This window comes from Oncorhynchus keta, chromosome 14, assembly GCF_023373465.1.
Source record: "Oncorhynchus keta strain PuntledgeMale-10-30-2019 chromosome 14, Oket_V2, whole genome shotgun sequence".
NCBI classification, from domain to species: Eukaryota; Metazoa; Chordata; class Actinopteri; order Salmoniformes; family Salmonidae; genus Oncorhynchus; species Oncorhynchus keta.
The window spans coordinates 29,102,566-29,246,177 of NC_068434.1; the positions used below are offsets into that span (position 1 = coordinate 29,102,566).

The 143,612-nt window shown below is 42.9% G+C and overlaps 8 protein-coding genes across 17 annotated transcripts in view; 5 read left to right on the forward strand and 3 right to left on the reverse strand.

Annotated features, from left to right (window-relative positions):
* The window catches only part of LOC118393154 (transcription cofactor vestigial-like protein 4), a 6,049-nt gene extending 3,463 nt beyond the window's left edge, over positions 1-2,586 (forward strand). Inside the window, exons 4-5 of the mRNA XM_035785527.2 lie at positions 1,318-1,405; positions 1,522-2,586. Coding sequence (XP_035641420.1) covers positions 1,318-1,405; positions 1,522-1,832 — 399 coding nt within the window. The 3' untranslated portion in view covers positions 1,833-2,586. The remainder of the gene's footprint in view (positions 1-1,317; positions 1,406-1,521) is intronic.
* A 21,630-nt stretch (positions 2,587-24,216) lies between these two features.
* On the forward strand, positions 24,217-40,758 carry LOC118393155 (U5 small nuclear ribonucleoprotein 200 kDa helicase). Its single transcript, XM_035785528.2, has 44 exons — positions 24,217-24,612; positions 24,977-25,140; positions 25,243-25,414; positions 25,588-25,780; positions 25,897-26,051; positions 26,148-26,300; positions 26,389-26,488; positions 26,610-26,746; positions 26,917-26,997; positions 27,176-27,349; positions 27,468-27,605; positions 27,764-27,919; positions 28,041-28,211; positions 28,388-28,581; positions 28,715-28,838; positions 28,997-29,146; positions 29,635-29,745; positions 29,841-29,972; positions 30,098-30,286; positions 30,467-30,664; positions 30,815-30,967; positions 32,516-32,596; positions 32,728-32,811; positions 32,899-33,005; positions 33,964-34,082; positions 34,204-34,358; positions 34,486-34,675; positions 34,804-34,977; positions 35,157-35,317; positions 35,444-35,671; positions 35,802-35,993; positions 36,160-36,338; positions 36,472-36,623; positions 36,728-36,836; positions 36,967-37,075; positions 37,178-37,367; positions 37,504-37,668; positions 37,823-37,944; positions 38,120-38,263; positions 38,437-38,613; positions 38,735-38,895; positions 39,119-39,200; positions 39,308-39,400; positions 39,592-40,758. The coding sequence occupies exons 1-44, from the start codon at positions 24,568-24,570 to the stop codon at positions 39,739-39,741; spliced, it is 6,414 nt and encodes a 2,137-aa protein (XP_035641421.2). The 5' UTR covers positions 24,217-24,567; the 3' UTR covers positions 39,742-40,758.
* Position 40,759: 1 nt separating this feature from the next.
* Positions 40,760-47,699, reverse strand: LOC118393156 (probable cytosolic iron-sulfur protein assembly protein ciao1-B). Of its 5 annotated transcripts, none has more exons than XM_035785533.2 (7): positions 47,551-47,694; positions 44,346-44,494; positions 43,854-43,965; positions 43,633-43,727; positions 43,271-43,463; positions 43,092-43,164; positions 40,760-41,468 (listed from the first exon to the last, which is right to left on the reverse strand). In XM_035785533.2, exons 1-7 carry the CDS (start codon positions 47,687-47,689, stop codon positions 41,234-41,236), a joined length of 996 nt encoding a protein of 331 aa, XP_035641426.1. In that variant the 5' UTR covers positions 47,690-47,694; the 3' UTR covers positions 40,760-41,233. The 5 variants fall into 5 exon arrangements, with proteins under 5 accessions (XP_035641426.1, XP_035641425.1, XP_035641424.1 ...); XM_035785532.2 differs by having other exon boundaries at positions 43,092-43,167; XM_035785531.2 differs by having other exon boundaries at positions 43,262-43,463.
* LOC118393157 (transmembrane protein 127) lies at positions 47,679-51,309 on the forward strand. 2 transcript variants are annotated; one of them, XM_035785536.2, is made up of 4 exons: positions 47,679-47,828; positions 48,605-48,884; positions 48,966-49,130; positions 49,543-51,309. In XM_035785536.2, the coding sequence occupies exons 2-4, from the start codon at positions 48,641-48,643 to the stop codon at positions 49,851-49,853; spliced, it is 720 nt and encodes a 239-aa protein (XP_035641429.1). In that variant the 5' UTR covers positions 47,679-47,828; positions 48,605-48,640; the 3' UTR covers positions 49,854-51,309. The 2 variants fall into 2 exon arrangements, with proteins under 2 accessions (XP_035641429.1, XP_052317419.1); XM_052461459.1 differs by lacking the exon at positions 47,679-47,828 and adding an exon at positions 48,095-48,230.
* A 3,074-nt stretch (positions 51,310-54,383) lies between these two features.
* Positions 54,384-56,529, forward strand: LOC118394056 (coiled-coil domain-containing protein 74A-like). Of its 4 annotated transcripts, none has more exons than XM_052461464.1 (8): positions 54,384-54,429; positions 54,929-55,168; positions 55,264-55,305; positions 55,444-55,540; positions 55,652-55,844; positions 55,968-56,071; positions 56,154-56,210; positions 56,295-56,529. In XM_052461464.1, exons 2-8 carry the CDS (start codon positions 55,009-55,011, stop codon positions 56,428-56,430), a joined length of 789 nt encoding a protein of 262 aa, XP_052317424.1. In that variant the 5' UTR covers positions 54,384-54,429; positions 54,929-55,008; the 3' UTR covers positions 56,431-56,529. The 4 variants fall into 4 exon arrangements, with proteins under 4 accessions (XP_052317424.1, XP_052317423.1, XP_052317422.1 ...); XM_052461463.1 differs by having other exon boundaries at positions 54,409-54,534; positions 54,932-55,168; XM_052461462.1 differs by having other exon boundaries at positions 54,415-54,534.
* A 1,153-nt stretch (positions 56,530-57,682) lies between these two features.
* Positions 57,683-107,659, reverse strand: igsf9b (immunoglobulin superfamily, member 9b). 2 transcript variants are annotated; one of them, XM_035785538.1, is made up of 22 exons: positions 106,633-107,659; positions 97,405-97,500; positions 95,799-96,005; positions 78,871-79,017; positions 78,025-78,176; positions 77,810-77,927; positions 75,376-75,517; positions 69,860-70,005; positions 69,599-69,741; positions 69,353-69,493; positions 69,142-69,258; positions 68,888-69,038; positions 68,657-68,768; positions 68,385-68,560; positions 68,036-68,274; positions 66,770-66,854; positions 65,947-66,117; positions 63,831-63,867; positions 60,007-63,552; positions 59,685-59,851; positions 59,349-59,537; positions 57,683-59,048 (listed from the first exon to the last, which is right to left on the reverse strand). In XM_035785538.1, exons 2-21 carry the CDS (start codon positions 97,463-97,465, stop codon positions 59,365-59,367), a joined length of 6,231 nt encoding a protein of 2,076 aa, XP_035641431.1. In that variant the 5' UTR covers positions 97,466-97,500; positions 106,633-107,659; the 3' UTR covers positions 57,683-59,048; positions 59,349-59,364. The 2 variants fall into 2 exon arrangements, with proteins under 2 accessions (XP_035641431.1, XP_035641430.1); XM_035785537.1 differs by having other exon boundaries at positions 59,685-59,854.
* A 134-nt stretch (positions 107,660-107,793) lies between these two features.
* On the reverse strand, positions 107,794-109,936 carry LOC118393160 (transmembrane protein 230). The gene is made up of 3 exons (XM_035785539.2): positions 109,504-109,936; positions 109,089-109,211; positions 107,794-108,952 (listed from the first exon to the last, which is right to left on the reverse strand). Exons 1-3 carry the CDS (start codon positions 109,597-109,599, stop codon positions 108,812-108,814), a joined length of 360 nt encoding a protein of 119 aa, XP_035641432.1. The 5' UTR covers positions 109,600-109,936; the 3' UTR covers positions 107,794-108,811.
* A 28,683-nt stretch (positions 109,937-138,619) lies between these two features.
* LOC118379344 (alpha-1A adrenergic receptor-like) overlaps positions 138,620-143,612 on the forward strand; it is an 11,135-nt gene continuing 6,142 nt past the window's right edge. Inside the window, exon 1 of the mRNA XM_052461461.1 lies at positions 138,620-140,305. Within this exon, the coding sequence (XP_052317421.1) occupies positions 139,402-140,305 (904 nt within the window). The 5' untranslated portion in view covers positions 138,620-139,401. The remainder of the gene's footprint in view (positions 140,306-143,612) is intronic.

Consider the following 143,612-nt stretch of genomic DNA (forward strand, 5'->3'; position numbering starts at 1 on the left):
CAAACCATTTCTGTATGGACCCTGCTTTGTGCAAGGGGGCCTTGTCATGCTGAAACAGGAAAGGGCCTTCCCCAAACTGTTGCCACAAAGTTGGAAGCACAGAATCGTCTAGAATGTAATTGTATGCTGTAGCGTAAACATTTTCCTTCACTGCAATTAAGTGGCCTAGCCCAAACCATGAAAAACAGCCCTAGACCATCCTCCTCCACCAAACTTTACCGTTGGCAGGTGGTGTTCTCTTGGCATCCTCCAAACCCAGATTTGTCCATCAGACTGCCAGATGGTGAAGCGTGATTCATCACTCTAGAGAACATGTTTCCACTGCTCCAGAGTCCAATAGCAGCAAGCTTTTCACTACTCCAGCCGAAGCTTGACATTGCGCATAGGATGGTGATCTTAGGCTTGCTCGGCCATGGAAACCCAGTTCATTAAGCTCCCGATGAACAGTTATTGTGCTGACGTTGCTTCCAGAGGCAGTTTGGAACTCGGTAGTGAGTGTTGCAACCGAGGGCAGATTATTTTTTACATGGTATGCACTTCAGCACTTGGCAGTCCCATTCTGTGAGCTTGTGTGGCCTACCATTTCACGGCTGAGCCATTGTTGCTCCTAGACATTCCCACTTCACAATAACAGCACTTACAGTGGACCAAGGCAGCTGTCAAGCAGGGCAGACATTAGACTAACTGACTTGTTGGAAAGGTGGCATCCTATGAAGGTGCCACGTTGAAAGTCACTGAGCTCATCAGTAAGGCCATTCTACTGCCAATGTATGTCTATGGAGATTGCATGGCTATGTGTTCGATTTTATACACCTGTCAGCTAAGTGCATGGCTGAAATAGTCTGATCCACTCATTTGAAGGTGTGTCCACGTACTTTTGTATACAGTATATAGTGCATCTCTGCGATCTCTGTAGTGATTATAAACGCTCAGGCACATTCTATTCCCAAGAGACTTTACAGGCTTCTGCTTGTCCAAGATATGCAATCCAGCCGGATTCGGGGAGAAAATGTGAGCAATGGTGGGAGGAATGTCCTCAACATGACTAAACAGACATCTCTTTCTTTGACCTGTTTGTGCCAACCTGATGAGGGTGAACAGCTTTCAGGCCCCATCCTATAACCAAATAAATGTTCTATCCTAAAGTCATACTGAGCCTTCAACAAAAAGTTACTGATGGCTTAATGTGCTATGTTTACATTGACATGTTCATCCTATTGTTCTGGGGGGGGAATTAGGTTTTCGGTAACATTGTTCTGTACGGAATCTTATAATGTTTAAACACTTTTTAAAATGTAATTGTTTTGCCTCTTTCAGATGCGTCCTTCTGTGATCACCTGTGTCTCCTCTACAAGAAAGCCCACCTGCAGATCTGAGTTCCGCAGCAGCAGCCACTCCTCCACAGGTCGGTATCATTCTCCTTTATCTCAATAAAAACTGTAGTGCTACAATGCTGTTGTTGTATTGCAGACTTGTTAAGAATTTGCCTTTGACCTTTGTTTGGTATTCTCTCCATTGCAGTGCTATATAAGCACAGCTATGACCATGTCGTGGAGGAGCATTTCAAGAGAAGCCTGGGGATGGACTACCAAAGGGCCAGCTCCCGCCAGCTCTCCATCAGCGTCTCTGTGGATGATCACTTTGCCAAAGCCTTGGGAGGGAAGTGGCTTGAGATCAAATCTAAATCCTCCTCGTGCTCCTCGTCTACATCCTCACCATCCAGCAGCCCAAGTGTCACTCACTCCCCCAGCTACAGCCACAGCCCAAGCCAAGCTCCCAAAGAGTCTCCAAGTACCACTACTCCCACCTCCAGCTTCTGGTCAGTCAAATAAAACTACAGAGACCTTTCCTGAAGAAAGAATTAACTTTGAGTAGTTTTTTATGCAATACAACAGCAGGTCCATGCTTTTCAACGAATGAAAGCACAAAGGAAACAGTTATTGAGCAAGGGTAGACTAGAGAACAGGAATGCAGGAATACTTACCTACTCTATGGTTGAACCATTGAGAGCATTTCTATGAGTCTATGCCCTGTTTGTGGAAAGGGGGTTTATTGGTCTAATATCATGGGACAAGCAAATGTTACAGTGATGTGATGTCTTTATTTCTCTTAATTTCTGTCCCAGAATTTTTAATAGCATATCTATCTCTTAAATAGATGGCCATTATATTTCAGTAAATGTGTCATATTTCATGCGGTGAAGATGCCACAACTTTTATGATTGTGTATTTATACTGTATGCTTTTAACGATCCTAGATCCTATTTTCTCATACTAAACTACTGTGCTAATCTACTGTACAAATTTGTTTACCAAACCTGTTCAATACAGTAACTTCGTGTTTTTGTATAAAATCAACTTAAAAAGGACAACTCAAAAAGAAAAACCTATTTGTGACTGGATATTACAAGTTGAGGCTTTATTAAATAAAATATACTTAACTTAAATTAACAATAGTCTTGTATGAAAAGCAACCTGGTGATTTACGAAAACATTTTGAGTGTGCAATTTTTATATGATGTACTTTGAAAAATATGGAGTGCTTTGAACACTGATAAAATGCATTATATAAATTCCCTGGAGCCTATGACTGTGATTGTTGTCCATACTTTTTTTTTAAATATACAAGTACCACTGACTTACAATTACAAATAATGGTATGATTTATGACCTTACATTAAAGAAGACAAGGTCAGAAAGGTCCGTTGGGCAACGCTCAATTGGCCTAGCATCGTCCGGGTTAGGGAGGGTTTGGCCGGTAGAGATATCCTTGTCTCATCGCGCACCAGCGACTCCTGTGGCGCAGGACACGCTAACCAAGGTTGCCAGGTGCTCTGTGTTTCCTCCGACACATTGGTGCGGCTGGCTTCCGGGTTGGATGTGCGCTGTGTTAAGAAGCAGTGCGGCTTGGTTGAGTTGTGTATCGGAGGACGCATGACTTTCAACCTTCGTCTCTCCCGAGCCCGTACGGGAGTTGTAGCGATAACGACAAGATAGTAGCTAATAACAATTGTGTACCATGAATTTGGGGAGATAAAGGGGTAAAAGTATATAAATAAAAATATTTTTAAAAAGGTCAGAAAGGTTGGTTATGTGTCACTTCCACGTCTCAGTAAAGAAGTCAGATTCTCATGTGAATACTACTCCTGTAGACATTCAAGGTAGCGTTCTAGACAGCTTAATTTCAGTGGTGAGTCACTGTGTCTGGGGTACATCCTTTATAGTGTGCACGTAAGATGGAAGCATTATGGCATTCAGCACTTGATTCTTTGCGGAAAGGGAGAGGTTTATATACCTTTTGGTGATTGAGTCATGGCAGCATTTAGAGGGGTTTGAATCCCTATTCCTCCTGGGTTTAAAACTAAAGAAAGGTGAATACTCGTCCTCAATAGGGGCTTTTTTCTGGGAGATTTTGGGAATGTCAGGAGCATGTCCCAGCAGGCTTATGTTCAAGCATTCCTGTCTCCTGAGAAAATTATTCACAAAGATCCTACAGATCCTGTTTGGCAAGGGAATGGAGAAAGTGAGGGAGGGAGGTAGAGGAGGGAGGGGAATGGGGTAGGAAGGGCTAATATAGGCCCTGGCTTCCTTTTTTTTCTTCAGTTGCTTATTTGCATGTTCTATCTTGTCTAACAAATGAAATTATATGATGCTCTGAATCATTTTCCAGAAATGAAGCCTTTGAACTGTGAACTTTGAACTGACTAGAATCAGGAGTTGCTCTGATCTGCTTTTATTCTGCACCAAAGTTTTTATATCAATATAAAATCATGCAATTACAATAAAATTGGCAAAAATTGATTTTGATCAAAAAAGTATTTCTCAAGCAAGAATTTTTACTAGGACTGTTTGAGAGTGGTCTGAGTGGAGAGTGTACAACTGAAAACTAGCTGTTATTTGCATAAAGGTTTGGAATTCTCTATCTTATTGGTCTATTTGCAAATTTACTGCACGGTGATGTCACCGCGAAATGCCGAAACTCTGGCCCATGCATAGTGATGGAAAGTTCGGCTCTTTTTACTGACTTAGATATTTTCGAGTCATTCAGTCAAAATAACGAATCGTTCGAATAATTTCATTAATTTGAGTCCGTAATAGCCAGAGCACGCATAACATTCAATATTTCAATTAATTGTATTCATTTTTGCACCATGTGATCAATTATCAGTTATAAACATGTATTTTTATTTTTCTATTATTATTTGACCATGCTGGTCATTTATGAACATTTGAACATCTTGGCCATTCTGTTATAATCTCCACCCGGCACAGCCAGAAGAGGACTGGCCACCCCTCATAGTCTGGTTCCTACCTAGGTTTTGGCCTTTCGAGGGAGTTTTTTCCTTGCCACCGTGCTTCTGCACCTGCATTGCTTGCTGTTTGGGGTTTTAGGCTGGGTTTCTGTACAGCACTTTGAGATATCAGCTGATGTAAGAAGGGCTATATAAATACATTTGATTTGATGTACAATATATATGCTGAACAAAAATATAAACGCAACATGCAACAATTTCAAAGATTTTACTGAGTTACAGTTCATATAAGGAAATCAGTCAATTGAAATAAAGCCATTAGGCCGTAATCTATGGATTTCACATGACTGGGAATACAGATATGCATCTGTTGGTCACAGATACCTTAAGAAAAAGGTAAGGGCATGGATTAGAAAACCAGTCAGTATCTGGTGTGACCTGTGGCGACCTGTCATTCAGGGCAGGTGGGGCTGAGGCCCACAAAGCAGGTCTGCTCTGCATAGCTCAGTGCTTTCTGTGGTGAGGCAGGCCAGCAGAAAACCATGATTTGCTCAGCATTGCACTGTGATTGGCTGAGTGTTCTGTCACTCATGGGGACACTACATCACCCGCCTTTAGTAAGAGTAGACATCAAGAATGTGAGCCCTTTGGGTGCTGCCATGGAGTTACATTAGAAGTACCCAACCAAGAAGGCTCAAGGTCACTGGCCACAAATAAATTGACGTCAAATCACGTTATATCTACAGTAGTCTTGATTGGACTGATCATGTCAACATTTTACTTTCAAAATCTTAGCTAGCAGTCATCATCCTAAATCAAGTAGACAATCTACTGGCAAATCCTTTTTAATCCTTGTCATATGAAAATAAATAATGAAGATAAATTATATATAAAAGGTATCGGTGCTCATCGGCCATTGGACATAAACATTACACAACCAGTTGGAGATGGCAAATACAAAAATGAGTTGTTTGGAAGGAATCGGTGACAGCAGCTAACCGCAAGCATTGACACTGGGAAGTCAGACTGGGAAAATACGTTTTGAACGGTCTTCCAACTTCAAATCTTTTTCTTTGATGACAAAATTTGCCAACGAGGGACCACAATGCACAAGGTGAGTCCAAAAATGTCTTATATGCTGCTGCATATATAATATGCCAGAGAGCCATATCAGCTATGTTTTATAAAAAGGTAGTAAGCGAGGCTGAATGAATTGTTTCGCTGCCAGACAAGGCTCCGCTGATAGCCAGGTGTAGCGGTGGTAAGGATTCACTACATTTAGCTGGATAGAAAGCTCTGCTGTTGGGACATGTTTATGTAGGCCCAAACAGTTTGTGGGCACCACTTGTTGCCTTTATAGTGCAATTTATGTATTGTTTAGTGTTGTGTTGTGTAGTGGCTTTGCTGGCATGCAATTTGAGGGGAGTTTGCCCCACCAAGAGTTACATGCTAAAATTGCCACTGGGTGTGACCACCGTTTTCCTCATGCAGCACAACACATGTCCATCACATAGAGTTGATCAGGCTGTTGATTGTGGTCTATGGAATGTTGTCCCACTCATCTTCAATGGCTGTGCGAAAGTTGCTGGATATTGGCGGGAACGGGAACTCTGTCATACACGTCGATCCAGAACATCACAAACATGCTTAATGTGTGACATGTATGGTGAGTATACAGGCCAACTGGGACAATTTCAGCTTTCAGGAATTGTGTACAGATCCTTGCGACATGGGACCGTGCATTATCATGCTGAACCATGAGGTGACGGCGGCGGATGAATGGCAAGACAATGCGCCTCAGGATCTCGTCACGGTGTCTCTGTGCATTCAAATGCCATCGATAAAATGCAATTGTGTTCGTTGTCTGTAGCTTACGCCTGCCCTTATGCTTGAGCTCCCGAGTGGTGTAGCGGTCTAAGGCACTGCATCTCAATGCAAGAGGTGTCACCTCACAGCTTGGATTCGAACCAGGGACGATCACATCCAGCTGTGATTGGGAGACACATAGGACAGAGCACAATTGGCCCAGTGTCGTCCAGGTTTGGCTGGAGTAAGCTGTCATTGTAAATAAGAATTTGTTCTTAACTGACTTGCCTAGTTAAATAAAGGATCAAAAATGTAAAAAATACCGTCACAATGTAAAACAGATGAGCTTCCCTGAGATGGTTTCAGACAGGGCTGGCCTGGGCTGGCGTGGTTACACATGGTCTGCAGTTGTAAGGCCAGTTGGACGTACTGCCAAATTCTCTAAAATGACCTTGGAGGCAGCTTATGGTTGAGAAATGAACATTAAATTATAATCAGATAATTATTATTATCTGGCAACAGCTCATGTGGACATCCCTGCAGTCAGCATGCCAATTGCACGCTCCCTTAAAACTTGAGAACATCTGTGGCATCATGTTGTGTGACAAAACATGCACATTTTAGAGTGGCCATTTATTGTCCCCAGCACAAGGTGCACCTATGTGATGATCCTGCTGTTTAATCAGCTTCTTGATATGCCACACCTGTCAGGTGGACGGATTACCTTGGTAAAGGAGAAATGCTCACTAATAGGGATGTAAACATTTCTGGGATCTTTTATTTCAGCTCATGAAACATGGGACCAAGACTTTACATGTTACATTTGTATTTTTTTTCAGTATTGAAAACAGAATTTTGACTGCACTAGGCCTTTACGATACTCTGTGAAGAGGTAGGGTTTCCAAAGTTTTTGGAAGAGGGCCAGGAACTCTCGTTCCACCATTTCGGTGCCAGGACAGAGAAGAGCTTTGCTTGGGCTTAGTGGGAGCTGACCCCTGTAGGGAGACATGAATGCCATCTAGAGGACTTGAAGGGAATTTGTGTAGCAATATCTGAAACAAGTGCTTTCCATACAATCTTAGCATGCTCTCATAACAACTAAATGCAAACCGTTAAAGCTAATCAAACTAGCTGTTAACCTCTTGCAGTATATCTCCTATCATCCCCTATCCAGACTTCTCACTATATTTATTGTTTGAACTTATGCAGCACTATTAAGCATCAAGGAATACTTGACACATGACCTTGCTACTTCAGGAAATGTTTAGTAAAGCATTTGGCGTCTGATCCCTTGTAAGCATGAAAGGCCCATTCCTTTGTTTCTAAAGCAAGCACTATCCCATTTCCAAGAAGATAGACAATAAGAATCCATTAGTGTAAATGTCAAGTTTATCAGGCATTATTCAACATCATATTCACAATACAACTATGGAATGAATTAAGAAAGCATAATGACAATACAAATATTTGACATTTTCTTTTGAAATGTACTTTTTTCTGTTTATACAATCGTTATATCGAGACCTTTCTTGTAACAACATCTGCATTATGTAGGCTTCTCTGAATTACATTTTTTATTTATTTCACCTTTATATAACCAGGTAGGCCAGTTGAGAACAAGTTGTCATTTACAACTGCGACCTGGCCAAGATAAAGCAAAGCAGTGCGACACAAACAACAACATAGAGTTACACATAAACAAACGTACAGTCAATAACACAATATAAATAATCTATATGCAGTGTGTGCAAATGATGAATGAATTCTCAAATACAATGTTTCCATCACAATCTCTCCCACAAGTATTTCTTAGTTATGAAGAACAAGATCTAACTGTGTTTAAGAGGAGGCAGTTTTTATAGTATTTCAACATCAGCTTGTAGAGTTCATTGTGAAAGATCCATTCTCTTCAACCAATAATGGTTGGCAGTATTGTACATACTTCAAATTGTGTGTATGTATGATCATACAAAATAGAAATGAGAAAGCACGCTATGAGAAACCACGCACAACGATTACTGTGGGAAAATGCTCTACTGTACATCCTGTATAGTCAGTGTAAAGCCCCAGCATGAGAAAAGAAAGGCTTAGTATGTTGGGGGTTTGGTTCTCTCACACAAAGTTACCCTTATCACAAAGTTATTTCTCACACCTCAATGGAAAACAACATGCATTTTTCCTTTAAGACCAAGATGGCACATTCAACAACAATGTCACTAACTTGACTAAAGCCATACGAATGTACATTCATCTAATTATTTGTTTGGAAGTACTAATTAAAGATGCAATACTGTAATTATTTGATTATACAGTAAGTTGTCTGAAAAATGTCGGACATTCTCAACCGTTATAGTACTTGTTCTGAATGAAGAACTAATGTGCTAATACAATAAAACATTAAAACATTGGTTTAGAGATGATTTACAAAAGTGTTTTGTTTTGTTGATTTTTTTACATCTGGAGGATGCCGTGCCAGCTAGTGTAATGAGGCAGTTGTACAGCCAGATAGATAACTGCAGATATGTGTGGGTGAGACGCTTCAAATGACACTCTTCCTGTTTTACCCCTAACAGCAGAGAGACTGGACAAAATGTAGAAGATCATTCAGATCTTTTCACTGTTGACTCCAAATCGCACATCTTTCTTTTAGGTACTTTTAGTATACTCTTTTAGCATATGTTTAGAGGATGTTGCATTTAAGCCAGTGTCGTGTCTTTGGCTATGCCGGATTAAGTGATATGACATGCTATTCTATAAAATAATTGATCCGTAATTAATATTACCTGATTGAGCTAATCATGTAAATGTAATTAACTAGAGAGCACCACAAAATAATATTTATAGAGCTGTTCTCTTCCAAATAAACTCTTAAAGACCTAGTAATATTTTACATCAATAGTAGTCAATATTAATCATCATCTTAATTCAGTCTCATCTGAAAGTTGTAAATTCTTGGTTATCTGCACGAACCCTGGCTAACAAGTTGAATCAGCAATACAAAATTGGGTTTAATTATTTATTTACAAAATACCTAATCACACAGAATTACACATACACATAATTAATCATAACTTGATTACAAATTACGTCATAAAGGAAAACGTCCCTAGAGGGCGGAACAGATATGACAGCTTGTTACACAAAAGAAAAGGGGCTGGGTTTGAGTGAAAGAGCGGGAAGACTGAGTAACAAAGGAAGAAGCTGTGCTATCGTAAATACAGTATCTTATGCATTCTAAATTACCGCCCATTTGGAAAAAGAAAATGCAATAAATATTTACTCTGAGCTGCGCTTCGGTAGGTTGGTGGTAGATGGAAGGCCGTGTTGCCGAACCGAGTCCTTTGTCCTTTGAAGAATGTCCCCGGTGGTCTATTGGATACGTTGTAGTAACGTCATTGTGTGATAGATAGGATACTCTGTCTGTTCCTTCCTAACCCTCGTTTGCAGCTGCTGTTGCCAACTCAACGGCTAGGAGGTATCACTTCTGTAGTGAATAAGAGTTCAAAGTTCATACCATTCGCAACCAAGGCTCACACTGATGTTGGCTTCGTTCTGTAGTTATTATCTGAACCATTCTGACATCGGACCGTCGTCCTCACATCCTCGGAACAGGAGGTTACATTTTCGTCAAGGCTTTATATAGTGGAGCGAGGAGGGTGTGTCTGAAAAGTTTTATAACCCATGACTCTTCACAGGGGCGGGCCACTGATTGAGCAGAGCCCTAACCTTATGAAAACTCAATTCTCACATTATAGAAGCTAAAATCACATTTCATCCCATCCCGAATAATTTCATATTCAAACATTTAAACTGAACAACAATTCCATGTGAATCCGATAACTCTGATGTGTAGACTTTACACTGTAGAGTTTATGTCATCCTATCATCGATGAGAATGTCTCAGATGACAACCGAACTGACATCATATTCATTAAGTACCACCACATATGTTCAATTAGTCGGATTACCAGAATATAGTTCATTTCCCCCCACCTTCTGATGTTCTCAGAATCTCTATGTTAACCAAGGGGTTTGCAAATGTAACGTCAGTAGGGTAGAGAGAGGAAAAAGGGGGGAAGAGGTATTTATGACTGTCATAAACCTACCCCCAGGCCAACATCATTACACCAGCACAACATATACAGTATACACAACAAAATAGTTGTAGTTGAGGTTGAGGAGAAACATGCATCACACAACTTTGCAGAAACAAACATGCTGAAAGTTAGAGCTTTGTCTTTAGACAAAGAGTAATATAAAAACACATGAGGGTTGTAATTAAAGGCTCAAATCAAATCTTGACTAAAGCCATACACATGTACATTAATCTAATTATTTGTTTGGAAGTACTAATTAAATATGCATTACTGTATTTGATTATACAGTAAGTTGGCTGACAAATTTAGGACATTCTCAAATTTGATTTGATTTGAGCCTTAAGCCAGCACAACATATACAGTATTCACAACAAAATAGTTGTGGTCATGGTTGAGGTTGAGGAGAAACATGCATCACACAACATAGCAGAAACAAACATGCTGAAAGTTAGAGCTTTGTCTTCAGCCAAAGAGTAATATAAAAAACACATGAGGATCGTATTAAAGTACATTCAAAATATATATTGGATCACAGATGATTTGGAACGCTACATAGACCTTTACAGAGTTTTAATTAAATAACTGGTTTTAGTATAAAGCACATGTGAAGTAACCTAACCAGTCAGTTATTCATTGCTAGTTTTGCAAGACACGGAACTGGTGTATCTTCTAGTTGCCTAGTATTTCATAAGACCACGGCCCAGCGCCGGACTGCTGCCCCAGACCCCCACCCCCAATTTTGTTTTTATGACCGAAACATGTCCAGTTTTATAATTCTATTTCTACACATTTTGTCACAAGGCTAAGAGAGAACGTTGCTGTTTTAAAGCTAATTTCTTGCAATTCTACACATTTTGCAATAAAAAACAAAAGGTTGGAGACCCAACTGTAATCCGGCACTGAGAAGGCATCAGTAACACTGCTCTTGAAGTGCTTGAAATCTACATTTGTGATAATTGTCCCCCACAATGAAATCGGGGAAGGGACTGAGACTTTGTCTCTGTCCATCAGTACATTACACTCTTAGAAAAAAAGGTTCTGGATAGAACCAAAAAGGCTTCTATTGCTTGCTTCATATATGGGACCCCTATAGAACCCTTTTGTAGGGTTCTTTGATCAGAAACCAGGGGGTTCGTCATCACTGAACCAGAATTGCTTCCATGTAGAACCATTGGGTTCCATACAGTGTTCCATTTTGAACCAATTTCGGGTTCTTTACTTTACCTTAAAGCTGCAATATGTAACTTTTGGGCGACATGACCAAATTCACATAGAAATGTGAGTTATAGATATGTCATTCTCATTGAAAGCAAGTCTAAGAAGCGGTAGATCTGTTCTATATGCACTATTTCTATGCTTCCCGTGCTAAAGTTTAGTTTTAATGTTCTACATAGTTTAGCACAGAAAGCGTGGTCATTAACTACAATGACCATAATCCATTGCGCACCTACTTTTCCGTCCTATAAGTTTATTTTATGCCTACTAAGTTAGGTTAGTGTGGAACAGAGAGAGAAAAGAGAAAAATAAGCAATCGAGAGGGATAGATAGCAGTTGCTTTGTGAGGTATCTGTACCTGAAAATACATGATCTAAGTTATTGATAATTGGTATTCAGCAGTCATAAAAGTACGACTTATTTACTTTGAAGAACTTCTAATATAGTGATTTTTTCAGACAGCATAGGCAGCAGCTTTATAGAGATGAGATGACTCGGAATTAAATAATACAGTCGTCAAATAAAACAAATGTAATATACACAACTGAAATAAGTTACTTAAGTAAAGTCGTGAATAAATTATGGTTAATAGGTGATAAGAAATAATGGGCTGTCACTAACATCATGGGAATTTAATTAATTGTTTTATTCTGTGTTATGGCATTCAATCCACATCATTCATAATGCATTTAATAATGTTACAAATAATTAAATTGAAACCTACCTCAAAAAGCACTAATCGCTCAGCACAGACAGCACGGGCCTGATTTTGACAAAACTTGGGTGAATAATGAGTCTTGCCATAGAGATCCGGCATTTACAAAATTACACTGATTGGCCAGATGGTGGCGCTATAACAAGAGATTGAAAATGCTAACTTTAAAAGGTCACGCCCCTCACTTCGTTTGATCTAAAGTAATGAAATTTGGTACATTTGTCTCTCTCCTCACGAGGAACAAATTTGCCCCAGGGACACAAAGTCTGATTTTTTTATTTAAATAATGAACTCTACTCCTCTGGCACCGAATGACCGATCTGCATGCAACTTGATATGTTGCATCTATGAACAAAGGTCTCAAGGCAATACTTTCCAGACAAGTTCCTCAAACAACACTGATCAATAAACATTCACATGGGTATGGTCTGGCACATAAATGCATATAAATCAATCAAAGGTATTTGTATTATAACAAAAGGTGGTACACATGCTACAAACGCTGTCAAGACTAAACATATTAAAGAACATTCACATTGACCACATGGTGGTGCTATTACGGGCACATGATCTGTTTGACTCAGAGTGATGAAATTTGTCACACATGCTCAGAGATAGGAATCTAATTCACCCACACAATATCTTAGACACCACTAGCTCTGAATGATGCTTCTTACCATAGAGATCCGTCATTTACAAAATTACACTTATTGGCCTAAGCGGAGAGCAATACAGGTTTACCTTTGCCTTGATTTATTCTTGAAGTACCGTATATAGGCTATATATACTTTTATGCTAGTGTATGATTCACTGACAACTTGTATATAGGACTACTGAAAGACCGCTTTTATACTGTATTATTTCAGAGATTGATATTTAAATTGATCTGTCATCATACATTATTTGTAAAGTGCCATCTCTCAAATTGAAATACAAAACATATATTCTTCTTAGGGTAATCATTCACGCCATGATTAACCCACCAATTATTGGATGTGCTCTTGCTTCACAAATTAACGATCACTGTTTTTTTTTTAAAGCACAAACAGTTCACTAATAAAAAAAGTCAAGAGGTCAGGTTTGACAGAGATTGGCCCAGTGAGCATGGTGGAGAGAATGGGGTTACTATCAAATGTAAAAAATTAGAAACAGTTTTCACGCATACAATGGTTGCTAATTTAACCCTGCCCAAGATGTTTAAATGTACTTTAATAATAGACATGCTTTAACATTGCGGATCCATAGTGTCTGTTTTGGTCCTGTCTGTTATCTCCTGGTCTAATAGGTTTATGTCAGTTCAAATATGTAATTACTGTTAAATACTAAAATGAAACAATGATTTTGATCTTCTGATTCAGAACATTGTACATCATCAACCACCTACTGAGGCTACCACACAATGGATGTACTTTGCATATTATCCCATTGTCTAAGAAAACTCTCAAACCAGCTCAGTAAACTTAGATAGCAATTATTGTTTTACCCTTCACTTTAGCCTCTTATTGAGCAGAGCTCAGAAAGGAGTAAGAAAATAGCTATATTCTTTGATTTGAGGCAGGATACCTGAAACGTGTATTTATTGAATCTCAAGGAAGCAATATACCTCATTATTTATTATTCGTGTTATCTTGAAAAAAAAAATTAAGTTATTTTGAAAATGTCAGAATTGTATTATTTTGTTTTGAGATTCAAATAGACACATTTTTTTACAATGGAATCTACCAGTATAGCATCTCTAGCAGGAGCCACCACTGCCTATTCGAGTGATGTGTCAGGCTACCTGTGGCTACTGATCCTGGGATTTGTCATTGCCTTCATCCTGGCCTTCTCTGTGGGGGCCAATGATGTGGCCAACTCGTTTGGCACGGCGGTGGGCTCTGGCGTGGTCACCCTACGAGAGGCGTCCATCCTGGCCACTGTCTTTGAGACGGTAGGCCCCATGCTGCTGGGGGCCAAAGTCAGCGAAACCATCAGCAAGGGCATCATCGACATGAACATGTACAATGGCTCCGAACACGTGCTGATGGCAGGCTCTGAACACGTGCTGATGGCAGGCTCTGAACACGTGCTGATGGCAGGCTCTGAACACGTGCTGATGGCAGGCTCTGAACACGTGCTGATGGCAGGCTCTGAACACGTGCTGATGGCAGGCTCTGAACACGTGCTGATGGCAGGCTCTGAAGACGTGCTGATGGCAGGCTCCATCAGTGCCATGTTTGGTGAGTGCTTATATGACGATCATTGTTAGGAGTTCAGAAACTCCTTGCATGCTATCTTGATTTAAGAGGTCTCAATGGCATTTGTTGATATCCTTATAAAGGCAACAAAGGAGGACATTGTTCATGCTTGTGTTCTACAGGTTCTGCTGTATGGCAACTGACAGCTTCATTTTTAAAGCTCCCTATATCTGGAACCCACTGTATTGTGGGTGCAACAATTGGTTTCTCCATGGTAGCCAAAGTTCATCATGGGGTCAAATGGATGGAGCTACTAAGTATTGGTGTGTAAATGACTGTGGTGATACGCTGCAATAAGGACTTGCTCAGACATGATAATTACGAGATGATGATATCACAGTATTAGTGTGACAAAATAAGGGTTGAAAAAAATAAAAATGCTTATGACAAGTCTTACAATGCATCTGTATCGTAATGCATTATTACCACATGGTATTGGTCAGAGACTCATTGAAATATGCTTTGACATAATTATCTTTAGAAATATCTCTCTTTCCTCTCTGTAGTGGTATCCTGGTTCCTCTCACCTCTGCTGTCAGGCATCATGTCTGCAAGTCTCTTCTATTTTGTTCGCAGGTTCATCCTGAATAAGGTAAGAGGGGTAAACCTGTAATATTGTTTTTAGTGTTTCAACTTTCTCCTGATGAGAGAATGTTTCGGCACACAATGGGGAATATCTGAGGAATCTATGAAATAATAGTGACATTTAATAAGTGATCCTTAGCCATGTGCTCCGAGCCAGATCTCACCCCACCTATCTTCCTCAGGAGGATCCTGTTCCCAACGACCTGAGAGCGCTCCCTGTCTTCTATGCTATCACCATAGCCATCAACTTCTTCTCGATCATGTTCACTAGAGCCCCCCGTGAGTACACACTCTCAGTCACTATGCACACATACACCCCACTCACTTTATCCTCCCAAAACACTCTCCCACAGTACTAATGCAGGGACCATTGAAACCCTCTGGGGCACCCTTGATGCCTTATTAAAAAGTGTCACTGGAGGCATAAAGGAGTCTGCATTCAGTGTATTTAACTACCTGATTTTATTTTTAAAGAAATCATGCCGCTGTCAGAACCTCTGAAATTACATGTTTTATACTATGCTGTGGGATACAATTTAATTTTATTGCACACAGTAGACACATCCAACAATATAGGCTACTATGTATGATATTGATCACATATTTACCACACTCATTTTCATGCTTGCCCACATACTTTTACACTTAAGCTTACTCATGTGTTCTGTTTCTCAGACATTCAGAGTAACACAACTGATGCTGATAATCTCACTCATGCTAACAGACACACATAATCAGAACCACACAATCTTGTAAGACTTCATTTAGAAGATATTAAATGTTTTCCTGGGAGCCCCTCATGGCAGTAGGAGAGTTATTGTCACTGCATTACAGTATTTGCTATCCTGTATATTTTTTATTATTGCTGTAAATGGTGTTTAGCTTCCTGTCTCTCACATCTGTCAAATTGGATTGACTCGTTGGCCATACATTAGGTTTGATCTGTAACATTTTATTAGCTACTGGATTAAATAGGTAAGTATTGAGAAAATGTGCATTACTAACCGCTATAGTATAAAAAATATGTTAAAAAGTTTAAACAATAGGTTGGTACATAAACTCAGCAAAAAAAGAAACATCCCTTTTTCAGGACATTGTCTTTCAAAGAGACTCATATCTCCCTGACTAGCTTTAAGCACCAGCTGAGCAGCTCACAGATCACTGCACCTGTACATAGCCCATCTGTAAATAGCCCATCCAACTACCTCACCATATTGTTATTTATTTTGCTCCTTTGCTCCCCAGTACCGCTACTTACACACTCATCTTCTGCACATCTATCACCCCAGTGTTTAATTTGCCATACTGTAATAATTTCGCCACTATGGCCTATTTGCCTCGCCCCCCTTATCCTACCTCATTTGCACACACTGTATATAGGCTTTCTCTATTGTATTATTGACTGTATGCTTGTTTATTCCATGTGTAACTCTGTGTTGTTGCTTGTGTGGCACTGCTTTGCTTTATCTTGGCCAGGTCGCAGTTGTAAATGAGAACTTTTCAACTAGCCAACCTGGTTAAATAAAAAGATAATTCGTAAAAATCCTAATTATTTCTCAGATCTTCACTGTAAAGGGTTTAAACACTGTTTCCCATGCTTGTTCAATGAACCATAAACAATTAATGAACATGCACCTGCGGAACGGTCGTTAAGACACTAACAGCTTACAGACGGTAGGCAATTTTCCTGGGCCACTATAACTATTTTTCCAATTGGATTTGTCCCCTCTACCACACAGAACCCCACTAATCTACCAACGGAAACGCACGAGGTGGCTAAAAATAGACATCTGTCTTCTGCTAGCTTGCTACCCATTGCCCGGCTAGCTGTCTGAATCGCCGTAACCCCAACCAACCTCACTACTCACTGGACCCTTATGATCACTCGGCTAAGCATGCCTCTCCTTAATGTCAATATGCCTTGTCCATTGCTATTCTGGTTAGTGTTTATTGGTTTATTTCACTGAAGAGCCTCTAGCCCTGCTCAATATACCTTATCCAACCCTTCAGTTCCACCACCCACATATGCGATGACACCACCTGGTTTCAATGATGTTTCTACAGACAATGTCTCTCTCATCATCACTCAATGCCTAGATTTACCTCCACTGTATTCACATCCTACCATACCTTTGTCTGTACATTATACCTTGAATCTATTTTATCTCCCCCAGAAATCTGCTCCTTTTACTCTCTGTTCCGGACGTTCTAGACGACCAATTCTCATTGCTTTTAGCCGTACCCTTATCCTACTCCTCCTCTGTTCCTCTGGCGATGTAGAGGTTAATCCAGTCCCTGCAGTGCCTAGCTCCACTCCTATTCCCCAGGCGCTCTCATTTGTTGACTTCTGTAACCGTAATAGCCTTGGTTTCATGCATGTTAACATTAGAAGCCTCCTCCCTAAGTTTGTTTTATTCACTGCTTTAGCACACTCTGCCAATCCGGATGTCCTAGCCGTGTCTGAATCCTGGCTTAAGAAGACCACCAAAAACTCTGAAATCTCCATACCTAACTACAATCTACTGCAGAAATAACCTGCAGAGTTCTGTCCTACTGTGCCTGAGCACTCCTAAGACCACCACTGTAGAGCCCCCTGTTGACATGAAAACCTGGGGTTGTGACGGGCCAACCAGGGGATCCCCAACACCACCGGAAACGCAGGAGAATCAATGAGGAAGAGACTAATTCTCTCCTCATGACCCTCCTGCGTGACCATACCCAGTGGAGCCGTGGCCTCCCTGACTAGCCCTGACCCTAATGGTCGGCTATCTAAGGCGTGGACTGGGAGGGGTTTGTCAAGCTGAACAAGGGGAATCCCTAACCTGTGCGCTAAACCGCGGTCATAAAATTCCCCGCCGCACCTGAATCTACTAGCGCCTTATGCCGGGAAAATTCAGGAAAAACAATCCATACATACATGTGACCAACAAGGGGCTCTGGGTGAGCCTGGTGCCGACTCACCTGAGGTGTCCGGGCAGTGCTCGGCCTGGCGTCTCGAGTCCCTGGAGGACCCCCCCAGCACCGGTCAGCAGTGTGCCCTCTGCGACCACAGCTGGCACAGGAAAGGCCCCCTCGCTGCAGCACCTCCTAGCTCCATGGGTGTTGGAGTGGTGGAGCTGGGGGATGGGACTGACAGAGCCCGATCTGGACGTCCGCGGGTCGCCAGCAAGTTGTCCAACCGAATGTACATGTCGATCAACTGGTCCAAGGAGAGGGTGGTGTCTCTACAGGCCAGCTCCCTACGGGCGTCCTCACGCAAACTACACCTATAGTGATCGATCAAGGCCCTATCGTTCCATCCCACGCCAGCGGCCAAGGTCCGGAACTCTAGAGCAAAGTCCTGAGCACTCTTCTCCTGCCTCAGATGGAACAGTCGTTCACCCGCTGCTCGACCCTCAGGTGGGTGATCGAACACGGCCACCTCTCTCCCATCTCTCCATCGTCGCCATCACCTGATCCATGGCGGTCCCCAGCCGGTGTAACACTGCCGTGTGGTGTTGAACTCGCTCCTCCACGGACCCTGGGAGTGCGTCTGCTCCTGCTGACTCCATAATTTATTGGTGCAGGATTCTGTGATAAGGTGCGTCTTGGTGAGAGGTGTAGGAGTCAGGAGCAGGAGAGCAGGGTTTTCTGAGAAGCGTGTTTAATATAGATGTATGTATATATATATGTATACACACATAGTCCACCAATACAAAATTGGCACAGATGAAAATCCAAAACTACGCTCTCGAAGGAACAGAAACTCGTGTCAATACACGGAGGAACAACCACAGTTCTGACACTACATACACGTACGTAATAGCGAAAACAATCAACAGCATAGATAATCGAACGCAAATACACACCAGCTTAATCCTGCACGAATTAAGGCAGGCAGCAGGTGCCCTAAATACACACAGAAATGAAAGCAATTGAAACCAGGTGTGAAAAGGAACAGGTCTGTACCCAAACAATTTGAACTTAAAAATCCACCTCTCTAAAAACAAGTCTCTCACCATTGCCGCTTGCTATAGACCACCCTCTGCCCCCAGCTGTGGTCTGGACACAACATGTGAACTGATTGCCCCCCATCTATCTTCAGAGATCGTGCTGCTAGGTGACCTAAACTGGGACATGCTTAACACCACGGCCATCCTACAATCTAAGCTGGTTGCCCTCAATCTCACACAAATTATCAATGAACCTACCAGGTACAACCCCAAAGCCGTAAACACGTGCACCCTCATAGATTTCATCCTAACCAACTTGCCCTCTAAATACACCTCTGCTGTTTTCAACCAAGATCTCAGCGATCACTACCTCATTGCCTGTATCCGTAATGGGTCAGTGGTCAAACAACCTCCACTCATCACTGTCAAACGCTCCCTAAAACACTTCAGCGAGCAGGCCTTTCTAATCGATCTGGCCCGGGTATCCTGGAAGGATATTGACCTCATCCCGTCAGTAGAGGATGCCTGGTTATTCTTTAAAAATGCCTTCCTCACCATCTTAAATAAGCATGCCCCATTCAAGAAATTTAGAACCAGGAACAGATATAGCCCTTGGTTCTCTCCAGACCTGACTGCCCTTAACCAGCACAAAGACATCCTGTGGCGTTCTGCATTAGCATCGAACAGCCCCCGAGATATGCAACTTTTCAGGGAAGTTAGGAACAAATATACACAAGCAGTTAGAAAAGCCAAGGCTAGCATTTTCAAACAGAAATTTGCTTTCTGCAACACAAACTCAAAAAGTTTCTGGGACACTGTATAAAGTCCATGGAAAATAAGAGCACCTCCTTCCAGCTGCCCACTGCACTGAGGATAGGAAACTCTGTCACCACTGATAAATCCACTATAATTGAGAATTTCAATAAGCATTTTTCTACGGCTGGCCATGCTTTCCACCTGGCTACCCCTACCCCGGTCAACAGCACTGCACACCCCACAGCAACTCGCCCAAGCCTTCCCCATTTCTCCTTCTCCCAAATCCAGTCAGCTGATGTTCTGAAAGAGCTGCAAAATCTGGACCCCTACAAATCAGTCAGGCTAGACAATCTGGACCCTTTCTTTCTAAAATGATCTGCCGAAATGGTTGCAACCCCTATTACTAGCCTGTTCAACTTCTCTTTCGTGTCGTCTGAGATTCCCAAATATTGGAAAGCAGCTGCGGTCATCCCCTTCTTCAAAGGGGGGATGCTACAGACCTATATCTATCCTACCCTGCCTTTCTAAGGTCTTCGAACGACAAGTTAACAAACAGATTACTGACCATTTCGAATCCCACCGTACCTTCTCCACTATGCAGTCTGATTTCAGAGCTGGTCATGGGTGCACCTCAGCCACGCTCAAGGTCCTAAACGATATCTTAACCTCCATCGATAAGAAACAATACTGTGCAGCCGTATTCATTGACCTGGCCAAGACTTTCGATTCTATCAATCACCACATCCTCATCAGCAGACTCAACAGCCTCGGTTTTTCAAATGATTGCCTCTCCTGGTTCACCAACTACTTTTCCGATAGAGTTCAGTGTGTCAAATCGGAGAGCCTGTTGTCCGGGCCTCTGGTAGTCTCTATGGGGGTGCCACATGGTTCAATTCTTGGACCAACTATTTTCTCTGTATACATCAATGATGTTGCTCTTGCTGCTGGTGAGTCTCTGATCCAACTCTACGCAGACGACACCATTCTGTATACTTCTGGCCCTTCTTTGGCAACTGTGTTAACTACCCTCCAGACGAGCTTCAATGCCATACAACTCTCCTTTTGTAGCCTCCAACTGCTCTTAAATACAAGTAAAACTAAATGCATAATCTTCAACTGATCGCTGCCCGCACCTGCCCGCCCAGCATCACTACTCTTTACGGTTCTGACTTAGAATATGTGGACAACTACAAATACCTAGGTGTCTGGTTAGCCTGTAAACTCTCCTTCCAGACTCACATCAAACATCTCCAATCCAAAGTTAAATCTAGAATTGGCTTAATATTTCGCAACAAAGCATCCTTCAATCATTCTGCCAAACATACCCTCATAAAGCTGACCATCCTACCGATCCTCGACTTCAGCGATGTCATTTACAAAATAGCCTCCAACACCCTACTCAACAAATTGGATGCAGTCTATCACAGTGCCATCCGTTTTGTTACCAAAGCCCCATATACTACCCACCACTGCAACCTGTATGCTCTCGTTGGCTGGCCCTAGCTTCATACTCGTCGCCAAGCCCACTGGTTCCAGGTCATCTACAAGACCCTGCTAGGTAAAGTCCCGCCTTATCTCAGCTCGCTAGTCACCATAGCAGCACCCACCCATAGCACACGCTCCAGCAGGTGTATTTCACTGGTCACCCCCAGGGCCAATTCCTCCATTGGCCGCCTCTCCTTCCAGTTCTCTGCTGCCAATGACTGGAATGAACTACAAAAATCTCTGAAACTGGAAACACTTATCTCCCTCACCAGCTTTAAGCACCAGCTGTCAGAGCAGCTCACAGATCAATGCACCTGTACATAGCCCATCTATAAATAGCCCAGACAATTACCTCATCCCCTACTGTATTTATTTATTTTGCTCCCTTGCACCCCAGTATTTCTACTTTGCACATTCACCTACTGCAAATCTACAATTCCAGTGTTTTTAATAGCTATATTGTATTTAATTCGCCACCGTGGCCTTTTTATTGCCTTTACCTCCATTATCTCACCTAATTTTCTCACATTGTATGTAGACTTGTTTTTGTACTGTATTATTGACTGTATGTTTGTTTTATTCCATGTGTAACTCTGTTGTTGTATCAGTCGAACTGCTTTGCTTTATCTTGGTCAGGGCACAGTTGTAAATGAGAACTTGTTCTCAACTTGCCTACCTGGTTAAACAAAGGTCAAATTAATTTAAAAATCACAGTTATAAAAACTTAGGACACTAAAGAGGCCTTTCTACTGACTCTGAAAAACACCAAAAGAAAGATGCCCAGGGTCCCTGCTCATCTGCGTGAACGTGCCTTAGACATGCTGCAAGGAGGAATGAGGACTGCAGATGTGTCCAGGGCAATACATTCAAATGTCCGTACTGTGAGACGCCTAAGACAGCGCTACAGGGAGACAGGACGGACAGATGATCATCCTCGCAGTGGCAGACCATGTGTAACAACACCTGCACAGGATCGGTACATCCGAACATCACACCTCTGGGACAGGTACAGGATGGCAACAACAACTACACCAGGAACCAGGAACGCACAATCCATCCATCAGTGCTCAGACTGTCTGCAATAGGAGAGGCTGGACTGAGGGCTTGTAGGCCTGCTGTAAGGCAGGTCATCACCAGACATCACCGGCAACAACGTCGCCTATGGACACAAACCCACCGTCGCAGGACCAGACAGGACTGGCAAAAAGTGTCAGTCCTGTCTGACGAGTCGTGGTTTTGTCTCACCAGGGGTGATGGTCTGATTTGTGATTATCGTCGAAGGAATGAGTGTTACAAAGGCCTGTACCCTGGAGCGGGATCGATTTGGAGGTGGAGGGTCCGTCATGGTCTGGGGTGGTGTGTCACAGCATCGTCGGACTGAGCTTGTTGTTATTGCAGGCAGTCTCAACACTGTGCATTACAGGGAAGACATCCTCCTCCCTCATGTGGTACCCTTCCTGCAGGCTAATCCTGACATGATCCTGCAGCTAGACAATGCCACCAGGGGTGATGGTCTGATTTGTGATTATCGTCGAAGGAATGAGCGTTACAAAGGCCTGTACCCTGGAGCGGGATCGATTTGGAGGTGGAGGGTTCGTCATGGTCTGGGGTAGTGTGTCACAGCATCGTCGGACTGAGCTTGTTGTTATTGCAGGCAGTCTCAACGCTGTGCATTACAGGGAAGACATCCTCCTCCCTCATGTGGTACCCTTCCTGCAGGCTAATCCTGATATGATCCTGCAGCATGACAATGCCACTAGCCATACTGCTCATTCTGTGTGTGATTTCCTGCAAGTCAGGAATGTCAGTGTTCTGCCATGGTCAGCGAAGAACCCGGATCTCAATCCCATTGAGGATGTCTGGGACCTGTTGGATCGGAGGGTGAGGACCATTCCCCCCCAGAAATGTTTGGGAACTTGCAGGTGCCTTGGTGGAAGAGTGGGGTAACATCTCACAGCAAGAACTGGCAAATCTGGTGCAGTCCATCAGGAGGAGATGCACTGCAGTACTTAATGCAGCTGGTGGCCACACCAGATACTGACTGTTACTTTTGCTTTTGACCCCCACCTTTGTTCAGGGACACAGTATTCCATTTCTGTTCGTCACATGTCTGTGGAACTTGTTCAGTTTATGTCTCAGTTGTTGAATCTTGTTATGTTCATACAAATATATGCACATGATAAGTTTGCTGAAAATAAACAGTTGACAGTGAGAGGATGTTTCTTTATTTGCTGAGTATAGTAATGCACCGTCCTAGTTGAAAGTGACCCTGATAAGTTCCTCTTCAGCACTTGTCTGACTCATATTATTTGTTGCTGCATGTCCTTTTTCTGCTATTGCTCATATCTGAGTATGTACACAAATAGCTTAGTTGGAAGTGAAAAAGTTCTCAAGAAATTCTACCACGTGTCTCCTATCTCATGCGGTCATGAAGTAGGAAGAGACTGAGAAAACAGCATTATTTCTACATCAATCATTCCCTTTCAAAGTTGGAAGTTGTATAACAGCAATGAGATTTACGCTTCATCTTCTTCTTAAGCCGTAGACAGACGATGAACCACACAACCAGGGCTGTTATGTGGTTCAAAGATCCAGGAGATGATACACAGTAACCTACATATTAAAATACTATCCAACATTGTAATTGTAGTTTTTTTTATCACCAAAGTGCCACACAGATTACTAGGCAATGCAATAGAGATTAGCGATCAGGCTATACACTACAGCTACAGTATATTGCAGTATGTACAAACACAAAGGGAATGGAGCAACTGTAGGCAATTTCCTAACTATGTTTTTTTAAAGAATGGCACAGCAGTCCAATTATTAGCTATGCCTTTGTTGGGCAGTATTCACAAACCTATATGACCTCTTGTCATTATATAATTGTCACCAAAACCAAGCCAGGCTAACAATATAGTCAGTGGTGGTTGATGAGGAACAGTCTGAGTGGGGGTTTTGAACCAGGGACACCTGACCCAGCACTAACATATGGATGGGGATGCTATACTCTCACTATTAGTTTAGATCCTAGAAAACCCTATATTTAATTAAATTGGCCAGAGCGGTACTGCTTCGTCGAATTGATAGAGGTAGCTGTACAAAAAATATAATCTCGAATTTGACCTACGACACGGACGGAAGCGGAAGTAGTAACTGAAGCGCCGCTTGTTGTTGGAGCGAGCGTGTTCGCAGATACGTATGGCTAACGCTTTTACTAACAACAAGTACATCACATATTGCTAAGTGTATATATTGATACAAAGGATTTTCGCTTACTTCAATTTATTGATCCAAGCACATCAACATTGGCTGTGGAGCTAACGTTAGCCAACCTTAGTATAGCATCTCCATCTTAGCTAGCTGCTCTAGAAACTCGCTAGCTAATGTTCAGCTAGCTAACATTAACTAGTCATCGTTCTTCTAGTGACACTGTAAATTGTAACTTTTGAACCACAACAGTGCTTAAACTTTCATTCAAGCAATCATGGCGGATGTTACTGCACGTAGCTTGCAGTACGAGTACAAAGCGGTAAGTATGACATTGAACTAAGCTAACGTTAGCAGCTAACGTCACTTTGAGATGTTTTCACTCATGCTGTATTGTTTTCTTGCGCCTAAGTAGTTTGCAGTAGCTCGGTAGTTATCTAACGTGTTACCGGTATGCTAATGTGTCTGGACAAAGTATTGTAATTTCTACTGGTTACTAACTAGGTAGTTAGCGAGAAGTTCGCCAGCTAACGTTAGTCTGTTAGCTAGCCAGTTTGTCCAATGTTGGCAAACGAATTTCTCAATAAGTGTGTTGTTTTTGTGCTTCAGTAAGTGTATAACTAGCCAGCATGGTGAAGGCAAGTTTACATTGCTTTACCCTTCCTCTTAACTTTGTCCAATACTAGAACTCCAACTTGGTCTTGCAAGCAGACCGTTCGCTCATTGATCGCACAAGGCGTGATGAGCCCACAGGAGAGGTGCTGTCCCTGGTGGGGAAGTTGGTGGGAACCAAGATGGGTGACAAGTCCCAGAGGACCAAACCTTCAATGCTGGAGGAGAGACGAGCAAAGTAAGTACAAGTGCCTCTTCAAGTATTTTTCTGGTGCATGTCTGAAACACTTCTTGACTGACTAACCCATGTATGACTACACCTTTGTCTTTTGAACTGCAGGAGGAGGAAGAGAGATGAGGACAGGCACGACATGAACAAGATGAAGGGCTTCACCCTGCTTTCAGAGGGCATTGATGAGATGGTGGGCATCGTGTACAAGCCTAAGACCAAGGAAACCAGGGAGACCTATGAGGTCCTTCTCAGCTTCATCCAGGCTGCGCTTGGAGATCAGGTCAGAGAAACGGCTGTTAAGACTCTTGTGCAATTATGTGTCTGTCTCACGGGGTCATTGGTTTGAAAATAATGAAGAACACTATGCAGGCCATATATAAGGGTGGAATGAACAATGTTCTAATCAAATCAATGACTTGAATATGCCTGTGCTGTATTTCTGTATCTCTGCAGCCGAGAGATATCCTGTGTGGAGCGGCTGACGAGGTGCTGGCTGTGCTGAAGAATGACAAGATGAGGGACAAGGAGAGACGGCGTGAAGTGGAGCAGTTACTAGGGCCTGCAGATGACACACGCTACCACGTGTTGGTCAACCTGGGCAAGAAGATCAGTGACTACGGTGGTGACAAAGAGCTCCAGAACATGGGTAAGGAAACGAACACAATGATGAAGGGATGTTTACATTATATTCACTCAACTGGATCATGCATTAATTTTTGGCTACTATTATGCACTAAAATGAACCAATGTTTCAACACACAGATGACAACATTGACGAAACATACGGAGTGAATGTCCAGTTTGAATCTGATGAGGAGGAGGGTGATGAGGACCAGTTTGGGGAGGTGCGAGATGACGGCTCAGATGAGGAGAGTGAAGGAGAGGAAGCAGACTTGGGCTGCACTCTGACAGCCAACGTAAGACCCCTCATTCACATAACACACACGTCTGTGTTTATACTAAACTACAATGTCTCTTTTAACCTTTGCACTAATTAAACATGTATCCTGTAGCTTGGTGTGACAGGTGATGTGATGACAGCCAAGAAGAAGGAGCTGCACCCTCGTGACATCGATGCCTTCTGGCTCCAACGTCAGCTCAGCCGTTTCTATGACGATGCCATAATCTCTCAGAAGAAAGCAGATGAGGTTCTGGAGATCCTCAAGGTGTGTGTCTTATCTGTTTCAGTATCTCTGCCTTTGTCTATGTGGTTGCCTTGGTCTCTGACTGACTTCCTGTCTCTGTATTCCACAGACGGCCAGTGATGACAGAGAATGTGAGAACCAGCTGGTCTTACTGTTGGGATTCAACACCTTTGACTTCATCAAAATCCTTCGTCAGCATCGTCGCATGAGTGAGTACCTATCATTTCCACAACTAATGTACATTAAGTTAACATTTAGATGGGGACTATAACAGCATGCATTGCCAAAATTGAGAGGTCACTCATAATCAATTTCTCTGCTCCCTCACAGTCCAGTACTGTACCATGTTGGCAAGTGCTCAGAGCGAAGCAGAGAAGGAGAAGATCATAGGAAAGATGGAGACAGATCCAGACTTGTCAAAAGTTCTTTATCAGCTGCAGGAGACTGAGAAGGAGGATATTATTAGGGTAAGAAACCATCTTAATTGTTGTATTAATCACTGGATAAATTATTGTTTCTACGCTGTGTACTGTAGATGTATTGAAACAGACTGAAATACATAGAAGGATAAATGATCACCTAAGCATTTAATGTTGGTTCCCTTGGTCTCAACAACGGCTGGTGTTCATGTCTTCAGGAAGAGCGATCTCGCAGGGAGAGAGTAAGGAAGTCTCGTGTGGACAATGACTTGGAGTCTCTGGACATCGACCATGGAGAGGTGAGGAGGACCATGAATAATGCACACATGACTGTAGCCTGTCTATAGCCACTGTAATCCACAGCCGATTTTCACATAAACTATAAACATTACACACATGTAGCAATGATATACATTCAATATGAATACATTGATGCTAAATAAATCCTAACTTCAACCATTTATTCCCCCCTCTCAGTCCATGACCCCTAAACAGTTGCTGGACCTGGAGGACCTGGCCTTCACCCAGGGAAGCCACTTCATGGCCAACAAGAGGTGCCAGCTGCCCGATGGCTCCTTTCGCAAGCAGCGCAAAGGCTACGAGGAGGTGCACGTCCCTGCACTCAAACCCAAGCCCTTCGCTGACGATGAGGTGTGTGTGTGCGCCTATGTATCTTTTTGATGTAGTCAGTACTGACGCTTCTAGCAAGTGAATAGTCTTATTTTCAAGAACCTTCCCCCAAGCCTCAATTGATCATCTGTATTAATAGGTGCTGGTAACCATTGAGAAGCTGCCCAAGTATGCCCAGGCAGGTTTCGAAGGGTTCAAAACCCTGAACCGCATTCAGAGCAAGCTGTTCAAGACTGCTATGGAGACCGATGAGAACCTGCTGGTGTGTGCTCCTACGGTTAGTAAATAAACCATGGTCAACTATAATACACTGCTCTCTGCTCAGCACTCTGTCATGTAGCATATGTTCAACAGTGCCGCTGTTGAACTCTGTTTTGTTTTATAACTTATCCCAATGTATTTTCTTCCTCTGTCTATTCCACTGGGGGCCTCCAGGGAGCAGGTAAGACCAACGTGGCCCTCATGGCTATGCTAAGAGAGATCGGCAAGCACATCAACCTGGACGGAACCATCAACTTGGACGACTTCAAGATCATCTATGTGGCTCCTATGCGCTCGCTGGTACAGGAGATGGTGGGAAGCTTTAGTAAGGTGAGACTTGTTATTTTTATGGGGTCAGAAGTCAGTGTTATATGCTGTCATGCACTTGAATTGCCAGGAGAGCTATGTTTGAATTCTGTGATTGTGTTTTGCATGTCTCCCTCCCTCTCAGCGTCTGGCCAGTTATGGCATCACGGTGTCTGAGCTGACAGGAGACCACCAGCTGTGTAAAGAGGAGATCAATGCCACCCAGGTCATCGTCTGCACCCCAGAGAAATGGGACATCATCACACGTAAAGGAGGCGAGCGCACCTACACCCAGCTAGTGCGCCTCATCATCATTGTAAGTACAGTCACTCTCAAACTTAAATGGTTATGGACTTCATGCAAGACCCTTTAATCAAACATCCCATTACTATTTCCCAAGCATTTAAGTTATTTGACATGACTTTTTAAAACTGTAGTTATAAGCTCATTGGGTGTAAGAGCTGTATGTAACTGAGTGTGTCTGGTGGTCAGGATGAGATCCATCTGCTGCATGATGACCGTGGGCCAGTCCTGGAGTCTCTGGTGGCCAGGACCATCCGCAACGTGGAGCTGACCCAGGAGGACGTGCGTCTGCTGGGTCTCAGTGCCACCCTGCCCAACTACGAGGACGTGGCCACCTGCCTCCGGGTAGACCCCGCCAAGGGACTCTTCTACTTTGACAACAGGTCAGCCAGGGCTCAGGAAGGAGGGTCAATTTCTCCACACGCTCTCACTTATCATCCTACTATAGATGAACAGGTTTTGTGAGAAGTTGGATTGGAAGCACAAATTTGACTGATAGTCTTTTCTGTCTTCCAGTTTCCGTCCAGTGCCCCTGGAACAGACATATGTGGGCATCACTGAGAAGAAGGCTATTAAGCGCTTCCAGATCATGAACGAAATTGTCTATGAGAAGATCATGGAGCATGCTGGGAAGAACCAGGTGAGGCCTGCTCAGCCTAGTGTTCTTCAACCATCATCTGACTGCAAAACATGAGAAACATGAGATCTGGAAAATCCTAATGTCTATCAGATGAGAAATATCAACAGACAGAACGTTCCACACAATCTGGTATTCCTGTGCTAACTTGTGTTTGTCAGGTGCTGGTGTTTGTCCACTCCAGGAAGGAGACGGGGAAGACGGCCCGGGCTATCAGGGACATGTGTCTGGAGAAAGACACCCTGGGGCTGTTCCTGAGGGAGGGGTCAGCCTCAACTGAGGTCCTCAGGACTGAGGCAGAGCAGTGCAAGGTGAGTTCATCTGACCTGGGGACTAATTTTAGCTAACAAAGCCTGTAGAATCTCTCCATGTCCAGAATTCTACACACATCTGTCCCCAAATCTGTGAGTAAAAAAACAAATCTTACAATAATCTGATTATTTAAGCTGCAATATGTAACTTTTTGGGTGACCAAATTCACATAGAATTGTGAGTTATTGATCTGTCATTCTCATTGAAAGCAAGTCTAAGCAGCGGTAGATCTGGTTTATGTGCTCTATTTCTATGCTTCCTGTTAAGTTTCGTTTTTACATCTTTTGGTTTTGAACACCAGCTTTAAACAGCTGAACATACAATATTTTTGATTATTGAAAATATATTTCACAGCGGTTTAGATTTGTCACAAACTGAAATTAATTGAACTATTGTAATGTTAGTAACCAGGAAATGGCGAAGCGATTTCTGCATATTGCACCTTTAAAAAAAAAGGAACATTACATACATTGTTTTCATCCCCCAGAACCTTGAGCTGAAGGACTTGCTGCCCTACGGATTCGCCATCCATCATGCTGGTATGACCAGAGTGGACCGTACTTTGGTGGAAGATCTCTTTGCTGATCGCCACATCCAGGTTTGTCTCTACTAACCTCTTTCCTTTAATACAATCAGAGCTGTTGTTACAATGCCACTGGACCTGTCTCACTGAAAGGGCTCTGTCTGTTTCAGGTGCTGGTGTCCACAGCCACATTGGCCTGGGGTGTGAATCTGCCTGCACATACTGTCATCATCAAAGGCACCCAGGTGTACAGCCCAGAAAAAGGCAGATGGACAGAGCTGGGAGCCCTGGACATTCTACAGGTTAGTCTGCACTGGCTGGATTAGACTAGGGAGGTACATTCATTTGAGCTAAATAATGCTCAAACTCTGTTAGCTTTGTTAGCTTTGTGAGTTTGAATGACACCTGTGTTCTGTGCTGTGTTCAGATGCTTGGTCGAGCTGGGCGTCCTCAGTACGACACCAAGGGAGAGGGCATTCTGATCACATCCCATGGGGAGCTGCAGTACTACCTATCTCTGCTCAACCAGCAGCTGCCCATCGAGAGCCAGATGGTGTCCAAGCTGCCAGACATGCTCAACGCTGAGATAGTACTGGGCAACGTGCAGAATGCTAAGGTGAGCGTAAACTGGATTTACAACACCTCACACAACTCACCACTAATAACAATACAGACATGCTGTGGTTTGCTACTGAAACTATCTGTGGAGAGACTGGTCAACTAGAACCATTAGTGCGAACATTCAAACCCTTGCTGCTGTAGTGGTCTCACTCCTCCCTTGTTGTTTCCTCCTCAGGACGCAGTGAACTGGCTGGGCTACACCTACCTGTACGTGCGCATGCTCCGTAACCCCACCCTGTACGGAGTCTCCCATGACGACCGCAGCTCGGACCCCCTGCTGGAGCGCCGCAGGATGGACCTGGTCCACACTGCAGCCAATGTGCTGGACAAGAACAGCCTGGTCAAGTACGACAAGCGGACCGGCGCTTTCCAGGTACGCACTGCTCTACACATGCACTCTGTCCAGTGGGATCAATGTAATGGCACTGACCTATTGAGGCCTCTTCAAGATTCTAAGATGGTGAAAACAAAGATTATGCTATTGATATTCATAATAGATTACTTTTCACGTCCTTCCCTGAAGGTGACGGATCTGGGTCGCATCGCCAGCCACTTCTACATCACCCATGACTCCATCCAGACGTACAACCAGCTGCTGAAGCCCACCCTCAGTGAAATCGAGCTTTTCCGTGTCTTCTCCCTCTCCTCTGAGTTCAGGAACATCACTGTCAGAGAGGTATGCAGCACTCTAGAATAGGGATGGGCACGGTTATTCAAATATCCAAATGGACGTTACTATTCGCTAACTTGGGAGAGTATTAACATTTGAGAGAATAAATATCGGCCTACTTTAACAATAAAAAGGCTTTGACTAAAATGAAATACGATTATCTATGTGACATTGTTACATAGCCTAAAAGGATAAATCATTACATATTTTTTTAATGTTTAATGACAGTTTGTATGAGTGCGCCACATAAAAAAAGATTCACCAGCAGCCTACACTGGTTTCACACGTGTAGCTTGTTGTTATTGTCGGTCAATCAAATCGCTGCTGCAGTCAGAGGCTCCATGTGTAGCAAGTGAAGAGGGAGATCTAATCGATACAAAATGGAATTACAATTACAGAATTAAGTTGGCTAAATGAGAAGGAGTAGGCTAACAATCAACCAAGAGGTGGCTGTTGTTTCTTATGAATGGAGTTGTTGTAGACAAGGACAGGAAGAACATGCAAAAATACTGAATTAGTTAGCTGTGCTTAAGTTAGCTAGATAGATATCATAGCATCTGATAGTGCCTGTCTTGGCTGCATCGAATCATTGTAAAGAAGCTAGCTAGCTACAGTAGACAGTTAAGTTAGCCGGGTAGTTAGCTAGAGTATTTAACTGGCCGCACACCGGCTGTCTCCATTGAAGTTTGAAAAGTTTTTTAGATTTTTTAAATTAAAACATGTATTTCGACTATCTGAATAGCCAGGAAAAAAAGGTGAAATCATTTCAAATGCCCATCCCTACTCTGGAATACTATATTTAATTACCAAATCAAATGTATTTATAAAGCCCTTCTTACATCAGCTGATATCTCAAAGTGCAGTACAGAAACCCAGCCTGAAACCCCAAACAGCAAGCAATGGGGCGGCAGGGTAGCCTAGTGGTTAGAGCGTTGGACTAGTAAGTTTGCAAGTTCGAATCCCCGAGCTGACATGGTACAAATCTGTCGTTCTGCCCCTGAACAGGCAGTTAACCCACTGTTCCTAGGCCGTCATTGAAAATAAGAATTTGTTCTTAACTGACCTGCCTAGTTAAATAAAGGTAAAATCAATTTTAAAAAAGGAAGCACGGTGGCTAGGAAAAACTCCTTAGAAAGGCCAAAACCTAGGAAGAAACCTAGAGAGGAACCAGGATATGAGGGGTGGCCAGTCCTCTTCTGGCTGTGCCGGGTGGAGATTATAGCAGAACATGGGCAAGATGTTCAAATGTTCATAAATAATAATAATCACAGTAGTTGTCGAGGGTGCAGCAAGTCAATACCTCAGGAGTAAATGTCAGTTGAATTTTCATAGCCGACCATTCGGAGTATCTCTACCGCTCCTGCTGTCTCCAGAGAGTTGAAAACAGCAGGTCTGGGACAGGTAGCACGTCCGGTGAACAGGTCAGGGTTCCATAGCCGCAGGCAGAACAGAAGGCCAGAAATGTTACTGAATGCTTTTGGCCCAGGTCCACACCAGAAACTGTACAGTAAAATGCTACAGATACATGAATGCTCACGTGGGGTCTTATTTCAGGAAGAGAAGCTAGAACTGCAAAAGCTGCTGGAGAGAGTTCCAATTCCAGTGAAGGAGAGCATTGAAGAGCCCAGCGCCAAGGTATACTACTACTACTACACGTGTCAATGTTGTTACTGTACACTGATCAATGATATGGAACACCACTGCAGTATGTATTGCTAGAGCCCTGTTGCTATGAGCCAGTTCTGAGGTGTATGTTCTTATTACAGATCAACGTGCTGCTCCAGGCTTATATCTCTCAGCTCAAACTGGAGGGCTTTGCTCTGATGGCTGACATGGTCTATGTGACGCAGGTAAGGCTATGTCCATTTGTTTGTTTGATTAGAGAGATGTTTTAAGTATGTTACCAGTATCTGACTGTTAACTATATCCTTCCTCAGAGTGCTGGAAGACTGATGCGAGCCATCTTTGAGATCGTCCTGAGCAGGGGATGGGCCCAGCTCACAGACAAGACCATGAACCTTTGCAAGATGATTGACAAGAGGATGTAAATGAACCATTGCTGTTTATTCCTAGTTTTCACTGATGAACACCTTTAGTCACCAGTCCTAGTGAATTATAGTGGACAAAAATATAAATGCAACAATTTCAATGATTTTACTGAGTTACAGTACATATAAGGAAATCTGTCAATTGAAATTAATTAATTAGGCCCTCATCTATGGATTTCTTATAACTGGGCAGGGGTGCAGCCATGGGTGGGCCTGGGAGGGCATAGGCCCATCCACTTGGAAGCCAGGCACACCCACTGGGGAGCCAGGCCCAGCCAATCAGAATTACCTTTTCTCCACAGAAGGGTTTTATTACAGACACAAATACTCCTCAGTTTCATCAGCTGTCTAGGTGGCTGGTCTCGGACAATCCCACAGGTGAAGAAGCCGAATGTGGAGGTCCTGGGCTGGCGTGGTTACACGTGTGCGGTTGTGAGGCCGGTTAGACGTACTGCCAAATTCTCTAAAACAACATTGGAGGTGGCTTATGGTAGAGAAATTAACATAACATTATCTGGTAACAGCTCTGGTGGACATTCCTGCAGTCAGCATGCCAATTGCATTTCCCCTCAAAACTTGAGATATCTGTGGCATTGTGTTGTGATATAACGGCACATTTTAGAGTGGCCTTTTATTGTCCCCAGCACAAGGTGCATCTGTGTACTGATCTAGCTGTTTAATCCGCTTTTTGATATGCCACACCTGTCAGGTGGATTGATTATCTTGGCAAAGGAGAAATGCGCACTAACAGGGATTTAAACACATTTGTGCTCGAAATTTGAGAGAAATAATCTTTTTGTGCGTATGGATAATTTTGGGTATATTTTATTTTAACATGGGACCAACACTTTACATGTTGTGTTTATATTTTTGTTCAGTGTACATGACGAGACTAGAATGAAATGTGATGTTCCTCTGGTCTTCTCTGTCTGAATGTTTCCCTCTCCTACACAGGTGGCAGTCCATGTCTCCTCTGCGTCAGTTCAGGAAGCTCCCAGAGGAAGTCATCAAGAAGATTGAAAAGAAGAACTTCCCCTTCGAGCGCCTCTATGACCTCAACCACAATGAGATTGGTGAGTCTGCTCCGCATTGCACCCGAAATGCCCCACCTTGATCTGGACCCACGAACACTACATGCTCATTGATTCATCGCCGGTTGTTGAAGTTGTCATTGAAAGTGTTTCTGTCCCTCAGGTGAATTGATTCGCATGCCCAAGATGGGGAAGACCATCCATAAGTACGTGCACCAGTTCCCCAAACTGGACCTTGCTGTTCACCTGCAGCCCATCACCCGCTCCACACTGAAGGTGGAGCTCACCATCACACCAGACTTCCAGTGGGATGACAAGGTCAGTGGATCTGTATACTACCCTCAGGCTGTTAGTTGAAAGCTGTTACATGGCTCAGATTAAATTAGGTTTTTCTTACTGTAACACACCCACACATTGATACACACCCTCTCTGTGGCCCATACAGGTGCATGGCTCGTCAGAGGCCTTCTGGATCCTGGTGGAGGATGTAGACAGTGAGGTCATCCTACACCACGAGTACTTCCTGCTTAAGGCCAAGTACGCCCAGGACGAGCACCTGGTCACCTTCTTCGTGCCCGTATTCGAGCCCCTGCCCCCACAGTACTTCATCCGCGTGGCCTCGGACCGCTGGCTGTGTAAGTGCGACACTCCTCTGGCTAGCTCTTATTAGTAACTTAGTCGATTCAAACTGTGTAAGCAAATCTAATGTTTTGGAGGATGTCAATTGAAAATATTTCTCTCTCTGCACATATTTCTCTCTCAGCCTGTGAGACCCAGCTGCCGGTGTCTTTCCGCCACCTGATCCTGCCAGAGAAGTACCCCCCTCCTACTGAGCTGCTGGACTTGCAGCCCCTGCCTGTGACTGCCCTGCGTAATGCCGCCTTCGAGACCCTCTACCAGAACAAGTTTCCCTTCTTCAACCCCATCCAGACACAGGGTAAGACACACTCTGAGACTCTGAAGTGTCACCATTTGGGCTAACAGTTTCTCACTGCACCCATCTGACCTCGAAGACCAATGTGGCCCATTCAATGACTTCGATCAGGCCCATGCCTCTATACCTTTGGCGCTTACATTGTGAGTAAAATAACATGTGGTATTCTGTGTTTTTTCTAGTGTTCAACGCTGTGTACAACAGTGATGACAACGTGTTTGTGGGAGCCCCCACCGGCAGTGGGAAGACCATCTGTGCTGAGTTTGCCATCCTGAGGATGCTGCTGCACAACGCAGAGGGACGTTGTGTCTACATCACACCCATGGAGGCCCTGGCTGAACAGGTACAGGGATATCAAGATGGAGTGTTTTCAACTTTAACATAATGTTGTTTTTGTCTGACTTCTGATTATTCGCACTTATATTACCTATTCCTTCCACCCCGTTTAACGTCACTCGTGTTTGTCCAGGTGTTTGTTGACTGGCACCAGAAGTTCCAGGATGCTCTGAATAAGAAGGTGGTGTTGCTGACAGGAGAGACTAGCACTGACCTGAAGCTCCTGGGGAAGGGTGACATCATTGTCAGCACCCCGGACAAATGGGACATCCTGTCACGCCGCTGGAAGCAGAGGAAGAACGTCCAGAACGTCAGCCTCTTCATCGTGGACGAGACTCACCTCATTGGAGGAGAGAACGGGGTAAGGCTATGATCCAAACTGATGAAACCTATGTATCCACATGCCTAGTGCTTTGATAGCAACTACACAATGCTTTTTTGACATGTGAAGTAAAATATATTGATATTCATACTCACCGTCTTGCTTGAAGCCTGTGTTGGAGGTGATCTGCTCCAGGATGAGGTACATCTCGTCTCAGATTGAGCGTCCCATCCGCATCGTGGCCCTCAGCTCCTCCCTGTCCAACGCCAAAGACGTGGCCCACTGGCTGGGATGCAGCACCACCGCAACCTTTAACTTCCACCCCAACGTCAGGCCTGTCCCTCTGGAGCTGCACATCCAGGTCTGTACTATGACTGTAATGTCCTCTCAACCAGTTACATCATCAACCTGCCCTTATCCAAATAAAAACCCCATAACGTTTTGTCCATAAAATATATTATTATCTGGCTGGATAATATCATATCTGCTCAATTTACCTTAATTGTAATGCCTCTCTTCTCTCTCAGGGCTTCAATGTGAGTCACACCCAGACTCGCTTGCTGTCCATGGCCAAGCCAGTGTACCACGCCATCATGAAGCACTCCCCCTCTAAACCGGCTGTGGTGTTCGTCCCGTCCCGTCGACAGACCCGCCTCACCGCCATCGACATCCTCACCTTCTGTGCTGCTGATGTGGTCCCTCAGAGGTCAGACCCATAACCTTTACACACTTTGATCTTTCTGAGTGGTGCAAGGAGTTTAAACTCTATGTATACAATGTTGGTAGACGTTATAACATGAGGTCTCAGAGCAGTAACAGATGTCCCTGTCTCCCTGTAGGTTCCTGCACTGCACTGAGAAGGACCTGGCTCCCTTCCTGGAGAAGGTGACAGACGGCACCCTGAAGGAGACGCTGGCCAATGGGGTGGGCTACCTGCACGAGGGCCTGTCCACTACAGAACGCAGGATCGTGGAGCAGCTCTTCAACTCGGGTACAACTGGCCACTCCCTTAGACCTGCTGATATAGTACATAGTTAGAGAAAGTATAGCGGGTGATTGTTAAATGACATACTGTGTCTGGTCCTCTGTCTGCAGGTGCAGTCCAGGTTGTAGTGGCCTCACGCTCCCTCTGCTGGGGCACAAACATATCTGCTCACCTGGTTGTTATCATGGACACCCAGTACTACAATGGCAAAATACATGCGTAAGTAACACTTTATGTATTATATATATTTTTGGCTGTTGTAATGACTACATTTCCTAGTCTATATCACTCAGACCCCCCCCCTGGCTCAGTTTAAGTGTGTTAGTGACCATGTCCTCTGTGTCCCCAGCTATGTGGACTACCCTATCTACGATGTGCTCCAGATGGTGGGCAAGGCCAACCGGCCCCTGCAGGACGATGAGGGACGCTGTGTCATCATGTGCCAGGGTTCCAAAAAGGTACGTCAGCAATATCCTCTTTTTCTCTCCATTTTCACTGTCACTTTCTTTCACTCCATCATTCTGTCATTTTAGAACCTAATCTATTTTTCTCAAATCTAGGATTTCTTCAAGAAGTTCCTGTATGAGCCCCTGCCGGTGGAATCTCACCTGGACCACTGCATGCATGACCACTTCAATGCTGAGATCGTCACCAAGACGGTGGAGAACAAACAGGACGCAGTGGACTACCTGACCTGGACCTTCCTGTACCGCCGGATGACCCAGAACCCCAACTACTACAACCTGCAAGGTGAGACAGGCACACCTACAGCACTGGCACTGCTCTCTACTGTTGAAATTGTAGACATGTAGTGTTTTTCCATACCTGTAGTGTTTTTGTCTAGGAGTCTTATGTTAATGTGCTGCTCTCCATCTCTCCCTTCCAGGCATGTCTCACCGTCATCTGTCCGACCACCTGTCAGAGCTGGTGGAGAACACCCTGCATGACCTGGAGCAGTCCAAGTGCATCAGCATCGAGGATGAGATGGACGTGGCACCTCTTAACTTGGGCATGATTGCTGCCTACTACTACATCAACTACACCACTATTGGTGAGAACTACCACAACCAACATCCCATTGTGACTAAATATGGCTTTATCAGTCACATCACCTATGCTGTGAACCATCCCATAGACTAAGCAAATAGAATACATACATTATACAGTATATAACTTGAGTTACTGATATTTTGTGTTTGTATCAGAGTTGTTCAGTATGTCCCTGAACGCCAAGACCAAGATCCGTGGATTGATTGAGATCATTTCCAATGCTGCTGAGTACAAGAACATCCCCATCAGACACCATGAGGACAACCTGCTCAGACAGGTAAACACACTAATTCACGTCAATAATCATAATATGCATTTTTGCAGACTTACCCCACCCAAATAGCCATGTAGAACTGGAAGTAATGGAAGTGTGAATTCATTGCTCACAAATACTAATCTGGACGCATTCTATGAAAGTGTCATTAATCAAGTTGTATATGTTGTGTTTTCAGCTGGCCCAGAAGGTGCCCCACAAACTGAACAACCCCAAGTTCAACGACCCCCATGTGAAGACCAACCTGCTGCTGCAGGCTCACTTGTCCAGGATGCAGTTGAGCGCTGAGCTCCAGTCAGACACAGAGGAGATCCTCAGCAAGGTGAATGAGAAATGAATAGATGCTTTGGTGCAGTCTACACTGTGGTAAATGGACTCTGTAGAGCAGAAAGACTCTAGTATGACCTAGTGTTGAAGAGTTCAGAAAGTAGAGGGTCAGATTTGAAGTGTGCTAGTGTTTTAAAATCTATGTGTATGGTTGTGTGTCCTGTCCAGGCTGTGCGTCTGATCCAGGCCTGTGTAGATGTGCTGTCCAGTAATGGCTGGCTGAGCCCTGCGCTGGCTGCTATGGAGCTAGCTCAGATGGTCACCCAGGCCATGTGGTCTAAGGACTCCTACCTCAAACAGCTGCCCTACTTCACCTCTGAGCACATCAAACGCTGCATGGACAAGGTAACACATCCACTACTGCCTGTTACTCTATTCATTTGTTACACTTCCATTTTCCAGACAAGGGATCATGGCCATCTTGCTTTGATGTGGATCTTGAAACTGATCACTCGTATTTCTCAAGGGCGTGGAGAGTATCTTTGACATCATGGAGATGGAGGATGAGGACCGTAGTGGGCTGCTGCAGCTCTCAGACACCCAGATAGCTGACGTGGCTCGCTTCTGTAACCGCTACCCTAACATTGAACTGTCCTACGAGGTGGCAGAGAAGGAGAACATCAAGAGGTGATTTAAATGGGGGTGTTAGATGTAGAGGGGAATAATTGTGGGGAAATAGGTTGACTGAATATAGAGAGATCAGTACCACAGGAAAATGTTTGTTTGCTTCAGAGGTTGTTAATTATAAGGTCTTTGCTACTTACTACGACTGCTCAGTGAATCTATAGACCATTGAGAATGAGAGAAGCAGCGTAAGTGAAGGTGTCTGATCATATCTTTGTGTTTACAGTGGAGGTCCAGTGCTGGTTTTGGTCCAGTTGGAGAGAGAAGAAGAGGTGACTGGGCCTGTTATTGCCCCACTCTTCCCCCAGGTATGGATCATCACCTCCAGTTTGTCAAAACTCCTCTAGTGATTCATTCAAAAAGCACAAACTCAACAATGACCATGTTTAACCTTTTGACTGTGTTGTTGTTTCAGAAACGTGAGGAGGGCTGGTGGGTGGTGATTGGAGACCCCAAGTCCAATAGCCTGATCTCCATAAAGAGGTTGACCCTGCAGCAGAAGGCCAAGGTCTGTTTATAACCCTAACTGGACCTTAAAGAGCCAATACATGCAAGCATCTGCGTATTTTGACAGTTGCCTACATGTAGGCTAGCATGTAATTGATTTAGCGTCTGAAAGCCCGAAAGTAATCTTAAAGGTGAATACCCTGTGTCAGCAATGCTTGGCCTCACTCTCTGTGCCCTTTTCTCCCATTGCAGGTGAAGCTGGACTTTGTTGCACCAGTGCTGGGCGTTCACAACTACACACTGTACTTCATGAGTGATGCCTACATGGGCTGTGATCAAGAGTATAAGTTCAGCGTGGATGTGAAGGAGGCAGACAGCGATGGAGACAGTGATTCAGACTAATCAGGCATCGGATGACAAGTCATTTCTCAATTCAAGCTGGGATCAGTAGAGGTTGTTTGTTTTATACTGAACAAAAATATAAATGCAACAATTCTACTGAGTTAGTTCATATGAAGAAATAAATACATTTCTATGGATTTCACGACTGGTAATACAGATACTATCAAAGAAATGGGCCTCGGGATCTTGTATTATTGTGCATTCAAATTGCCAATGTTCATTGCCCGTAGCTTATGCCTGCTCATACCATAACACCATCATGGGGCACTGTTTACATCAGAAAACCACTCGCCCACACAATGTATTATGATCATGCTCTTTAATATGCCACGCCTGTCAGGTAGATGGATTATCTTGGTAAAAGATAAACGTTCACTAACAGGGATGTAAACAAAGCACAAAATGTGTGAGAAGCTTTTTGTGCATATGGAACATTACTGGGATCTTTTATTTCAGCTCATGAAACATGGGACCAACACTTTACATGTTGCGGTTATTTTTGTTTAGTGTATTTGAGTCAGTTTATGGGCTGTTATATTCTATTGTGCTTGAGGTCATTTTCAGACCTTTTTGTTTAAATGTGCTCCAGTCGAGCATAGTGATGTATATAGTACCCAATTAGAGAAGTCTGCTTACATTTTTAGTAAACAGGTCATAGTATATCAAAGATTGTCTAATGGTTTCACAACTCTGCAATCATGGTTGGGTACTTTCTAAATAATCTGTCAATTGTCAAACTGATTACTTTCCCCTTAAATCAGAAGAAAGGATCCATCCATCGTGTGTAATTATAGTGGCCTCTGACTCGCTCAGGTAGAACAAGCTGGCGCCTTTCAAGACTAATTTGAATGTCATTGAACAATCGAAATGTATTTTTTCCCCCTGGCAACAACTGATTAGTACAAATAAATTCAGTTACTCCCAACCCTGTATGCTATTAAGAGTGAAAAGCTTGTTTTGTTTGCTGGTGAAATACCTTTGCTGTCGTGGCTTTTCCAATAAAAATGATCCAGACTACTTTGACTGTAAATTAATATAAATCTGAAGACCATCTTTATGAACAATTAATATAAAAGGTGAAAGCGAAGACATTTTCCATCAATGCTTACTAGAAGTGGTTTCTGGAAACATTTATCTAGCATCTAGACATAAGTGTGCTGAATCCCTTGATTAAATAGCTATGACAATTTTCTTTTCTTGATATTACAAAACACCATTAGAATGTGTATATTGTATTGTTAATCAAATACATAATTATGACATTTAGGGCCCACATTCAGTTTTCAACCACAAGTGCACAGGCAGGTATCAGTATAATGAAATCAAAACCACTCTAACCTCATTAAAACAGGTTATTGCAAGAGGGATTAATAATAAACATCATACATGACAATTTCAGTGCTGTTGGCACCCTTGACAGTACAAGGTAAATTCAGCATTGTTAAACACTGGATCTGGAAGTCCTAACTAGCCCAACATACTGTACATGTTCTCAGACCCCAGACTGGTAGTTCCAGACTGCTATCTCCCCATTGTCACTGCAGGAGACAAGGAGCCCAGCCTTCTTGGGGTGCCAGGCTATACAGTTGACATCCTGGGTGTGGGCCTTGGGTACATGGGCAGACAGGGAGAAAGCAGGCTGGTCTGGGTCAGCCGTCTCATCCTCCTTAAACACACGCACTCCGTCATCACCACATGCAGTCGCCAGGGCACCCGTCAGTGGACACCTGAGAACAACCAAAGAGTACTGACTTGGTGAATCTGGCTACATTTTAAAATATGTAAATCCGTTTAAATATAACCTACCTTCCAAAAGTTTGGGGCCACTTAGAAATATCCTTGTTTTCCATGAAAACATACATGAGTTGCAAAAAGAATAGGAAATGTTGACAAGGTTATAAATAAGTGTCCTTCAAACTTTGCTTTCGTTCAAAGAATCCTCCATTTGCAGCAATTACAGCCCTGCAGATCTTCAGCACTCTCGTTGTCAATTTCTGAGGTAATCTGAGGAAATTTCACCCCATGCTTCCTGAAGCACCTCCCACAAGTTGGACTGGCTTGATGGGCACTTCTTACGTACCATACGGTCAAGCTGATCCCACAGCAGCTCAATAGGGTTTAGATCTGGTGACTGTGCTGGCCAATCCAATAGACAGAACCTGACTGCTTCTTCCCTAAATAGTTCTTGCATAGTTTGGAGCTGTGCTTTGGGTCATTGTCCTGTTGTAGGAGGAAATTGGCTCCAATTAAGCAGCGTCCACAGGGTATGGCAAGGCGTTGCAAAATGGAGTGATAGCCTTCCTTCTTCAAGATCCATTTTACCCTGTACAAATCTCCCACTTTTACCACCCCCAAAGCACTCCCAGACCATCACATTGCCTCCACAATGCTTGACAGCGTCAAGTTCTGCATCTCACGAATGTTCTTTGTGATTCGAACACCTCAAACTTAGATTAGTCTGTCCATAACACTTTTTTCCAATCTTCCTCTGTCCAGTGTCTGTTCTTTTGCCCATCTTAATTCTTTATTTTTATTGGCCAGTCTGACATATGGCTTTTTCTTTGAAACTGCCTAGAAGGCCAGCATCCCGGAGTCGCATCTTCACTGTTTACGTTGAGACTGGTGTTTTGTGGGTACTATTTAATGAAGCTGCCAGTTGAGTACTTGTGAGGCACCTGTTTCTCAAACTAGACACTATAATGTACTTGTCCTCTTGCTCAGATGTACACCAGGGCCTCCCACACTTTCTATTCTTGTTTGGGCCAGTTTGCACTCTTCTGTGAAGGGAGCAGTACACAACGTTGTACGAGATCTTCAGTTTCTTTGCAATTTCTCACAGAGAATAGCCTTCATTTTTCAGAACAAGAATAGACTGACGAGTTTCTGAAGAAAGTGCTTTGTTTCTGGCCATTTTGAGCCTGTAATCGAACCCACAAATGCTGATGCTCCAGATACTCAACTAGTCTAAAGAAGGCCAGTTTTATTTCTTCTTTAAATCAGGACAACAGTTTTCAGCTGTGCTAACATATTTGAAATAGGAATTTCTAATGATTGATTAGCTATTTAAAACGATAAACTTGGATTAGCTATCAAAATGTGTCATTGGAACACAGGAGTGATGGTTGCTGATAACGGGCCTATGAAGATATATATATTTTTAAAGTTTTAAATCTGCAGTGTCCAGCTACAAATAGTCATTTACAACATTAACAATGTCTACACTGTATTTCTGATCAATTTGATGTTATTTGAATGGCCATTTTTTTTTGCTTTTCTTTCAAAAACAAACATTTCTAAGTGACCCCACACTTTTGAACGTCAGTATATATTTCTATAAAGAGGACTCTCACCATGCAATATCATACACTGTCCGTCCATGAAACCCTGAAAGGGTACAAACACATTTCCAAGCCGCGTCAGTGCCTTCTGTAAAAAAAAAAAGTTAAAAAAAGAAAAGTTGCTTTTCCTGACCTTCCTTTTCACCACACCATCTATGGAGCATTGTGTGTATCTTTCTCACCCTGCCCACCTTCTGGCTGACATTCTTTCCAGATCTTCACAGTACAGTCATCACTGCAGGAGGCCAGTCGCTGGCCACTTGGGTCAAAGGTCAAACCCCAGACAGTGGAGGTGTGTCCTTCCAGGGTCGCCCTGCACTCCCAGTCATCATCCTCTTCTTTATAGACACACACATTGTTGTCGTAGCTACATGAGGCGAGGAGCTGCACAGAGAACATCACTTAGCTTTAGTGGGGGGAGACAGTGAATGCAGAGAACAGAATACTGAAACAATTAGTCCAGAGAAGCCTTGCAATACCAATGGGGTGTCACGAGATTATATAACATTGCTATTAGTACAAGGAGTGAAACAGCATATGAAATAGGCAGTACCTCCTGTGTTGGGTGCCAGACAACATGCTTGACATCCTGTGTATGAGAGTTTACCACACTCACACACTCATACTCATTCTCATTCTCCTCATCCACTGAGAAGGAAAGAGATTGTGAGAGACTATTCAAAACTACATACAGAGAAACAGTTGAATGTTAATACTTGTTTCTCGTGATAGAAATACAAACACATTTTATTCCTATATTGATGCAGCACTAACCTTCCCAGATCCAGACACTCTTGTCTCTACTACATGTGGCCAGCAAGTTACCGGATGGGGCCCAGGCCACACATTTCACCTCATTCTCATGTCCTTCCAACACAGTCAAGCACTGAAAGAAACAGAGAGAGTGTGATGCTCTCAACTAGGGCCATATCTTACCATCATCACCATAAATGCATATACATTTACATTTAAGTCATTTAGCAGACGCTCTTATCCAGAGCGACTTACAAATTGGTGCATTCACCTTATGACATCCAGTGGAACAGCCACTTTACAATAGTGCATCTAAATCTTTTAGGGGGGTGAGAAGGATTACTTTATCCTATCCTAGGTATTCCTTAAAGAAGTGGGGTTTCAGGTGTCTCCGGAAGGTGGTGATTGACTCCGCTGTCCTGGCGTCGTGGGGGAGTTTGTTCCACCATTGGGGGGCCAGAGCAGCGAACAGATATACAGTAGTAAGCTGTTCACAGTGACCAGTCCCCTCACCTCAAAATCATCATTCTTCTTTTTCCAGATGCAGGTTGTGGCATCAAAGCTGGCTGAGGCCAGGTAGTTCCCACATGGGGACCATGCCACCTTTCTGACAGTTCTCTGGTGTCCATCCTGGAGCAAGGTCTTGCATTCCCAAGAGTCACCTACACAGATAATCAAATGGGGGTCATTTTTTCCAGTAGTATGCTACTGCAACCTGCAATTTGTGGCGGTCTGGCACGTGGGCATTCCTGCATCCCCCCAAGCATCCCATTGGTTCCTGCATGAAACACAGGCAACACCGTGTGCTAACTACACTGAACAATATAAACGCAACGTAAAAAGTGTTGGTCCCATGCTTCATGAGCTGAAATAAAAGATCCCAGAAATGTTCCATAAGCGCAAAAAGTATTTCTCTCAAATTTTGTGCACAAATGTTTACATCCCTGTTAATGATTATTTCTCCTCTGCCAAGATATTCCATCCACCTGACAGGTGTGGCATATCAAGAAGCTGTATAAACATCATGATCATTACACAGGTGCATCTTGTGCTGGGCACAAAAACAGGTCACTCTAAAATGTGCAGTTTTGTCACACAACACAATGCCACAGATGTCTCAAGTTGAGAGAGCATGCAATTGGCATGCTGACAGCATGAATGTCCACCAGAATGTTTCCAGAGAATGTAATGTTCATGTATCTACCATAAGCCGCCTCCGTCATTTTATAGAATTTGGCAGTACGACCAACACTTACAAACCAAGTGTAGCCACGTAGGCCCAGGACCTCGATGTGGATAGGGGGGTGCTCCCTCTGCTGTTTCCTGAAGTCCACAATCATCTGCTTTGTTTTGTTGACGTTGAGTGGGAGGTTATTTTTCCTGACACCACACTCCGAGGGCCCTCACCTCCTCTCAGTAGGCCGTCTCGTCGTTGTTGGTAATCAAGCCTACCACTCTAGTGTCGTCTGCAAACTTTATGATTGAGTTGGAGGCGTGCATGGCCACGCAGTCGTGGGTGAACAGGGAGTACAGGAGGCCTGAGCACGCACCCTTGTGGGGCCCCCAGTGTTGAGGATCAGTGGGGTGGAGATGTTGTTACCTACCCTTACCACCTGGGGGCAGCCCGTCAGGAAGTCCAGGACCCAGTTGCACAGAGTGGGTCGAGCTTGATGACGAGTTTGGAGGTTACTATGGCGTCAAATGCTGAGCTGTAGTCGATGAACAGCATTCTCACATCGGTATTCCTCTTGTCCAGATGGGTTAGGGCAGTGTGCAGTGTGATTGCATTGTCTGCGGACCTATTGGGGCGGTAAGCAAATTGGAGTGGGTCTAGGGTGTCAGGTAAGGTGGAGGTGATATGGTCCTTGACTAGTCTCTCAAAGCACTTCATGATGACGGAAGTGAGTGCTACGGGGCGGTAGTAATTTAGCTCAGTTACCTTCGCTTTCTTGGGAACAGGAACAATGGTGGCCCTCTTGAAGCATTTGGGGACAGCAGACTGGGATAAGGATTGATTGAATATGTCCGTAAACACACCAGCCAGCTGGTCTGCGCATGCTCTGAGGACATGGCTGGGGATGCTGTCTGGGCCTGCAGCCATGTGAGGGTTGACACGTTTAAATGTTTTGCTCACATCGGCTGCAGTGAAGGAGAGCCCACAGGTTTTGGTAGCGGGCCGTGTCAGTGGCACTGTATTTTCCTCAAAGCGTGCAAAGAAGTTGTTTAGTCTGTCTGGGAGCAAGACACCCTGGTCCGCGACGGGGCTGGTTTTCCTTTTGACTGTAGACCCTGCCACATACCTCTAGTGTCTGAGCCGTTGAATATCGACTCTACTTTGTCTCGACACTGACGCTTAGCTTGTTTGATTGCCTTGTGGAGGGAATAGCCGCACTGTTTGTATTCAGTCATGTTTCCAGTCACCTTGCCCTGATTAAAAGCAGTGGTTCGCACTTTCAGTTTTGCGCGAATGCTGCCATCAATCCACGATTTCTGGTTTGGCAATGTTTTAATAGATGCTGTGGGTACGACATCGCCGATGAACTTTCTAATAAACCCACTCACCGAATCAGCGTATTCGTCAATGTTGTTGTTCGCCGCAATGCGGAACATATCCCAGTCCACGTGATCGAAGCAATCTTGAAGCGTGGAATCCGATTGGTCGAACCAGCGTTGACCTGAGTGTGGGAGCTTCCTGTTTTAGTTTCTGTCTATAGGCTGGAAGCAACTAAATGGAGTTGTGGTCAGCTTTTCTAAAAGGAGGGTGGGGGAGGACCTTATATGCGTTGCGGAAGTTAGAATAACAGTGATCTAGGGTTTTGCCAGCCCTGTTTGCGCAATCGATATAATGATAGAATTTAGGGAGCCTTTGTTTTCAAAGACTTTACCGAGTTACAGTTCATATAAGGAAATCACTCAATTGAAATAAATGAATAGGGCAGACTGGAGGTTATTGTACTAGCTAGATTGATAGTTAGCGACACCGCGTGTCAGCTAGATTGCTAGCACACTGTCGCTCCATGTGCTCGCCAGCCTGCTAGTTAACTAGCACACAGTGACAATTCCGTCTGCTGTGTACCGGAGTCTTCCTAAGGACTAGATGCCTAAACTAGCAGACTGTCCACTGGCGTATGGCTAGCTAGATAACGTTGTCGCCACCGATCCTACTTATGATGGTTTATCAGTGGCTGGAATCCATCATTATTGTGCATTAATGCCACCTAATGTACTAAAGGGCATTGGCTTCCCGCCTGTCCCTAATTTAAAACTAGAATGTAACTTTTTGAGCAACCAGACCAAATTCACATAGAAATATAGATCTTTCATTCTAATTGAAATGAAGTCGAAGAAGCGGTAGATCTGTTAAATGTGCTTAAGTTTCCCGTGCTTAAGTTTCACTTTTGGTTTTGTAGACCAACTTCAAACAGTTGAAAATACAATATATGTGTCTTTGGAAAACATTTCACAAAGGTTTAGATGGTACAATGACTGCTTGTTTTGTTACAAACTTAAATTAGGTGAACGATCAGAATTGTAGCAACCAGGAAATGGCGGAGCGATTTCTGCAATGTGGATCTTTAAAAACCAACATAAATATAAAGAGGTGCCTGCAGATGCAGAAATGCCCACATGCAGGAACGCCCCCTTCCATTTTTTGTTTTGTTTCCGCGGGCACATGCTGCTTTTAATGTTAATTTCACAGCGGATTTGTTGTATTTACCTTCCCTTCCCCATATCCGAATGGCTCGGTCACCACCGCATGATGCCAGCAATGTGCCTGTGGGGTTCCATGCCACATACCAACAGCGGGAATCTGGATGCGCATTGAATTTCTGCAGAAGGGCCACAGTGTCGTTCATTGCTAGCAAGCTGCTATCTAGCTAGTGACGTGTTATTGGCCACTGATAATGCTGCTACCAAAACAGCAAGCGAGCCGTAGCTATGCAAACGTCATACACATTAACAAGGAAGACAGCTAATATCTACTTCAAATACGAGGTTTGTATATGGTATTTGTAAATCAATTTCGCAACTGACGTTTTACCGAAAATACTCCATATCAACGTGCTACTTTCTCTTCCTCTCCGTAGGTAAGTGCTGCCAATCTAAAGTCCATTTGGCTCATTACTGCCGCTATCAGTACACGATAATCATTGCATGTTTTATGGACACGTTGTACCAAAAGGCCAAAGTGTAACTGCAGCATATCCCAGTAGGTGGCGGTAATAACAACAAATGTACCTTGGTCTGGTGTAACATTAAATCTAAAATGAAGAAGTGATGATGAACAAGGAAACAATTTTACAGGAAGATAGCTAGTTACTTGGCTGCCTTTTGTTTTTAGCGTAATATCGTTAGTATACGTCCTCCTTTGGGCGTTTTAGATTGCTTGAACAGATTGTGAGTATCATGTCTTTAGATTTGATATATTATGGGTGTCAGTTCACGTTACTATTTGTTTGAAGTAAATCAACTAGGATTTTAGACTGCTAGCTAGCTTCTGCTGCTAACGGGCCTACGTCGAGGTCTGAGCTTTGTAGCTAGCTAGACTGAAAATTATTGGTCAATTTGTTTTGTTGTTGAGTAATTTAGCTAAGAGATTACGCATTGTGAATAGACTTAAACCTATTTATTTGACACATTGTTACCAGTTGACCTACACTAATGTTAACGTTTTAGTTAAGTTAGCTGATAATTTCACAGACAGAAGGACGCTTTGTCAAAACAAAAGCTGTCTGTCATTTGAAGACTGACTTAGCATAGCTATAAATCAGGCACTGACTCCTGGTTGACGACCAAGTGGGAATTGGATGACAATGTATGCACCACCGGGTACCACTGTCCCCGGAAGCCGGCGAAGGAGAGGGGGTACTGCACTGCCCAAGCAGCCAGAGCGAAGCCTGGCTTCTGCCCTCCCCGGAGCACTGTCCATCACGGCTCTATGTACGGCCTTGGCCGAACCAGCTTGGGTCCGAGTTCATGGAGGGACGTGTCCCAAGCAGGAGCTTGGAGTGGCTGATGTCCTGGGATACATTGACCCGAAACTCCTGGAGGGTAAGTAATGATTTTGCCAACAGTGGCTCAAAGCACCTACTACCTGTGGTTTGTGTTAACTATCACCAACTTCTTCTTCAGATTATTGTGTGAACTCCCAGACCATCTTGCTGCTAAGGGTCATTGCTGCCTTCTGCTTCCTGGGCATCCTATGCAGCTTGATAGCGTTCCTTTTGGATGTCTTTGGGCCCAAGCACCCTGCCCTCAAGATCACCCGCAGATACGCATTTGCGCACATTCTCACAGGTATGAATGGATTTGGGCTGTGGACAAGAGAGGAAATTAGAGATTCAGCTAAAGTGTAACAACGATTTCAAGGCAAAGTATAAACTAGAGCTGGTATGATATCAGTATGGCAATATTTTTCCCATGGCAAAAATGGAAACACAAAGCAGACAACTCTTTGGTCCTTTAAAAACCTGCTGTATGTAAATATTGTGTGCTATAGCTTGGAAAATAAATACATGTGACTCTGGATGATATATTGATGTTTGTTTCCAATGTTAGGGTTGTTTTGCTAAATAAGTTAAAAATAAATTGTTTTGTTTCTCTGCCACGATACTAATGAGTATCACAATACTGGCCCTAGTAGAAACAATGGAAATCAAATAATCCCTTTCCTTTTTCCCCTGCCTGCTCTTTCTTTTTATGGTTTTAGTGCTGCAGTGTGCCACAGTAATCGGGTTCTGCTACTGGGCCTCAGAGCTCATCTTGTCGCTACAGCAGCAGCATAAGAAGTACCACGGATCACTCATCTATGTCACGTTTGCCATTAGCTTCTACCTGGTGGCGGGGGCTGGCGGCGCCTCTATTCTGGCCACAGCTGCCAACCTGCTGCGCCACTACCCCACAGAGGAGGAGGAGCAGGCTCTAGAGCTTCTCTCAGAGATGGAGGAGAGCAGTGAAACATATCCTGCCGATTATGACATTGCCAACCAGTTCCAGCCGCCTCCTGCATACACGCCTTAATGTAGCCAGCCTGGCCACTTCTTTCTCTTACATCCATGCTTCTCTATGAGCACATCTATTGGCCTTGTCTCAAACACCTACAGATATGTGATCCAAAAACTGTACCCAATGGATATTCTCTGCAAATACTCTGCTTTCTATAATCAACATCAACACAAATGGACACACTTATTTCTTGATTGTGGGTGCTTGAGTGCATGAAAGCTTCCTATTACGGTGGCAGAGATTCAATACTTGATTCGTGTTTTCACCACTGAAGCTTGGCTTTTAGGAATTTGCATGTATATGTCATTAAGGACTTGACCCTTACATGTAAAGCAAGAGAAACTGGCAATATATGGGGTGTTATTTTAAGAACTGTTGTACGGTTTGGGTCTACACCTGGTTTATTGAATGATCAGATATGGTGTGAGACTCAACATAGTGTATGACAGTGTTTTAAGTCATGGCTTAACAAAGGTCAAGTTCAGAAGTTTGGGCTTTTGACAGTGTGGCATTGGTATTGGGCATTGGTTTGAAGTGTTAAATGACCGCTTAACATCGATCATTTGAGTGAACTTTGACTTGCCTGCCATGTGATTATAATTGGACATTTTATCAGTTAAACCTGAAAGGCACCAAGGTTAAACACACTGAATTTTAGACATTTATTTCTCAATTGAAATGGACCATTATTTATTAACTGTCTGTCCCTGGTGTGGTAACTTTTTTTTATGTGAATGCAAGGCACTGTTTTGCATTTTATTTAGTCTGAACAGTTGTGCAGTTCTGAACTTGGAAGTCAATAGGTTTTCCGTATTAAGATTGGTTAATCACAGTAGTAGTAAAAATAGTTGTTTTACATAAACATGGCCAGTGATTGAGGCCCAAATTGTTATGCAAGTAATTAATTGAAAGCCAAGAGAAATGTAAAGTTTTTCATGGTTCTGCAATGTACGTTATTCACATTTTTTGGATATTGGACAAATAGAGGAACATTATTTTCTCTTTTTAACAACTGGCAAAAAAGGGTAGTATGCCATTGTAGATGTAGACTCATCCTCTGTCCACAATGCATTGGTCATTTCATAAATTCAATCATTTCACTCAAATGTATCCAACTGAATGACAACTTTTATTTGTACTTTGTGATTACTTAACTTGAGTTATGTGTGTTGACTGTGCATGAGTTCTTCCCCCTGACCCTCAGGATTGTGAGAATCTTATTGAAATCTTTTGGGATGGAATACTTCACACGAGTAATCTCAACTTGTGTTAGGATTCAGCTTTTTTTTTCATGTGAATAATAATCTAGTTGTACAAGTGATTTGTTGCTCTATTGTTTATTTTGATATTGTTTGTTTTATTTTTGCCTTTCTGCTTTTACTTTCATAAGTGTGTAGAAATGTTAAGTAAAATATTGTGGACAGTTTATATATAAAGCTGGTCGTATTCTAAATAAAAAATAAATGTCCAATTTTGTTTTAACTAATTGCATTCAATCTTAGAACTAAAAATTAAGAGATTCATTCCAAAACGCTATATATGCAGTTTCAGAAATGTTGGCCAATTAGCATTTTTTTGTTTAAAGAGCTTATGAAAGAGATTGGTGTATATTTTTCCCATATAATCATGGCATGGAATTGTTAAACAAATACATTTCACTAAATGGTTTCATTTCAGAGGGACAATCATATTTTTTTTGCAAATTTATATATGTCCACCTCCCTCTCAGAGAAAAAAGTGCTGCAAGGCTTTACACAGTCAAATGTTTTAATAAAGAACTATGCAATTGAATAATACAATAATATGATACAGTAATATGAGATATACAAGATATGAACATTCCATTCCAGCTAAACAATGGATCTAAGCTATCGTGTTTTGCGACAAAACCAATTTTTAATACACACATCTGGAATCAGTGTTGTGGAAACTACTCTGAAGAAGTAGTTTACCATGCTACCAATTACTTAATACAGGAAGAAGTTAAGCTACACTAAAGCTACTCTTAAGAAAAATAGTTGACTTAACTAAAGTTACTTTGAAAAAAATCTAATAAAATGTATTTATATAGCCCTTCGTACATCACCTGATATCTCAAAAGTGCTGTACAGAAACCCAGCCTAAAATCCCAAACAGCAAGCAATGCAGGTGTAGAAGCATGGTGGCTAGGAAAAACTCCCTAGAAAGGCCAAAACATAGGAAGAAACCTAGAGCGGAACCAGGCTATGAGGGGTGGCCAGTCCTCTTCTGGCTGTGCTGGGTGGAGATTATAACAGAACATGGCCAAGATGGTCAGTTGGCTTTTTATAGCCGATCATGAAGAGTATCTCTGCCACTCCTGCTGTCTCTAGAGAGCTGAAAACAGCATGTCTGGGACAGGAAGCATGTCCGGTGAACAGATCAGGATTCCATAGCCGCAGCAGCACGGCCAGGTGGACTGGAGACAGCAAGGAGTCCTCATGCCAGGTAGTCCTGACGCATGGTCCTAGGGCTCAGGTCCTCCGAGAGAGAGAAAGAAGGAGAGAATTAGAGAGAGCATACTTAAATTCACACAGGACACCGCATAAGACAGGAGAAGTAGTCCAGATATAACAAACTGACCCTAGCCCCCTGACACATAAACTACTGCAGCATACATACTAGAGACTGAGACAGGAGGGGACAGGAGACACTGTAGCCCCATCCGATGATACCCCCGGACAGAGCCAAACAGGAAGGATATAACCCCACCCACTTTGCCAAAGCACAGCCCCCACACCACTAGAGGGATATCTTCAACCACACACTCCTGGGCCAAACTACACTCAATCATATGACCCACTGAAGATATGAGTCTTCAGTAAATACTTAAAGGTTGCGACCGAGTCTGCATCTCTCACATGGGTAGGCAGACCATTCCATAAAAATGGAGCTCTATAGGAGAAAGCCCTGTCTCCAGCTGTTTGCTTAGAAATTCTAGGGACAATTAGGAGGCCTGCGTCTTGTGACCGTAGCGTACGTGTAGGTATATACGGCAGGACCAAATCAGAGAGATAGGTAGGAGCAAGCCCATGTAATGCTTTGTAGGTTAGCAGTAAAACCTTGAAATCAGCCCTTGCCTTAACATGAAGCCAGTGTAGGGAGGCTAGCACTGGAGTAATATGATCCATTTTTTTGGTTCTAGTCAGGATTCAAGCAGCCGTATATCCGGGTAGCCGGAAAGTGGAGCATTGCAGTAGTCTAACCTAGAAGTAACAAAAGCATGGATTAATTTGCATAATTTCTGCATCATTTTTGGACAGAAAGTTTTGGATTTTTGCAATGTTACGTAGATGGAAAAAAAAACTGTCCTTGAAACAGTCTTGATATGTTTGTCAAAAGAGAGATCAGGGTCCAGAGTAACGCCAAGGTCCTTCACAGTTTTATTTGAGATGACTGTACAACCATTAAGATTAACTGTCAGATTCAACAGAAGATCTCTTTGTTTCTTGGGACCTAGAACAAGCATCTCTGTTTTGTCCGAGTTTAAAAGTAGAAAGTTTGCAGCCATCCACTTCCTTATGTCTGAAACACAGACTTCTAGCGAGGGCAATTTTGGGACTTCACCATGTATCATTGAAATGTACAGCTGTGTGTCAGTCTCCAAAAGAATGTGGTGATTGATGGTATCAAAAGCAGCACTAAAATCTAGGAGCAAGAGGACAGATGCAGAGCCTCGGTCTGATGCCATTAAAAGGTCATTTTACCACCTTCACAAGTGCAGTCTCAGTGCTATGATGGGGTCTAAAACCAGACTGAAGCATTTCGTATACATTGTTTGTCTTGAGCGCAACCTGGAAGCTCCTGCAGAGGAGTAGGGTTGATCCGAGCGTTCTGACCTCACAACTGCAGTCAAGCACCCAAGCTAACTAGCTTGTAAGCTACTTCTAGGCATAAATGAAAGAACACCTCACTCTAACCATTTTACTTGCCATAGCAGAGCTGGTTAGGCTGTTTTCGTGGTATCCAGAGCGTTGGTGACTGTAACTGTGCTGCTGGCAACAATTTAATTACGTTTTTTTTTTGCCGATGTTTACTGACACCGGCCAAATTCAACAGGTGTTGGTTGAGCTTTCGTAAATTAATCAGTTATTCTGCGCTCTGGAACACTCAGAAGAGAGTCAGAACGAATTTACGAACGCACCCATTGTATCATATAATAGCACACACAGTTTTCCAAGAAAACAAAAATGCAGACATTTAGGGTATGTTTACATATATTTTATAGGAGATTTATACAGAAAATGTGTATAAAACCCATTTCAACTGTATTTATAATTAGATGACATTTTTTTAGGTTGACAATAATTATATTACACAATTTCTAATATCCTGCCTTACTTTTATGTTCCTGCATAAATAAAAATCAAGGTTATGCCTCTACTGCCATTTATTTCAATTTGACTGGTTTGGAGGTCTCATTGACCAATATGGTTGTCATTTTAACTCCATTCTGGAACTTTGAGGGATTATGACAATACCCCTCTCGTAATTTAACAGGACCTATGCTGACTGTCGGTCGCTATGGTAACGACTGTTTTGTTGAAGGGAGGCAAAATTGAGACATCAGGAAGTAAGTCGAGCAGTGCGGAGTCCATTCTTTTGAAGCTGAAATGTTTAAGATAAGAGAAATGTCAGCATGAACAGCCTAATCAGGACCTATTGGCCTATCTGAAAAGTTACGTATTTTTTCATGATCGTGGTCCTCTGCCATGTGTGGCTCTTGGTGCTATTAACTTAGGCTACCATGCTGCTAAGAGATATGTAGCCTAATGTGGACTGAAATATGTGCTGATACTTGTTTAATTTGGGCCGGTACTTTTTATATTTAGGTGAACGAACTCTGCAATACTTTTAAGCTAATATTCTATAAGAAGTGCACTAACTCATGCAGTAGACAATTTTAGGTACCGGTAGTTCACTACATTCCGGTGAGCTCCTGCCCAAGTCAAGCACTGATTTTACCATTTTAAAATGGCAAACATTGTTAGCCAGATTCATATATAGTGTCAAGTGGTACGTTAACTAATAGTCAGGCGTGTTGTATTTTCTACTATCATGTCAAAAAATAGCAGTCCGGAACCTGCCCCACTGGTCCCATGTCGGATGTCACCGAAAATTACCCCGTGACTGCCCACCCAATCCTCCACAAATGATGGACTCAGAAAGTTTAACTTTTCAATGCACCATGGATTCTGACATTAGACGAGTGGCATCATTGAAGAAGGATATTTTATTCCTACAAAAACAGCACAGAGAAACACTGAGGAAACTACATGAGGAAATCGAAGAATTAAAACGTGAAAATAAAGGTATACAGTTAAATGCATCATGAGTATCCTAGTAGGCTACTGTATTATTAAATAGTGTTGTAACAGCCCTAATAATTGATTTATTCAATTTGCAGAACTGCACTATCAATCGATAATGGAGCCACAACAATCTGAAGGTATGAGTAGGCCTATGGCTGATATTTTCTTCTGTGGTTTAATTCCTCCCACACCATCATGCTATTGGGGAACAAATTGTAAGTGTCCCTCCCTATTGAAATAGATTATTATGCCCCCCTTTTCCCCTTGTGGTTTAGTATCTCCAAGATGCAGATCTCAAACACAACAGCCCAGCTACACAGAGCAGACCAACCATCCTCTGCATGGTCTGCCATCTCCATCAGCAAATCTAAGGTAATCATCACACTTAACACACATATAATATCTTTCTTACATATCATTAACAATAAAAGACTTTGGTGGCAGTGTTGATTGAACATTCTCTTTATTTTTACTCGCATGCAGAGTGGATACAGCAAGCACATCTCATCTTTTAAGATCAGATTTAAATGCAAAATCAAAAAGGGGGTTGATCACATCCTTGCTTCCCCTGCGGATTGATGGTGGTCCATTTCACTCCCCCTATGCCCCCACCCTGCAGGAGTGTGAGGTCATCATCAGACAGCTCTGTAAAAACAACAACTTGCAGTCCCAGGAGGTAGGCTACAGAGAGGACCCTACTGTATCATGTTCTGCTCTCATTCCATGTCAGCATGTAAGAACACCATGTCACATTTAATCTTAGAATGTTAAAACTCCCTTCTCTCAACTTGTTTTTCAGCTGCTACGTGTGAAGGCCATCCTCAAAGACATAATAGTCAACAACAAGAAAATGTCCCAAGAGGCTTACACACTGACCAAGGCCTACCCCTCTGATGCAGACAGGTGATATAGCCTACACAATTTAGCAAAATGTTTGGAAAAACTCATCCCTAAAATAGTCTTCATATTTAATTCTTTATTTCAGAGACAAAGACATTGGAATGTTTCCAAAACTACCTCTCAAGTCGCTGCCAAAAAAACTGTAAGTCAGTCATGCTATTTATAGTGTTATTAATGTGCTCCATGATATTACTTAAAATAAGCATATTATTTTTGCCTTCTGAAGGCCCCCAGCCTCGATTGGCATGAGAGAAAGAGTAATCTTGCCAGCCATCAAACAGAGCCTAAACTCCAGAATAGCAGAGAGGCAGAAGAAGGCACAAGTTGTGCTGAGATCCCGTCTGAGAAGAGTGGTGCAGTAGGACACACACAGCATTATCATCACAAAATATGCATCCCTCAGTTTTGAACTGAGTGTGTTGTCTGTGAATAAAGTAAAGGTGTAAAGTCTGTGAATGATACACTCTTGAGTTCCATCTCACTAACTGTTTTTTTTCACCTTTATTTAACCAGGTAGGCTAGTTGAGAACAAGTTCTCATTTACAACTGCGACCTGGCCAAGATAAAGCATAGCAGTGTGAACAGACAACAACACAGAGTTACACATGGAGTAAACAATTAACAAGTCAATAACACAGTAGAAAAAAAAGAGTCTATATACATTGTGTGCGAAAGGCATGAGGAGGTAGGCGAATAATTAAAATTTTGCAGATTAACACTGGAGTGATAAATGATCAGATGGTCATGTACAGGTAGAGATACTGGTGTGCAAAAGAGCAGAAAAGTACATAAATATAAACAGTATGGGGATGAGGTAGGTAAATTGGGTGGCTATTTACCGATAGACTATGTACTGCTGCAGCGATCGGTTAGCTGCTCAGATAGCAGATGTTTGAAGTTGGTGAGGGAGATAAAAGTCTCCAACTTCAGTGATTTTTGCAATTCGTTCCAGTCACAGGCAGCAGAAAACTGAAATCAATGGCGGCCAAATGAGGTGTTGGCTTTAGGGATGATCAGTGAGATACACCTGCTGGAGCGCGTGCTACGGGTGGGTGTTGCCATCGTGACCAGTGAATTGAGATAAGGCGGAGCTTTACCTAGCATGGACTTGTAGACCTGGAGCCAGTGGGTCTGGCGACGAATATGTAGCAAGGGCCAGCCGACTAGAGCATACAGGTTGCAGTGGTGGGTGGTATAAGATGCATTAGTAACAAAACGGATGGCACTGTGATAAACTGCATCCAGTTTGCTAAGTAGAGTATTGGAGGCTATTTTGTAGATGACATCGCCGAAGTCGAGGATCGGTAGGATAGTCAGTTTTACTAGGGTAAGTTTGGCGGCGTGAGTGAAGGAGGCTTTGTTGCGGAATAGAAAGCCGACTCTTGATTTGATTTTAGGTTGGAGATGTTTGATATGAGTCTGGAAGGAGAGTTTACAGTCTAGCCAGACACCTAGGTACTTATAGATGTCCACATATTCTAGGTCGGAACCATCCAGGGTGGTGATGCTAGTCGGGCGTGCGGCCGTGACCAATAAAATGAACATGAGTGTAAACTGGATAGTTCAGGACCCTGTTCAATACTTCGATGTCAAATAATGTCACATTCTGGTGCATTCAGAATAAAACCATTTATTCAATACAAACATAAAAATGACATTAAGAACAACCAAATGTGCAGATATATATTTTTAAACCCAGTTGGAACAAAACATTAAAAAAATGTATTTAAAAAATGCAGATGTGCTCCAAATGTACAGATATACAGCCACTCCTTATGTATAGTACAGGCCTCAATTCTTTTTTATTTTCCTTTTTTGGTTACTGTAAAACAGTTCCAGTATAAAATACAGTTTTGTCATTACATAACAAAAGTCAGGACACATTTTTATGCATAAAATGTACAACAATAAATGGAGACTTCTTAGTCCAACATATAATGAATCTTAACTGAGTATATTCACAGTGTGGTTTTCACATCAATGGTGTGAATTTACATGTAAACATTGTTGCATATCAAAACCCATGTTAATAAATATACAATAATGCTAATTATGATTGTAGTACAAAAGATAAAAATAATGATTAAAATATATATAGTACTTAATCTCAAACCATATTGTTATTCTTGATCTCTAATAATTTAATATATGCTTAATTTGGGAATATGTTTAACCATATTTGTGAACAGTGAACTACCTTATTTTTGACAAAGGTAAAGCAAAGATGATACACAACCTTTCCCTGTCATGAACAACATAAGATATTTTTAAATTCAAGTCAAGAAATGTCAGCATTAATTATTTTTCATATGATCGAGTATTAGGATGTTGAATTTTTGAATGGTACCAAAAATATAAGGTTTAATTGTCTAGGGCTACAGTACACATTTACACTGTTAGCAATCACTCAACACTTTCCTGTCTGAAATACTCTGCAGAGAAAACTGAGGATGATTACAAACACATAAATGAGGGAGATTCACCTGTGACAAGGTTGTAATTGGGAAAGTAATTTAAAAAAAGTGTTTCTACCTACTGTAACAATGCAATACAAAGATGAAGCCTTGCTCACTCAAAGCACAATCCATTTCCCTTGGGGATTGGTGACTCTAAATGCAAAATAGTGTTTGTGTTGATTACACAAAACACAAGAAATATAAATATCCAGCATCTCATAATAGGCTTCAAACAGATCAAAGTATTATTCTGTGTCAATAATGATGGCACACAACACAAGTATCAATATCTGTGGCAATTGGTGTGTACAATGTGCGCCATATGATCAAGCAGCATATCCGGTCTGTCAGATGGCATTGTTCTGTCCACAGAAGATCCAGTTGAACTGTTGAGGATATGGATTTTGTACATATAAAAAATGAGGTATCATGAAGCTTCAATAAAGATATCCAGCATTTATCGAGGACCACAGTGCTGTAGTATGTGCATCTGAGAAACTATTTGCTTCCTTTCTTTGAAATATCTGAAACACAAAATGATAGAATACACACTGTTAAATACATTCCCAGGACAAACAATACATCAAAATACTGCAAGATAGTCATTCCATTAGCGAGTACTGCCTGCTGTTGTCCCTGACAATTTTCATCCATCTGGTGTGAAATTGTGCATTGCTTAAAAAGACAGCGTTGTAAAATTAAAGGAAAAAGTGAATGTACAATTTCACAACAGAGAGGGATGAAAACTGTTAGGGACAAAGGCAGGCAGTGAGACGTCAAAGAGAAGGTGAGAGGGTAGCAGTAGCAGGCAGAAAGGAACGGACCAAGGTGGGCAGGCGGTTAGAGGAGCGCTGAGTTGGAGTCTGTGTCGGGGGGGAGGCAGGGATCACTGGTGCAGGAGGATCCCTGAGCGCGCCTATACTCCTGGTACTCCAGGCGGAGTGCGTTGAAGCGCGCCTCACTTAGGGAGCGACTGTATTGGCAGCGAGGTGGGTTGGAAACTGGTGAACTGACTGATGGGCGGGAGGGAGAGGAACAGCATGGAATGGGAGAGTCATGGGTACAACTCACATCACCACAACCACAACAAAAGGCACAAATTAATTCACACATGATATGATACATTCAGTGTGGTGAATAATAACATACTATTCTCTTACCATTCCTGTGGCGGTCCTTGGGGCCAGCCGCAGAACGGGGTCGATCATGCCTGCCCTCCCCCCTGCCCCGTCTTACCACAGCCTGTGGCTTCATGGCCTCCAGGACTTCAGAGTCCACACAGACATCAGTAGAATCCCACTCATAACTCTCATCAACTGATGTGTTCCTACTATTGACAAACACACAAAACAAGTGGTCAGTCAGACATAAACTATTGCTATTGTCTTGTGTAACAGTATATCAATAACATATTTGCAATATCCTACATTTTTTGGGCTGTGAAGAAATTTGTGTGATGTTGGACTGGTGCGGTAGTTTCACCTTTTCTTTCTCCGCTCAAGTAGATCCATCTCGGCTCTGTGTCTCTGTGTCTCACTTTCCTCGGTTGTCTCTGGGGAGCTGAGAAGGGTGGGAGTGATAGAGAGGGACTGGCGAAGGAGGCCAACGCTACCTCTCCCACTGCTCTGACTGGCATAACTGGCCCTCCCTCTTTCCCTGTTATCGCTCATCTCCACCTCTGCCCCTGCCCCCTTACCCATCCTTCTCTCTGCTTGTCTATGACTGTCTACATCTCTGGGTGGGAAAGGGCCACCATGGTAGGGTGAGGGCCAGCTATACATCCGGTGCAGGTTGGGCCTCGGTGGGCCCCTCTTGGACTCTATCGGCCTTGGGTAGTCCCCCCTCATGCCTGGTCTGGGTGGGTACTTGTCTGGTCTGGGTGGGTACTGGGGTATTGAGAAATCCATAGGGACATATATGTGCTGTACAGACCTCAGGGCATCCTGATATGTGATAGGTGACCTGGATGCATCAGGATAAGCACTGGCCTGTCTACGCAGATCAGATAGGTCTCGTCTAGCAGAGCCAGGGGGTTGACTTGGTGGGTACATGGAGGAGCTTAGGTAGGTATAGGAAGAACTGGATAGGGATCTGTCATACCGAGGCCTCTCCGGGGATCTTTCAGCATACCTAGCCCTTTCCAAGCTGCTTACACTCGGCCGTCTAAAAGGGACACCTTCTTGCCACAAGGGGCCTGGCCTGGAGAAGGAGGATGCAGGGGTGCGTCCTAAACTATAGGACTTGACCTGGACGTCTGAGTTTGGGAACTTATCCCAGTAACATTTCTCTGAGACATAAGTCCTTGGGCTTTCAAAATGCTCCCATTTCTGTGACCCTAAGCTGATGGACTTCTTCAGAAATGGACGAGGCTGTCCCATGCCTGAGAGTGTTCTGCAGGGGCCGATGCTCAGAGATTTCTTCATGAATGGTGCACGAGGTTGATGGATCTTAGAGGCTATTTTATTAGTCCTGTTTCCCTGAGAATTAAGTTTTTGGGCTTGTTCTGAATAGGACTCTGGTTTACCGGCAAAAGTGTCAGGGTGTTTTGACACAACGTCTGCCATGCTTTTATCTGCACTAACCAACGTCTTGACTGGACTTATACCCCTTCTCGATAGTTGTCTCTCTGAGGCTGTGGTTTTTTGACTAATCAGTGGCTGCGACTGCTCATGGTTGTGATGATAACTCCCAGTGAGTTCTGAACCAGGTGATTGTTTTTTTGACCAGTCTGGAATCCCAGCCTTTTGGCTTGAATCTCTTGCTTCCACTTGCAGAGAGTATCTGTAGGCTGGCTTCTCAACTGCTTCTGAAGTTCCTGCTTGACCAACAGAGTGTCTGTTTTCTAAAAAAGAAACTTTTTTTTGGCATGAACTTGTCTCAAGGTTCTCCTGCACATGAACTGCCCAGTCTTTAGGAACCACGTCTGGCTTACCTTCCAGAGAAGTCTCTGTCTGTGGCTCTATGCTTTGGCAAGTAGTGACTGTGAGTTCAGATTCATCCCCAGAGCCATCCACACTCATCTCAATGAAACCCGGGAGGCTCAAATACTCCAGAATTGCACTTGTCTGCAGTGGCGACATTTTGGGAGCCTGGTTTGTCTGCTTGTTCTTGAAAGACTCTGAGACTCTGGCAACAGAGAACTGGGACTGGTCACTATCACACTCTTCCAGAAGAGTTAAGTGGGAAATGTGACTGGGGCTGTCACTAAAAAGTGCCCTATCACTCCTTCTGGAGCGTGTCCTGACACACTCTCTCTCCTGCTCAGGGTATAACAGTGAACTCCGAGGGTCATTCCCAATCTTATCATCTATCACTTTCCCTTTGGCCCCTGCTTTGTGGAGCTCATAGGGCAAAGTAGAATAACTAGAAGGACTCTGATTTACTCTCTCCCTAAGGCCATCTATTGTCTCTGTTTTCTCAGACAGACTATATGATGCAGTGCCTGGGTAAGGCTGAACAGGACTTGTGTCCCTTACTCGATCTGCTGAAACAGATCTGACACTTTCAGCTGCTGGCTCCAGATGCTGTGTACCACAAGCAAAGGACAATCTTAGTTTTAAGGCACCTTCCCCTGGTTGCTTCTTTTCCCTCCAGCCTTCCTCAACCATAGAGCTTCTACGATACGTGTCCTGCTCTCTTTCTACAGTTCTGTCAGGATTCCTCGACCTGGCTCTGGTTCTGGCTGTTCCTTGACCAATAGGTGGGCTTTCTGATGTAGGGGAGAGCAGAGATAGAGTGGTGCATTGAGTGACTGGGGAGCGTGAGCAGTCTTCAGGTAGCGAGTCCTTCATGGCCGACCCAATGTGACCTTGGTGAGGATGTTGGACCCTTGGTGTCGTGCTTTCTAAGGGGCTCTGCACTGGGATAAGGCTGTTGATAGAGGTGACTGGGCTGATGTCCCATTGGATGTAGGAGGAAGGGAGCCGGTCCATTGGGCTGCTCGTGTTCCCAAAGTAGCAGGCCCTCCTATAGTCCAACAGCTGATGGGTCTGCCCGGAAGCCCGGTGGGCTTTGGGACGTAAGGTAATGTCTTGTGGCTTCCATATAGGATCCTCAGCCCCTGAACTATCCTGTTCCCTGTTAGGGCTTTCTGCCTTTTCAGGCTGCCTTTCCTCTTTCTCCCGCTCCCTTGCCTTCTGGCTGGCGGTATAGTTCTCCAGTTCCCTCTCCATCTCCTCCCTCTCTTTGGCCAACTGCAGACACTTGCTGAGGTTATCCCGCTCTTGTTCACTTGTATCAATCTGTGAGACCAGTGTGCTGGCGTTGGTCAGCTGGCTCTCTCTCCCCATGGTATGGTAGCCTGCTTGGTGATGCCTGTCCCTCTCCAGCTGTCTGGCTCTCCTGCCCAGGCTGGGGAAGATGTCATCTGGGTGCCCAGCATGGTATCTTTTCAGGGAGTCACAGGCTCTCTTCTCACTGCTGTCGGAGTAGAAGCTGTCTCTCTCCAGCAGAGCCTCTGAGATGCCCTGATCGTCATCAGAGTAGAAGCAGCCGTGACGGGAGAAGTTCCTGGCCATGGCCCTCACTCTACCCGGGGAAGCAGGGGGCTTGCTAAGGTCTGTAACTTCCACTGTAAGGTAGGAGTCCTTTCTCTCTCCCCTCTCAGAGCTCAGACTGCTGGACTTTGGAGAGTCTTTGAAAGATGTCTGATTGCTCCCTGTGCCGCTATCTCCCCCATTGGTTTTGGTTTGTAGGAAGACTGTTTTCACGTTTTTCTTCATGTTGGAAAGAGTAGACCCCTCTAGCAGGGGCTGGACAATGAAACGTCCATCTGGGCCTCTTGAGATGGACTCCAGCGCAGAGGGTGAGGGGGCATTACCCCCCAGGTGGCTCTCAAAGATGGTGTAGTGGGGTGGGGGAGAGGAGCTGGACAGGAGCTGACTACGCTGGTCCTGGTACTCTCCACGGCTGCCTTTATCAAAGGAGGAACGGTCAGACTGGGAAGATGAGGAGTTGGGGAAGAAAGACAGGGGAGGACACAGCTTTATCTTCAGAACGCTGTCAGGGCTGTCAGAAGGCGAGCGAGCTCTGAGGAAGAGAGAAGAGTCGTAGGTGAAGTGATGAGTTCAGTTGAACAGAATAAGACAGGATTTTGCAATATTACATTATTGGCTCAAACTTAAAAGAACAATATGTAAGGATGCATTCAGTGGCTACAAATTACTATGCTTATTGTTATGAGAAGCAGATAAACACACATTAATATGCAATGATTCTTAAAAAAGGGCACATAAGAATGGAAAATGGGTTGGTTAGAATACAGCCAATGCAATGAGAGAAATATGCTGGTATGGATGGGCACTTACTCTGGAGAAGGACTCTTCTGGAAAGCAGAGGGGAGATCTGGAGGAGGGAGAAAAGGTCCAACAATGGCACATATAAAATAAACAAAATGCTGTCAACTGAAATAGAGTAACATGCAATTACATGAATAGGAACCAGGCTTTGGACCAGCTCCCAAGGCTTTGGAAATCCAGCTTAATAGGCTTTGAAAATACTTTAGTTGCTACATCTATGTTTGGACATAAATGAAGTATATATACACACATTGATTCTTGAAGAATACAACTTATACACAGTACCAGTCAAAAGTTTGGACACACCAACTCATAAAAGGGTTATTTTTTTACTATTTTCCACATTGAAGAATAATAGTGAAGACATCAAAACTATGAAATAACACATATGGAATCATGTAATATGTTATATTTGAGATTCTTCAAAGTAGCCACCCTTTGCCTTGATGACAGCTTTGCACACTCTTGGCATTATTTCAACCAGCTTCATGAGGTAGTCAACTGGAATACAATTCAATTAACAGGTGTGCCTTATTTAAAGTTAATTTGTGGAATTTCTTTCCTTAGTGTGTTTGAGCCAATTAGTTGTATTATGACAAGGTAGGGATGGTATACAGAAGATAGCCCTATTTGGTAAAAGGCCAAGTCCATATTATGGCAAGAACAGCTCAAATAAGAAAATAGTAACATGAAGGTCAGCCAATACGTAAAACTTCAAAAACTTTGAAAGGTTCTTCAAGTGCAGTCGCAAAAAACCATCAAGCGCGAAGATGGAACTGGCACTCATGAGGACCGCCCCAGGAAAGGAAGACCCAGAGTTCCCTGTGCTGCAGAGGATAAGTTCATTAGAGTTACCGGCCTCAGAAATTGAAGCCCGAATAAATGCTTCACAGAGTTCAAGTAACAGACACATCTCAGCATTAACTGTTCAGCGGAGAGTGGGTGAATCAGGCCTTCATGGTTGAATTTCTGAAAAGAAACCACTACTAAAGGACACCAATAAGAAGAAATTACTTGTTTGGTCCAAGAAACACCAGCAATGGACATTACACCAGTGGAAATCTGTCCTTTAGTCTGATGAGTCGAAATGTAATATTTTTGGTTCCAACCACCGTGTCTTTGTGAGACGCAGAGTAGGTGAACGGATGATCTCTGAATGTGTGGTTCCCACCATGAAGCATGGAGGAGGTGTGATGGTGTGGGGTTGCTTTGCTGGTGACACTGTCTGTGATTTATTTAGAATTCAAGGCACACTTAACCAGCATGGCTACCACAGCATTCTGCAGCGATACGCCATCCCTTCTGGTTTGCGCTTAGTGGGACTATCATTTGTTTTTCAACAGGACAATGACCCAACACACCTCCAGGCTGTATAAGGGCTATTTGACCAAGAAGGAGAGTGATGAAATGCCTCATCAGATCACCTGGCCTCCACAATCACCTGACCTCAACCCAATTGAGATGGTTTTGGATGAGTTGAACTGCAGAGTGAAGGAAAAGCAGGCAACAAGTGCTCAGCATATGTGGGAACTCCTTCAAGTCTGTTGGGAAAGCATTCCAGGTGAAGCTGGTTGAGAGAATGCCAAGCGTGTGTAAAGTTATCATCAAGACATGTACTTTGAAGAATCTAAATCTAAAATATATTTTGATTTGTTTAACACTTGTTTTGGTTTCTACATGATTCCATATTTGTTATGTCATAGGTTTGATGTCTTCACTATTATTCTATAATGTAGAAACAAGTAAAAAATAAAGAAAAACCCTTGAATGAGTAGGTATGTCCAAACTTTTGACTGGTACTGTACATGTATGCCTCATGAGCTCAGCTCAACTCAATCAGAATCCAAAATAAACGCTTGTTTTACTCCAATGTTTGTTAACATGGCAATATGCTTAAAACTATCATTTTGATATCTTGGATGGTCAGTACATTGCATCAATAGCTATTTCTATGAGTGGTAACATTTCTCCAGGCCCATCTTTCAGCTTTCCATTCCTTTGTTATTGTTTCAACTGCAGATTGCCCATTTAAAGATACCCTCTCATAAAACACTTCAATGGATAGAACGCTTGAAATTCTTTCTCTTTTAGTATCAGGGAAATGTTAGGATAAAGCAGTCTTTACCATCTCTCCTCTTCCTGCGCTGATGGGCTCTTCTGTGACTCATAACACAGACTGTCACCAAGGAGAGGATGATTGCCAGGAACAGGAAGCACACTCCACCCAACACACCAGCCAATAAAGGCTCAGGGACAAACTCCAGGAAGCCTGGCCAGACAGGGTACATCTCCATGCCTGCAACCACACCAGGCACAGTGTGTTAGTAATTCACTAACAACACCGTAGAGACAGCCATGCTTTTGGCTAACAATCAGCATAATACATGTATCAACATAATGACAACTGTCAAGAGTCATGACTATCACCAAGCACAATTGATATAACTGTTACATAATGTTTAGGGCTGTTTAGTCTTTGTCACGCCCTGATTTGTTTCACCTGTTTCTGTGATTGTCTCTACCCCCTCCAGGTGTCGCTTATTTTCCCCAGTGCATTTATCCCTTTGTTTCCTGTCTCTCTGTGCCAGTTTGTCTTGTATGTTAGTCAAGTCAACCAGCATGTTTTTCCCCGTTCTCCCTGTGCGATTCTCTTTTTGATAGTCTTCCCAGTTTTGACCCCTGCCTGATCATCTTGCCTGCCCTGACCTTGATTCTGCCTGCCCTTTGGTACCTTTTGGACTCTGAACTGGTTTAGACCCTTTTGCCTATCCATGATCATTCTCTTGCCTTACCCTATTGGATTACTAAATATTGTAAGACTCCAACCATCTGCTTCCTGTGTCTGCATCTAGGTCTTGCCTTGTGTCATGATAGTCTTAGCTTTATAACATAACCAGTGTTTCTATAATACAGTTGATCAGAACTGGCTGTACAGTAATGATACTTACCTGTGGTGTTCACATTGACAGATTCACTGGGCTCACTCAGTAGCTTGTTACTGCGAGACACCAATCTCAGATCATAAATGCAGTCCTGAGAGGGGAGAAGGACACGTGTTCAATAAACACAATTCTGGGCAACAAAGTATTCACCCCCTTTGGTATTTTTCCTATTTTGTTGCCTTACAACCTGGAATTAAAAGTTGGATGGGTTCCGCTGGTGTACAGCAATCTTTAAGTCATACCACAGATTGGATTGAGATCTGGGCTTTGATTAGGCAATTCCAAGACATTTAAACGTTTCCCCTTAAACCATTCAAGTGTTGCTTTAGCAGTATGCTTAGGGTCATTGTCCTGCAGGAAGGTGAACCTCCGCCCCAGTCTCAAATATCTGGAAGACTGAAACAGGTTTCCCTCAAGAAATTCCCAGTATTCCTTTAATTCTGACCAGCTTCCCAGTCCCTGATGATTAAAAACATCCCCACAGCATGATGCTGCCACCACCATGCTTCACTGTGGGGAGGGTGATCTCAGGGTGATGAGAGGTGTTGGGTTTGCGCCCGACATAGTATTTTCCTTGATGGCCAAAGAGCTCAATTTTGGTCTCATCTGACCAGAGTACCTTCTTCCATATGTTTGGGGAGTCTCCCACACCAAATATGTTTGCTTATTTTTTTCTTTAAGCAATCACTTTTTTCTGGCCACTCTTCCATAAAGCCCAGCTCTGTGGAGTGTACAGCTTAAATTGGTTCTACGGACAGATGCTTAAAGTGGTTCTATGGACAGATACTCCAATCTCAGCTGTGGAGCTTTGCAGCTCCTTCAGGGTTATCTTTGATCTCTTTGTTGCCTCTCTGATTAATGCCCTCCTTGCCTGGTCCGTGAGTTTTGGTGCGTGGCCCTCTCTTGGCAGGTTTATTGTGGTGCCATATTCTTTCCATTTTTTAATAATGGATTTAATGGTGCTCCGTGGGATGTTCAAAGTTTCGGATATTTTTTATAACCTAACCCTGATCTGTACTGTGTATGTCCATTACATGAAATCCAAATAAAATCAATTTACATTACAGGTTGTAATGAAACAAAATAGGAAAAACGCCACGGGGGTGAATACTTTTGCAAGGCACTGTATCTGAAAACACATTAAAGCTTGCAAGTCATCGTCTTCAGATTACAGTTAATGTACTTTAGGGTACTTTTCATTGCACCTCATTTATCTAATAGTTAGTGTCTTCATTCATTTTGCCAAGGTCCAAAACTATAATTGTCTCTCACCCTCAGTAATCCTTGTACGAGTAGTTCACTCTGGTTGGCCTTCACAGCGCTGTTGAGAATGACCCATTGGCCTCTGTTCCTCCGAGCCTGGAGGACATACCCAGTGAGGGATGTGGCCTGAGACTCAGGAGCATACCAATGTAGAACAATCCCAAGCACCGTCTGATTGGCTGACAGGAATGAGGGAGGGTCGATAGTTGGTAGGGTGGTGATCACTGTCGGTGGATCTGTTGGTAGGGCTGTGGAGGAGAGACAGGATAAGATCAGACTTGTACATACAAAGAAATGTAGATCAGTGTCCAATACAGATAAATGAAAGAGTGCTTTGTCAGTTAAAACTTGTACTGACCCTGCGTCCTGACAGAGGTGATTTCACTGAAGGGCCCAGAGCCCAGTTTGTTATGAGGCAGGACACTGAATTGGTAGCTGGTGCCAGCCAGCAGCCCTGTCACCACAAGGTGGGACTTGGATGTGGGCACTGGGAGAGATGCCCACTCATGTTTCCCTCTGGAAGCCTGCTTAACCCTGGGGCCAAGAGGGAGGGACTCAGAGATTTAAGAACCATAACAAAGAAGAGAATGGCCAGTGTCATTCGAATAAACATTGAGATGAGTTACTAACCAGATAGTAAACTTCTGGGTGTATCCTCCATCAAATCCAGGTTCCCAGGACACATTGGCTTGGTTCATCCCGGTGCTTACTGACACGAATGAAGCAGCATGAGGGCTGGTGCCTGGGGGGGAAGATGAGGAGGGCAATTTGGCATACACCAGTGGAACGGTATACCCTGTTTACCAATGTACTACAGAATGGCATGTCTTGCCATGTTACTCCATGCAGAGGTCAACTCACCCAGAACCAAGACCACAGTGCCAGTGTTGACAGTGGCCACGCGGTTGGTGGCAAGGCACTCCCAGCCCCCCTGGTGGTCTTTCCTGAGAGGCTTCAGGAGGAGGGAGCCATTGGACAGCACAGTGTATGAGGAGCGAGGAGTGGGACCAACCTATGAGTTGAGAGAGCAACAACAGAGATGAGCGTAAACAGACAGAGAGAGAGGGCTATGCTCTCTGGGGTTCCATCAGCTGTGTCTATTAGGGACACCTCACCTTGCTCCAGGTGATATTGGGAGAGGGGTCTCCATCTGCCTCACATGGGATGACTAGCTCCCGGCCCACCTCCTGCAGGTACTCAGCACGAGGGGACACAGAGAATGAGGGCGGATCCTGCGGAGGGAAAGACAGTTTTAAGTCCATCCCAGACCCACAGGCAGCAGGGTTTTCTATGACCAGGGAACAGAGGCCTGGAGACCAGCCTTACCTGCAGGATAACCTTAGTGGGTTCAGACTGGCCCATGGTTCCATAGCTGTTATAGGCAGTACAGGTGTACATGCCCACTGCATCGTCATTGGCTGTGGCTATAAACACTGAGCCCTCAGAGTTCACCTTCCAGCCAGGGACCTGAGCAGACATAGACAGAAGGAGAAAACAAACATGAAATACAACATAGATCAATGACATATATTCTATGTATTAGGATTCATGTTTCCCAGTGTGAATACCTACATTGTCAAGGTTTAAATTGTTCCCATCTTTGGTCCAGTTGACAAAGAGCATGGGGGGCTCAGCCTGGACTGGGCAGAAGATGACTCCCCTCAAGCCCGTAGGTAGATACGTTTCCCTGGGCATCCGGCCCACCCGAGCAGGGTCTAAGAGAGACAAAGGAAATATATATACAGTAAGTCACTCTCCCAGAGATGGAATATAACACACAGGCCAGGAAATCAAGACATGCATACAGTAGCCATAGTCAACCACAATTCTTACGTTTGACTTTGAGGTGTGCTGAGGCAGAGGGTGGGGTCATCAGCCCATTGGTTGGTGTACAGGTGTAAATCCCAGTGTCCTCTGGGACAAGACTAGGGATGAGGAGTGTGCCGTCCACTAAGATCTTCACACGGGTCTTGAGATAGCTGAGAACAAAACACACACACATCACAACCTGGCCTTGAGTGTATTCTTAGTTGCAATATGCTCCATTGTCTAAGAATTACCTGTGGTCACAATGCTACTACTGGTATATAATTGACTCACTAACAATCAAATTAACTTGTATTGTAGAGGCAAACGCTTTGTGAGATTACATAGAATCGATGCAATGGGCTTGGAAACATAGATACACATCATAAGACAGTATGCTTCTCACATATCCCAGTCAGTGGAGGCTCCTCAGAGAAGGAAGAGGAGGACCATCCGTTTCAGATAAAGCTATACTAAATATATTCAAATGTCATTAAATACTTTATTAAAATACACTGTTTTGCAATGAAGGTTTACAGTAGCCTCAACAGCACTCTGTAGGGTAGCTGTAATAATGAGACGGTGAGTCGGAAGCAAGTGCAGGTGAAACGTTTTAATAAAACAACAAAACCAAGAACACGACACGAACATCATACAGAATGACACCTCACCAAAGGGAAGCATCAGGGAGTTTTTTTGTTTTTGTGTTGGAGGTGATGTCGGGTCCGGGTGTCAGGACCGAGGCAACCGGGGAGATCTCAGCGAGCTCATCAGGCTCACACTCCTCACCTGGTTCGTCAGATTTCTGCGCCTCAGCGGAGGCAACCGGTTCACTCCTGATCCCCGGGATCGTCGCGGTGGTTGCGGCTGGAGCCGAAGGCGCCAGGGAGGGGGCTACTGTCACGTATGCTCTCTCTCCGACGCTCTAGGTCGCCATGCTCCTGCACCTCAGCTGGGTCGACAGGTTCCCGCGCCTTAGCAGAGGTGACCAGTCTGCTCCTGATCCTGGGAAACGTCATCTTGGTCAGCGTCCTGTGGCTGGAGCCACGTGTCTGGTCGGGGGTACTGTCACGTGTGCTCCCTCTCTGGCCTCTAGGTCACCAGGCTGCTCGTTAAGGCGCATACCTGTCACCATCGCTAAGCGCATTAGCGCAATATGACACTCACCTGGACTCCATCATCTCCTTGATTACCTGCCCTATATATGTCACTCCCCTTCATTCCTTCCCCAGGCATAATTGTTTCTGTTTCAGTTTTATGGCTGTGCATTGTTCATGTTTTGTATTATGTTGTGTTTATTTATTTATTATTATAACATTCACTCCCTGAACTTGTTTCCCGACTCTCAGCGCACAACGTTATAGTAGCGACCACCATGGTGTAGTCGGAGGACAGCTAGCTTCTGTCCTCCTCTGGGTATATTGACTTCAATAAAAAACCTAGGAGGCTCATGGTTCTCACCCCATTCCATAGACATACACAGTAATTATATCTTGCGGAGGACATCCTCCATCCTCCATCCTATCAGAGCTCTTGCAGCATGAACTGGCATATTGTCCACCCAATCAAAGGATCAGAAAATTAATCTAGTACAGAAAGCATTAGCTACAGCTAGCTAGCATTGCAGTGCATAAAATGTGGTGATGAGTTGAATCAAAGAGAGAGAAAGACAATAGTTGAACAGTTTTGAACAAATTAATTTATTCCAAAAATAAAGAAGCAAGAAAGAGATAGAGAGACAGATTTCATATTTTTTTAAACTTTCAGTTTCACTTACTTAGCTAGCAAATGCAGCTACAGTTCAAGTCGGATGTGTACATACACCTAGGTCATTAAAACATGTCTTTCAACCACTCCACAAATTTCTTGATAACAAACTATAGTTTTGGCAAGTCGGTTACGACATCTACTTTGTGCATGACACTTTGTGCAATGACACAAGTCATTTTTCCAACAATTATTTACAGACAGATTATTTCACTTATAATTCACTGTATCACAATTCCAGTGGGTCGGAAGTTTACATACTCTAAGTGTTGACTGTGCCTTTAAACAGCTCGGAAAATTCCAGAAAATGATGTCATGGCTTTAGAAGCTTCTGATAGGCTAATTGACATCATTTGAGTCAATTGGAGGTGTACCTGTGGATGTATTTCAAGGCCGACCTTCAAACTCAGTGCCTCTTTGCTTGACATCATATGAAAATCAAAAGAAATCAGCCAGGACCTCAGAAAGAAAAATTGTATACCTCAACAAGTCTAGTTCATCCTTGGGAGCAATTTCCAAATGCCTGAAGGTACCATGTTCATCTGTACAAACAATAGTACGCAAGAATAAACACCATGGGACCACACAGCCGTCATACCGCTCAGGAAGGAGACATGTTCTGTCTCCTAGAGATGAACATACTTTGGTGTGAAAAGTGCAAATCAATCCCAGAACAACAGCAAAGGACCTTGTGAAGATGCTGGAGGAACCAGTCCTATATCGACATAACCTGAAATGCCGCTCAGCAAGAAAGAAGCCACTGCTCCAAAACCGCCATAAAAAAAGCCAGACTACGGTTTGCAACTGCACATGGGGAGAAAGATAGTATTTTTTCAAGAAATGTCCTCTGGTCTGATGAAACTAAAATAGAACTGTTTGGCCATAATGACCATCGTTATGTTTGGAGGAAAAGGGGGGATGCTTGCAAGCCGAAGAACACCATCCCAACTGTGAAGCATGGGGGTGGCAGCATCATGTTGTGGGGGTGCTTTGCTGCAGGAGGGACTGGTGCACTTCAGAAAATAGATGGCACCATGAGGCAGGAAAATCTCAAGATTCATCTCAAGATCTCATCTAATCTCAAGATCAGTCAGGAAGTTAACCTCTTCAACCTATGGGGGCGCTATGTCATTATTGGATAAAAAAAACGTGGCCGTTTTAAGCGCAATATTTTGTCACGAAAAGATGCTCGACTATGCATATAATTGGCAGCTTTGGAAAGAAAACACTCTGACGTTTTCAAAACTGCAAAGATATTATCTGTGAGTGCCCCAGAACTGATGCTACTGGCGAAACCAAGATGAAACCTCAAACAGGAAATGAGCTGAATTTTTGAGGCTCTGTTTTACTATCGTCTCCTTATATGGCTGTGAATGTGCCGTGAACGAGCTTATGCTCTCTGCCGTTCGTCTAAGATGTCTGCAGCATTGTGACGTATTTGTAGGCATATCATTGGAAGATTGGCCATAAGAGACTACATTTGCCAAGTGTCCGCCTGGTGTCCTTTGTCTAAATTGGTGTGCAATTCTCAGTGGCACTCATTTTACCATGCGATACAGAGGGAGAAGCACACTTCCAGGAACGATACATCATTGAAGAGATATGTAGAAAAACACCTTGAGGATTGATTCTAAACAACGTTTGCCATGTTTCAGTCGATATTATGGAGTTATTTTGGAAAAAGTTCGGCGTTTTTATAACTGAATTTTCGTTTTTTTTTGTAGCCAAACATGACGCAGAAAACGGACCGATTTCTCCTGCACAAATAATCTTTCAGGAAAACTGAACATTTGCTATCTCACTGAGAGTCTCCTCATTGAAAACAAGTTCTTCAAAGGTAAATGATTTATTGAATGTTTTTGCTGGTTTTTGTGAAAATGTTGCGTGGTGATGCTAACGCTAAATGCTAATGCTAAATGCTAGTTTTGCTATGGTAGAGAAGCATATTTTTGAAAATCTGAGATGACAGTGTTGTTAACAAAAGGCTAAGCATGAGAGCTAGCATATTGATTTCATTTTATTTGCGATTTTCATGAATAGTTAACGTTGCGTTATGGTAATGGTCTTGAGGCTGTAGTCATGATCCCGGAACCAGGTTGGCTCGACGCAAGAAGTTAAAGCTTGGTCGCAAATGGGTCTTCCAAATGGACAATGACCCCAAGCATACTTCCAAAGTTGTGGCAAAATGGCTTAAGAACAACAACATCAATGTATTGGAGTGGCCATCACAAAGCCCTGACCTCAATCCTAGTTAACATTTGTGGGCAGAACTGAAAAAGGAGGCCTACAAACCTGACTCAGTTACACCAGCTCTGTCAGGAGGAATGTGCCAAAATTCACCCAACTTATTGTGGGAAGCTTGTGGAAGGCTACCAGAAACATTTGACCCAAGTTAAACAATTTAAAGGGCAATGCTACCAAATACTAATTGAGTGTATGTAAACTTCTGACCCACTGGGAATGTGATGAAAGTGATGAAATAAAATCTGAAATAAATCATTCTCTCTACTATTATTCTGACATTTCACATTCTTAAAATTAAGTGGTGATCCTAACTGACCTAAGACAGGGAATTTATACCAGGATCAAATGTCAGGAATTGTGAAAAACTGAGTTTAAATGTTTCTAGCTAAGGTGTATGTAAACTTCCGACTACAACTGTAGCTAGTTTAGTCTACTCAAACACACTGCTCAAACAGAAGGATGCTATTTTAGCTAGCTGGCTATAACTATCCAACACAACACTGGAACTCTTTCAAGTCAAGGTAAGCTTTTAGTTTTACTAATTTATTGCCATCGGGGCCTGCCGGTGTAAGTGCTAAATTGCTTACTGACTATACACTGTAACGTTACTGCATGATTGTAGAGGGTTTACTAACGCATTAGTTCTATTAGCTATGTTGATGATGATGTTGCTTTAGCTTATATGGTGACAACAATGTAGGCTGTGCGTAGCGGTTATGATATGGTTAGGCTTTGATTTTTTTTTGCTGCCTGGTCACATACAGCTGATGTGTTGTGCATTGAAGTCCACAAGGGAATGGAAAAGGTGAGATGAGGAGAAGGCATAGATGCGAGAAGGAATTCAACATGGCTGCTGTGAAAGTGAACTGTGTTTACACGTGATCAGGTGTGTATTCATTCCACCGATTCTCTCGAATAACGTTTCTTAGACGGAAGCAAACGGAATGAAACGGGGATAAACATACCAGAATTTGTCCAATAGAAACCCTTGTTTGCAACTGTTGGACTAATGATTCCACCCTAGATCAGTTAGATGCAGGCAAGAGTGTGCAATGCAGTATTGAATGTGTCGCTGTCTGTCCATGTGTCTGTCACCTAAAAGAAAATGTCTCGACCTGTGTGCACCTACATTGTAAACTTTCATTCATAGGCTAGGTTGAAGCAACCTCATGATGGATAGAGGGAAATTTGAGTATAATGTACTGTAGTAGCCTAAACCTATCGCTGACACATTAAAGTGGGTGAATGGAATATGAATGTTATCCAATATGCTGTAATAAAATAAGGCCATGCTTATGAAAATAAAAAAGCTTGTCCTCCGTCATCTTAAACTGCACTGACCGCCACTGATCCCAGTAGCTTCTGTAGTTTGTGTTTCTACTGTAGTTTGTGTTTCTGTGTGTTTGTGTTGTAGTTTGTGTTTCTACTGTAGTTTGTGTTCCTGTGTGTGTTTGTGTTGAAGTTTGTGTTTCTACTGTAGTTTGTGTTTCTAATGTAGTTTGTGTGTTTACAATGTGTCAAAGTCAACTCACTCGATATGGTAGACATTCTGTCCCTGTTTCCACCACTCATAGGTGAGGTTGGAGGGATAGGCCTCAGCTTGGCACTGCAGAACTGCATCCTGGGATATGTTGAGGGTGGTGTCCTCTGGGGCGATGATGATGAGTGGAGGACCTATTTTGAAGTTGGGAGAATTTAAGTTACTGCATACATGTCTTTTTCTCTGGTTGTAAAACAAGTGAGTCATACTGATAAACCTTAATGATACAGGTATGCAGACACAAATAACAGCTGAGGATTTGATGTGACAAGACAGTGCATTTATAGACCATACACCACTAGATGGAAGTGTCACAGTAGCTCTGGGCCTGTATCCACAAAGCATCTCAGAGTAAAAGTGCTGTTCTAGGATCGGTTTAGCCTTTTAGATTATAATGAATAAGATTATATTTACAGATCCTAGATCAGCACTCCTACTCTGAGATGCTTTGGGGATACGGGCCCTGATAGTAAAATGGACAAAGAGTTGGACAAAGAGTTGTTCTTCAATGAGTCGAACGGGAGGGATTTAATACAGACACCCGACCAGGCCCAGATCCCCGTTATTTGCTGGAGAAGAAAACGCAGATTTCGCGGAAAGAGATCAGGGTGCTTGTGAGGATCAGCCGACGAGTGGCTAATCTTCCCATGCCTTCCGTCCTGCTAGCTAACGTTCAATCGCTGGAAAATAAATGCGACGAATTGAAAGCACATTTATTCTACCAACGGGACATTAAAAACTATAATATCTTATGTTTCACCGAGTCGTGACTGAACGATGACATTAAGAACATACAGCTGGCGGGTTATACACTCTATCGGCAGGACAGAAATGCAGCCTCTGGTAAGACATGGGATGGGAGCCTATGCATTTATGTAAACAACAGCCGGTGTACGATATCTTAGAAAGTCTAGAGGTTTTGCTCGCCTGAGGTAGAGTATCTCATGATAAGCTTTAGACCACACTATCTACCAAGAGAGCTTTCATCTGTATTTTTCGTAGCTGTCTACATACCACCTCAATGAGCTGTATACCGCCATAAGCAAACAGGAAATCAGGTATCGAAGCACCAAGTCTAGGTCCAAGAGGCTCATAAATAGCTTCTACGCTCAAGCCATAAGACTCCTGAACAGCTAATCAAATGGCTACCCAGACTATTTTCCCAGAAAACATATGTGCTTTAAGTTGGCTTTCTGTTAAACTAAAGGCAGAGGCTGCGGATCCGTAGGTAACCACCCTATCCCAGCCCCCAAGAACCCTTTTCCCCAGGGACGCATTCAGCAGGACGCAATGTTTTGGAACGTTCAGAGAGAAATATGTGTTATAGAGCAAACATGCCTCTCTGACATGTTGAACAAGGGATCACGTAGGCCCTATTCATGGCATTCCTATCTGCAATGTTCAACAACATTTGGCTACTGAACGTGGCCCAGTGCTGAAGATCGGAATCACGTTCTGTGCACGTGTTTCTTTACCTCTAATTTACGCACATATTTTTGTGGTCAAGTTTTACAGGTGAAATATTGTAAGCTGACATATGGAATTGTTTTAAGAAAGGTCCATGGATAATTTAGCTATTTGATTTTTAATTTTAGGACACCTTTAGGTATCAAACTAAATATGTATAAATGATTTGATAAAATATTGAATTTGGCCTTTACCACTATAGCCCATAGAAACACATTGAACAAGACATTCCTAAATGGCAAAATATATATATATATAAATTATAATGAATATTTATATTCGTATAATTATATATAGATAATTATATACAAATTTAGGCTGTTCTGAGGGCAAAAGGGGGTGCAACTCAATGTTAGGAAGGTGTTCCTAATGTTTTGTGCACTCAGTGTATGTACTTGCTAATACCTGAGATCTATCTGCCTTGCAGAAATTATGCAGCAAAAATGTAAGTGTAGGGTAAAGGCAAGCACACTAGGTGGAGACAGTATGCTTTGTGTGGTCAGTGTAGGCTCTTTCTGCCTTTCTCCAGGCTCCTCTCCAATGAGAGACATACAGTGTTGAGAAAGACAGGGGTACTGAATCCTGGTGTTCCTAATGTTAGGAACATTGATTCAGCTTTGATCTAACTTTATTAAATGACCACCATTCATCAGAGTAGCCTGTTCTCTATGAGTAGGGCAGAGACTATGAGTAAAGTAGGGAATCCCATACGCAGAAGCTTTAGGACCTTTAGCTGATGGGAAGAGGGGTCCAGAAAATACCTATCCGCAGCCACTCCGTAAACTAAATGGTTAGTAAACAAAATAGTTTGTCTTCTAGACCAGACCTAAGGTTTTAAGGACTAATGTAGGAACCTTTAGGGGTTAATACATTGGAGATCCTTAAGGTGAGCGAACTGAGCTGATTGGGCTTATGAGAAGCCTGCCTCTCCCAGATGGTTAGAAGATAGTCAGACTGACCTTTGACCTGCAGCTGGGTAGTATGGGTCAGATTCCCCTCCGAGTTGGACACATGACATTTATACATTCCTGATGTCTCTCTGGTGACGGGGGCCAAAGATAAGGTGCCATTGAGCACCTGTGAGAGAGGGAGGGAGAGAGAAATAGATTGCAGATGTTTGAATCATGACCAACAACTTCATCCAACAACAGCAAACAGAAGCTTTTCTACATACCACCATGTTTTCAGCATTCTCAATTGGGGCCTCATCTTTATGCCAGATAACAGTTGGTCGAGGGTTACCATGGGCACCACAGCTGAGGGTCAGGGAGTCCCCTAGCAGGACTTCCACAAAGGTAGGCGGAGTCTTGATAAATACAGGTGGGGCTGTAGGGGGAAAGTTAGATGATCTTTAAACAAATGTAACACAATTATCTAGCTAGTTAATTAACTATTGTGTAACAATTAGTTAACTAATGGGAAACTATGAATTATGTTACTGCTATATCTGTAAGCTAGTAGTGGCCTCTGAACACCCAAACATGTTGAGTAACCAGGTACGTTACATGGATGTAACACAATACTTGCCCTGATGATATCCTATTTGATGCATAAGGGAGGAAGAAAATAAGACAAGATGGACAAATGGAAAGAAAGAGAGGATGAGAGGTAGATAGTAAATTGGAGTGGCATGTGTTTTGATATGTGTGTGAATGGGAAAACAGAATAGGAAAAGGAGAGAAGGAGAGAGTGACAGTAGGAGGAGAGAAGGATGCAGGACAAGAGAAACACTTGAACACAAAACATTGTTTTCCCTTTAGCCTCCACTATCCTGTTTCTACGTCCCCTGTGGCGAGACGAGACGAGACTTGTCGTGAGCACTGTGTAAAACACTGAGCATTTTGCAACAACAACTTATACACTGAAAAAAAACTCAGTATGAAGATAAACAGGAGAGGGACATGCTGAAGATGTTGAGAATATTCTAAAGGGAAAACACTGATGGTTGTGAGCAGTTAGAGGATCACTTGTCCTGTAGGTCCAGTTCCTCTGACTGCCACAGAGACCCACTGAGCTGCACCTGTGATGGAGAGGAAGGTCCAGGTGCCGTTGCGGAACTCGTCTGTGGTGCAGTCCAGGAGCAGGATGCGACACTCAAACCAGCCCTCGTCCTCCAGGCTCAGCCCCTCCACCAGCAGCGAGGCCCCCCGGGTCAGAGACACACGGCCTGGGCACAGAGAGACAGAGAGCCCCCAGGGTCAGAACATACAACCAGACTAGCAGAGTCAGCACACGCAGGAAGTGGGCTTACCAAGCAGAGGACACAGGCATCCAGTGTCACAAAAGGCCACAGGCAAAGTCAAACCTCATGGGTTTTCAGGACATCAACTATACTGTCCCATAAAGTTTTCGGTGAGTTAGTATTAAATAATAAATTATACATTACTTAAATTCCCCAAAGGGTTTAGGACTTTTCGGTCTGCTTAATGGAATATATGGAATGACATAACTGGCAAACAGAGAATGTAATTTAAAGATAAAACAGAGACCTTGGGATAGGGAAGTACAAACACATGATTCAATTTTGACAAGCAGAGCAAGATTCTAGTTGAGAAAGATTGACCATATTTAGATTTCCTGTTGTTTACAATACGGCAGTCTGGTACCAATACCAACACAAGAGAGAAGCTCTTATCAATGTCAAAATGTCACCAGATTCCACCGGAATCTGAAGATTTGTATTGAAATGTATCACCTGGTTTTGTTTATCATGGAGGAGCATATGGCAGAGAGGGAAACTGTGGAAAGTGGAAGACACTTTATGAAGTGCTCCCCCCCACCTCCTTCCAAACACACGTCTCTCTATCTCACACTCTGCCCCTCTCTTTTTCTTTCTACTTCTTTCAACTCCTTGTCGGGCTTTGAAACGTGATCTTTTGGTTGCCTGGTGACTGAAGCCTGGTTTTCAGGGTACTAAGTTACCCGTCTTTCCCCACCCCCTCCTTTTATTCAGTCTCTCAATGAACTCTTTTTTCCCCAAATGCAGGGTTTTAAATGATAGGAGGATGTGTATTGTAAAGCAGTGGAAAACTCATGCTTTTAGCAGGCAACAGCCAAGCAGTTTTAAAATAAACAGAGCAGTCACAGAAAAACCTCATGCATCCCCAGAGAAACAAAACAAACGTACCCAATGAGTTACTCATAAATGTAAGTTAATAATGTTTGGAGCTATAAATGAGCAGAGGAGGAAGCCCTTCTCTTTTAAACACAGGAAACATACATATTTTTCAAGGTGGAAAAAGTTAAACCAATTAACCCTCTGACAAGGAATAGGGAAAGGGGGATACCTAGTCAGTTGTACAACTGAATGCCTTCATATGATGAGGTCTGATAAATGCTTAGGCTTTATAAGCCTCTGTAGTAAGCAATTGTAGTAGATAACCAATGCAATTCTACAGCCTGCAGAATCTAGAATAAAGACTGTAGGCACCTTGTACACTAAATCCTATGATTGACAACACAATGTGTAAAAAGCACCTATTTCATGAAAAAAAAGCCCCTAGTCTGTACATTGAATAAGCATGAGAATAGAGATGGAGTTGCACCCTCATCATTGAATCTTTTCACGACACAATCTTGTACTTCAGCTCCTGAGGTAATTTCCCCAGGGTGTTGAACGACAGAAAATATGTATTGAATTTACTTCAACTTTGACAAAAAAAACATCAGAGGAAAACAGTGACTATTCAGCTGTCCAGGATGTTTTCCCTTCAGACAGCAGTGGCCGGAGGTAGTCTTGTGATTAATTAAGCAAAATGCACCCACAGCCTTGAGGCTTCAGGGTGAAACACCACACTGTGTTTAAAAGGGGATTAGAATGAGTCACAATTAACCCCACATTCCAGAGAGGGGCTGTTGTTTTGGTTAATGGTAAGGTATGCCTGCAGAGATAATGATTGTCTGACCTGCTTCAACACAGACCCAATCATTACTGGGCGGCTCTCAGTTTGTGCTTACATAAAAAGCTACCTCTGATCCCAGGTCAGTGTTATTAGGAGAGCTGATAGGACACTCAAAGAAAGGAAATGTGTGCTGAAATGATAACAGGTGTATCAAAGACTTCAGGCATGGGCTGTTATCTCAAAGTGAGGGATCCTCCCTGAGCTGTCTATTTCCTATACAGACTTTTTCCCAAACAGCAATGGAATTAACTCCACACCCAGTGCACTGGAGAAAAACTCTTTCATGTGTATCACTTCATACACAATCTCACACCTAATCCCTTTGTGGCTAGAAATGCTGAGGAACATTTTAAATGCATTAATATTACCAGCACCTCTAAGAACGATTAAGAATCAAACACAAACCAAGGAATTCCCAATGGCCAAATAAATCTAAATACTGACATGCAAGCATGAGGGTGCACAGCATATGAGTTGATTTTCAAAACCTTGAGTGTGCAGTTCCAACTGGCTCACCACTGGGGAATTTTTAGTTTGACTATGAAACACTTAACTTTCTTGCTCCCCTCCTCCCTGTCCATCACTACAAAGGGAAGGCAACTCCCCCACACCACCCCTCGTAATTCTCTCAGATTACCATAGTGATGAAACCAAGAATACCCAGGGCTGTGAGTTTGGATTTGAATTCAGTTGCTGTGGAAACGGGGAGCGAAGGGGGTAAAACACTGGGAAGGGAGGGCCAATCACAGGGGGTGGGTTTGTGCCTGTGATTCAAAAAATTACACATAGAAGAAAACTTGTTTGGATTTAAATAATGGGTAAATGGCTTGTGACCGATCCAGCAGTAGGAAATGGAGACAGTGGGTGCATTCGTAAATTCACTCTGGCTACCTACTCTGGCTACCTACTCACTCTCGTCTGAGTGTGCCAGAGCGCAGAATAACTGACAAATTTACAAACGCTCAACACCCATTGAATATGGCTGGTGTCAGTAAACGTCGGCAAAAAAAGCGTAATTCAATTGTTGTCAGCAGCAGTTCTTGATAATGCTCTGAATAACATACAAACAGCCTAACCAGCTCTGCTAGGGCAAGTAAAATGGTCAGAGTGAGGTGTTCTCTCATTTGTTTCTGGAAGTAGCTAGCAAGCTAACCAACATTAGCCAGTTAGCTTGGGTACTTGACTGCAGTTGTGAGGCCAGAACGCTTGGATCAACCCTGCTCCTCGGCCAGAGCGTCCAGTGTGCGCTCCAGTGTGAATTTACGGTTAGCGGGCACTCTGAGTGCACTCTGGCACTCCAGATTGAAATTATGAACGCACCCAGTGTGAGAGATAAAAGAGAGACAGAGAGAGAAAAGCATGTTTTAATTCGAATCTGAGGTCAGACAATAGTGACAAATGCAGTTTTATTTTAATTATTTGTCTAGCCATGGATGGTCACAAATGGCAAAATTGCTTCCATTCATAAAAATAAAAAAAATTAGAATGAGATAAAAACTAAATATGTGCCCTGTAAATGATTGCTTTTGTTAAGATGGACAGATGAGTCACTACCACATGATTTAAAAGAATGTTCCAAATTAAAGGTGTGGACAATTTCCAATCCATCCCAACTCGAAAGAAAAATATTGGGATCTGAATACTCATCAAAGATGACCAAGTATTGATGAAAATTGTTCATCAATACTTGGCTCATTGCTGCATTCTACAAGGAATACAATACGGCTCATTGCTGCATTCTACAAGGAATACAATACGGCTCATTGCTGCATTCTACAAGGCATACAATACGGCTCATTGCTGCATTCTACAAGGAATACAATACGGCTCATTGCTGCATTCTACAAGGAATACAATACGGCTCATTGCTGCATTCTACAAGGAATACAATACGGCTCATTGCTGCATTCTACAAGGAATACAATACGGCTCATTGCTGCATTCTACAAGGAATACAATACGGCTCATTGCTGCATTCTACAAGGAATACAATACGGCTCATTGCTGCATTCTACAAGGAATACAATGACAGATTATGGCGAGGTTATAGAAGGTATTTGGATCAATAATCCAATGACTACTACCAATGAGTGAGACCTCACTGACCTCAGTGAGCCTGCAACACTCCAGCAGACACATTCATTACTCCCACTTGGCCTGCATTAGCACAATACTCCTTTTTCCTGTCTATTCTCCTCACTGTTTTTCCACCCCCAGATATCACATGACGACTTCAGTCTACCTTACAACGAGCTGCTATTCTGACAGGTCTGGCTGGGGTGCAGTGAAGGGTGCATAATGGAAACTCTAATGCACACGTTCAGTTCAGCGTTCCCCTCTAAGACGCACCACCCTCTTCACATTAGCCAGAGTCAAGAGTCCCCCAGTGGGTGGCAGGTTAAAAATCACTCAGCTCTTTCTGAGCTGCACCGCTCACTGCACTGCCAGAGAACTGGCTTGCCTGTACTCGTGACAACAGTTTTTATGTAACCATGGCCTGGGGTTTTAATATACAATATACTGTAATGTACTACGTGGTGTTTAAAATCACTCTGTGCTCCCATGCTTACTTTAGTCAAACTGGTGTTAAAATCGTATTCATTTTACCCACATAATTCCATTCAAGCTGGTTGTCGCACATATGGAAGTCAACACTTCCGATGCAGTGATTGTGTGGTAAATGCTGTTCATTGTGGTCCATGCAGCCTCTCAGCGTTAAATCTCTGGGATAATGTTCTATTGTTCGGAGGAAATGGAATGAACATGTGATTGTTGCAGTGGTGGTTCCCACTTCTGCGTAACTACATGTTGTAATGCACAGGGATATACAGAATTTCATATGCTACGATTAATAGCGGCACCTATGGAGGAAGACAGATCATTCTGTTTACAGAGGCCTCAGTTTTGTTTTTCTTTGTCTGTTCCGTATGTGTTTAAGGGAGACAGGCAGAGGTGCATTGTGGGATGTGTTTTGATTTGAATACAATCATAAGTCTGGGGCCAGCCCCTGACAGCCCACCCCTCCCTTACCCCCAAATTTCCCTCTTCAACCCTCCTCTCCCCTAATCAGTTTAACCCTCTTATGAATAGCTCTTTGTCAAGCAATAGATTACAGTTAACTCAGTCCCTCTCTCTCTGTCTGGCTGTTTTAACCCTTGCACCAGCAAGCACGTTCTGCTCACATGGTCAAGCCACTGCAGCAGTGAGTGACACATCCAAACCTCAGCCCCAGCCAACTTGGCCAACTACAGAATGGCCCTCCATGCCTGAATCAGAAAACAAACCATTTAGAAGCAACAAGTCAACCATGGTCTACTGCATTCAAATCTGTGACAAAGCATGGAAGTGTCAATGTACCAATACCTGTTTTTAATGACACTGTATTTGAAACATACTAACATACTGTATGACTTAGAAATTATCATGTGCAGGTGTTCATGCATGTGTGAGTTTTTTTATGAGCCTTTTTTTAAATTTCCGTACATGATGTACAGTACTGGTAAATAATTGACAGATGCTGCATTTGTTCTGCTCATTTGTTTTAAATTAAATCAAGCTTTATTTATACAGCACATTTCAGACATGGAATTTGTATAAAGGCAATTCTAACATTTTAAATACATTACAATACATTCATTACAGAATTCACAAGATACTAAGTGTGTGCCCTCAGGCCCATACTCCACTACCACATATCTACAACACAAAATCAAGGTGTATGTGTGTGTATTGTGCTTATGTTATCATGTGTGTATGCATGCCTCTGTGCCTATGTTTGTGTTGCTTCACAGTCACTGCTGTTCCATAAAGTGTATTTTTATCTGATTCTACTGCTTGCATCAGTTACCTGATGTGGAATAGAGTTCCAGGTAGTCATGGCTCTATGTAGTACTGTGCGCCTCCCATAGTCTGTTCTGGACTTGGGGACTGTGAACAGACTTCTGGTGGTATATCTTGTGGGGTATGCATGGGTGTCTGAGCTGTATGCTAGTCATTTAAACAGACAACTTGGTGCTTTCAACATGTCAATACCTCTCACAAATACAAGTAGTGATGAAGTCAATCTCACCTCTAGAGATTGACATGCATATTATTAATGTTTGCTCTCTGTGCACATCCAAGGGCCAGCTGTGCTGCCCTGTTCTGAGCCAATTGCAATTTTCATAAGTCCCTCTTTGTGGCACCTGACCACAAGTCTGAACAGTAGTCCAGGTGCGACAAAACTAGAGCCTGTAGGACTTGCCTTGTTGATAGTGCTGTTAAGAAGGTAGAGTGGTGCTTTAATATGGACAGATTTCTCCCTATCTTAGCTACTGTTGTATCAATATGTTTTGACCATGGCAGTTTACAATCCAGGGTTACTCCAAGCAGTTTAATCACCTCAACTTGCTCAATTTCCACATTATTTCTTACAATATTTAGTTGAGTGAATGATCTGTCCCAAATACAATGCTTTTAGTTTTTTAAATATTTAGGACTAACTTATTGAAACCAACTGCAGCTCTTTGTTAACTTCTTGCGTCGAGCCATCCCGGATCCGGTATCGTGACTACAGCCTCAAGCTCATTACCATAACGCAACGTTAACTATTCATGAAAATCGCAAATGAAATGAAATTAATCTATTTGCTCTCAAGCTTAGCCTTTTGTTAACAACACTGTCATCTCAGATTTTCAAAATATGCTTCTCAACCATTGCAAAACAAGCATTTGTGTAACAGTATTGATAGCTAACGTAGCATTTAGCGTAGCATTTAGCGTTAGCATTCAGCAGGCAACATTTTCACAAAAACCAGAAAAGCATTCAAATAAAATAATTTACCTTTGAAGAACTTCAGATGTTTTCAATGAGGAGACTCAGTTAGATAGCAAATGTTCCGTTTTTACAAAAAATATTATTTGTGTCAACTAATCGCTCCGTTTTGTTCATCACGTTTGGGTAAGGAAAAAATAAAAAATAAACAATTAAGTCATTAAAACGCTAACTTTTTTCCAACTTAACTCCATAATATCGACAGAAACATGGCAAACCGATGTTTAGAATCAATCCTCAAGGTGTTTTTCACATATCTATCGACGATAAAATCCTTCGTGGCAGTTGACTTTCTCTTCTGAAGAAATGGAACGCGCATGGACCTACAGATTACGCAATAATTTCGACACAGGACACCGGGCGGGACACCAGGTAAATGTAGTCTCTTATGGTCAATCTTCCAATGATATGCCTACAAACACGTCACAATGCTGCAGACACCTTGGAGAAATGACACAAAGGGCAGGCTCATTCCTGGCGCATTGACAGCCATATAAGGAGACATTGGAACACAGCGCCTTCAGAATCTGGGGCATTTCCAGTATGAAACTTCATCTTGGTTTCACCTGTAGCATTAGTTCTGGGGCACTCACAGATCATATCTTTGCAGTTTTGGAAACGTCAGAGTTTTGTCTTTCCAAGGCTGTCATGCATTCCATGCATAGTCGAGCATCTTTTCGTGACAAAATATTGCGCTTAAAACAGGCACGTCTTTTTATCCAATAATGACATAGCGCCCCCATAGGTTGAAGAGGTTAAGTGTTTCAGTCATTTCAGTTGCTGTAGTAGCTTAAGTGTATGGTGTTGAGTCATCCACATACAAAGACACACTGGCTTTACTCAAAGTCAGTGGCATGTCATTAGTAAATATTGAAAAAAGTAAGGGACCTAAACAGCTGCCCTGAGGAATTCCTGGTTCTACCTGGATTATGTTGGCTTCCATTAAAAATAGGCATCACTACAAAACGTACTGTGTGACCTCTTATACACTGTATTAGGCCCAGCCTTTGGTTACTATATCGTGATCACTACATCCGATGGATCTGGATAATGCTTTCAAGCACATTTCTGCAGCATTAGTAAAGATGTGATCAATTCATGTTGATTATTTCATTCCTGTGCTGTTTGTAACTACCCTGGTGGGTTGGCTGATAACCTGAACCAGGTTGCTGGCACTGGTTACAGTTTTAAACTTTTTGAAGCTTTTTCTTGAGTGGGCAGCTTGATGAAAGCCAGTCAATATTTAAATCACCCAGAAAATATACCTTTCTGTCAATATCACATACATTATCAAGCATTTGACACATGTTATGGTCCTTCTGTAGCTCAGTTGGTAGAGCATGGCGCTTGTAACGCCCGGGTAGTGGGTTCGATTCCCGGGACCACCCATACGTAGAATGTGACACATGACTGTAAGTCGCTTTGGATAAAAGCGTCTGCTAAATGGCATATATTATTATTATATATTATTATTATTATTATTATTATTATATTATTATTATTATTATTATTATATTATATGTTATCCAGATACTGACTGTTAGCACTTGCCGGTCTATAGCAGCTTCACACAAGAATGGGCTTTAGGTGAGGCAGGTGAACCTGTAGCCATTTACTTCAACAGTATTTAACATGAGATCTTCTCTAATCTTTACAGGAATGTGGCTCTGAATATAAACAGCAACACCCCCACCACTGGCATTTCTGTATTTTCTGTAAATGTTCTAAACTTGTATTACTACCACTGTATCATCAAAGGTATTGTCTAAGTTAGAGGTCGACCGATTATGATTTTTCAACGCCTATACCGATATCGATTATTGGAGGACCAAAAAAAGCTGATACCGATTAATCGGACAATTTTCTTTTTTGTAATAATGACAATTACAACAATACTGACTGAACACTTATTTTAACTGAATATAATACATCAATAAAATCAATTTAGCCTCAAATAAATAATGAAACATGTTCAATTTGGTTAAAATAATGCAAAAACAAAGTGTTGGAGAAGAAAGTAAAAGTGCAATATGTGCCATGTAAAAAAGCCAACGTTTAAGTTCCTTGCTCAGAACATGAGAACATACAGTATGAAAGCTGGTGGCTCCATTAAACATGAGTCTTCAATATTCCCAGGTAAGAAGTTTTAGGTTGTAGTTATTATAGGAATTATAGGACTATTTCTCTCTATACCATTTGTATTTCATATACCTTTGACTATTGAATGTTCTTATAGGCACTTTAGTATTGCCAGTGTAACAGTATAGCTTCCGTCCCTCTCCTCGCCTACTGGGCTTGAACCAGGAACACATTGACAATAGCCACCCTCAAAGTATCGTTACCCATCACTCCACAAAAGCCACGGCCCTTGCAGAGCAAGGAGAACAACTACTTCAAGGTCTCAGAGCGAGTGAAGTCACTATTAGCGTGCACCCTGCTAACTAGCTAGCCATTTCACATCGGTTACACCAGCCTAATATTGGGAGTTGATAGTCTTGAAGTCATAAACAGCTCAATGCTTGAAGCACAGCGAAGAGCTGCTGGCAAACGCATGAAAGTGCTGTTTGAATGAATGCTTACGAGCCTGCTGCTGCCTACCATCGCTCAGTCAGACTCCTCTATCAAATATCAAATCATAGACTTAATTATAACATAACACACGGAAATACGAGCCTATCGTCATTAATATGGTCGAATCCGGAAACTATCATTTTCGACAAAACGTTTATTGTTTCAGTGAAATACAGAACCGTTTCGTATTTTATCTAACGGATGGCATCCCTAAGTCTAAATATTGCTGTTACATTGAACAACCTTCAATGATATGTCATAATTATGTACAATTCTGGCAAATTAATTATGGTCTTTGTTAGGAATGAATTTCCTGCCGTACATACCTACACGTACGCTACGGTCACAAGACGCAGGCCTCCTAATTGTCCCTAGAATTTCTAAGCAAACAGCTGGAGACAGGGCTTTCTCCTATAGAGCTCCATTTTTATGGAATGGTCTGCCTACCCATGTGAGAGACGCAGACTCGGTCGCAACCTTTAAGTCTTTACTGAAGACTCATCTCTTCAGTGGGTCATATGATTGAGTGTAGTCTGGCCCAAGAGTGTGAAGGTGAACGAACCGCCCTTGCGGTCTCTGCCTGGCCGGTTCCCCTCTCTCCACTGGGATTGTCTGCCTCTAATCCTATTACAGTAAGTCACTGGCTTACTGATGCTCTTTCATGCCATCCCTAGGAGGGGTGTGTCACTTGAGTGGGTTGAGTTACTGACGTGATCTTCCTGTCTGGGTAGGCGCCCCCCCTTGGGTTGTGCCGTCGCGGAGATCTTTGTGGGGTATACTCGGCCTTGTCTCAGGATGGTAAGTTGGTGGTTGAAGATATCGCTCTAGTGGTGTGGGGGCTGTGCTTTGGCAAAGTGGGTGGGGTTATATCCTTCCTGTTTGGCTCTGTCCCGGGTGTGTCATCGGACGAGGCCACAGTGTCTCCTGACCCCTCCTATCTCAGCCTCCAGTATTTATGCTGCAGTAGTTTATGTGTCGGGGGGCTAGGGTCAGTTTGTTATATCTGGAGTACTTCTCCTGTCTTATCCAGTGTCCTGTGTGAATTTATTTATGCTCTCTCTAATTCCCTCTTTCTCTATTTGTTTCTCTCTCTCGGAGGACCTGAGCCCTAGGACCATGCCTCAGGACTACCTGGCATGAGGACTCCTTGCTGTCCCCAGTCCACCTGGCCGTGCTGCTGCTCCAGTTTCAACTGTTCTGCCTGCAGCTATGGAATCCTGACCTGTTCACCGGATGTGCTACCTGTCCCAGACCTGCTGTTTTCAACTCTCTAGAGACAGCAGGAGCAGTAGAGATACTCCTAATGTTCGGCTATGAAAAGCCAACTGACATTTACTCCTGAGGTGCTGACTTGCTGCACCCTCGACAACTACTGTGATTATTATTATTTGACCATGCTGGTAATTTATGAACATTTGAACATCTTGGCCATGTTCTGTTATAATCTCCACCCGGCACAGCCAGAAGAGGACTGGCCACCCCTCATAGCCTGGTTCCTCTCTAGTTTTCTCCCTAGGTTTTGGCCTTTCTAGGGAGTTTTTCCTAGCCACCCTGCTTCTACACCTGCATTGCTTGCTGTTTGGGGTTTTAGGCTGGGTTTCTGTACAGCACTTTGAGATATTAGCTGATGTAAGAAGGGCTATATAAATATATTTGATTTGACTTCACACAGTTCACAATGAGCCAGGCGGCTGCACATATGCTGCATATACCCTGACTGCTTGCACGGAACACAAGAGAAGAGACACAATTTCCCTAGTTATAGGAAAATCATGTTAGCAGACAATATTAACTAAATATGCAGGTTTAAAAATATATACCTGTGTATTGATTTTAAAGAAAGGCATTGATGTTTATGGTTAGGTACCCACTCATCTGCAAAATCTTTAAAAAGGGGTAAGCCACGCTTCAGGGACAAGAGGTAAATACCTTCATCCAAACCTTCAGGAACTCCGCTGCGGGGGAGAAAAACACCATCAAAAGCGCATCATCACCAATGGTTCACTCTCTCCCGCCGAAACCAAAGCCGGGGCTTCAGGCTGCCCCGGAATGATGTAATCCGATTCAGACTCTGAAAACCCGCCAATCAGGGATAGTATATCGTCCTCGGAATCCAAACTCTGAACACAGGTAAAGAAACCGGAATGAGCCAAACTCAGCTGAGATGACACCCCTATCAACTCCAGCCATCAATCTTCCTCACAAAGTCAGCCCGGCCGGAGACAATGGTCACACAAAATATTCCAAACCAATGCCTCCTGAGTTTTTTTCCACCTCTGGCAAACAGGACAGCACTCATGAGTATCATTCATTTTCATTGTGAAACCATATGCCATAAGCCACGGTCAGTGGTTCAAACTCAGCTGGTTAGCCTTTTTGAACTTACTCTTGCCACTGACCATCTTACTCAAGCAAGGAGCATTAGCTACACAAGCAGAGGTCGACACCTCGGATGTCAGAGTTGGGGCCGTACAGTCCCAGCGTTCTGCCCAGGATCAAAAGCTGCACACCTGCGCTTTCCTCTCCCATCGTCTTACCCCTGCTGAGAGGATCTATGATGTCGGAAATCGAAAACTCCTTGCTGTCAAGATGGCGTTGGAGGAGTGGAGGCAGTGGTTGGAAGGGGCAGAACACCCATTCTTAGTGTGGGTGGACCATAAGAACCTGGAATATCTCCGCACCACCAAGCACCTCAACTCTCGGCAGGCTCGTTGGGCCCTGTTATTCACCCGGAGGGGTTCCGGCTAACCAGATGTTTGTTCTGGACTCTGGCCATTCCCCTATCCTGGAATGGGCGCATTCCTCTCGACTGACCTGTCATCCAGGCTCCAGTCAGACCCTGGCTTTTGTTCGACCCCGCTTTTGGTGGCCTTCCATGGTGCCGGATGTCTCCGCATTTGCCACTGCCCGCACGGTGTGTGCACAAAATAAGACCCTGCAGCAAGATATGGCTGGCCTATTTCAACCACTCCCTGTTCCTCACCGCCCCTGATCCCATATATTGGGCTCCCCCCATCAGACGGCAACACTACTATCATGACGGTGGTGGATAGGTTTTCCTAAAGCCGTCTATATTGTTCCCCTTCCCAAGTTACCCTCAGCCAAGGACACGGCTCAGCTCATGGTGCAGCACATCTTCTGGATCCATGGACTTCCGGGCGACATGGTCTCCGATCAGGGTCCCCAGTTCTCGTCCCGGTTCTAGAAGGCGTTTGCTCCTTCATTGGGTCGTCGGCCAGCCTGTCCTCTGGTTTCAACCCCCAATCTAACAAGCCAATCAGGACCTGGAGACGGCCCTTTGTTGCCTCGTCTCCACCAACCCAACCACCTGGAGCCAGCAACTCGTGTGGGTTGAATACGCCCGGAACACCCTTCCCTGCTTGGCCACTGGTCTTTCGCCCTTTGAGTGTTCCTTGGGATATCAGCCCCCGCTCTTCCCCGAGCAAGAGGAATTCAGTATACCCTCTGCCCAGATGTTCATCCGCCTCTGTCGCCGTACCGGGCTGCTCTTTTGAAGACCACATCGAGGTATCGCAACAAGCGATCGCCACCGGACCCCTGCTCCCCGCTAGCGGCTTGGGCAGAGAGTATGGCTCTCCACTCGGGACCTGCCCCTCCGAGTGGAGTCCCGTAAACTTTCCCCCCGTTTTATCGGCCCATTCCTCAACTCTAAAATCCTTAGCCCCTCTGCTGTTCGCCTTCTGTTGCCCCACACCCTCCGTATCTATCCTACGTTTCATGTGTCCAAGATAAAACCTGTGTCTCACTGTCCTTTATCTTGTGTTTCCAGGTCCACACCTCTCCCCCATCTCATCGACGACCATCCGGCTTACACGGTGAGGCGCCTACTGAGTGTTCGACCTCGAGGCAGGGGATACCAGTACCTGGTTGACTGGGAGGGTTATTGCCCAGAGGAGAGGTGCTAAGTCCCTGCTAAGAACATCCTGGACTCAGCCCTCATTGCTGAGTTCCACCGCCGGCACCCTGGTCCACCAGGTATGTGCCCAGAGGAGGTCCTGTCACACACTGATGGGTTTCACCTGTCTTTGTGCTTGTCTCCACCCCATTCCAGGTGTGGCCCATCTACCCGATTATCCCATGTGCATTTATACCTGTGTTCTCTGTTTGTTTGTTGACAGCTTGTCTTGTCTTGTCAGGTTTTACCAGCGTGCTTTCCCGTCTTCCTGTTTTCTCAAGTTTCTGTTTCCTAATATTCCCAGTTCTGACATTCTGCCTGCTCTGACCCCGAGCCTGCCTGCCGTTCTGTACCTGCCTGACTCTGACCCGATTACGAACCTCTGCCTGCTCTGATCCCGTTCTGTACCTTACTGACTCTGCCCTGGATTACGGACCTCTGCCTGCCCTTGACCTGTCTTTTGCCTGCCCCTTGTTTGGTCAATAAACATCTGTGATTCTAGCTGTCTGCATCTGGGTCTTATCCTGAGTTCTGATACTTTCAATTTATAACCCTCTCCTTGTTGTAAACTACTCTTCCAACAGTACAGGTGTTGTATCTTAATTTGATCATCCTATTGTTGCAGGAAATGCACATTTGTAGTGTATTCAAGGTTTAAACTTTCCACTTTTAACATTTCAGACTTGACATTCCCTATCCAAAACTGCATCAACCCCTAATTTTTTAAAATTATAATCCAAACAAAAATGCACATTTCCTGTTACTGCATGATTATTTTCCTTCTGTGAGAAACTTAGATGAACTCAGATTAAGATCCTATATCTGTAGGTAACAGAGGCCTGGCTCAACCAAAGCTCCTCTCTTCTCCTGGGTGAAACTCAAGCCAAGTCTGGGACAGGTCTGGGATAAGGTAGAACCTCCCAGGCAGTGCTTGGGGCTTAAAGAAGGACTTCACACAAAAGCTCCCAAGCAGCACAATACTGGGCCTGATCTCATTCCCATGGGATACACCTACAGCGCTGTGAGATGAAGTAACAGAACCTTTGTCCTGATGGAGTAACTTAGAGCTGGAGAACATGAGATCCACGGGTCTAGCCTGCATTCTTCTCATATTGTGTCACTGTTTGGCAAATGTCTCCCTGGTCCAGATTGCTGCTGGATCATGTGGGTCAGCCTCAGCTGCCACCTCTCTGTTTGGCTCTCTCCTGGCTGAGTTGGTCGAATAGGGTCATGTTTAGTAAGGCATTGTTGACCAACGTAAAATGTCAATTCCAATTAAAAGATGGTGGAGGAACAAGGCTCATTAATTGAGGTTCTTTAATGTGTGTATTTGTATGAGGGCCAAACAAGGCCATGACTCCCCCGGTGTTCACTGCTCACACTGAGACAGAATGATGGGGGCCTGCTGGGCTGAGTCCGGGATTTTGCCGCTGTCGTTCTACCCCCAGGAGGGTGTGCCCTCCACACCGTCTCTACTCATTTACTTCAGTGGAGAGGACACATTTGATCTGCCCTTTTTAGAGCAAGTGCCCCTGACAGCGCGGCCAGTGAATGGAGACTCACATTTCCTCAAAAAGCACAACTCCAACAGACTTCACTAGCCGAGTTCTCTCTACTTCAGTATTTCAGTGACTATTTATTTGTCTCTTCCTCTTTGTTCTCAGGTGATTGATGTTCAGCCCTCCAGGGCATGTTTAGAAAAGAGACATGGAGGAAGAAGGATGTGGCACTGGGCAGACTCCTTCAAAATGGTTTCTCTCCAGAAATAAAAGATTTGCAGAGCAGCCTGCACAAGTAATCTGTCTGTTTCAGAGCGAATGGCTTCTAATGGGGTCAACAGAAGGACATTACTCTGTTGCACAGACACAGACACAGCAAGCACTCCTCAAGCACTCACTGTAATCTGAAATACACTTGATATCCTATCTGAACAATTAGAGATTAAACGTATTACTTTATTATACCCCCATCCAAGATAATGCTTCCTCTCATTCTTTCATGAGACACTATTAGAATGGTGGATGGCGTCAGTGCAAGATTGTACATGAGAGATAGAGCAGTCTCATAAACTCTTAATAAGGATGAAAAAAAGCTAGGCATTTCTTCATATTACTAAAAGGTTTTGTGCTTGTTAGTCCCTGAGCATAGACAGCTTGAGACAAAGATCAGGAAGTGGTTGTGTTTCATACTGTCTAGTGAGGTGGGGCTGTGGTTCAATCTGAAATCCCCCATACATTTTAATTTGATGGTAGAATACATTAGATCCGCAGTGCTGATACGCTTCACATGTTGCCACCTGCCTCCAAAAGGAGGGGAGCTGAGAGGATATGAGGCAGACAGGGGTTAAGCAGACCCCAGACACACAGAGAGAGAGAATATCCCTCATCAAAACCAAGTCCTTTTTGATTTCTAACAAACCGTTAGATTGTTGTTGTTACTTTCCTGTTGTTTTTACCCCCATAGCCTCAGTGATGAATTATGGGTTATGTTGCATCACATGATTGCCTTAAAACAATAACACTGGGGTTTATGGGTGGGTCAGAAAGACGGCCAGACATCTGTTGGTTATGCTCTTCCGGCCATTCCTGAATTGTCAGAGCCTGGTCAGTGTCCAGTGCACGCCAGGGTCCATTTGATCTTTAGTGTGATAGCTGAAATCATCTACTGATTGTTTTTAAGTGAAAACCAACTGTAGGTGGACTTGAAAGGCTTCCTACCAGGTTCAGTGACCTCGATGAGAGAATATGGGATTTTGGAGGCACAAGTACTGGCGTGGGCTCCGTCAGAGGAAGGGGTGGATGTGATATAGACCTTTGTCTTTTGTTCTCTGAGAGACAATGACTGGATTATGGTACTCTAGGTAAGAAAACAATATTATTCCATATACTTCATTCATTCTCCATACAGCAAAGCAACCTCTTCACTGGGTCACCAGACCACCAGCCCCCACCCCAACCAAGCCTGTCTCAATTCAACCATACTTTTTTACCCCCCTGCACTCACACACATATGCATGCACACACAAAAACACACAAACATACATACATACATGTGCACACACCCACACACAGCCCCGTCCGTCATCCCACCTCCCTGACTGACCCATTAACATATTTACATCCTCACCCAAGCCCTGCCCCAGTCCCCTGCCCCTGTCCCTGCCCCGGTACTATGAAGGCCCTACCACACACCCAGACACACAGTGTAATTACAGGGCTCTTGTTTGGGTGGATTACCTATTTGGGGTATTCTCACCACTAAACCCCCCAGCATTCATAAATACCATTGTAGCCCCCTTCGACTTCCCCACCCCCACTCAAAACAAAACAGCTGTACTTAAATCACATTCCCAGCCAGCTACTAGTGAGGGGAAAGAAAGGCTCAAAGGAAGGTAATTGAAAGTTGTTTTAAGACAATGTGACCTTGTTGCACAGAATCTCTTCAGATATAATCAGAGAAATGCGTATTTTTCAGGTCCTTGTCTTGAGGTTAAACTCTCCTTTGTCCTTCTCCCATACGATACACTGAGGAATGTAGAGACTGCACTGGGGTGTTGTATGCAGGCAAATGGCTCCCAATAAACCAGCAGGACAAAAGATTAAATTGCACCAGGACTCAAAGTGAGACCCAAAAGGTTCAAATGTTCAGCCATGTTGTATAACTGCAATTGCCACAGTGTATTTGCTATGCATTGTGTAATTTGAAAGAAGCAGTGATAAGACATAGATCTGGGACAAGAGGACTCACCCTTGTAGTTGGGATGCACACGTGGTGCGTACACTCCGAATTTGATGAGGATGGGAACATTGTAACCCAGACGAACCCACTCCACCACGTGCAGTGGGAACAAGTTTGGGGTGGTTACTCCTGTAGAAAGGGGGTTAAGACTGCAACCTAGCTCTGCAGTCCCCCCAACCCTGGCTCGTACCACCGCCTCCACACCCTGGGACGTACCTGAGGAGAAAGCACATAGGTTGCAATAATACAATGGTGGTAGGCTGAGCATGACTGGTGAATCGGCAGTAAAACATGTTGATGCCTGAAGAGTCAACAGTCAAGATCCACATGTGGATCTGTTCCACATAGGTTTGAGTCTCATGCAGAGCCAGATACATGCTGAGTTTTCTCCAAAATGCATTCTGTGGAATTTCTGGTTCTGAAGATATTGAGTAAATATTCACTTGATTTTTTGCAGGGCCGAGAACCGATGATAAAATTGTTTAGCAGCCAGCAACAGCTTGGCTCCTTTATGAGAGGGAAGGGGAGGACAAGAAACAAGAAACAAGAAACAAGGCTAAACCCAAAAGGCAAGGATGGAAAAAAACTGGAAGGACATTGAGAAACGAACATGCAGTAAAGGATAAGAGATTAGAGTAGATAGCATAAATATTGGATGTCAGCCTGCATATTTCCAATGACTGTGTTAATCTCTAGAGTATGCTTAGTTTAAAACAGACATACAGGGGCCATGTAAAACAATGACACACCATTTGGGGACAAGACCGCTGGACTGCAACTCTTTAAACATGTTTCAATTCCATTAACGACACATGAGCCAGAGCCTGAGAGCCTGGCAGTGTTGTGTTGTCTCTGTACCTCGTCTGGCCTAGTGATTAAGCACTAATCTCAAAGGGGGACACTCCCTGATAGAGGGCAGGGCAGCAGGCCCCTCACCGCTCCCTCCCACTCCGCCACCCCCTGGGGTCCACACATGGCTTGCGCTCCACAAAACTCCCCTCCCCCTAGAAGCGTGCCTTTGGGATGGGGCCAGTATAAATCCCAGACTGATCTTAATCCGCACCCGTAGATTTTTTTTAGAGTAGGATTTCACCCCATTCCCTTGTACACACTTGTGTCTAGACCCCCAGACCTCCTCCTCATCACTTTCCCCAATCCAGGCCATGTGTACATAGTGGCAGATGTCAGAGATTTATCCGTATGAGGCTGTGAATCATATGTTCTAGGGAGTACATTCAGAAAATTCCACTGGCCAGTACATGAGAGTCAAGGGCTATGTGAACAATGAATCTAAAGAGAATGGTATAAACTACAGAGTAAAATACATTGGTAGTTAAGGGTAGAAAAGGATGCAGAGAGACAGAAATGGAAGATAATTAATTGGATGAGAGGGTTTCTCTGATAATTAATTGGATGAGAGGTTTTCTCTAGAGGTACATTTTACATGATACATTTTTATGGTGTATAATTGAACTACAGTGTTGTACCATTGTAATAGAAATGTATGAAGTGAATTACTTGGGTAGCTAGGAGAGCAAGGCAGGTGTAAGGAGAGAAACCAATAAAAATGTGATGAGCATAGCAAATCTTCCCAGATGTACAGTATGATACTTACGCAGCAGACAGAGGGCAACAACAGTGGTGACACCCAGAAGCCACAGTCCCTCCAATCCCATGGCCGTCCCTCACACACCTTCACACATCTCCCAACCTGAAAACACAGAAACACAGACATTCAATTCAAACCTCTGACATACAGTAACACACAGCCTTCAATACTGTACAAGGACCTTCCCACTGATTCTGGCATCAGACAAGACCAAGGTAATCGTCCAAGTTAACATCAACCCTAAAGTATTTCATAATCCCTACTTTAAACTGGATTCCAGTCTGTTGATCACTTGATAACTGACTTCATTCTGTAAATAATCTTTGCACACTGCAAATGTGATGTCTGATCTGTGGTTGGGATTTGGGAAACATGCTTATTCAAACTAGCATTGGGAGGGGAAATATTTCCTCTGAGTGACCCTGTTTGTGTGTGTGTGTGTGTGTGTGTGTGTGTCCCTGTCACTGATACGGTCAAAGAGATTTACCTTCTGCCTCTGATTGGTTCAGCTCATACCGTAGGTCTCCTATCATGCTAACTGGGCTAAAAGCTATAGACACGTGACACGTGCAAGAGGAAAACACCAGCTACATCTCTGTTTACTGACTGGCTATCTCAACCTGGAATATACAATGTCTGAGGTCATCTGCCTTTGGCCTAAAGAGCAGGAACCCAGACTTTATCAAAGAAATTGGAAATACAGACATTGTCATCCTACAAGAAACATGGTATAGAGGAGATCTCATCATCCCAACCCCAGTCGTCATCATCCCAACCCCAGTCTAGTCTTCATCCAAACCTCAGTCTAGTCATCATCCCAACCCCAGTCTAGTCTTCATCCCAAACCCAATCTAGTCTTCATCCCAAACCCGGTCTAGTCTTCATCCCAACCCCAGTGTTCAATGCACTTTCAATTCATTTCTCCTCTTGAGTTTCAATGTAAAAAATGGTATAGTCCAGAGTTTTTGAGAAGAGAACCCTGTAAATGCAAGGGAATTTAATTTATATCTCTGACATTGTGCAGTATTGCTCCGACCCACTGAATACGAACAGGATATTACAGTAACAAGACTGCTCAATAATCAATTTCCTAGAAAGTCAAATGTTTAGAGCCTGACAATAAAATGGGTTAATAAAGCTGGGAAAACTGAATCTGTGCTACACTGTCTGGTCAGTGATGTGTTAAGGTTGCAACCTACATCTTCAAAATCTACAATTTAAATGATCCCCTTCCCTTTCTTAGAAAATAATGGAATGACCCCTCCCATCCCCACATACACACTGTATTCTCCCACACACTTTATTCAGAGCCACTAATACCAGCTTATCACTAGTGTAAGTTAATTACACTAATATAAGGAGGCTATTTTTGGAAAGCTAACAGCAGCATATTACGCCAACTCAACTCACGTGACACATTTGGTGCTCTAGTGTCGCATGTTAGTTTGCCATTTCATCATGTAAAAACTGGCGCACTAGTATTATCCAGCCCTAACTCCAGGTTTGGCAATTTACCTGTGCTGAGACGGGAGGAGTGGCAATATTTGAGGTGCGTCCTTGACCTATCTAGCCATGACCCACAGTTTACATGGAAGGAGAGATGTGCCTTTTGCGCCGGTGAATCTCGATAAAAAAAAGGTTTCCCCCAATTTGGTTTAATTTGATTAAAAACTAAGCATAGCCTACCCTCCCTTTAATCAAGGCTGGTTTAGCAGCATCGCATAGGTGTGTCTTTTTATCCTGACCATTAGCCAAAAGTACCCTATGAATAAAGGGGTTTTAATATGGTCTACTGAGAGTGCTTTGAGGTTTTTTCCCTCACAATTCACATATCTGAATTTCACTTGTTCAAGTAGGCCAGGGGATGGCAATAGGTGGCCCGCGGGCCAAAACTGTCCCGAAAGTGATTTTTTGGGGGCCGACTAAAGTCTTTAGGATTTTCGTTTTTAGTAAAAATAAATACTGTAAAATCACCAGGAATTCAGCTAAAAGGTATTCCCACGAATAAATAAAAAGAGACAAAGTTGAGTGTGTCTCAATCAAATACAATCTTTTTTTGGGATTAATTGTGGTCAATTGGCAGTGTACAAATTATTTAAATCACTCGGACAAAAATTGGCCAGCAGCTGAATCTAGCTGCCTAATCCTGAAGTAGGCTATCCATCCCCATTTGCAATGAGCGCCTCTCTTCCGTTTACCAAAGACACACTAGAATCTTCCTCGTACATAGGAATTGATACAATTGACGAGGGGCAGGATGATACCAGTATCATTGGTATCGTGGCAAGGAAACCAAACACAAAGCGGATTTCACTTCCTCTTTTTTTAAACAATATATTTTATATATTTATAAATATCCTATTGGAAGTTACAGTCTTGTGCCATCACTGTAACTCTCATACAGACTCAGGAAACACAACCCTGCAAAAGCTTCTTAACACACTGCTCGCTTAACCCAAAGCCAGCCACACCAATGTGTTGGAGTAAACACTGTCCAACTGGCAAACTTGTCAGTGTGCATGAGCCTGGCCCGCCACAGGAGTTGCTAGAGCGCAATGGAACAAGGACATCCCAGCCAGCCAAACTCCTCCCTAACCCAGATGATGCTGGGCCAATTGTGTGCCGCTTCATGGGTCTATTGGTCACGGCCAGCTGTGACACAGGCTGGGATCGAACCCGAGTCTCTAGTGACGCCTCTAGCACTGAGATGCAGTGCCTTAGAGCGGTGCACCACTTGGGAGGTGGATTTAACTTCTTTAGAAAAACAGCATGTTTTGTGGAAACAAACATCATTATGTTGTCATCCAGAGTCACATTTATTTATTTTCCATGCTATAGACGGGTTGGTTGATTAGCAACAAAACCGACGTGTGTACAACAAATGGTGCAACACAGACAGGCTTGGCTTAGATTGTTGACAACATGTAAACTATATTTAGTCTACGATGTTTATTGATAACATAAATCAATTCGCACAATGATCACTTGTTGTCTCTAAAAAATATTGTTACACTGTTACAGCGAATTTGAGCCATATTATATTACCAAAGACATGACGTTAGTCAAAACACCTCAACACAAGACATGGTATCAAGAACAAGATCAAACTTGCTGGAACGAGCCACTTACGATTTCCCACATGGTAGTCATTGTTGCTAGCTATCTGGCCGTCCAGAATCACAACAACACATGGCCTTCTGCCTCTTGAAGCATGCGCATCGTTTTCGTGACGTTGTCAGCGAACCCATCTATAGCACACAATATTTTAAATACAGCATGTTTTTAAAGGACCAAAGAGTGTGGTCTACTTCATGTTTACATTTTTGCCATGGAAAGAATATTACGGTATTGGTATCGTCACAGCCCTACAATTAACAGGAGCCTAGTGTTTTGTATAGATGTGCAAATGTTATGCAAAAAGACATTTAGGCCTACAGTACGTGTGCAGTCTGCACAGAGTGCCATAGAATGAGAGAAGCAATTTATGATATCATGTTTCTGACCCGATCATATTTAGCAATATTGTTTGATTGATTATTTTTCGTTTAACTTGATAAAAAAACTAACTTATTATAAAAATTCACTGTCTATGGGTTTATGGTGAGAATGTACAGTACATGGCTCAAATGCAATGCAATTTAGTCTGCTATTTCCGGAGAAGTGCAAATATGATCTGTGAGACAGTTCCATGATGTTTATAAAACATTACATTTGAGAGCAGTATAACTGTGAGTGGACATATATTGGATCCAGCTCCTGTGAAAAGTTTGGATGTGTGTAAAACCCTCCATCGTCTCTGTATTATACGCCCACACTGAGCAATTATTGTGCCTGGAACTGTATTTATTTCAATTTTATTTTACCCCCTTTTCTCCCCAATTCCGTGGTATCCAATTGTTAGTAGTTACTATCTTGTCTCATCTTGTCTCATCGCGACAACTCCCATACAGGCTCGGGCTCCCGTACGGGCTTTCGAAGGTCAAAAGCCATGCATCCTCCGAAACACAACCCAACCAAGCCGCACTTAACACAGCGCGCATCCAACCCGGAAGCCAGCCGCACCAATGTGTCGGAGGATACAAGGTGCACCTGGCGACCTGGTTAGGGTGCACTGCGCCCGGCCCGCCACAGGAGTCGCTAGTGCGCGATGAGACAAGGATAACCCTACCGGCCAAACCCTTCCTAACCCGGACAACACTAGGCCAATTGTGCGTCGCCCCACGAACCTCCCGGTCGCAGCCAGCGGCGACAGAGCCTGGACGCGAACCCAGAGCCTGGGCGCGAACCCAGAGCCTGGACGCGAACCCAGAGCCTGGACGCGAACCCAGAGCCTGGACGCGAACCTAGAGCCTGGGCGCGTGCCCTAGAACGCTGCGCCACTTGGGAGGCCCTCTGTAACTGTATTTAGGCATAGCCTATTTAAAACAAGTTGTTTCATAATACCGACTTTTTAGGCCTACTGAATTTAATGTTGCTTATTGACAACATTTGACATGTCTTGTGAGAGACCCGTTGACAGGGGAGTGTCCAGTCTACAGACCCTGCAGAGAGAGCCTGTAGGGGTCAAAGTCTACAAGTGTAGACATGAGAGACATAGGACAGCCCCCACCACTATTCTGTGGCTTCAGGTACAACCTGTTTCCCATGGCAACAGAACAAGGCACAAAGTCCTTTAAATGCAAACAAATGAGGCCTACAAGTTTAGCTCAAGACGCTACATACATTGTATGTAGTAATGAGGGGTTACATACTGTAGGTCACTGATAGTATGTATATAAAATTATAGTGCTAGTCATCTGCTGATGCACAGTACACCATCTTCCATAATGTCAAAGTGTCTTTCCTCTCACAATGGAAAAGAAAATTGGGTGCATTTACAATGATTATCTCTCTATTTTTAACTAAACAGAGGACTCAGAGTTCTTTCTGAAAGCATATATTCAGACATCATTGCAATTATGGGACCTGCTCAACAAGAGTTTTTCTTTTAGTTTTTTGAGTAGCTGGTTTCATACCAATACACCTTGTAAATGATTATTAATTGTCAGCTTAGATGTCTACTTTTGAATTATGTTCATATTGCCCAACAGTAACTTAAGTTCCTTTCACTAAAAACTAGCTTTAGTTTAGAGGGTTGGGAATGAGTGGTAGCTAAGACCATTTTACACAGTCCCGAACAGCAGACAAATGCAGCTCTGCCAACACAGGGAGCAGATGAACCAGGGGTCTGGGGAACTGAGGAGAGGGGAACCTGGGGGTATCTGAGGGGAAGACAGAAATGACATAATAATGTCTAAGAAGCCATTGAGGGTGATCTGGACCGTTCTGCCAAACTGAGTAAGCTGATACACAACTGATACACAACCACAGACACTCATATAGTCTGGGCTTTTGCTCCCATAAGTTTGGCAATCAATGCAGTAGACTAATGCACACTTATATTTTACTTTGTAATGACAGTGTAAGGATTTTTAACCTTGTTAAGACTAGTTGCATCTCTTACTGGTCTTCAATGAGACAAATTACCTTGGACTGCACACTTGTGAACACCTAGTCTAATCCAGTACTGCCGCTCCCAACCTTAATAGTGTAATCAAATTAGAATTCAAAGTTAAAGGGCATCTGTCAGCAGCACACTGTCCTGGATATGATTGTACAAACACTTGGTGCATTTATTATTTGGCACTGCTACCCCTAGCAGACTGACAGTCTTTGATCCAGCTGACAGATGCACTATACCAAAACTCTCCCCTTCCATCCATCACCTGTGAGAGAGCCATCATACATAACATCCATAATCTATCAATACTGTTATGTCTACTCCTTAGTAAAGTGTTGAAATCATGTCAGCAACTACTGTACCCTAACCCTCTAGAACATTCTGTTTACAGGAATGCTTGCCATTTTGATCACATTATAAATAACATGGACGGTTTATCCCATCCAAATGTGTCACACACTTGCAGTAGAGCTAAGGGAGCAGACAACGAAGAGGGCCAAGCCGGATAACATACCAGCAGGTAGGCTGCAGCACAGTTTGAAGAGCCCTACATTAAGAGGTGAAAAGGTTGAAATGTGGAGGGAAATAATCCACCCCAGGCCAGGCCAGTAGTAAACCCACTGAAAGCAGACTTGAAAAATGAAGGTGAAGTTCAGATCAAAAGGATTTCCATTGAGATCACAGCTTTGCAGCTAGAATCACACCCAGACAATATTGTGAATTTACACCTCAAACTCATTAAAAATCTACCTGACACTATCCATCTGTTTTACTCTCTACTTCCACTCATCTGGCAATACATAACCCTAACCCTAAGGAAATCCTATTGGCATAACGGCCAAGGCCCATCAGTGATGGTGGTGACAGAGATGGAACTGATAAGCAGCTATATTACTTTCTTAGTAATCCTGGTTAATCCTGCTTGGGCCATGGCCTCAGAACAGGCCAGCTGGGTTTGAGGGGAGAACTTGACAAACTGAGGACCATATCACAGGTGCAAAGAAAGAACACACCTACTATTAAATCATAAACAAAGGAAACAATTCATCCACTCCACATCCCACGAGACTAATTCTTAAAAGCAAAAGGTTTAGGCCAACAACCTAAACTTTACTGACCAAATGAGGGAGTACTGAGACCAAACTCTTATTTCAAGATGTAATGGAAAAAGAGACATCGGAGGAAGCATTTCCTACTTCTTAAAAGGTCTGAAGGTTCCACCATTTCCACTCTGATATCAAGTTCAAGTTGAAGGAAAAGCTCCTAGTAGATTTAGCTGTAGCACAAACTCATTGTGTGGAGTGTGTAAACTTTTATTTTCCGCTTCTTTGTGTTGCTTTGTCTAAAGATACCCAAAGTGCTGTAAAAAGGAACAGTAGAAAAATATTTTCCAAATCCATACAGGGCATTTAAAGTTATACGTTGCTCAAAAATACCCCAAAATTATGTGTATCCCTCAGTTCCCCACTGCAATGATGGAGTGTGTAGACAGAGTATAGTCATCTATTAATCTACTACGTTCCTCACGGTTTCGTCCCTTCGTCGTATCTTTCTTCTCCTCCCTACCACATCCACTCAGTTTGAGCGCTCCAGACAAAAGCGCCTTTTCGTGGGAAAGTCCAACGTATAGAGGACGTGTCGGGGTCCCTGACAAAAGACAAACGTTATGCAACGGAACACGTCCTTAGACAAAGGCAATGTAATGTTGCATATCCAACAGTTATACAACATTACATCCACCAGTTATGCTGTTCAAGTTGAAATGTTATTGTCACATGCACAAGTACAGTGAAATGCTTCATTTTGAATGTGCTATTTTGCCTCTCCAGAAGTGTGTTTCTTATCAAGTCTATAAAACCCTCAGTGGAGAAGTGGATCAGCCTGGTATCAGTTGAGACTCATTAGGTCTAAATGTTGTGTACCGACATCCTCCTTTAATTTGACCAGCCCTTTAGAGTGGTTTGTCCCACCCTATGACCTCTGGTGGCCAGGCAAATCCTAATTCAGGCCAAATCATGGGGACATAAAGCTGCTTACAGACACTGAACTGAGGTGAACAGAAAGTGTCTCAAGGCATAGATAGCTGACTGCTGCACCTGAGCTAGAATAGTTCACACAAATGACCACGTTGGTTTTGTTAGAAGGTGAGAGACAAAATCAAGATGCTACCCCAATGTCTTGGTTGAGCCAAAGAAAGCTAAAATAACACTAAAGAACCCATTTGATTCTGGAGGTTCATTTGTACCTAACCAGGTCAACTCTTACCGTCTAAGACTGAGGAAAATATTCAGAGCTGCCAACAACACTGCAGATTGAAATAGCTATGTCTATACTATGGTGCTATTGACACTGCATTCAGCAGAATATTTCTTTCTTTGCTCCCTCTCATAAATCTCCTTCAGGTTTCCCCAAAAAAACTATAAGCGGTTTTGTTTCAAATCCATGCAAGAAACAAAAAAGTCAATTATATATGCTTTAGTACACCTCAATGCTAAATAAGTCATTACCCAACATTTTAAAACAGTGTAAAAAGTTAGACCTTCTCTAAACAAGTATGCAGAACATTGAACCACAGAGTATGGTAAATAACGAAGGCCCATGGATGAACTGAGCGTTACAGTTGGACTTTGGTAACAAAGGTCAAAACCCTGATTATTTAAATCTACAAAATTAGCAATAAAAATCACCCATCACTCTGTTATAATGGAAACTTTTACTAAACCATGAAATAAGTGCCATGTTAGAGAACTAAACTTTTTAGCATCAATGATGCCCTTGTGTCATGATGAAGCACCACAGTGCCAACAGTCAGGATCTCCAGTATCAAACTCATACCCATGTCAAGCAGAAGAAATGAAAGACACAACGCATGGTCTTTCAGAATGAAACCAGTCTCAATAACCACGTGTGGACTGAACTGGCGACTCATTCAGAGTATGAAGTAAGAAATTATACATCATATTTTAGTTGCAGATGCTGTTCTGATTGATCAGTTTTCAAACATAAAGAAAGAAGATCATGTGTAGCAGTCAGGCTTATATTTGCATATAATAAATAAGTCAAGAATAATAATTCAATCAAATATCAAAAACAATTCTGAAATGTTTACTTTAGAGCTCAATTAAGTAACTAGATGGTTTGTTTACATGGGTGCCCATGTCATAGTCTCCATATCAGGCAAAAACAGTTGCCTCTATTGTCTGATGTGCAGTCACGTGGACTGATAGGAAAGGGACCCAACCTCTATAAGAAATTACTATTCTGCTGTAATTGATTGACCATTTTTCTCTGTATTCATTAACGTAATGCATTAATTAATCTTAATTTAATGAAGGCTATGAATAATCTGCCTGGTTCTAAACGGTCACTTACAGTAAATGCTAACTCACGCTTAAGCAATTATCAACCTGTAATTACAGTGGATAAAGAAACATGTCACGAGCTAAATAATCAACAAGAACAGACATCAACACAATGCACTTCAGGAGATATTCTGCTTGTTTCCATGGTCGGTTGAATATTCCAGACAAAGGTATAGCCTACAACAGCATATGTTTTGTCTAGACTAAAACTCGAATGAGGAATTGTGATTGTGAAATAAAAACATTTAATATAATACTATATTGTAAGTGAATGGCCCCTATTTACATTTGCATTAAAAGTGGACCCCGTGTGAAACTCACAGAGGCTGTTATTCACATGTAGGTTTGTGCCCGATTTAAAAGTATCTTTACCTTGCTTGAGGCACTTCTCTGACTTGACCAGAATAAAATCAGTCCATCGGGTCCTTTGCTTTTTTTCAGCATGCAGGTTGACGTATTTGGGCATTCATTAGTTACTCTAAAGTTGAATACGGTTGCCTTAAAAATGCAGGTGTTCGACAAAGGCAGGTGGTCGCATAGTTTATAAAAGCGTGGCAGACTGTCTCACGCGCGCCACATGATAGTTGTTAAACATAACCAGGGAAGTTGAAGGAAAAGCTCCTAGTAGATTTAGCTGTAGCACTATCTCATTCAATTCTCAGGTTGTAAATCCCATATAAAGATAGAGAAAAACCTAAGAAGTACCTAGATTGGTTTAGAATCGTTTAAAAGTTTCCGAGCATTTTTTTATATTGCTATTCTTCGTGTTGCTTTGTCCAAAGTTACCCAAAGTGTTGTAAAAAGGAGCAGTAGAAAAAATACTATCCGAATCCATAGAGCGCATTTAAATGATACGTTGCTCAAAATACCCCAAAATGATGTATGCCCGCCAGTTCCCCGCTGCAATGACGGAGTGTGTGGACAGAATACAGTCGTCTATTCATCTACTACGTTCCTCACGGTTTCGTCCCTTCGTCGTATCTTTCTCCTCCCTACCACATCCACTCAGTTTGAGCGCTCCAGACAAAAGCGCCTTTTCGTGGGAAAGTCCAACGTATAGAGGACGTGTCGGGGTCCCTGACAAAAGACAAACGTTATGCAACGGAACACGTCCTTAGACAATGGCAATGTAATGTTGCATATCCAACAGTTCTACATTTTTTAAAATGATCAAAATGTTATCCAAAAGTCCTTGCGTTAAGCTTTTGTTCCCCTCCATGTGTCTTTCCGTGTCTATTCGATTAATAATAAAGCCGTTATTACTGGGAGAAAATAGGTTACATTGTCACAAAAGTTACCCACAACTCAGTTGATTTAGGAAAAACTACTGTAGACTTGCTACCCTGCCAGTAGCACCATTGACCCAGAAAATATCCAATAATAACAGCTCTCACACTCACAGATATTACACTTTTGGTTCAGACAACATCAATGGTTGTCTGTAGAATATATATATATTTTTGTTTCTTTACCCACAAAGTAAACTTTGGCACACCACAGGGGGGTGTGAGTTGACACAAAGGTGGAGAGTAGTTCATGATACAGTCTTTATTGGAGCTGATGCTCAACCACAAATGCCTTTAAATTGAATATATGGATACACTACAGACTTCCTTGCAAGTGACAATGCCTTTCAAACTCAGCCAGTGGAAAACTACACCAGACACTATATTGTTGCGTGACAACTTTTCCTTCTTGACTCTCACAGGCCGAGCAGCACACCATATGGAGATCAAAGGATTGGCATTAATCACATAAAATACTCCTACCAGGAACCCTCCAGGAAAGCATAAGCGACATTTCAACAGAAAAACAAAGTCAACTTTCAAGTTTAGCCATAATATCTCAAACTCATGGTTCTGTTGGGGTACCAACCAGTGAGAGTAAATTGATTTACGGTTACACTGATCAGGTCTTTCAGTTGGACAATACAATTAAACTCATGCCTCCCTTACAGCACAGCTATGTATTTTATCAGAAATTACGTCCTTCCCTTTTATAGATAAGTGTGGGTATACCTACACGAGGACAAAACTATGGGAATAAATAAACAACATTTGCTCTAAACCTCAAACTGCAAATCATGTGGGGGGAAAAAATGCATCCTAGAATCACATTTCCAATTGGTCAGTCAACTAAAAATCAAGGGTGGTCTACAGTGATAGGTGGGATGAGAGTGGCTGAGAGGTGGGATTAAATAGCTCTGTTCGGTTATGTGTTATTGTTATGTGATTGCTGTATGTGAAAGTGCCACGTATGTCAAATGTATATGTAAAATGTATGCATATGTAGCAAAAAAACAAGACATGTCATGAAATAAATACAAATGTGCATGTTATTTGTTAGAAACAATAACACATCTAAATATAGTAGTCATTCATCATGAAGTATGGTGGTAATCCAGTCAAAGAACAAGAAGTGAACAGACATGACATGATGAACAAACATCAAAAGGACATCTGCTTTAGGACTACCCTGGATCCCAGTCTGTTTACTGTATTCAACAATGTTATGTGAAAATAACAAAGAAGTTGCCTCAGTTAGGAGTGGCTCAGTCATCAAAGTCTGGGATATCATCGTAGGAGTAACCACGGTAGCCCTTCGATGCATAGTAAGCTATCCGCAGGTGATAGAATCCAGGAAGGAAAACCAAGATTCCAATTATGAGAACGGGCACAGTCCGGTCAGCATGCTGAAATGAACGAAGAAGAAAAAAGATATCTAAGAAACACAATGGAATGTGTCAAAGTTAATTATGTGAAATCTATTTGTTGTGCTGTTGTAAAACATGACAGGAATATACAGATGGACTCAAAGTTCATACTCACTGTGACTTCAAAGTATCCTGCCAAAAGGAGAGCTCCAATGGTGATCAACAGAGAGCCAATCAAGAAGAGGACAGTTGCCAGTGCAATGGCTTTGTATGGGACCTTTGGTGGGCTTTTTTTGAACTGGGGGGGACAAACATGACTTCATAACAACATACCACAGAAGTTCAATATATTGAATGGTACATTTTTGTAATTTGTGTATCACCAAACCATCCCAAAAGCTTTTTTTCAATACTGATATGAAAACATTATTCTATCTACAGGGTTGTTTGATGCAATAACAACATTGGACTATGTCTATAGGCTACACAATCCCATAATTACCATGGGCAGTTCATTTCAAATAAAACTAAGCCGATATAGATTCTATTCCAAACCTACCAGGCCCATTCAAGCACACTAAAGCCCTTACCTGCAGGTCAATGTAGCCGTCATCATCATTGGCTAATTTGGAGTACCTGACCTTAGTGTTAAGTATTCCTTGTCTTAAACTGCTGCGAGCGTTCATCTTTACTTTAAATTACTTGCTAAAACTGTTGCATTTTTATGTTACATTGGCAGCCGGTACATTGTATCATTTCATATTGAGAAATGCTACAATGATGACACTTGCCTATTCAGATACACTGTCGTCAACTTGCAACGAACGTGTTAATCAGTGTGTCAGCTCCTCTCGACTCACTACAATTAGCCTATGTTGCAACCAAATGAAAATAGAAAGAGGGATACCGCCTTTTCAGATCAGGAGTTAGAACATAAACACAACATTTTGTTGCAATAAAAACGTCCGCACTCATGCCCTCTTCCTTGTTTAGTCTGTACAACGCCTGCGCAATGCTCTGAACCGTCCCTGAACTGGATTGGAAGTAGGCTAGGCTACCACTAAGGGGCGGTGCCGTATCACATCTGAACAACAAGTTGGTGCGGCTCAAGTGGACCACAACACATGTAGGCTAGGAGACACTCATGTCAGTATCTGTCTTTTCATCAAATCAATAGATCTATCACGTGTGAGTCCACACATTGTAATAGTGACACTGATGTTAGATAGTTAGCGTTTTTATCTTCTGTATTTTGTGATTTTGTAGTGGTTTTAGTGTAGCTTTCTCTGCATCCTCTTCCCATGCATAGTTTACTTCAGCCCATTCATAGAAGCTACCTTTAGCGCCTATTGATGAAGGTGTCTTCTTATAGTAATATAGTAATATATGCCATTTATCAGACGCTTTTATCCAAAGCGACTTACAGTCATGTGTGCATACATTCTACGTATGGGTGGTCCCGGGGATCGAACCCACTACCCTGGCGTTACAAGCGCCATGCTTTACCAACTGAGCTACAGGGACCTCAAAGTTCTTCAAAGTGCCCGTTCTTCCCCGGGGACTTTTGCTAAGAGCCCCGACACTTGCTCAAAACAATCATCGCTTGCAGAATGGTTTTTGAAACATAAGGAACGTACAGTGAGTGTACAAAACATAAGGAACACCTGCTCTTTCCATGACAGACTGAACAGGTGTATCCAGGTGAAAGCTATGATCCGGTATTAATGTCACTTGTTAAAGCCACTTCAATCAGGAAGGGGAGGAGACATGTTAAATAAGGAATTTTAAGCCTTGAGACAATGGATTGTGTATGTGTGCCATTCAGAGGGTGAATGGGCAAGACAAAAGATTTAAGTGTCTTTGGAGAAAGTATGGTAGTAAGTTTCAGGCGCACTGGTTTGTGTCCAGAACTGCAACACTGCTTGGTTTTTCAGTTCAATCAATTATGTATTTATTGAGCCCTTTTTACAACAGCAGTTGTCACAAAGTGCTTATACAGAAACTGAGTCCAAAACTCCAAAGAGCAAGCAATGCAGATGTGATCAACAGTTTCCTGTGTATCAAGAATGGTCCACCACAGCAAAAGGGGGTGCAACTCAATGCTAGGAAAGTGTTCCCAATGCTTGGTACACTCAGTGTATTTTTCATATCAGTGAGAAATATTAATAAAAAGAAAAGGTTAAATTACTACGCACACCTTTTATAGGGTTAGTGTTCCCACATGGCCATATCTCCATGTTACAGTGCTTGTTTACGGAAAACAGACGGAAGACAGAAGTGTGCTCCAAACACCTGTGTGTAAGCGTAACTGGGGAGTAAGTGTAGTTTGTCAATTGGAGGCACACACCGTGTATGGATCTGTGAAAATCACCTACAGTAAGTGTATCTTGTTTATTTGAAAATGTATTTCACTCTGATATGAAAGATAAAGGCCATATGTTTCGAAAACCATTTCGCAAGTGATGATTATTGACATTTCTAAACGTTAAAACACAGTGTCTGAGTTGTAGTTCACACAGAGCCAGCCAAGGGCGAAGCTAACCTCTGAAAACCACACAGAGAGAAGGGTTTTCTAGAGCTACGCTACTTATACCCTGGCTACACCTTGAGGTAGTTGTCAGATCGTACATGATTATACTGTGCATGTTCACACATAGTGCATAGTATTGACTCGTGTCTTTTGTGAGCATATGAAAAGAAACCAAACCAACAGATGGTAACTGGGAGGGCTTTTGTAACAGTTCACCTAACATGACTCTTGATAGGCTTCCAGACCTCCAGCTACTGCATCTGTCACTTCCTGTTGTTTGTGCGAATAAGATTAAGAAGGTCTGTTGAAATAACAATCAAAACTATTCAGGGATCATCACTCTTCTCTCTCTCTCTCTCTCTCTCTCTCTCTCTCTCTCTCTCTCTCTCGCTGTCTCGACCTCTGAATTCTCGGCTATGAAGGGCAAAACTGACATTTACTCCTGAGGTGCTGACCTGTTGCACCCTCTATAACCACTGTGATTATTTTTTGTCCATGTTGGTCATCTATGAACATTTGAACATCTTGAAGAACAATCTAGCCTTGATTGCCATGTATTCTTATCTCCACTGGCACAGCCAAAAGAGGACTTGTCACCCCTCAGAGCCTGGTTCCTCACTAGGTTTCTTCTTAGGTTCTGGCCTTTCTAGGGAGTTTGTCCTAGCCGCCGTGCTTCTACATCTACATTGCTTGCTGTTTGGGGTTTTAGGCTGGGTTTCTGTATAAGCACTTTGTGAGATCTGCTGATGTAAAAATGACTTTATTGTTTAATATACTTCAGTGTTTCACTGCTTTGTTTCCATCTCTGTGTCCTAATAGGCATACATGGAGAGTACCAAACATTAGGAATAGCTTCCGAATATTGAGTTGCACCCCCCTTTGCTCTCAGAACAGCCTCAATTCATCGGGGCATGGACTCTACAATGTGTCGAAAGCGTTCCACAGGGATGCTGGTCCATGTTGTCTCCAATTCTTTCCACAGTTGTGTCAAGTTGAATTGATGTCCTTTGGGTGGTGGACCATTCTTGATACACACAGGAAACTGTTGAGCCTGAATAACCCAGCAGCATTGCAGTTCTTGACACACTCAAACCATTGCGCCTGGAAACCTACTACCATACCCCGTTCACCCTCTGAATGGCACACATACAATTCATGTCTCAAGGTTTAAAAATCCTTCTTTAACCTGTCTCTTCCCTTTTACCTACACTGATTGATTTAACAGGTGACATCAATAAGGGATCATAGCTTTCACCTGGTCGGTCTATGTCATGGAAAGAGCCTGTGTTCCTAGTGTTCTGTCCACTCAGTGTACGTACTTACTGAGGTGCATTACATTTGCACCATCCACTCCCATGCTGTCTGTTTTCATCAAATTGCCTCAGAATAAACAAAACTCTGCAGTGTCAATCTTGTCCAGAACACCGTGGTCTATAAAATGACATATTGCCTTAGATCAATAGCCCTTTAGTACATTCATGAATTGTGATACAAGAAGTTTACCTTTTCAATGAATGGTGGTGATATTGTGTAAAAAAAAACAAGTAAAGGCCATCCACTTCTTAGAAGATGTTGCTCGTGTTTACCGTGGCTCTGTCTCAGAGAGTGTTTAACAGACTACAAACCATTTGATTATCCATCCAGTGTCCGTGCAATAAGAGCTGTACAGGCCTGATGACTCTGCACAGGTCAATAAAGTGGATACACAGTCTGAGAAGAGAAAGCAGAGAAGGGCAGAGGCAGACAGTCTGTTCAGGTTATCTGATGATTCTTATCAGGTAGCAGAGTGACATCAATGTTATTTTTACCCTCTGCAGTGTGGTGTATTCAGGGAGATTAGAAACAGAAGCACACCAGGTAACTTGTACAAAAGCTTTGATGAAATTATGTATGAAGGTCCATCTGGTTGTGACTACGGTTGTCTGACGGATTCTCCCTGCAATGGATTGTCATCTCTCTGGTCACGCACAACAATGGCCTGGATGGCACATAAAGCAGTACTGCACACCTTTTACCCTCTGATAAATAATTAATGTAGTTGCCATTGATAGAGGGTAATTGTCTTCCTTTCCTGAAAATTGCTTTATTCCCAGCTAGTAAATAATGTTCTGAGAATCATATGTTTTTGAATGCTTGGTGAGAGCGCGGTTGTTCTATGGTTATTTTGCTCACAACCTTCCCACAACGTTCTGGGAATGGTGCAGGATACCCAGCTAGCACATAACATTCTGAGGTGGGAATTTCAGTATACGGGTTTTCTCGTTGTTCTATTTCAAATAATGTTCTCAAATTGTTCTCAGAATGTTAAGAAAAAATGTTCTGAGGGAATTTCAGTATTTCAGCATAACATTTTCTGCAGGTTTCCTCATGTTCTTAGAACATTAAGAAAACCTTCCATAAAAACCACAAGAAATCATTAGTAACGTTTAAATAATGTTGTACGAATTTTATTTAAAAACATATACTGTACATTCTGTTCTGTGTCACCAAAACTCTGTTTATCATCTATCTTGTTAAGTGTGTTCAGGTGTGTTGGCTGCACCCACTAATTAGCCACACCTGATATTAATGAGTGCTTGTTTCGTTTGAAATAGGGTCTGTTTGACTGGACTAAAATTAACAGCTTTGTATGAGTACAGAAAAAATCATGCTAGCTCCATCCTGGTGGCGCAGTGGACTAATTCCATGCATGGACAACAGAAGATCATGGTTTAAATCTCACTGACGACGTACCACAATAAAAATGAATGTTTGCATAATTAAAGCCTACAATGTGTCCTCTCTGTGCTTGGAGTTTGAAACAGTTAACCTAAGCTAGTAGTGTTATTAAGTCTTATTGAAACATGTTCCCAGAACATTATTTAATTACCTTAAAATAACCTGTAATTTACCATCTCAGAATGTTAATAAAACCTCAAAGGAAAACTTTCAGGAAACCATAGTCAAATGTTCTCAGAACCTCCCTGCAACCTAAAAATATGCGTTCCCAGAACAGGCAAAATGTTCACATCCGTTCTCAGAACGATTAAAAAACTTGACATTTTACTGGTCAGGATACTTATAGCTTCATTCCCAGAACCAATGGGAAAGCAAAAACAGACATTCCCACAACTTCCAAGGAACCAAATGTGCTAGCTGGGTTATTCACATTTCCCCTCTGGTCCTGGGAAAATTGGACAATCTCATAGACAAAATAGAGAGCCCCCTGTAGGCAGGAGTGTCTGATAACAACCTCACCATACAGCCCTCCAGCAAGGTAGCTGGGAAACAGTGATATGAGCACTTTGTCAGGGTCACGCACAGCGTTCATGGAGTAAATGCTCAGCAGATTATGAATACTCTTACGGATAAATGTGCTTTAGCAAATAAAACAGGGAATATATGATTTCATTATCTGAAAAATATCAGTGTTGCCTTATATAAAATACATTAATATCTTGTCTGAAAAGGTATTTGAATCTTGAAGATGCTTTAGCTAATTACTCTGTGATCAGATAAAACAACATATGGTTAGAGTTCAGAGTAACCTTGGGAATACCTAATTGACAAGGATGTGATGAAAATATTACTTTGAACATACAGATAGATGTAAAGGGAATTTTATTTGGAAAATATTGCTCCGGGTGTTTAGTGAGACACTAAAGACACTGAAACACATCAATATGGGTACATGATAAAACTTGATAAAGATGTGTGAAACCAAGCTCTAAATTGCTCAAGAGTTAGTTTGTCAACATCTAAAATAGTTTGTCCGAAGGAGACATGGAGTGTTGTCATTTTAGATGATAACCACTAGAGCATAATTCCCCAACTGTCAGTTATAGCATAATACCAGATGAACATAGCCCTAGGGATGTGTGTGTGTGTGGTATCATCCCTCCGTAACCCAGGGCGTGACATAGCACAGCAGTCAGGGAGCTGCAGCAGGGCCATCATTAGAGTCCTGTTTGGGGGCAGAGTTCCATCAGCTAAAAAAAATTTAAGCCAACTTCATCACAGAAATTCCAAGAGGGGCTTGACCGCTGGCTTGACCATTACACCACTTCAGCGTCACACTATTGCCCTGTGCCGGTCTGCTGTCACTTTAAACTCACTGCTGGGCCCCAGACATCAATCGATGTGACATTCTGTGTGTCTGACACATATCCTAAGTTTAGGTGGGTATAGAACAGTATGACAACAATAATGACCCTTTCCTTCCCCATAGATGCCATTACATAGGCTACATGGAACATGATGCTTTTTAAATTCCTCTTAAAGGGATAGAAAAGGTGATCTTACCGAAAGTGATTGGTTCACAGAGAGTCAGATACTGAGACACTGTTTTGCCACCTGTATTTATTTTTGTACTTTTTATTGATAGCCAGTTGGTAGTTACAGTCTGGTCCCATCACTGCAACCTTCTTACGGACTCAGGAGAGGCAAAGGTCGAGAACCATGTGTCCTCTGAAACACGACCCCGCCAAGCCGCACTGCTTCTTGAAACACTGAACAAGAAGTGTATCTTTAAAATGGTGTAAAATACTTGTATGTTTGAGGAATTGTAATTATGGGGCTGCTGTTGTTTTGAATTTGGCACCCTGCACTTTCACTGGCTGTTGTCATATCGATCAGCCCAAAGAGGATAAAGTCCATCATTTATGTCCAAATACCTCCTTTTTGTTTGCGCATTTAGTCCAGTAATCCAAATGCACAACACGCAAGCACTAAGTCCAGACGAAAAGTCAAAAAAAGTACATTACAGTTCGTAGAAACATGTCAAACGATGTATAGAATCAGTCTTTAGGATGTTTTAATCATAAATCTTCAATAATATTCCAACCGGACAATTCCTTTGTCTTTAGAAATTAAAGGGAATGCAGCTGTCTCTCACGGCCGCGCGTGAGACTTAGCTCATGGCATTCTGCCAGACAACTGGTTCAAACAGCTCTTATTCGCTCCCACTTCATGGTAGAAGCCTGAAACAAGGCTCTAAAACTGTTGACATCTAGTGGAAGCCTTAAGAAGTGCAATTTAACCCCATAGATACTGTGCATTTGATAGGGAATGAGTTGAAAAACTACAAATCTCAGATTTCCCACTTCCTGTTTGGATTTTTCTCAGGTTTTTGCCTGCCATATGAGTTCTGTTATACTCACAGACATCATTCAAACAGTTTTAGAAACTTCAGAGTGTTTTCTATCCAACTATACTAATAATATGCATGTATTAGCAACTGGGCCTGAGTAGCAGACAGTTTACTCTGGGCACCTTATTCATTCATCCAAGCTACTCAATACTGCCCCCAGCCATAACAAGTTATCGAACAAAACAAACATTTATTGTGGAACTGGGATTCCTAATGCTATTTCTGAGTTTTGTGACCCCTCTCCTTGGTTGGAAAATGGCTGTATGTTTTTTTGTAGCTTGGAGCTGACCTAACATAATTGCATGGTGTGCTTTTACCGTAAAGTTTTTTTGAAAAATCTGACACAGCGGTTGCATTAAGGAGAAGTTTATCTATAATCGTATGTATAACACTTGTATCTTAGATCAATGTTTATGATGAGTATTTTTGTAATTTGATGTGGCTCTCTGCACATTCACCGGATATTTGTTTGAGACAATGCATTTCTGAACATAACGCACCAATTTCAAATGAGGTTTGAAGATGAACTTTATCAAACAAAACACACATTTATTGTCTAACATGGAGTCCTGGGAGTGCCATCCGGTGAAGATCATCAAAGGTTAGTGATTCATTTGAACGCTATTTCTGTCTTTTGTGACACCTCTCCTTCTTTGGAAAATGGCTGTATGGTTTTCTGTGACTAGGCGATGACCTAACATAATCGCAAGGTGTGCTTTCGCCGTAAAGCCTTTTTGAAATCAGACACTGTGGCTGGATTAACAAGAAGTTTATCTTTAAAATGGTGTAAAATACTTGTATGTTTGAGGAATTTTAATTATGAGATTTCTGTTGTTTGAATTTGGCACCCTGCAATTTCACTGGCTGTTGGCGAGGTGGGATGCATGCGTCCCACATATCCCAGAGAGGTTTTAAGGAACTTGACAAAACAAACCAAAAAATGTTGGTATTTCATTACTTTAACAGAATGTTTCTGCAGAACATTTCCGTTTTGGCAATGTTCAAGGAATGTTCTCCAACTGATTTGACATTGGGAATGTTTTCAAAAAGTTGAGAGAATGTTAAGAAACAATGTTCTTCTGTGGGAATTTCAGTACATCAGCATAACGTTTCCTACAGGTTTCCTCATGGTTCTAAGTCATGTTCTTAAATTTTTCCGAGAACGTTATAAAACTTTCCATAAAAACCAAAAGAAAACTTTAGTAATGTTCAGAGAACATTCTAAGAATGCTATTTAAAACATATACATGTAGTTCACAGCATTAACAAAACACTATATTTTTGTATATAATAACACCTTGTAATAAGGCATTTATAATGAAATAGTAAATCATTTATTCATACTTTTATTTTACTCTGACATTTGTAAATGCTAGTAATCTAGTTATTCACACAAACTTTTGAAGTACAAAATAATGATTCACAAGATAAGATGTTTAAAATAGGTCCTCATAAATCAGTCTTTTTACGTGGTCTCATCTAAAGTTAGGGATATTTTATAAACTGTCATCATGGCAAAGGTTGGCTACTTTGAAGAATCTTAAATATAACATATATTTTGATTTGTTTAACACTTTTTTGGTTATTACATATGTGTTAATTCATAGTTTTGATGTCTTCACTATCATTCTACAATGTAGAAAATAGTAAAAAATAAAGAAAAATTAATGAGTAGGTGTGTCCAAACTTTTGACTGTTACTCTATAAAAGAAATGTTATGGCCATTCCACCACCCCCCATCTTTGGATGACACAAATAACTTTGCTTTTATAACGTTTTTGTTGTTGTTACATGCACATTCTACACACATGGTACTTCTTTACACAATAGTTACATAGCAAAACTCTACTTATTTGATATGCATTACATCTGGATGGATAGTACTTAAACATTCGGTATACATTATAGTGTTTTCAGTCATAACTACAGATCATGAGCTTTTAATCCCACCCTTCTCTATGTTCTATCTTGTTAAGTGTGTTCAGGTGTGTTGCCCATGCCCACTAATTGGCCACACCTGATCTTAATGGGTTCTTGTCTCCTTTGAAATGAGTCTGTTTGAATAGGCTAAAATGAACAGCTTTGTATGCTTTAAAGAAATATGGCATGCTAGCTCCATCCTGGTGGCACAGTGGACTAATTCCATTGATAGAAAACAGGTTTGAATCATACTGAGGCTGTGTCCCAATAAAAAAAATGAATGTGTTTGCGTGATTAATGCCTAGGAAATTAATTTAACCTATATTTTCCATTCTCAAAGAATTAATAAAGGCTGTCATTGTAAATTAGAATTGATTCTTAACTGACTTGCCTACTTGAATAAAGGTTAAATAAAACAATTGAAAAAATACTGTCACGTTCGTCATAATGAGGAGACCAAGGCGCAGCGTGAGATGAAAACATTCTTCTTTATTTAAACGAAGAACACGAAACAAACGTGAAGCTATAAACACAAGTGCTGACATACAACTACACAGACAATAACCCACAAACTATCCAAGGGATATGGCTACCTAAATATGGTCCCCAATCAGAGACAGCGATAAACATCTGCCTCTGATTGAGAACCAATCTAGGCAACCATAGACATAAAAACACCTAGACTGGAAAAACCCCATAAACATACAAAAACCATAGACAGGACAAAAACACATATATCACCCTCGTCACACCCTGACCTAACCAAAAGAATAAAGAAAACAGAGATAACTAAAGGCAGGGCATGACAAATACAGGAAAACTTTCAAGGAACCAGAGTAAAACATTCCCAGAACCTCCCTGCAACCTAAAAATAAACATTCCCAGAAGAGGCAAAATTTCAGTTTTACCAGTCAGGAAACGTATGGTTTCAACTGTTGTGAAACCAAAAACATCTGTACCCACAACTTCCGATGAACCAAATGTTCTAGCTGGGTATCTAAGGGAAGTCATTAAGGTGAGTGTCAGTGTAAATTGCAATATTTGTAGGAATGTTTAGACAAGATATGTCCCTAAATTAAGTGTAACGTGCTCTACCTGTCTAATTTAATTGATTTTAGAGTTGTCAAAACTCAGCAGTCTGCCCTGGTGTCTGAAAGGCTCAGACTGATAATTGCCATTCTGACAGGTCTTTTACAAATGGAACTTGACAAGATGCACACACAGACAGACAGAGAGAGGTGGTGGAAAGGGAGGGAAAGAGATACAATCTGTATTAGTAATAGTCTGCTATTGTTCTAACATTTAGAGAAATCTCTCATCTCTAACCAAATGAATCTCTTTTTTTTGACATGTGTTCATATTCCATCATTCAATTTAATGATGTCTTTGATATTTTTTCATCACTGATAATATCACATCAGTGAAATTAAATGGCAGATGTGCAGGAACGAAGGGTCAGACCAGCTTTACTCTGCATGATCCCAAATGTGCAACCCAAATGTTGTCATTGTGAAATATGTTTACTGTAGATAACTACCATTGCTAGTAATTATGAGTGGTGATTAACAACTAGGAGTTGTCATGGTTATGTAAGTGTTGTGAGGGGAAAGTGAATCTTCCCAAAGCAGTAGCAGCAGGTACTGAGAGGCAGTTCATTGCTCATCTGCCAGGAGAAAGAGGATTCCCAAAGCTCTGCTATGATAGCGTCCTAAAGGCTTGGGTTGGTGTTGAATCTTTATGACTTTGAAAACAAACAAGCTGTGAACAGTTTACAATGGATGAGAATGAGAGAGAGTGTTGATGGTATCCTCAATGGTATTAAATATACAGACCACAAATTCCAATTGACCATACTTAAACTCTTTAACATCATCCTTGGCTCTAGCCTCTTCTCCAATATTTGGAACAAAGGACTGATCACCCCAATCCACAAAAATGGAGACAAATTTGACCCCAATAACTACCATGGGATATGTGTCAACAGCAACCTTGGGAAAATCCTCTGCATTATCATAAACAGCAGACTCGTACAGTTCCTCAATAAAAGCAATGTAATGAGCAAATGTCAAATTGGCTTTTTAACAAATTACCGTATGACAGACCACGTATTCACCCTGCACACCACAATTGACAAACAAACATACCAAACCAAAGGCAAAGTCTTCTCATGTTTTGTTGATAAAAAAAGAAGCTTTCGAATTAATTTGGCATGAGAGTCTGCTATACAAATTGATGGAAAGTGGTGTTGGGGGAAAAACAACATTGTAAAATCCATGTACACAAAGTGGCCTCATCCTACTACAAATGTCTACTGTTTGCTGATGATCTGGTGCGTCTGTCCCCAACCAAGGAGGGCCTACAGCAGAACCGAGATCTTCTGCACAGATTCTGTCAGGCCTGGGCCCTGACAGTTAATCTCAGCAAGACAAAAATAATGGTGTTCCAAAAAAGGTCCAGTTGCCAGGACGACAAATACTAATTCCATCAAGACACCATTGTCCTAGAGCACACAAACAACTATACATACCTCAGCCTAAACATCAGCGCCACAGGTAACTTCCACAAAACTATGAAAGAGCTGAGAGACAGGGCAAGAAGGGCCTTCTATGCCATCAAAAGGATCATAAAATTCGACATACCAATTAGGATCTGTCTAAAAAATACTTGAATCAGATATAGAACCCATTGCCCTTTATGGTTGTGAGGTCTGGGATCCACTCACCCACCAATAGTTCACAAAATGTGACAAACACCAAATTGATTCTGCAAAAATATCCTCAGTGTACAACGTATAATGCATGCAAAGCAGAATTAGGCCGATACCTACTAATTATCCAAATCCAGAAAAGAGCTTTTCAATTCTAAAGCCACCTAAAAGGAAGTGATTCCCAAACCTTCCATAACAAAGCCATCACCTACAGAGAGGTGAACCTGGAGAAGAGTCCCGTAAGAAAACTGGTCTTGGGGCTGTGTTCACAGACCCCACAGAGCCCCAGGACAGCAACACAATTAGACCCAACCCAATCATGAGAAAACAAAAAGATAATTACTTGACACATTGGAAAGAATTAACCAAAAAAGACTGAGCAAACTAGGATGCTATTTGACCCTAAACAGAGAGTACACAGTGGCAGAATACCTGACCACTGTGACTGACCCAAACTTGACTACAGTGGGGCAAAAAAGCATTTAGTCAGCTACCAATTGTGCAAGTTCTCCCACTTAAAAAGATGAGAGAGGCCTGTAATTTTCATCATAGGTACACTTCAACTATGACAGACAAAATGAGAAAAAAAATCCAGAAAATCACATTGTATGATTTTTTATGAATTTATTTGCAAATTATGGTGGAAAATAAGTATTTGGTCAATAACAAAAGTTTATCTCAATACTTTGTTATATACCCTTTGTTGGCAATGGCAGAGGTCAAACGTTTTCTGTAAGTCTTCACAAGGTTTTCACACACTGTTGCTGGTATCATTCTCAAAACACATTCTGCACTCTAATGCACATGTCATCCATACTGGTAAGCACAAGTGGCAACAATCAAATACAAATAGAGAACATATGTCATTGATTGAACACAACCACTCAAAATTGATTCAACCTGTTTCAAATGATGCGACCCACAACCAATATAAGCCAGTTCTACGAGCAAACAGGTTGTTGAAGGTGGGAAGGAGAAAGTCTGAGAATGGATACTGTAGTACAGTGCATTGTAGGCTGTATACTGTACAATGGACAAATTGTATGGCCCTGAACATTGTGCTTTCCATTTATTAACAGTACTGACTGCTCAATAGATTTTGACTGGTTGCAGGTTCATATCAACAAATAACAAGAATTACAGTATCACAGAGACAAATGACAAGTTTGTGAGATGCAGGGTACAATACTGTAAAAATAGGGGTACAAGGAGGAGGAAGAACAAAAAACAAAATTGCAAAGAGCAAAGCAGAGTAGTAATTTCTGATCAATTTTGAGCTACTATGATAGAACATGTTTTCGTTCATCAAAGACAATTACTGAAAAATATGAATATTTTTTTAGATAAAAAATGTACTTCTCTCTGAGAATTGTATGTTTTGAACAATGTGTTTTCTATTTTTCGGTGTATTGTTTACTGACTGCTTGAGAGTGTATATTATTTTGATCACTTTGTTTATGATTTGAGAGCAGTGCTTGATTTTGAACACAGGTAAAACTGTTTTGAGGTGAATGTTTCATTTTGCAAGAGGAGTCAGAGGTTATGTAAATAGTGCTTGAAGATGAGGTTTTGTGTTTAATGTTTTCAGGAAATGGAGCAAGGTTTCAGAAATTGTGTTTTAGCAATTGAGAAAAACTGTAACATATGTTTCCCATGACAATAAAGCCCTTAAATTGAATTGAGAGCGAGAGCGAGAGAGAGAGAGAGAGAGAGAGAGAGAGAGAGAGAGAGAGAGAGAGAGAGAGAGAGAGACAGACAGACAGACAGACAGACAGACAGACAGACAGACAGACAGACAGACAGACAGACAGACAGACAGACAGACAGACAGACAGACAGACAGACAGACAGACAGACAGACAGAGAGACAGAGAGAGAGAGACAGAGAGAGAGACAGAGAGAGAGACAGAGAGAGTATAGGACAAGCCAGAGATGGTCAGATGGTCTTTTCAGGGACAGTGACATCTATCCCTGATTAAGTCATTTAGAGTCCTACTACAGTCATCTCTCACTGTAAAACTGAGATATCATACATTTCCCAGCACCCATTAACCCCTTATATCTGGAGCCATCTGGGAAACAGATAAGATTTCAATCACATAGTGTGCGTGTGCGTGTGCGTGTGCGTGTGCGTGTGCGTGTGCGTGCGTGCGTGCGCGTGCGTGTGTGTGTGTGTGTGTGTGTGTGTGTGTGTGTGTGTGTGTGTGTGTGTGTGTGTGTGTGTGTGTGTGTGTGTGTGTGTGTGTGTGTGTGTGTGTGTGTGTGTGTGTGTGTGTGTGTGTGTGTTTGAGGCCCATAAGAGATTTGAGACCAATATTTTTGATTCACAACACATTCACAAATCTGCTTTGTTCTGCAGCTCTTCTAAAGAGTAAGCAAATGTACAAGTCAAGGGAGATTCCATGCTTTGCCTTTTGCCATTAAGTTAATTGTGCAGCGAGTGAAATTACATTCACAAACTAAAAGACTTGCAGGCATATTTATTTTAGTATTAAAAGCAGGGGGAGAGCTTTAGGCATTTTGTATAACTTTATTTCGTCTTTATGGACCTTCCACCCACCTCAATAGTTTTGAGCTTAAAGAAACATAACTGTACAGCAATTAATTAAGGAATAAACGACTAAACAGGCTCTCCAAGTTTGTTTTATGATATTCCTTAGTTTGATCGCGTTATAATGAACCATACTTTTCTGGAAATCATGTAACATTGCCGTGCCACCCTGTTTATATTGCTGTGGAAATCAAACGTTCTGTATAAATAGTGATGACGCAAGAGAATGCTAATCTGATGAAGGAAAGAGGGAGAAAAAGGGGGTTAAAAAATATATATATAAAAAAAATAAAGAGAGGTTTAGGTTATAATGAAGCCTATGCGGAGGCAGGTGAGTGAAGGGGTGATTGTAGCAATGACTAATTCCGTAGTCATCGTTTCAAGGAGTTAAATGCTCCTGAAGAGCAGCAATTATAATGCGGGATCCCAGGGCTTTCCATTAGGAGCGCACTTGGCTATCTGCGTAAATATCAAATACCTCACCTCGGTCAAGATAGCGGAGCACATCACATAAGCCCGCAGTCATTACACCATGAGTACACCTAACAATACCTCTTTTTCATATTCCTTTTCGCTTTACCGTATACTTGACATTTGTTGATGTTCAAACCATCCGTACAAGGATAAAGAGTTAGGTGAGTAGCCTGCCTGTCCGGTAAAAATGTTTTATTGATTGCCTTTGTCAATGGGATCGAGTTTAAGTTTTTTTTAAGAATCTTATCTGTTTCCCAGATGGCTCCATTAATTGCAATATATTTTGTTTGATTGTCAACAGATATGCTATTAACGTTTGCATGCATTGCATATGCTACTTGTACGCGGGGCTGCATTGGAATAATAGGCTAAGGAGATTCAATGTAGGATAGTCTAAATTTGGTGTAAAATTACACCCAGTTATATTGAACACGGTTCCATTTACGAGAATCACAGTCACGGACAAAAGACCGATTATCTACTCGACTTTTTCATTCTCTCATTCTTCTTATTTTGTACAGAATGAAAACGGTTCATTCTAGTGTCTACAGTTCATCATAAATATCTGCATTTTCATAAACTTTGTCGTTTTCAATACTGGTCTAATAGCATAATCATCGTTAGATATCCGCTGCTTTTGCAGAGCCTGGCTTGTGTAGTTAAAATGTGTACAATAACAGTACACTGCAGTAGGCTAGTAACAATACCTGAAATAATATGTTTAATTGTTTATTGCATTGCACTTTACATTAGCCTCGAAGAGCAGTAAGGAGAAACAGTTATTTGTTAGGCTATGGCTTCTATGTCTTTCTTTCCTTCTTTCTTTCTTTCTTTCTTTCTTTCTTTCTTTCTTTCTTTCTTTCTTTCTTTCTTTCTTTCTTTCTTTCTTTGCAGAGGAAATGGTATGTTCTTACAAATGGTGTATTTGTATTTCTTTGATGCATTTTCTCCCACATACTGTATTAATTTACTTCCTTCCTAGTTTTATTTCATAGAATTGATCTGAAATAGGTCTAGTCCAATAATGTACGTGAAAAACAAACAGGGTGACTATTGATCATTAGAGCTATTGGTAAGGGACAGTGAATACAACCATACTAATAATTTGGTGGGTGCTTATATTTGTCATATTTCACACAGGTACAAGTGTGTATTTAACACATGCAAATTGGATGTGTTTTATTGCATATCCCAACTCCCTGTGATACACCCTCGGAGAGAGTGGGGTCCCAATTCTGGGTCTGCTATGATCAAGTGTTCAGTGCCTTGCTCAAGCACATATCGACAGATTTTTCACCTTATCAGCTTGGGTATTCAAACTAGTGACCTTTCAATTACTGGCCCAACGCTCTAACCGTTAGGCTACCTGCCACCCCATGCCATGTGATAGCTGAGCAGCCCCATACTATGTGATGGCTGTTCATTAAAGCGTACCAGTATTTGTAATGTAATCTTGGACAGAATGAAATTTGCTGTAGGGGCAGTCACGACTGCCGTTATGCGGACACAATGTTTCCGGCTTAATGTAATGCTTGCCTTTAACCATCCATGACTTATCTTGACTGTTTGTGCAGCTTGCTAGACTCAAACGATCCCTGTTTTCTTGATTTTAGTACAATGTGTTTGCAGTTTGGGTTTGTGGTAATTTATTGAGACATTTCAGGAGACCTGTGCACCTGAGTCTGGTATGCACCTAATATCTAACATCCAGATGTTGCCTACAAGGCACTAGGCTGAGGACAACTGAGCTTTCATGGGTGACGATGATGCAACTGTCATTGTTGATTATTCTGGAGAAATGAACTAGCAAATGTCATAACTTTGTCATGGGCTGTTTTTAATTTGTTCCACACACTTCAGTGGTTGAGAATCAGACACAGTCTTAGCACCCTATACTGCCCCCAAAGCAAATTAGCACTCTTTAATCCTGCTAGAACACTACCCAAGATATATTAATCTTAGCACCCTATATTGCCCTTAAAGCAAATGAGCACTCTCATCCTGCTACAGATGTAGCATTTTAATTTGAGCCAGTTTCCTACAGCAGGAAAATAATCCTGCACCAACAGGAAATGTGAATTATTATGTGGATTATAATTAATGGACATGTTTGTAGGGGTTGACATATCTTTCGTAAATGCAAATCAAGTCTGAAATTTCAAAGTGGAAATTGCAAACTTTAGAAGCTTTTTTAAACCTCAAATACATTTACATTTACATTTAAGTCATTTAGCAGACGCTCTTATCCAGAGCGACTATGTTTTACATTTCCTGTGTTGCTGGACAGTTCTCCTGCGACAGGGTGATCAAATTAATATTCTACATCTGTAGGACACAAGCCAAGTGCTATTGTGTGTTATAACCACACTGTGAGTAATATGGCTGCACCATCCCAGTGTTAGCTCCAGCAGCACAGCACAGGCAGGAGCTGGTTGGAGGTGTGAATGTGGATGGCAGCTGACTGCACACAGGAGTCCACCAGGCTGCTTCGGCAGCTGCTCAGCCAGTGTGGAGCAGGACTCAGTGGGGCACAGAGGAAAGGTCACGCTGTGGTTAATAATGTGACAGAGGAGATATCGAGGGAGGACAGTAGCGGACCAAGTAATACTTTAGACCCATCACTACACATCTGCGTTTTTCCCACCCATTGTGTCAGCTCTGGGACCAGAAATTGGCCCTGACATTTCTAACACATTGGTCCATTTTTCCTTGAGGTTCCCATAATTAGCCAAATAATGATCACATTGCGCAAAAAAAGAGACAAGTTAGACATGCCCACTGGCCTAAAAATGGACCAGCCCATCTGGCACTTGCCTGAAATGCCACATGGCTAGTCCGCCCCTGCTCACCTATTCTGCATGGCAGGTCTAATGGATAGGGTGCGTGCAAAGTGCAAGAGAGGGGGTTTGGTTAGAATACATAAACCTTGACACTGATGGACATATAGTCTAAGAGCTGCAATCAGATTAACTTCTAATGTCATCTTCTCAGTCAAAGCTGCTTATCATAACCCAATATAAATCCACTAGGGCCGTTTCCCTCCACTTTTAGTATTCTACCCTGTTGTCAATGTCAGCCATTTTATCAAGACCATATTCCATAGATGACGTCCATGTACCAATTGCCATTGAGCAGTGAGACAGTGGGCATTTTATCTGAGACATTGTGAAAGTTTGTTTTGAAACAGAAGGAGAGACAACCAGAAGGATTGTTGCATTTCCGCCATACATCAAAGTCAAGGTGAATTATATAAAAGGATCTAGCCCGGCATGTCTTAAGATTTTTGACGTCATTAAAGTCAACAATCAAATCCAATTTTCTCTTCTGTTCTTAGTCTACACAGATAACTTGAGATAAAGGGACATATTCAGGTGCAAATTCTGCATCTGTTTTTCATTGAAAAGATAACTAAAATCAGGACGAGAGAATACAAATGTAAAAGAAAGATTAAGGCTGTTATTGTGATGGAACAGTTTGATGTTTTAGCTTTGTTTTTTGTTTTTATCCCTTCCCACTGGGCTCACGGATTGAATCAACAAGGTTTCCACATCATTTCAATGAAATGACGCTGAACCAACGTGGAATAGACGTTGAGTTGGCGTCTGTGACCAGTGGGTAAGCTTAGTAAAAACATTCTAAATGCTACATATTTTGCATAGACTGCCATTATTTATCAGTGCATTCTGGTAATTATAAAAGACAAGAGCGAGTAAAACCAAAAGCAAGTAAATTGATGCCATACAATAGGGTGCAGTGTGAGGAGTTATTAAACATGGACAGTACACTATTTAGAATCCAGATCGTAAACAACATGGCTTACAGTTGTCACAATGTGATGTATTGATTATCCTACATTGATTTAGACAGACATGGGATAGAGATTGATGAAGTCAAGGATTAAAGCATTTCAAAGATAATGTGTTTATAAAAGGTGGTCACTGATATTGAAATATATGCACATGTACAGTTCCAGTCAAAGGTTTGGACACCTATTCACTCAAGGGTTTTTCTTTATTTTTACTATTTCTACAATGCAGAATAATAGTGAAGACATCAAAACTATGAAATAACATATATGGAATCATGTATTCACCAAAAAAGTGTTAAACAAATCAAATATATTTCAGATTTTATATTCTTCAAAGTAGCCACCCTTTGACTTGATGACAGCTTTCCACACTCTTGGCATTCTCTCAGCCAGCTTCACGAGGAATGCTTTTTGAAGGAGTTCCCAAATATGCTGAGAACTTTTTGGCTGCTTTTCAATCACTCTGCGGTCCAACTCATCCCAAACCATCTCAAGTGGGTTGATGTTGAGTAATTGGGGTGGCCAGGTCATCTGATGCAGCACTCCATCACTCTCCTTCTTGGTCAAATAGCCCTTACACAGTCTGGAGGTGTGTTGGGTCATTGTCCTGTTGAAACCAAATTATAGTCCCACCAAGCGCAAACCAGTTGACAAGGCATGTCGCTGCAGAATGCTGTGGTAGCCATGCTGGCTAAGTGTGCCTTGAATTCTAAATAAATCACAGACAGTGTAACCAGCAAAGCACCCCCACACCATCACACCCCCTCCTCCATGCTTCACCATGGGAACCACACATTTGGAGATCATCCGTTTACCTACTCTGTGTCTCACAAAGACATGGCGGTTGGAACCAAAAATCTCAAATTTGCACACATCAGACCAAAGGACAGATTTCAAATGGTCTAATTGTCCATTGCCCGTGTTTCTTGGCCCAAGCAATTATCTTCTTCTTATGGATTTGGTATTTTACCAAATAGGGTTTTCTTCTGTATACCAGCCCTAACTTGTCACAACACAGCTCAAATGCATTAAGAAGGAAAGAAATACCACAAATCTTAATAGAAATGTATTCCACCTCATGAAGCTGTTTGAGAGAATCCCAAGAATATGCCAAGCTGTCATCAAGGAAAAGGGTGGCTACCTTTAAGAATCTCAAATATAAAATATATTTTGATTTGTTTAACACTTTTTAAGTTACGACATGATTCCATATGTGTTATTTCATAGTGTTGATGTTTTCGCTATTATTCTACAATGTAGAAAATAGTCAAAATAAAGAAAAACCCTTAAATGAGTAGGTGTGTCCAAACTTTTGACTGGTACTGTATGTGGACACCCCTTCAAATTAGTGGATTCGGCTATTTCAGCCATACCCGCTGCTGACAAGTGTATCATCAAGCACACAGCCATGCAATCTCCATAGACAAACATTGGCAGAAGAATGGCCTTACTGAAGAGCTCAGTGACTTTCAGTGTGGCACTGCCATAGGATGCCACCTTTCCAACAAGTCAGTTCGTCAAATTTGTGTGTGGTTGAAAAACAAGTTTTAATGACTCCAACCTAAGTGTATGTAATCTTACGACTTCAACTGTAGATATTCCATTCCATTCCATCCACAATGTCTACGCTGTATTTCTGATCAATTTGATGTTATTTTAATGGACAATGCTTTTTGATTTTCTTTCAAAAACAAGGACATTATTAAGAAATCATCCCAAACTTTCAAACGGTAGTGTATATACAGTTGAAGACAGAAGTTTAAATACACTTAGGTTGGAGTCATTAAAACTCATTTTTCAACCACTCCACAAATATCTTGATAACAGTTTTGGCAAGTCGGTTAGGACATCTACTTGACACAAGTCCTTTTTCCAAAGATTACAGACAGATTATTTAATTTATAATTCACTGTATCACAATTCCAGTGGGTCAGAAGTTTACATAAACTAAATTGACTGTGCCTTTAAACAGCTTGGAAAATCCCAGAAAATTATGTCATGGCTTTAGAAGCTTCTGATAGGCTAATTGACATAATTTGAGTCAATCAGCCAAGACCTCAGAAGAAAAAAAATCATAGACATCCACAAGTCTGGTTTATCCTTGGGAGCAATTTCCAAACGCCTGAAGGTACCACGTTAATCTGTACAAACGATAGTACGCAAGTATAAACACCATGGGACCACGTAGCCGTCATACCACTCAGCAAGGAGACGCGTTCTGTCTCCTAGAGATTAACGTACTTTGGTGCAAAAGGTGCAAATGAATCCCAGAACAACAGCAAAGGATCTTGTGAAGATGCTGGAGGAAACAGGTACAAAAGTACCTATATCCACAGTAAATCGAGTGCTATTTTGACATAACCTTAAAGGCCGCTCAGCAAGGAAGAAGCCACTGCTCCCAAACCGCCATAGAAAAGCCAGGCTAAGGTTTGTAACTGCACATGGGGACAAAGATCATACTTTTTAGAGAAATGTCCTCTGGTCTGATGAAACAAAATTAGAACTGTTTGGCCATAATGACCATCGTTATGTTTGGAGGAAAAAGGGGGAGGCAAGCCAAAGAACACCATCCCAACCGTGAAGCATGGGTGTGGCAGCATCATGTTGTGGGGGTTCTTTGCTGCAGGAGGGACTGTCGTAGCTCAGGACATCAGTCAGGAAGTTAATGCTTGGTTGCAAATGGACAATGACCCCAAGCATACTTCCAAAGTTGTGGCAAAATGGCATAAGGACAACAAAGTCAAGGTATTGGATTGGCCATCACAAAGCCCTGACTTCAATCCTATAGAAAATGTGTGTGCAGAACTGAAAAAGCGTGTGCGAGCAAGGAGGCCAACAAACCTGACTCAGTTACACTAGCTCTGTCAGGAGGAATGGGCCAAAATTCACCCAACTTATTGTGGGGAGCTTGTGGAAGGCTACCTGAAACGTTTGACCCAAGTTAAACAATTTAAAGGCAGTGCTACGAAATACTACTTGAGTGTATGTAAACTTCTGACCCATTGGGAATGTGATGAAAGAAATAAAAGCTGAAATACATCATCCTCTCTACTATTATTCTGACATTTCACATTCTTAAAATAAAGTGGTGATCCTAACTGACTGTCATGCCCTGACCATAGAGAGCTGCTTATTCTCTATGTTGGTTGAGGCGTGACAGTGACTAGGGTGGGTCATCTAGGTGTTTAATGATTTATGTTGGCCTGGTATGGTTCTCAAAGCAGCTGTTTATCGTTGTCTCTGATTGGGGATCATATTTAGGCAGCCATTTCCCCATTGTGCTTGGTGGGCTCTTGACTATGGATGGACACCCCTGTCAGAACTATTGTTAGCGGCACGTTTTGTTTTTCTTCTGTTTTGTTTGGGGAGTTTATTATTTATTAAACATTGTCATGTTCTGACCTTAGTTCCTTTGTTTTGTCTTTGTTTTTGAATGGTCAGGGCGTGAGTTGGGGTGGGCAGTCTATGTTTGTTTTTCTATGTTGGTTTTTGTGTTCGGCCTAGTATGGTTTTCAATCAGAGGCAGGTGTCGTTAGTTGTCTCTGATTGAGAATCATACTTAGGTAGCCTTCTTCCACCTGGGTTTTGTGGGTGTTTATTTTCAGTCTTTGTGTGTCTGCACCGGACAGAACTGTTTCGGTTGTTTTTGTTATTCAGTGTTCAGTTTGGATTATTATTAAATAAAATGAACACTAACCACGCTGCGCTTTGGTCCGATCCTTACTCCTCCTCAGACGAAGAGGCGGAAATCCGTTACAAACATTTGGAATTCCACACATGCCAATCATTGGTCCAATCATTATAACGAACGTGACAGGGAATTTGTACCAGGATTCAATGTCAGGAATTGTGAAAAATTTAGTTTAAATGTATTTAAATGTTTAAATGTTTAAATGTATTTGGTGTATGTAAATAATACTACTTGAGCAAAAGTCAAAAAGTATTTGGCTTTAAATATACTTAAGTATCAAAAGTAAATGTAATTGCTAAAATATACTTATCAACAGTAAAAGTATCAATAATTTCAAATTCCTTATATTAAGCAAACTAGACTGCAACATTTTATTGTTTTTATATTTTAATTTACGGATAGCCAGGGGCACACTCCAACACTCAGACATCATTTACAAACGAAGCACGTGTGTTGAGTGATCCTTGACTGGTCTCTCAAAGCACTTCATGATGACAGAAGTGAGTGCCACAGGGCGATAGTCATTTAGTTCAGTTACCTTTGCTTTCTTGGGTACAGAAACAATGGTGGACATCTTGAAGCAAGTGGGGACAGAAGACTGGCATAGAGAGAGATTGAATATGTCCATAAACAAACCAGCCAGCTGGTCCGCGCAAGCTCTGAGAACGCGGCTTGGGATGTCGTCTCGGCCGGCAGCCTTGCGAGGGTTAACAATCTTAAATGTCTTACTCACGTCGGCTACTGAGAACGAGAGCCCACAGTCCTTGGGGGCGGTGCTATCCTCAAAGTGGGCAAAAAAGATGTTTAGCTTGTCTGGGGGCAAGACGTTGGTGTCCCCTACGTGGGTGGTTTTCCCTTTGTAATCCGTGATTGTCTGGATTCCCTGCCACATACGTCTTGTCTGAGCCGTTGAATTGCGACACCACTTTGTCTCTGTACTGACATTTTGCATATCTAAGCCTCCCACTTGATCTGTCTCTATTCTCCTGACTGGCGTTTCTTTTTTTTAAAGAAACAAAATATACTCTGCATTGCTGATAAAATCTGGGTAAAAGATTGAAAGGAATGTGAGTCTTATTCAGTACATTTAGTTATCACTTGATTTTCTACCAACCTTGCCAGCAGGCATGCCAACTAAGATAGACAACTCTAACTTGATTCATAGCCTGTAATACCTTCTTGGTAGCTAATTGAGGTTGGGAGATAGGTTCTCAATCTGGGCTTGTCACGGTTCATGAATCCACTGCCTCTCTCTCTCTCTCTCTCTCTCTCTCTCTCTCCCGTGTTTGTGTGGGCGTGGTTTCCAATCTCGGCCTGATTGTCTGCTCCAGCTGGAACCACTTATCTTCCCTTTATATGTTCTGTAACCAGTGTTTCTTGTTGTCAGATCGTTGTTACTTCCCTGAGGTTGTGTCGTGTGTCTGTGCTCTTCTCTCGCCGCCCTTGTGTGGATTATCTGCTGTGCTCCTTCCTACCCATCCGGACATACTCCCCTGGATTTCTCAGCACGCTATCATTGGAAGATGCGCCCTAGTCCCTGGGTCGGATTCCGTCTGAGTACAGTCTGTCTGTCCTGTTGCTGTTGTAAACTGTAGTCATTAAACCATCGTTGCTTGCATCTTGCATCCGCCTCTGTATTGTCACAGAACGATCTGACCATACCATGGATGCAGCGAGTTCAACGAGTCTGACCGAATTCATTTCCCGCAGTATCACGAGAATGGATCAACAAGAGGAGAACATCTCCAGCACAGATCGGGCAGTACAAGCCCTTGCGACGCAGGTATCCCAGCTGATCCAACAATTACAACATCTGAGGGGTTCCGCTGCGCCACCTACACCGGCAGTTCAACCCGCCCCGCCAGAGCCGGATTCCCAGCTAGAGCCAGGGCTACCGACACCAGAGGGTTATTCAGGTGATCCTGACTATTGCAGAGCCTTTCTTACGAGATGTTCCATGCATTTCTCGTTGCAGCCACGGACCTTCAACCGTGAACAGTCTAAGGTAGCATTCATACTCACCCTGCTATCAGGCAAAGCGGCTCTTTGGGGAACGGCGGTGTGGGCGAACCAGGACCCATGCTGCACCTCTTTCCAGACACTCTCCGAGGAGATGAGAAGGGTCTTCGATCGGGCCGTGGCGGGTAGGGAGGCGGCCAGACTACTCGCTGACCTTCGCCAAGGAGACCGTTCAGTATCGGAATACTCCATCCAATTCCGCACTCTGGCCGCAGAGTGTCAGTGGAACGAGGAGGCGCAGTGGGACATGTTCCTGCATGGGCTGGAGGACCGGATCCAGAAGGAGATTTATGTTCTGGACCTTCCCAGGAGTTTAAATGGACTAGTGGAACTAGCCTTGAGGGTCGACGCTCGTCTGAGTCGTATTGGCCGCCGAGCATGCCCTAACAGACCGTATAACGACACGGAGGGCGGGCATGCCAGTGGCGGGAACACGGCCGGTTCAGCCTCCGCTCACGAACCCATGCAGCTGGGGAGAGCTCGCCTCTCCCGGGAAGAGAGGGAGAGGCGGAGATCCCAAGGACTCTGTCTCTACTGTGGTAGAGCGGGCCACTTTATCCACTCCTGCCCGGTAAAAGATCAGGCCCGGTAGTAAACATGAGGCTACTATCGGGTGGTGTCACCACAGAGAAGACCTCATCATCTACTCTCCTCCCGGTAAGACTAAGATGGGCCACCCACACGCACGACACCCAAGCCTTACTGGACTCAGGAGCAGAGGGTAATTTCATGGACTTCAAGCTCGCTCACAAACTCCAGATTCCTATCACCTCACTCACGCACAAGATATCCGTCAACGCTCTCAATGGTCAAGAACTCCCCAACATTTCTCACACCACTGAACCTATCACACTCATCACTTCTGGCAATCACACTGAGACACTATCATTTCTACTCATGGACTCACCCCTTGCACCATTAGTTCTCGGCCACCCTTGGCTCACCCAACACAACCCCAGAGTTGACTGGGGTCATAACTCTATATCCATGTGGAGTAACAAGTGTCTTGAGTCCTGTTTAGTGTCTGCCTGTTCGTCTGTGTCTGATTCTGTGTTTCTAGAGGAGGCAGTGGATTTGTCTAACGTGCCCGTTGAATACCTCGACCTGAAGGAGGTGTTCAGTAAGTCCCGTGCTGCTTCTCTTCCTCCGCATCGTCCCTATGACTGTGCAATAGAATTATTGCCAGGTGAGTCTCCGCCTAAAGGCAAGTTATATTCACTCTCTGTTCCTGAGAGGGAGGCTATGGAGAGATACATCTCTGATTCTCTGGCATCTGGATTCATTCGTCCTTCCTCTTCTCCAGCGGGGGCGGGGTTCTTCTTTGTGGGAAAGAAGGACGGATCTCTGCGTCCTTGCGTTGATTACCGTGGGTTGAATAACATCACAGTGAAGAATACCTATCCCTTACCGTTGATGTCCTCAGCCTTTGAAAGGTTACAGGGAGCATCCGTGTTCACTAAGTTGGATTTACGTAATGCATATCATTTGGTTCGCATAAGGGGGGGGGACGAATGGAAGACCGCGTTTAACACCCCCAGAGGGCACTTCGAATATTTGGTCATGCCTTTTGGGCTATCCAACTCCCCAGCGGTTTTCCAGGCACTTGTCAATGACGTGCTGAGAGATATGATTGATCAGTTCATATATGTTTACCTGGATGACATACTGATTTTTTCTTCTTCTCTCCAGGAACACGTTCAGCACGTCAGACGAGTGCTTCAGAGGTTGTTGGAGAATGGACTTTTGTCAAGACGGAGAAATGCATTTTTCATGCACAATCCGTTCCATTCCTAGGTTACATCGTCTCGACTGAAGGTATTCGCATGGATCCTGACAAGGTTAAGGCTGTGGTGGATTGGCCAAGCCCAGATTCCCGTAAGGCCCTACAGAGGTTTCTGGGATTCGCCAATTTCTACCGGCGTTTCGTTCGCAACTTTAGTCAGATAGTCGCTCCTCTTACCGCCTTAACCTCCCCCAGAGTGCCGTTCAGGTGGTCCGATACAGCCGAGGCTGCATTCGCCAAACTCAAGAGCCGCTTTGTTTCGGCTCCCATCCTCATAGCTCCCGATCCCTCGCGTCAGTTCGTAGTAGAGGTGGACGCTTCAGAGGTGGGGGTAGGTGCGGTACTTTCCCAACGTTCCTCTTCTGACGACAAGATGCACCCTTGTGCGTTCCTTTCCCATCGGTTATCACCTGCGGAACGCAACTACGACATTGGCAACAGAGAGTTGTTGGCAGTGAAGTTAGCACTGGAGGAGTGGCGCCATTGGTTAGAGGGTTCGGGGTACCTTTTATAGTTTGGACCGATCACAAAAATTTGGAATATATCAGAACCGCTAAGCGACTCAACTCCAGACAGGCGCGGTGGGCACTCTTTTTCGGACGTTTTGACTTCTCTCTCTCTCGTATCGCCCGGGTTCCAAGAATGTCAAACCCGATTCCCTTTCTCGCATTTTTGACCATTCCGAACGCCCATCCACTCCCGAGTACATCCTACCCGGGACCCTAGTGGTATCCACACTCACATGGGAGGTTGAATCGAGGGTCAAAACGGCCTTAGAAGGGGTAACGCCTCCGCCCGGTTGCCCGCCTAATCGGTTGTTTGTGCCGGAGGGGTGTCGGTCCGATGTTATTCGGTGGGGCCATTGCTCCAACGTAGCGTGTCATCCAGGAGTCAGCCGCACTAGCCTTTTTGGTTAAGCAACGCTTTTGGTGGCCACTGATGGCTCGTGACATTCACAGTTTTGTCTTGGCTTGCTCGGTTTGTGCCACTGGGAAGACTTCTAATCGACCCCCAGATGGGTTACTCCAACCGCTGTCGGTCCCCTCGAGACCCTGGTCCCACATCGCGCTAGATTTTGTTACCGGCCTCCCGCCCTCCCAGGGCAAGACGGTGGTGTTGACCGTGGTGGACCGGTTCTCGAAGGCGGCTCATTTTATTCCCTTGCCTAAATTACCATCTGCCAAGGAGACAGCGGTAGCTGTCGTGGATCACGTCTTTCGCTTACATGGCCTGCCGATGGACGTAGTTTCTGACAGGGGGCCCCAATTTGTGTCCAAGTTTTGGCAAGATTTTTGTAGGTTACTGGGAGCGAGTGTCAGCCTGTCTTCAGGGTTTCATCCCCAGAGCAACGGTCAAACGGAGAGGGCCAACCAAGATTTGGAGAGAGTGTTGCGATGTTTGGTTTCTAAGAATCCCTCTTCCTGGAGTCAACAACTCTCTATGGTTGAGTACGCTCACAATTCGTTGCCAGTGGCAGCTACGGGTCTCTCTCCGTTTGAGTGTAGTTTAGGTTACCAGCCACCTATCTTTCCCAGTACGGAGTCCGAGGTCACTGTTCCTTCCGCTCACGCTTTCATCCAGAGGTGCCGTCATGCATGGAGCAGAGCCCGTGAGACTCTTCTCCGGGTGGGGGCGCGCACCAAGGCTAAGGCCGATCGCCACCGGTCGAAGCCTCCGGTATACGTCGTTGGCCAAAGAGTGTGGCTTTCTACTAAGAACATTCCACTCCGATCCGTTTCGAACAAACTTGCCCCCAAATTTATCGGCCCGTTCAGAGTCACCAGGATCATTAGTCCGGTGGCGGTCCGGCTCAAGCTTCCTCCGGCGTATAGGAGAATTCATCCTACCTTTCATGTGTCTAAAATAAAACCTGTGTTTCAGGCACGCATTAACCCGCCGGTCCCGGTTCCCCCGCCGCCACGACTTGTTGATGGGGAACCCACCTTTTCTGTCAATTGTATTTTGGACTCTAGAAGGAGGGGACGCGGATTCCAGTACCTGGTGGACTGGGAGGGTTACGGCCCGGAGGAGAGAAGTTGGGTACCTGCTAGGGACATTCTGGATCACTCCCTTATCGATGATTTCAATCGACAGGTAAATTCGCCTGGGAACGCCAAGAGGCGTTCCTAGGGGGGGGGGTATTGTCACGGTTCATGAATCCACTGCCTCTCTCTCTCTCTCTCTCTCTCTCTCCTCTCCGTGTTTGTGTGGGCGTGGTTTCCAATCTCGGCCTGATTGTCTGCTCCAGCTGGAACCACTTATCTTCCCTTTATATGTTCTGTAACCAGTGTTTCTTGTTGTCAGATCGTTGTTACTTCCCTGAGGTTGTGTCGTGTGTCTGTGCTCTTCTCTCGCCACCCTTGTGTGGATTATCTGCTGTGCTCCTTCCTACCCATCCGGACATACTCCCCTGGATTTCTCAGCACGCTATCATTGGAAGATGCGCCCTAGTCCCTGGGTCGGATTCCGTCTGAGTACAGTCTGTCTGTCCTGTTGCTGTTGTAAACTGTAGTCATTAAACCATCGTTGCTTGCATCTTGCATCCGCCTCTGTATTGTCACAGGGCTAGATAAAGCCAACTTCATACAATTGCTGGGTGGCTAGTAGTATTACAGAGAAACAAAAACCACAATGTTTAACAAAACAATCATTTTCATACAGGACAAATCTGAGGGGGCACGTGCCCCTGTGGGCATGACGCCTCTGCACTTTATTGGTCACTCGTATCCATGGCTGGATCTGCCTCTGTATTCTTCAACCAACATGTCCAATCAACAAAATGAGGCCACAGCTCCATTGATCAGCCAGAGGAGAGGGCATTCTTGAGACATGCTCTCGCTCCAATACAATGGCGATGTATAGGAGACAGCTTTTTGAACAGCTAATGATATTGAAACATGCTGCAGAATGCAAAATGTGGCTGTCTGAACATTTTTATAAGATGCACTTGTCTGATGAGAGTTGATTTTGCATTAAATCTTTTGTGGATATTGGATGTCAAACCAGCTTACACTTTTCCTTACTCGAGCAAAGCATCACTGTGGCTGTTTCTCTTTGTTACAGGGGGAGTCACGCCACAGACACACAGTGACTACTGAACTCATCCACGTCCAGACTGATGCTCTCCCAACATTCAGAAGACTTGCCCTGGGATTGGCCTGTTTTATTCACCTGTAATAACCCTCCTACCTCCTACCCTGGTAAGGGGTCTGGTCTGGAGCTCAAGCTTTAACAGGGAGGACATCGTTCAGTATTCACTTCCAGTTGGACTGGACCAAACTAAAACCAAACTATTCGCATTGATGCTTTTACAGATTTGATATGCTTCATTTCCTCTTCCCACTATTCAACATTTTTTATATGATGCAGACTTGCACTTGTTCACTTTGAACTAGCTATTGGGAAAATCAGAGAGAGGGACCCCAGAAACTATGCCTATGATAATGATCCTCAGTAACCAAATACTACTCTGATAGGTCAGACTGTCGGAGTCAACTCCACACTCCATCAAATATATTTTAGGTCTCCAGCTGTATTATTACTTGTGGTTTAACATCAAGGGTAATCTCAAGATGGATTAGCTTTTGTTTGTTAAATAGCGTTCCTCTGCATACACAATGTTTGTCTCTATCAGTGTTTTAAACAAGCTCATAGCTTTCTACTTTTGATTAATTGTAATTGCCCATTAGATTAAGACAACATGAGTCAAATGATGCTTTGACATGACAGACTTAATGTGATCACTATTTGAATGGCTCTCAGGAAAGTGCCCTGATGTCTTTGTCTTCTCTCAGCGAACTTAACTGTCTGCAGTTTATCTGTCAGTCTACTGTTCAGTACAGGGCAGGACAGTGTATCAATACTATTTAGAGAACAGATGGTTCCTATAGCAGACAACATGAACATGACCCCAGAGCATCCAACACAGAACTGCTCCAACTGCAGCCAGGCGTTTGTCCCAGAGCTCAATGTGGTTAAGGCTGTCGTGCTGGGACTGATACTTGGGACAATTATTGTATGTGGGGTTTTTGGGAACATCCTGGTTATCTTGTCGGTGGTCTGTCATCGACACCTACGAACAGTCACACACTACTTCATCGTCAACCTAGCGGTGGCAGACCTCCTGCTGAGCTCCATCGTTCTGCCTTTCTCTGCCACCTTTGAGATCCTAGGGTACTGGGTGTTTGGAAGGCCCTTCTGCAATGTGTGGGCAGCGGTGGACGTGCTGTGCTGCACAGCCTCCATCATGAGCCTGTGTGTGATCTCAGTGGACCGCTACATCGGGGTCAGCTACCCGCTGCGCTACCCAACCATCGTGACAGAGCGCAGGGCACTGCTTGCCCTGGTTGGCCTGTGGGCTCTGTCCGTCACCATCTCCATTGGCCCTCTGTTTGGCTGGAAAGAGCCGGCGCCAGAAGACGAGTCAATCTGTAAGATCACAGAGGAGCCTGCCTACGCCATCTTCTCTGCTGTGGGCTCCTTTTACCTCCCGCTGGCCATCATACTGTCTATGTACTGTAGGGTGTATGTGGTGGCCCGCCAGGAGAGCCGGGGCCTGAGAAAGGGGCACAAAACAGACAAGTCAGATTCAGAGAGCGTCACGCTGAGGATCCACCGCGGCAACATGGCTGTGTCTGAGGATGAGGCCCTGCACAGCCGCACACACTTCGCCCTGCGTCTCCTGAAGTTCTCCAGAGAAAAGAAGGCCGCCAAGACCCTGGGCATTGTGGTTGGCTGCTTTGTGCTCTGCTGGCTCCCTTTCTTCCTGGTTCTGCCCATAGGTGAGTGTTACCCATTGTACCCAGGCTCCTTACCTTGTCGACCGTGCTCCACAGCTACCATGTCATGCTGTTAATGCCACCCCCTCTTGTATCTATACTTGGCAAAATAATTTATGAGGTTTTGTAATTAAATTGTATTGCAGAGATGGCTGTTGGCGGGAGGGTGAGGGGGGGGAGTGTTGGATGACTCCCAAAATAGATTTTCACAACAGTCTCTGGTGCCGTATCATGCATACCTTTCTCATGTCATACGGTATCAACCATAGAATTAGAACAACTTTATTTACATGTGTAATAAATAGGTTTATGTTATGTGAGGTTGTTCGATGTGGATGATGTAAAAAATTATATTGAGCTATGTGCTATTCTTCCACTAATCAGTATTGGGCTGCATCTGCAAAGATTTCCTTTTATTGATGCCAAATGAAAACGATCTGAAATGAGTAAAATGTTGCATCAGAAAGTGTACACATGCAACACTTCAACCTCCTTCTCATCCTGTTGTTATTTTACCTTTCGTACACAACTGCTTTCAAATATAATTTAACAACCAAACTATTATTTTATGAGTATATGAATACACATACTAATAATGGGGTATTTCATGTGTAACTAATAAAATAAAGTAATTTCAGTAGCTCTTATTTCAGTCCACACAAAATGTTGAAAGACAAGTATAATTGCCCGTAAGCGTTTTCTGATGTTAACAAAGCTTTGAATAGAGTCAGTATTATTTAAAAAATAACACTGATTGGTGAAAGTTTCAGAATAGGCAATATTATCATCTTCACTATTTCACATTATGAAAGAATCGTGTTTACATAACACTTTTGTGTAAAAAATTATTGAGAGGATTTTCATGCGAGCCAAAATACCAGTCTCAAGAAATGATCCTACATTAGAGAGTTGAACTACACACCCACATGCATGCACACAAACACAAACACACACACACACACACACACACACACACACACACACACACACACACACACACACACACACACACACACACACACACACACACACACACACACACACACACACACATTAAAGAGTGAGAGTGATAGAGAGCTACTGAGAGACCTAAAGTACGTTTGGAACACCCATTTAAACTGAACAAAAAGTGTAAAGTGTTGGTTTCATGAGCTGAAATAAAAGATTACAGAAATTGTCCATAAGCACAAAAAGTGTATTTCTCTCAAATGTTAGTGAACAGTTCTCCTTCGCAAACATAATCCATCTACCTGACAGGTGTGGCATATCAAGAAGCTGATTTAACAGCATGATCATTACACTGGTGCACCTTGTGCTGGGGACAATAAAAGGCCACTCTAAAATGTGTAGTTTTTTCACATAACACAATGCCACAGATTTCTCAAGTTTTGAGGGAGCATGCAATTGGAATGCTAACTGCCCGAAAGGCCCACCAGAGCTGTTGCCAGAGAATTGAATGTTAATTTCTCTACCATAAGCCGCCTCCAACAACATTTTAGAGAATTTGGCAGTACCTCCAACCAGCCTCACAACCGCAGTCCACATGTATGGCGTTGTTTGGGTGCACAGTTTTCTGATGTGAACAGAGTGCCCCATGGTAGTGGTAGGGTTATGACATGGGCAGGCATAAGCTACGGACAATGAACACAATTGCATTTTATCGATGGCAATTTGAATGCACAGAAATACCGTGACGAGATCCCGAGGCCCAATGTGAGGACCATTTCTTTTAAGGTATCTGGGACGAGCAGATGCATATCTCTATTCCCAGTCATGTGAAATCCATAGATTAGGGCCTAATTAATTTATTTCAATTGACTGATTTCCTCATATGAACTGGAACTAAGTAAAATCTTTGAAATTGTTGCATGTGCGTTTATATTTTTGATCAGTATACATTGACATGATTAATTCATTCCCAGTTCATTTTTCATTTTCAGACACTCTTATTGATTTGTTATCCAGCCACAGCCTTAAGTGCTTTTCAAATTAATAGTTTGGTTTTTCAAAAGGGCACTGAGGGGTTACTGTAATTTGGGTGTCAGGTGTCTCAGTGATGCAGTGCAGCTAACTCAGGTAAAAGCATTAGGCTAGCCAGGCGCTGAGCTATCATAGGGTTCCACAGATAACAGAGATACTCTCAGCATGGTTGGGTAGTCCCTTTTAGTCAGCCTCTGTCCCAGTCATCTTCTCAGTGTGATGAAAGAGCTGCTGTGATAATGCTGCTGCTGAGAGCTGAGCACACGCTGCCGGACCTGTTAGCTGCTCATATTTCAATAACACACTTGAGCCCCCACTGAGTCAATAAGTCTTCCTGGCATTTGACAAGATAACTGTTTTTTTTCTCGCTCTCTCTTTCTCTGCCTCTCTCCACCGCTCTCTCTCATCTCTCTCTCTCTCTCTCTCTCTGCCTCTCTCCATCTCTCCGTCCGTCCGTCCATCCGTCCGTCTGTCTGTCTGTCTGTCTGACTCGCTCTCTCTCTCTGCCTCTCTCCATCTCTCTATCTGTCTCTCTCTCTTTCTCTGCCTCTCTCCATCTGTCTCTCTCTCTCTCTCTCTCACCACCTCTATCTGGCTCTCCCTTTCTCTGCCTCTCCATCTCTCTCTCTCTCTCTCTCTCTCTCTCTCTCTCTCTGCCTCTCTCCATCTCTCTATCTGTCTCTCTCTCTTTCTCTGCCTCTCTCCATCTGTCTCTCTCTCTCTCTCTCTCACCACCTCTATCTGGCTCTCTTTCTCTGCCTCTCCATCTCTCTCTCTCTCTCTCTCTCTCTCTCTCTCTCTCTCTCTCTCTCTCTCTCTCTCTCTCTCTCTCTCTCTCTCTCTCTCTCTCTCTTTTCCCCGACTTGTCATCAATTGCTCTTGCTTGCAACTCACTTATCACATAGAGGCATTCTCAACAATGTGATCACAGCAGGAAGGACAGATAGTCATCACATCATTGCTTTTATTGAAGGTCGACCTCGGGTCCCCTTCGTGGTTGTTTACAGTTTTCCTCAATTGCTAAAACACCATTTCTGAAACCTTGCTCCATTTCCTGAACACACCGAAAAATAGAAAACACATTGTTCAAATAATACAATTCTCAGGGAGAAGTACATTTTTTAATCTAAAAAAATATTCATATTTTTCCATCCAATGTCTTTTGGTGAATGAAAACATGTTCTATCACAGTAGCTCAAAATTGATCAGAAATTACTACTCTGCTTTGCTCTTGCCAATTTTGTTTTTGTTCTTCCTCCTCCTTGTACCCCTATTTTTACAGTACTGTACCCTGCATCTCACAAACTTGTGCTTTGTCTCTGTGATACTG

Excerpts from the sequence above, each read along its gene's own strand:
- LOC118393157 (XM_035785536.2), top strand. The coding sequence starts at position 48,641 with ATGACAATGTATGCACCACCGGGTACCACTGTCCCCGGAAGCCGGCGA. Across the intron at positions 48,885-48,965 it reads TGACCCGAAACTCCTGGAGG|ATTATTGTGTGAACTCCCAG; the intron begins GTAAGTAATGAT and ends CTTCTTCTTCAG. Across the intron at positions 49,131-49,542 it reads ATTTGCGCACATTCTCACAG|TGCTGCAGTGTGCCACAGTA; the intron begins GTATGAATGGAT and ends TTATGGTTTTAG.
- igsf9b (XM_035785537.1), bottom strand. The coding sequence starts at position 97,465 with ATGGGATTGGAGGGACTGTGGCTTCTGGGTGTCACCACTGTTGTTGCC. Across the intron at positions 69,039-69,141 it reads CCAATATCACCTGGAGCAAG|GTTGGTCCCACTCCTCGCTC; the intron begins GTGAGGTGTCCC and ends CTCAACTCATAG. Across the intron at positions 63,868-65,946 it reads GCGCAGGAAGAGGAGAGATG|ATCTCCCCTCTGCTTTCCAG; the intron begins GTAAAGACTGCT and ends TCCCTCCTCCAG.
- LOC118394056 (XM_052461464.1), top strand. The coding sequence starts at position 55,009 with ATGATGGACTCAGAAAGTTTAACTTTTCAATGCACCATGGATTCTGAC. Across the intron at positions 55,845-55,967 it reads ACAACTTGCAGTCCCAGGAG|CTGCTACGTGTGAAGGCCAT; the intron begins GTAGGCTACAGA and ends CTTGTTTTTCAG. Across the intron at positions 56,211-56,294 it reads AAGTCGCTGCCAAAAAAACT|GCCCCCAGCCTCGATTGGCA; the intron begins GTAAGTCAGTCA and ends TGCCTTCTGAAG.
- LOC118393155 (XM_035785528.2), top strand. The coding sequence starts at position 24,568 with ATGGCGGATGTTACTGCACGTAGCTTGCAGTACGAGTACAAAGCG. Across the intron at positions 32,597-32,727 it reads TTGAAGAGCCCAGCGCCAAG|ATCAACGTGCTGCTCCAGGC; the intron begins GTATACTACTAC and ends TTCTTATTACAG. Across the intron at positions 38,264-38,436 it reads CAGAGGAGATCCTCAGCAAG|GCTGTGCGTCTGATCCAGGC; the intron begins GTGAATGAGAAA and ends TGTCCTGTCCAG.
- LOC118393160 (XM_035785539.2), bottom strand. The coding sequence starts at position 109,599 with ATGAACGCTCGCAGCAGTTTAAGACAAGGAATACTTAACACTAAGGTC. Across the intron at positions 109,212-109,503 it reads ACGGCTACATTGACCTGCAG|TTCAAAAAAAGCCCACCAAA; the intron begins GTAAGGGCTTTA and ends TGTCCCCCCCAG. Across the intron at positions 108,953-109,088 it reads CAGGATACTTTGAAGTCACA|CATGCTGACCGGACTGTGCC; the intron begins GTGAGTATGAAC and ends CGTTCATTTCAG.
- LOC118393156 (XM_035785530.2), bottom strand. The coding sequence starts at position 47,689 with ATGAACGACACTGTGGCCCTTCTGCAGAAATTCAATGCGCATCCAGAT. Across the intron at positions 44,495-47,550 it reads TCGGATATGGGGAAGGGAAG|GTGACTCTTGGGAATGCAAG; the intron begins GTAAATACAACA and ends TTATCTGTGTAG. Across the intron at positions 43,966-44,345 it reads AGAAGAATGATGATTTTGAG|TGCTTGACTGTGTTGGAAGG; the intron begins GTGAGGGGACTG and ends TGTTTCTTTCAG.